The sequence below is a fragment of the Podarcis raffonei genome, chromosome 4, assembly GCF_027172205.1.
Source record: "Podarcis raffonei isolate rPodRaf1 chromosome 4, rPodRaf1.pri, whole genome shotgun sequence".
NCBI classification, from domain to species: Eukaryota; Metazoa; Chordata; class Lepidosauria; order Squamata; family Lacertidae; genus Podarcis; species Podarcis raffonei.
The window spans coordinates 38,200-160,591 of record NC_070605.1 but is presented as its reverse complement, the minus strand read 5'-3'; the positions used below and the strand labels follow the sequence as shown (position 1 = coordinate 160,591).

The window sequence follows — 122,392 nt, the reverse complement described above, 5'->3', positions numbered from 1 at the left end:
TCCTGGAGTCCTTTTTCAAGGGGAAAGTAGCTTTGGAATGGAGGAAACCGGCAAAGGAGTTGATTTTATATTATTTTTAAAGCTAGGTAACTTCCCTGAGCTGTCAAGTTGAAAGGATACATTCAGGCATAATATTTGTAACATTTAACTTTAAGGATGTGCCCCCCCCTCCTTAATTTCCGTAACAGCATTTATGCATTTTCCATTTTACATTTCATTCAGAATATCACAATTTTAAAATAAATATAAAAGGGTAGTGACAATTATCAATACAAGTCTTCTTACAACCCTGCTAGTGTCGTTAATTGCTTACAATGGTCCTTCAAGTATGTTATAAATTTACTCCAGTCTTTTTGGAAAGCTTGATCACATTGGTTTCGGATTTTTCCGGTCAGCTTTGCCAATTCTGCAAAGTCCATCATCTTCATCTGCCACTCTTCTTTCGTTGGTATTTCTTCTTGCTTCCATTTTGGAGTTAAAAGGATTCTTGCTGCAGTTGTTGCATGCATAAACAGTTTTTGATCACCCTATGGCATCTCTTCACTCACTAGACACAATAAAAATGCTTCTGGCTTTTTAACAAAGGTGTACTTACACATTTTCTTTAACTCATTATATATCATTTCCCAATACGCTTTTACCTTGTTACAATTCCACCACATATGATGTAAGTTCCCTTCTTTTTCTTTACATTTCCAGCACTCTTGTCCTATACATTTTAGCAAGTTTAGTTGGTGTTAGATACCATCTATACATCATTTTCATAACATTTTCCTTTAATGTACTACATGTGGTGAATTTGATTCCTTCATTCCATAACCTTTCCCATGAGTCTAACTGAATATTATATCCAAAATCTTTAGCCCATTGTATCATTACCATTTTCACCTCTCCATCTTTGGTATGCCACTCCAATAATAATTTGTACATTTTTGATAATATTTTTCTCTTATCATCTAAAATCTCTATCTCCAGCCTGGATCTTGTTGTATCAAAACCATTCTTCTTTTTATCCTCATTGAACACATCATTTAACTGATGATATTGCAACCAATCCGTCATTAACTCTTATTTCTTCAAATGTTTTTAATTTTAACTTATTTTTTGCCTCGAGCAATAAATCTCTATACGTGGCCCACTGTCCTTTCATGTTTAGTCTTTCCCCCGCTTTTGCTTCAGTTGGCTTCTAGCTAGGGAAGTTCTGTGGTCCAAGGCAAAACTCCTGCCTTCCCACGAGACAGCCTGGCCATGCCAGGGCGGCTGGGCCCGCGAGCAGGACCCTGGGCGGGGAGAGATCCCGGGAGAAGCGCCGGGAGAGGACGGGCGGGATCCTGCTCTGGAGCTGAGCAAGGAGCTCGGCAAGGGGGTTTCCAGACCAGACCCTGCGCCCAGCTGCCCAGTCCGGCGCCGCCTCGCCCTCCGCTTGACGCCGGTCCCCCGAAGGGGCGGCAGCCTCGGCGGCCAGGACGGGGCTTTCCGAAGGGACCCGGAGGCGGGGCGAGTCTGGGCATCCCGGGGGCCACGGAGCGCCGGCCGTTGGGCGCCCCTAGCAACGCGTCCCGCGCGCCCTCGCCGCCCCGAGTCCCCGACGACGCCATGGAGCCCTGCGCCCCCGACGCCCTGCCGAGTAAGGGGCGCCCCCCCCCGGGCAGGGGCAGAGGGTCCTTCCTCCGGGCTCCTCGGGGGGCGTCTCTCTCCCTCTTGCTTCCTTGGGGCGCCTTGGAGCCCCTCCACGCCCTCCTCGGGGCAAGTGCCCCAAATGAGAAACTCTCCCGGGAAGTGCAGGGGTTGGACTAGTCCGGCAAGTGGCCTTGGGAGATCAGGGCTGCAGCTGCACGGCGGCCAGTTCCTTTGTCGCGTGGGAAGGGACCCCGGGGGCCATCTAGTCCACCCCTGCAATGCAGAGATCTCAACATGCGGCTCCCCATCCAACCTTGAAACCAGACCAGACCCTGCCTTAGCTCCCAGCTAGCACGTTCATTGATGCACCGCTGTTGTTGTTGTTGTTGCTGTTGTTGTTTAGTCGTTTAGTCGTGTCCGCCTCTTCTTGACCCCCTGGACCAGAGCACGCCAGGCACCTCTGTCCTCCACTACCTCCCTCATGCTGGTAGCTTCAAGAACACCGTCCCACCATCTCGTCCTCTGTCGTCTCCTTCTCCTTCTGCCCTCCATCTTTCCCAACATCAGGGTCTTTTCCAGGGAGTCTTCTCTTCTCATGAGGTGTCCAAAGTACTGGAGCCTCAGCTTCAGGATCTGTCCTTCCAGTGAGCACTCAGGGCTGATTTCCTTCAGAATGGAGAGGTTTGATCTTCTTGCAGTCCATGGGACTCTCAAGAGTCTCCTCCAGCACCAGAATTCAAAAGCATCCATTCTTCAGCCATCAGCCTTCTTTGTGGTCCAGCTCTCACTTCCATACATCACTACTGGGAAAACCAGAGCTTTAACTATACGGACCTTTGTCGGCAAGGTGATGTCTCTGCTTTTCAAGATGCTGTCTAAGTTTGTCATTGCTTTTCTCCCAAGAAGCAGGCGTCTTTTAATTTCGTGACTGCTGTCACCATCTGCAGTGATCATGGAGCCCAAGAAAGTAAAATCTCTCACTGCCTCCATTTCTTCCCCTTCTATTTGCCAGGAGGTGATGGGCCCAGTGGCCATGATCTTCGTTTTTTTGATGCTGAGCTTCAGACCATATTTTGTGCTCTCGTCTTTCACCCTTATTAAAAGGTTCTTTAATTCCTCCTCACTTTCTGCCATCAAGGTTGTGTCATCTGCATATCTGAGGTGGTTAATACTTCTTCCGGCAATCTTAATTCCGGCTAGGGATTCATCCAGCCCAGCCTTTCGCATGATGAATTCTGCATATAAGTTAAATAAGCAGGGGGACAATATGCAGCCTTGTCGTACTCCTTTCGCAATTTTGAACCAATCAGTTGTTCCATATCCAGTTCTAACTGTAGCTTCTTGTCCCACATAGAGATTTTTCAGGAGACAGATGAGGTGATCAGGCACTCCCATTTCTTTAAGAACTTGCCATAGTTTGCTGTGGTCGACACAGTCAAATGCTTTTGCATAGTCAATGAAGCAGAAGTAGATGTCTTTCTGGAACTCTCTAGCTTTCTCCATAATCCAGCGCATGTTTGCAATTTGGTCTCTGGTTCCTCTGCCCCTTTGAAATCCAGCTTGCACTTCTGGGAGTTCTCGGTCCACATACTGCTTAAGCCTGCCTTGAAGAATTTTAAGCATAACCTTGCTAGCGTGTGAAATGAGCGCAATTGTGCGGTAGTTGGAGCATTCTTTGGCACTTCCCTTCTTTGGGATTGGGATGTAGACTGATCTTCTCCAATCCTCTGGCCACTGCTGAGTTTTCCAAACTTGCTGGCATATTGAGTGTAGCACCTTCACAGCATCATCCTTTAAAATTTTAAATAGTTCAGCTGGTATATCATCACTTCCACTGGCCTTGTTATTAGCAGTGCTTTCTAAGGCCCATTTGACTTCACTCTCCAGGATGTCTGGCTCAAGGTCAGCAACCACACTACCTGGGGTGTACGAGACATCCATTTCTTTCTGGTATAGTTCCTCTGTGTATTCTTGCCACCTCTTCTTGATGTCTTCTGCTTCTGTTAGGTCCTTTCCACTTTTGTCTTTTATTATGGTACACCACTAGAGGGCCTTGTTTGTTTGTTTGTTTTCCTAAAAGTCATAAAAACCTCAAAGTGGTTCTAACCCTAGCCCAAGTGCCCCCTGCTCACCTGGCTATTACACCTGCAAGTTGGGTGTGAGCTGGGCTGGAAGCAAGCTGCAGGCAGAAGCTGAGCGCCAGAGCCAAGGTTGTGACTATGGAAGGACGAGCCCCTCCGTCTTGGGGACAGGTGGCAATAAGCCCTATATATCATAAAGGCACCAGAGTTCACTCCCAGGAAACCCAGCCATGGGCAAGCACTGCAACCCCTTGAATCCCACAGCTTGCAGGTTGGGTGGCGAAGACTGAAAAGCCGTGCCAAGGGGGAGAAATGTCCTCGCCTGGTCTGAAGGCCCCTATTGCTCATCCCCAGAGGCCTCTTTTCCTGGCTGTGCTCTCCCGGGCCTGAAGACGGCTGTTCTGAGGTGGTCCTCACCCATCCCCTTTGTGTTTCTTGGCAGGCAGGCAGATGCCCAGCAGCCCAGCCCAGCAGGAGGACCATTCCTGGGCCCGCGCCCTCCGCCGCCGCCTGGCTACCCAGATCCAGGAGGCTGGGCATGCGGAGCCCAAGGATGTGGACGCGCTTGTGGCGGAGCTGACCGCCGTCTTCCGCACGGTCCTGGAGAGAAGCAGTCGCCGGGCCTGGCTGCGCATGATGGAGGCGCTGCGGCTGATCGCCCCCTTCCAGCAGCTGCTGTCAAGGCGGGCAGAGCTGGCCCCCTACTTGGAGGGCCTCTATTTCCAGTTCCGCAGCAGCCAGGCCGTGGTTTCTGACCTAGATATTCTGGGGTCCATCTGGCGGGCCTTCCCCACGGACTGTGCTGTGTTGTGGGCTGACCCACGAGAATTTTGCCCCCGAGAGCCTAAGGAAATAGCCAAGCAGCTGCCCTCCAGCAGAGAGCCAGTCTTTCTGGGCCAATCCTGCCCTTTTGCGATGGAATGGGTAGCGGCTGGGGCCTCTGGCATGCTGCAGCCAGATCCCGTGTCCCTCCAGGAGCTGCAGAGATGCGTGGGGCAAGTCGGCAGGGAGGTGGCTCAAGAGGAGACCCCCCGACCCGGCAGCCTTGGCCTCATGCCTCTAACTCTAGCTGCAGATGTGCCAACAGAATTCCCCTGTGCTATTCCAAGCCGGGCTGCAGGGTAAGGCCTCCCCAAGCCAGCTTGGCTCACCCCGGGGCGTTTCTGCCGACAAATGTCCTACAGATGTTTCTTTCCAATTTTGATGCAGGCCCTCCCTAGAGCCACGCAAAGAAAGCCCAGGACCGCCTGCAGTGCCCAAGAAGAGAGCTGGGGCAGCAGGAGACAGAGGAGGAGAAATGGTGACGAGTCTTGAGGCAGCTGCGCTCTTTGCAAGGAAGCGCCATTTGGGGAAAATAAGTTTCATTTACTTCAACGTTGCCCAGAACCGGCACTTCAGGTACCCCTGTTTTCTTGCCCTGGCTGGCAGTCCCATCGTGCAAGTGGGTCCCCCTCCCTCCCTCCTTTGCTTTAGGGGGGGGGCAAAGGAGGTGAATTCTGCTCTGTCTGCCCAGCCCTGTCTTGCCTCCTCTCCCCAGGGTCTTCTCAGAGGCCTCTCCCAGCTTTGGTTCCCCTAGAGTCTGTAGACTTGAGTCCAGAACCTGAATCATAGATCATAGAATTGTAGAGCTGGAAGAGACTCTTGAGGACCATCTAGTCCTGCAATGCAGGAAGATGCAGCTGTCCCATGCAGGGATTGAACCTGCAACCTTGGCATTCCACGCTCTAACCAACGGACCGAAACATGCCTGTTTTTCTTCTGGCTGGGATTCAACACTCGCCTGGGCAGTCTCACTGATGGGCACAGCACTTTGTAGAGCTGCATAAGGCTGGGGGAAAGGTGGTAGCTTCATGGGGGGGACATATACGTTGCATGCAGATGGTCCCAGGAAAGCCCCTTGTCAGCGTTGACAGCGCTGAACTCAATAGACCCCTGGTCTGGCTTGGCAAATAAGGCAGCTTCCTGAGCTTCTGTCTCTTCCTTGAGCTTCCAGAAAAGCCTGACAGCAGGGAGGGCAGGAGGGAGCGAAGGGGGGAGGACGCCCTGCTTTGCTTCTCTGGGGGTTGGTGAAGGGCCTCCCTTGGAGGACTGGCTCCTGCAACTCTCTTCCCCTTTCCGCAGGCCTTATGACCTGGTGGCTGTTCCCAAGCGTCTGGTCAACCCTCAGCACTACATTTTCTCCCCTTTTGGGGTGCTGCATGTGCACCCTGAAGAAGGGTCGGAGGCCTTTTCCCTGGGCGAATTGCACCGCCAGGCCGTGCTGTGGCAGCTGTTGCAGTACATCCCCTTCTTCCGGCTTTTCTTGGTCCGCAAAGCCTTTGTCCGGTAAGGGGGGGCGAGGAAGTGCCAGGCCAAAGTGATGCCCTCCTGCGTCGTGTGGTGGGTCTGGGTTGCTGCCGCCGCAAGAGAGCAAAGGCAGAGAGCGGCTTCCCCAGTCTCAGCGACACGTTTCTGTCTCTCCCATCTTATCGTGCTTTTAATATTCTGTTGGGAGCCGCCCAGAGTGGCTGGGGAAACCCAGCCAGATGGGCAGGGTATAAATTATTATTATTATTATTATTATTATTATTATTATTATTATTATTATTATCTCCCCCCCCCTGCCAGTTGGTTCGTCAATGTCAAGCACTTGCATTACCTGAAGTGCCGGGAGAAGCTGAGCTTGCAGCTCCTCCACTCGGTGCCCCACTTTGGACTTGCTCTTCTTCACATCTCCAGGTGCGGCATGGGGTGGGGAGCCCTGGAGGGGGGACCCGCTCCCCCTTTGGGGGCCTCTGCTGCTCCTTGGCCGCGGCAGCTGTTTCGTGTCCTTCCTTTGCAGGCTGCTGCTGCAACTGCACTCCATCCACTGGCTGCCCAGAAGCAGAGTCAAGTGCTACACCTTCTCCGATCTCAAGCGCGCCCTGGCCCAGGAGAACAGAAATGCCCAAGGATTGCTCAGCAAATTCCTCCAGCTCTGCTCCTCTGTCTTGCAGTGGGTGAGGGGCCTCAAGCAGTATCCCTCGGCTGTGCGGGAGCCGGGAGCCCACGCTCCCTCTGGCAAAGGCTGGGGCAAAATCCCCAGGGCTGCTGGGAGACGCTTCCCATCCCAGGCTGCTAATTTCCCTGCTAATTTTCAGACTTCTCCTGAAGATCTTTTTATGCCAACAGGTCTATTCAGTCACTTAAGCTTTTACAAGTTGAGCCAGTTGTTTTTTATATTTTCCCCTGTTGCTTTAATGGATTTTTGTTTCATTGTCATTTTATATTTTGTTATACACCACCATGATGTCCTGTTTATTCATTTCTTATCTATTTATATTCATTAAATTTGTATGTTGCCCTTCATCCGAAGATTGCTTTGCAACATAACAATACAAAATGAGAACACAATGTACATAGTAAAACAAAAACATCTTCTGATGTTCTTGTTTCTGGGCACATTTGCTGTTTTTACCCAGCAAAGCCCATGAGGGTTTGGGCCCCCAGAATCCCTTCCATGACGTTCTTGAGAGTGACACTGCTAGTGACACCCGGGTTCAAGACTGCCAGTTCCCCAGTGCCAGTGACTTGGGCCACCCTGCTTCATACAGGGAGTGGCTGGGCTCCTGCAAGGGGCCCTTTGAAAATGTGCAGTCAGGTTGCCCTTGTGTGAAGTTAGGCAGACTCCTGTTTGCAGGCAGCCATGTGGATCTGTATGCATGTGTCTGCTGCAGATAAGTCTGCCTGTCTGGGCCCAGGTGAGGTGCCTGCCTGGCCGCTACACCCCAGCCAGCGGTGGCGTCATTGTTACTTGTCTTGCTCTGGCAGGTCCGGGACGACACATACAGGATGGTCCGTGGGCTACAGCAGCAGGTGCAGAGCTACAAGCTGTACATCACCAAGGCTTCCCTGTACAAGCAGCGCATCGACTTTGAGAAGCTGCAGCACCGCCTGCAGATCGCCGAACACTGGCTGCAGAGGCTGGGCTTCCTGGCCCTGCTGGTGAACCTCCTCCTCTGCCAGAACCTGGTCTCTGCGATGCAAGAGGAAGTCAGAGCATTTATCTATGACACCATGAAGGTCCCGTACCCCAGGGATACCTGCTCGGGAGGGTGGTGGGGTGGGGGGTGGGCAGAGCCTGTCGTGGTTTCCAGCTTCTGCTCCAGCAGGGGATTCAGGGTCGGCCTCCAGAGTCTGGCTCAGCTCTTTGCTTGTGGAGCAGACAGGATGCTCTGCCTTACTGAGGTTATTAATACTGTGCATTTGGAAATACTAATAACAAGAACAACAACAACACTAAATTTTTTTCTTTCCAGTAGCACCTTAAAGACCAACTAAGTTAGTTCTTGGTATGAGCTTTCGTGTGCATGCACACTTCTTCAGATACACTGAAAAAAATTTTTTGTTTTAACAACAACACTTTATGAGTTACACCCCCCCCCATCTGCCCAGGCCTCCCCAGCCACTCTGGGCGGCTTCCAACACAATATTAAAACACAATAAAACATCAAACATTAAAAGCTTCCCTAAACAGGGCTGCCTTCAGATGTCAGAGAGCTGTTTATTTCCTTGACATCTGATGGGAGGGCGTTCCACAGGGCGGGCACCACTACCAAGAAGGCCCTCTGCCTGGTTCCCTGTAACCTCACTTCTCACAGTGAGGGAACCACCAGAAGGCCCTTGGAGCTGGACCTCAGTGTCTTGGCAGAATGATGGGGTGGAGACGCTCCTTCAGGTCTACTGGACCGAGGCTGTTTAGGGCTTTAAAAATCAGCAGCAACACTTTGAATTGTGCTTGGAAACGTCCTGGGAGCCAATGAAAGTCTTTCAGGACCAGTGTTATGTGGTCTTGGCAGCCACTCCTAGTCCCCAGTCTAGCTGCCATATTCTGGATTAATTGTAGTTTCCAGGTCACCTTCAAAGGTAGCCCCATGTAGAGCGCATGGCAGTAGTCCAAGCGGGAGATAACCAGAGCATGCACCACTCTGGCGAGACAGTCCGCGGGCAGGTAGAGTCTCAGCCTGCGTACCAGGTGGAGCTGGTAGACAGCTGCCCTGGGCACAGAATTTACCTGCGCCTTCATGGACAGCTGTGAGTCCAAAATGACTCCCGGGCCAGACCTGGTCCTTCAGGGGCACGATTAGAATTATGGATATCTTCACCCAGAGCTGAAATCAAAGCTTTGCATCTCCCAAACAGGCTCTTTTTAGCCAGAGGCTATCTCCTGGAGAAAGACTTAGCACACCATTCTCTTCAGTGATTTCGGAACAAAAAGCTAACATACACAAAACGGATCCCTACAGATTAACAAACACATAGGGCTGTAATACAATCCTTTCTCACCTTGTGACAGAGCTAGCAGAGATGCATTCTCACTCATCATAAACTTGTTAGGCTCTCTGCAACTTGTTTAGCTGAGTGGAAGTTTCCATACCATGCTACACAATATACATACAGACACATACATACTGTACAGAGTTCTTTCCCATTTCAGGGTACAATTAAATAGTTACACTTAACTTGTTTAGGGCGCCAGAAGCCTTTTCACCTGCCGCTTGGTGTCTCCCCGCAGGCCGATGGCATCAAGCGGAAAGCGGTCCTCCAGGTGCACCTGGTGTTTGGCGCCGAGAGGCAGCTCGTCCTCTTCCCCTCCCACAAGGAGCTGGAGGACTGCCTGCTGGGGGCTGTCAATACGGTCCTGGAGTCCGTCCTGCAGGTGGGTCAGCTTCCTGGTCAAACACCACACAAGGAGGGTCCCTCCTCCCTCTCTCCCTCCACCCCACAACTTCCTGGCCGCTTGTGCCTTGAGCTTACCACATTTCCATGCAGTAGGCGGCAGGGGCTGCCCAGAAGTGTTTGGGAAGGGGCTTTGCCCCACCAGCTGAGTAGACTTTCTGTTCCCTTCAGACGACCCGGGTCAAAAGTGAGGGGTCAGCGCCTCCGGAGAACCCTCAGAGCACCACAGCTGAAGCTGAGCACCATGCAGCCAAGCCGAGTGGTAAGCCAGGGAGAGGAAGAGCCCCATCCCAGTGGGCCCTTGTCTGGTCTCCTTGGGCTCTCATGGGGGCTGCTCAAGGGGTAGGGGTGGGGTGTTGGACTGGGCCTCTCCAGAAGTGACACCAAATCTATGCCAGTTCCTTCTTGCTCCATCCACATCCACACCATACCTTGAAAGCCCCCTTACACCACTTTCCCCCACCCTATGAATCCTGGGAACTGTAGTTTATGAAGGGTCTTGGGAACCAGCTCTGTGAGAGGTCCCAGCATGCTTAGTGAAGTACAGTTCCCAGTATTCCTGGAAGAAAAGCCACGACTGCTAAAGTGATCTAAGATGTGAACCATGAGCTTGCCGAGTCTGCTCCCCTTGTTTGGTGTATGTGCTCTGCTTTTGTGGTGCATTTGCCATCTTGCAGGCCCACAGATTTGAGGGGTGGGTCGTCGTCTTTTCCACCTTGGCCGGGTGACAGTGCTTGCTCTCCTCCCCTGCAGCTGCAGATGTGAGCAGTGGGAGCGCCATTCCTCAGCAGGGCTCCCTGGAGCCCCTCATTCAGCCCAAGCGGCTGTCGACAGCAGAGCTCTGCGGTGAGAAGCCCCAGCTGGTATATCAGATGGACGTGAAGGTATATGGTGGCCTGGAGGTCATTGGCCACCGGTTGAAGGGCATGTACCCCTTGCTGTCACGGGAGCAACTGGAGAAGGACCTGAGGTCAGACCGCATCATCCAGGAGGCTACGGAGCAGCTGCGTGCCCTGCTCACGGTGAGTGCCCGCCGGAAGTGTGGGCCGAGCTGGGGCTGGGGCTGGGGCTGCTTCCAGGCTTGACAGCCACCCGCCCTGGTTCTGCCTGGCATAGGGAGCTGTAGCAGCCAGGGTTTGGGGCAGGGGCTTGGATTGCTTTGTCTAGGGGCTTACCCAGCGCCAGTGAATTTGGACCAGCCTGGGGCCTATTCTTTGGTGAGCTGAGGAGGACCTCCTCGGCAACAGTATAGCAAAGGGACAAGGGCAGGCCCTGTTGCTCCAGAGCTGTCTCTTTCCGCGTTGCACTCTGTTCCTTTTGCCTCAGGTGCCATGCAGATTCCATCCTGGTAGAGAAGGATCTGGGACATACAGAGGACCATTGTCCAGCCAATGCATGATCGCAACTCAGAGAGTGCAAAAACTACTTGGGGGAAGAGAGAAACACTGCAAATGCAATGTAGAATTGTAGAGAGGGATTCTAGATGAGGGTCATCTAGTCCAACCCCCTGCCATGCAGGAATCTCAATGACAGACAGCCATCCAACCTCTGCTAAAAAAACCCTCCAAAGAAGGAGAGTCCGCAACCTCCTGAGAGAGCCCGTTTCTCTGCCAAAGAGCTTGGAAGTTCTTTCTGATGTTTAGTCAGAATCCTCTTTCTTGTACTTCAATCCATTGGTTTGGGTCCTAGAGTCCAGAGCAGGAGAAAGCATGGCGTGCTGGGTCTTAGGAGAGAGAACCGGGGGGGCAGACTTGTCTCTGCATGCACACTCTGTAGGAAGGACAAGGAAAGGTTCCCCCGAGAGGTGACCCTCTCAAACAGGACATGGAGTCCAACAAGTTCAAAATCCCCAAAGGGGCAGAGTGCTCCACAGAGTGCTTCCATAGGCAAGCAGACAATAAGGAGTGCTAAAAAAAATAACCTTGAGACACATTATTGCTAAAATCATAAAGACCCAAAACATTTATATTTTTTTTTGCACTCCCTGACCAGAACTCCTGGGAGATGGCAGCAGGTTGGCTTCCTCCTGAACATGGGGTGTGGGAAAAGCCAGGCCCCGACATCTGCAGGGGAAGTGGGGAGAGCTGCAGAGCATGTGCAGGGTTCCTTTCTGGCAGCCCTGACTCTGGGTCAGAGGGCTGGGCCAGGTCCTGCATGGCAAAGGCCTCAGCTGAGTGCTGCCCCTTTCCCCACCCACAGATGGCCCTGACCGAGACGGAACTGCTGTGCCGACAGTACACCTGGCTGTGCGAGATCTACAACTTTGTGCACAGCTGGAGCCCTAGCCAGCTGGAAAGCATGAAGAGCTGGCCGGCCGAGGAGTATGTGAACCGCATCCTCAAGCTGCGCACGTGGGTGGCTGAGGTCCAGAAGGTGCCCCGTGTGGTCATCACACACAACCTCCTTCTCTTAGTGGACTGCAGCGGCATTCATCAGGACCTCCGTATGTGCTGGGGAGGGGTGGGAGCAAGGGGCCGTGCTGGGGGGCCATTTTCCAGCCTGCTCTGTCCTTGCAGTGCCTCTGCTGGCCTCCATCAATGAGGACATCCTGTCCTTGCTGCTGAGCGAGACTGCGCAGCGGAGCGAGAAGCTAATTGCTGAGCTGTCTGGCGTCCTGCAACTCTACATGAATGTTGGCACCGACATCTTCACCATTGCCAAGTGCTCCCAGAAGGTAGGATTCCTCCCCCTCCCCACCTGGCAGGCAGGGAGGCAGAAAGGCCCTTGCCTTAGCTAGTATTCATGGTCATCTGGGAATCTTCAGCTCCCGCCTTCAGTTAATGGGCAGATTCACTCTTCCCATCTTATACCTTTTCTGCACATCTCCAGGTTGTGTGTAAAAAGAAAAGATTCCTCTTGCTTGTCTAGCCTAGTTGGGGCCCAGACCACCCTTGCCAATAGAGAAGCCCTGCACTGCAATCCTAGTAGTAGTAGCAGCAGCAGGAGCAGCAGCAGGAGCAGCAGTATACCCCCCTTCATCTGAAGATTTCAGGATGGTTCACAGCATAAAAATACAGAATAAAAACACAAAGTGAATAGTAGTAGCAGCAGTAATAATAACAACAACAATAACAACAATAACAACAATAATAAAAACCAATGGTCCTAAAGGATCTTTTCTGGCTCCCAGCATGTTTCTGAGCACAATTCACAATTCAAGAGCCCCAAATGTTGTAAGAGAGAATTCTCTGCTCCGAACCTCTGAAGCCTTGACTGCTCCTGTGAGCCGGGGGGACGACTAACAGGGAAATAGCTCTTGTATCTTTCCAGGAAGCTTTGCTACATGGAGACACCTGCAAGGAGGAGGCTGCTTGTGGGGTCTGGCTGGAGAAAGGAGGGGGCTCGGGCCCCTTGCTGTGACACATTCTTCCATGGGTGGCTTCAAGGTTGGGTCCCCCTTAGTAGTCTGAGTTGCCAGGGAGCCCTGTCCAATATATGAGGAGGGATCCAGGGGTGATGGCCAGGAAGCAGAGTTCTGTGTCTTGTTTCCGCCTCTCTGTTTCCACCCTCCCATTTTTCTGCTGCCAGCTTTGGATTCCAGGTTCTGCGTGCTCCTGCCTGGAAAACCAATGTTGTGAAAGGAGCCTGGGCATTCTAATCACATCTGCAGAGGACAGGGCTGAGGGCTGGGATGGATTCCCAACCTGGGGCAGACCCCAGGTGCTGCGTGGTACAGCCAAGGCTTGTGGGGCTCTCTGGGGCAGCAGCAACATCCCTGCTTGACCTGCTTCTTCCCGTGCAGCTGGAGCAGTACCAGGGGCAGATGGCAGAGCTGCAGGAATATGTGGACTACGTGCGAGCCCTCAATGAGGTCATCCAGCAATGCTTCCGCCCTCTTACGCCCAGCGAAGAGAGCCTGGAGAACTCGGTGAGAGACCCAGTTGCAGGGTGGACAGGGAAGGATTTTGGTGGTGAGTGGAAAAGAAAACATTGCCAGGGCAAAGTGATGTGCCAAGCTGGAGGCTGACACTGCTTCAGGAGTAGCATCACCTGATATGGGCATCCTTCATGTTTCAATGATATTCTTGCAATGAACCTGGTAAAATGTGGGTTGAATGAGGTAACTGTTAGGGGGATTTGTAGCTGGTTGACTGACCAAACCCAAAGAATACTCCTTAATGGTGCCTCGTCATCCTGGAAAAAAGTGACCAGTGGGGGCTGCAGGGTTCTGTCCTGGGCCCATTGTTGTCCAATGTCTTTATATGTGACTTGGATGAAGGAATTGAGGCGATGCTCATCAAATTTGTAGATGACACCAAACTCAAAGGGGTAGCTAATGTCGGAGAAGACAGAATCGGGATTCAAGACAACCTTAACAGATTGGAGAACTGGGCCCAAACTAACAAAATGAGTTTCAATAGGGACAATTACAAGTTACAGAAAGGTAGCCGTGTTGGTCTGCCATAGTCAAAACAAAAAATTTTTTTCCTTCCAGTAGCACCTTAAAGACCAACTAAGTTAGTTCTTGGTATGAGCTTTCGTGTGCATGCACACTGTGTAACACAGGTTACACATATGGAGATATGCGCAGATAAGCACATCCTGAGTACCGGTGATGAGAAGACAATGGTCCATGTATGCATAGTCTGCCACCTGGCATTGCCGGGAGGAAAGGCTTGGCAGAGTGATTTGACAGGATTAGGGTCTTCCTGAGAGTACGTGACACCTTGCTTGAGGGATTATGGAGGACAGGGGAGGTGTCATGGGGTCCTAGAGAAATTGAGCAATTTGGCACGTTGATTTTCTATGAATTTTATAGATTTTAGTCCCTTTTGACACTGACAATTGGACTCGGAGATAAATGGATATATTGTAGCGAAGAAGAAGGTAAAGAAGACATGCCCCCCCCCCGTATCATAGGTTTTTAAGCAAATCTTGGATGGCCCTCTGTCATCAAATCCAGAATTGGATTCCACAGTCACCTACGGACACACCACTAAGAGCGTGTTCATGGAAGACAATCTTACTCGGCTATGAGTGATCGCCAAAGAAGAAGACAAAAGCAAAACATTGCTTGAGAGCCTGCTGGATCTGGCCGGTGGCGCATCTAGTCCAGCATCCTGTTCTCAAACTGGCCAACCAGACCTACTTCCTGCAAAAGTGAGTCCAGGCACTGGGCTCTGCTCTATGCCTTCCACTGTGAAGACAGATGCCAAGAATTCATTCAGCTTCTCTGCAATCTCCTTGTCCTCCTTTAGCACACCTTGGACTCCCTTCCCATTCAAGGGTCCCTAGATGGTCTCCTGCTACTAATGCATTTAAATAACTTTTTGTTGTTGGTCTTTATGATTTTAGCAATGTGCACCAGCATTTTTAGCATCCCTTTTTGTCTGCTTGCCTTGCTTTTGCCAAGGTTTGTGTTCCTTTTCCTTTGGACAAGACTTCCGTTTCCCAAAGAAAGCTTTCTTGCCTCCAGTAGCTTCTTTGCTTATTAACCACACTGGTGTCCACTTGGCCCTCATGGTATGTTTCCTGATCTGATGTACGTATACACTCTTGTTGAACTTTTAGTATTGTGGTTTTAAACAACTCCCAAATGTTTTGAAGAGATTTGACTCTCTTGGTTTTGCCTTTCAACTTCCTCTTTACCAATCCTCTCAATTTTGGGGAAGTTTATCTTATGAAGCCAAACACTGGATTTTCTTGGGAACTTGCCATTTACAATTATTATTATTATTATTATTATTATTATTATTATTATTAAATTATTAAACGAGCAATGCAAAGAAATAGAGGAAAACAATAGAATGGGAAAAACCAGAGATCTGTTCAATAAAATTGGAGATATGAAAGGAACATTTCGTACAAAGATTACCATAATAAAGGACAAAAGTGGTAAGGACTTGACAGAAACAGAAGACATCAAGAAGAGGTGGCAAGAATACACAGAGGAATTAGACCAGAAAGATATGGATGTCTTGTACACCCCAGGTAGTGTAGTTACTGACCTTGAGCCAGACATCCTGGAGAGTGAAGTCAAATGGGCCTTAGAAAGCACTGCTAATAACAAGGCCAGTGGAAGTGATGATATTCCTGCTGAACTATTTAAAAATTTTAAAAGATGATGCTGTTAAGGTGCTACACTCAATGTGCCAGCAAGTTTGGAAAACTCAGTGGAACAAGAGGGAGACAGACTAAAACTGCAGAGTTTTGAAAATTTAAAAAATAGAGTGCGAGACTGGCTCCATTATTACCAAATAATGGAGGCATATAATTTGGACAAAAAACTTGGCTTCCAGGTGGAAAAATCAAAATTGGAAACAGAATTGTTAGATCCCAAAGTTAAGAATTTGTCAAGAATGTATAACTTGCTGTTGAAATGGAACACCCAGGATGAAACGGTGAAATCTGCTATGATTAAATGGGCACAAGATATTGGATACAACATTATGATGGCTGACTGGGAACAGTTATGGACCACAGGTATGAAGTTTACGGCATGTAATGCCTTAAAAGAGAATCTAATGAAAATGATCTACAGGTGGTACATAACACCAGTCAAGCTTGCAAAAATCTACCATTTGCCCAATAATAAATGCTGGAAATGTAATGAGACTGAAGGTACATTCTTTCACCTTTGGTGGACATGCCCAAGGATTAAGACTTTCCGGGAGATGATCTATAATGAAATGAAAAAGGTATTTAAATATACCTTCCTGAAGAAACCAGAGGCCTTTCTCCTGGGCATGGTCGGCCAATTGGTGCCAAAGAAGGATAGAATTTTCTTTATGTATGCTACAACAGCAGCAAGAATACTTATCGCAAAGCACTGGAAGACACAAGATCTACCCACCTGGGAAGAATGGCACATGAAGTTGATGGATTACATGGAACTGGCAGAAATGACTGGCAGAATCCGAGACCAGGGAGAAGAGTCGGTGGAAGAAGATTGGAAAAAATTTAAAGTTTATTTACAGAAATACTGCAAAATTAATGAATGTTAGAAGGATGCTGGAATGAAGTTATATGGCTTTAGCAGAAATGTTATAAAGAATTAAGTAAAAATAGATTGTTAATGGGCTGAAGTGGAAAAATTAAGGTTAGATTGTGTTAAGATAAATTATAGAACAAAAATTGAGAAAGATGGAAAGGATTTGCTGAAATAGCTAATTGAATTAGAATACAAAAAAGGGAGGTGTGAGGAGGTCGATGAAACAAGTAAATGAAAGACAAAGATATGGAAATATTGGATGTGCTTTTAATCGTTTTTGTTTTTCTTTTTGTTTTGCTGTATTGTTTTTTTGGGTTTTTTTCTATGTATTGTAAGGTATTGATTTGTTTTGTTTAACTTTTCATTTTTTCTTTCTTCTTTTCTCTGTAATCTTTAAACTTTTAATAAATATCATTTAAATAATAATAATAATAATAATAATAATAAAGTTTGGAAAACTCAGCAGTGGCCAGAGGATTGGAGAAGATCAGTCTACATCCCAATCCCAAAGAAGGGCAGTGCCAAAGAATGCTCCAACTGCCGCATAATTGCACTCATTTCACACGCTAGCAAGGTTATGCTTAAAATTCTACAAGGTAGGTTTAAGCAGTATGTGGACCGAGAACTCCCAGAAGTGCAAGCTGGATTTCAAAGTGGCAGAAGAACCAGAGACCAAATTGCAAACATGCGCTGGATTATGGAGAAAGCTAGAGAGTTCTAGAAAGACATCTACTTTTGCTTCATTGACTATGCAAAAGCCTTTGACTGTGTCGACCACAGCAAACTATGGCAAGTTCTTAAAGAAATGGGAGTGCCTGATCACCTCATCTGTCTCCTGAGAAATCTCTATGTGGGACAAGAAGCTACAGTTAGAACTGGATATAGAACAATGGATTGGTTCAAAATGGGGAAAGGAATACGACAAGGCTGCATATTGTCTCCCTGCTTATTTAACTTACATGCAGAATTCATCATGCGAAAGGCTGGACTGGATGAATCCCTGGCCGGAATTAAGATTGCTGGAATATCAACAACCTCAGATATGCAGATGACACAACCTTGATGGCAGAAAGTGAGGAGGAATTAAAGAACCTCTTAATGAGGGTGAAATAGGAGAGCGCAAAATATGGTCTGAAGCTCAACATCAAAAAAACGAAGATCACGGCCACTGGTCCCATCACCTCCTGGCAAATAGAAGGGGAAGAAATGGAGGCAGTGAGAAATTTTACTTTCTTGGGCTCCATGATCACTGCAGATGGTGACAGCAGTCACAAAACGAAAAGACGCCTGCTCCTTGGGAGAAAAACAATGACAAACATAGACAGCATCTTGAAAAGCAGAGACATCACCTTGCCGACAAAGGTCCATATAGTTAAAGCTCTGGTTTTCCCAGTAATGATGTATGGAAGTGAGAGCTGGACCATAAAGAAGGCTGAGCGCCGAAGAATTGATGCTTTTGAATATGGTGCTGGAGGAGACTCTGGAGAGTCCCATGGACTGCAAGGAGATCAAACGTATCCATTCTGAAGGAAATCAGCCCTGAGTGCTCACTGGAAGGACAGATCCTGAAGCTGAGGCTCCAATACTTTGGCCACCTCGTGAGAAGAGAAGACTCCCTGGAAAAGACCCTGGTGTTGGGAAAGATGGATGGCAGAAGGAGAAGGGGACGACAGAGTGTAGCCTTATGAGGCTTTGCCCTCGGGTGGGAAAAATATTGCGCCCGGGAAAGGGAAGTGGGAGTCAAACAGACACTCAAGGAATAGTTTCGGAGAAAAGGCTTTTATTTCTACCATCCATGAACTGGTAGAAGGAGCAAATGTGATAGTTCACAAAAAGCATGCACGAAGTTCACAGTCCTGTGCAAAAGCATATATACCCCTTTCCAGTTCCCTCCCCCTTTCTCCTCCTTTTCCCAGAGTCCTGCCCCATGGGTTCCTCTGAGCATGAACAGAGAGCATGAACAGAGAGCTGTCTTGGGACTCTTGGGACTCTTGGCACCCTTCCCAGGCAAGGGGGAATGAGAAGCCGAGGGGGTGGGTCGAGGAGCCCTGGCGGTTCAGCATGTCCAAGATGTTGCAACCGAATGAGATAAGATGCATTTCTCAGGCCTGCTATGAACAGAGCCTATTCATTAGCCTTTGAAAGTAACATTTTGCCTTTTGCCACAGCATCTTGTGAGAAAAGCAGAGACAAGCAGAGAAAAGCTGTTTTGGATTTTTAGAAGACAAAAGGAGTTTTGGACAGTTTTGAGGCCTGGGGTGATTTCACAGACAGGATTTGGGTATTCTGTCCCTTCAAGAGGACGAGATGGTGGGACGGTGGGTCCTCGAAGCTCCCAGCATGAGTTTGACCAAACTGCGGGAGGCAGCGGAAGACAGGAGTGCCAATGGCTTGAGATACTTATTAGGTCCATAGATTACCATCTCACATATATTCAACACATAAAACAGCGGCAATCTGTAGTTGACAAAGGAGAGCTGGAGACAGAAAGGGCCCCATTCCCTTCCGGAGCTGAGGGCCGCATCCAAGCTCCCTCCGGCCCTGGGGGCCCTCTTCCTCTGGGCCCCCAGCAGCCTTGGCCTCAGGCTCCCCTGCAGGAGGCCATTGAGGGAGAGACGCAGCAGGCGAGGCTCCGCTTGGGCCTCCAAGGCCTTTGCCCTTCCCTGGCTTCTCCTCCGGAAGCTTCCCTCACCCGAGTCCCCGGCTGCAGGGCCTGGTTTTCCTTCCTTCTCCTCAGAACAGACCGGGATGGAGCCGGCCGGGCCCAGACATGGCAGCCGCCCTCCGGCTGAGGCCTTTTCCCGCCCTTTCCCTCCCCAGCTCAAAATGGCTCCCTCAGAGCGCTGCCTCCCGGCCGCTCTCCCCAAGGCCTTTGCCAGGCAGCAGGCAGCCTCTCAGGGCCTCGGCCCCAGCAAGGTCTGGCTTTCTGGATTCCTTCATTACATTTCTAGCCCGTCTTTCCCTTCCAAGGAGCTCCCGGTGGCGGACATGGTTCTCCTCCCCTTGCCCTGGAGGTTTTGCAGGAGGATTCGAAGGGATTTCTCCCTCTCCACTTGATCAGAATAAAACACCCCCAAGCTGCTTACTCAAAGAAGACTTGGCCCTTCTGTGTGGAGGTGTTTGCAAGGGCAGCTCTAAACAGCTCCAGCTTGAAATCATCCCTTTTTACCTCAGGAGTCCCTGAGGAGTTTTAGGAACTCCCCTAGAAAATGGGTCGGAAGTGCAGGAAACGCCAGGAGTGTCTTTTCCTACTTTCTTGAGGCTTCTCCTTAGCTATTGAAAAGGTAGATTTCCCTCTCTTAAAATAAGACATTTTTCATAACTTTTTCACTTTCTATGTTGCTTCTTTTCCTCTTTTCTTCTCTCTTCTCTTCCTTCCCTATCTTCTGTCTGCTTCTTTTTCTTTCTTTTCTTTTTCCTTTTGTAACGTTTCCATCTATTTTTTATGTACATTCATTTTCTATATCTTAAAGGGATCCCTGACCGTTAAGTCCAGTTGTGGTCGACTCGGGGGTTGTGGCGCTCATCTCACTTTACTGGCCGAGGGATCCAGCGTACAGCTTCCATGTCACGTGGAACTCTTTTCCTCGTAGCCAATCCTTCACCTTGTAGGTCTTCTTCAGAGTTGGGGGCTTCGTCCTCTGATGCTCAACTCAGCTCTTTCTGAGGGGATCCTGATTGCTTTTATCCCCAGACCACTTTCCATTCAGTTTTCCATAGAGCCCAAAACCTGGGAGGGCTTCCCTCTTTCTGCCCTAGCTGGCCGTCCCCAGATGTCCGGTGTGTCCAACATTTTTCTCTCAGACAGAATGCGAGCCTTCCCTGTTTGGCTTTCTTTCTCAGGTCCATCTAAGGCACGGGTGTCAAACACAAGGCCCGCGGGCCGAATCCGGCCCGCCAGACCTCGTCATGTGGCCCATGTAGCCGCCGGCGGCCACCAGCCTTCACCTTTTATTCTCGCTTTTTTTTTTTTGACACAAGAAAGCCGCCTCTTCAGCGCATGCGCGTCAGCCTACAAGCCAGAGAATGTCTGCCCTCTAGCGGCGCCGGCCGTTCTACACAGAAAACCTCCACTTTACATGCATTTCTACAGATACAACCGGCCCTTTGAGGGTGACCAAACTGCTGATGCAGCCCCCGATGAATTTGAGTTTGACACCCCTGATCTAAGGAGATGAAGGTGTCCTCATCCTTTATTTACTAAATGTCTTAATTTGTGTATTACCCAGGCATATGGGGAAGTCCTTGGGGACTCTCCACTCATTCTTTAAGGAAATGGCACCTTGGCTTGTTTTAAAGGACAATTTCCCGGTTCTTGACATCTGCAGGGCATCCCCTAGAACCTCACATACTTTGGTGAAGCCCTATAAAGTAGATGGTTTCCCCCCAGTTGACACTGAGGAGAGGTGCTCAGAGGGTTGTTCATATTTGGTTTGGACGCAGAGGAATCCCAGCCCATCCTTTGGGGATCCTGCTCTGCTACATCCTGTTCCCTGAATACCCTCCAGTCCATTCTGGCCAAAAATGGAAATTGGTACCTACTGTGAATTTCTGTTTGAGGAGTGGACTGGAGGACATTCAGCCACCTCTGTTTTTCCCTCAGCATTCTCTTAGTCTGATTCTTATGTTTTTGTTTTCATGCATTCAGTGGAGGTGTAGCTGTGTTACTGACATGCTTATGTTCCAACTGAGCTTCTAGTATTGTGGTTCTTCAACAACCCCCAAGTATTTTGAAGAGTTTTCACTCACTTGGTTTTGCTTTTCGACTTTCCTTTTACCAGTGCTCTCATTCTTGGTCAGTTTTCTCATTTGAAGCCAAAAGTGACCATGTTGGATTGCCTTTGTGACTGGCAATTTAAATATATCTTGAATTTGATATCACTACAACATGTCTCACTCATTAAGTATCCATCTCAGGACCACTTGGCACATTTGGGTTGGGAGGATGATACACAGCTGTCAACATTTCCCTTTTTTTAAGGGAAATTCCCTTATTCCGAATAGGATTCCTCGCAAGAAAAGGGAAAAGTTGACAGCTATGGGATGATAGCATGCCCCCCGCACTGAATAACTATGGGCACCCAGTATCCCCACCCACAATGACTCTGTGGGAAAGTGGGCCCCCCTGGGAATTTCTAGCATGTGGCACTTGTGTGATGTTGCGCAGGCCACCTCCAGCACACCTTTTCCTTCCTATGGCGTTTGTGACCAGAGAGAAGCATGGGGCAGACTTGGGATGTGCTTGGGATGGAGAGCAGCCCTTTGGGCTGTGCAGGTTCCTCTCGGGTGAGGTGCCCGGAGAGCCTGGCATGAGCCTGACCCTCAGCCTTGGCTCTTGCAGCTCCTAGACACCTGGGATGCCTTTGCGTACCAGCAGCGGGAGGTCTCGGACTTCATTTTCTCACGGCGCCTTAGCATCATCGCTGAGCTCAGTAGCTCCCTCCGGAAAGCGACCCTGGAGCTGCAGGAGCTGCTGACTGTCGTGACAATGGGGCGTTTCCAGGACCCCTCCCAGAACCCCCGGGCCATGGAAGAGGAGCTGCGCACTCTCTGCCAGTCCTTCCAGGCCACGGTGTTGCGCATCACTGATCTCTGCCGTTCCCAGCGGATCCTGACAGGTGAGCTGCAGGGTGTCCTTTCCTTGCAAGGAGGGAGCTCCCTTCTTCTGGGCTGGATGTGAACCCTGCTGCGGCCTTTTGCTGCTTCCTCAGGGGATTGCATGGACGTCACATTCATCACTGGGAAGCAGGGGGTCATCGAGATCCACACTCGCATCTGGCAGCTTTTCCGCATCATCACTGAGCAGATCACTGAGTGGAAGTGTCTGGCATTTGTCAAGGTAAAGAGATGGAGGGGGCTGGGTTGGCCTCTCCCTGCCCAAGGAGAACCACTTTTGGGATCCCAAACCTCAGTCCCTCCCTCTCCCCCAGCATGCAACCTATGTGAGGCTGCCCAAGCATACCTCCTCTCCTCTCTCCCCCCCCCCCAGTTCAACACCGGTTTGGCCATGGAGAAGACCGAAGAGTGGCAAAAGGAGGTGATCAGCCTGGAGCACTGCCTGCCCAGCCCAAACCAGGTGCTGCAAGCCTGCCTGCGTGCCATTGCCAACTTGCAGAAGTACCTCCCTATCCTCCTGAAACTGGGCAGCCACTTTCTCAAGCTCAGCTGCTGGAAGGAGATATTTGCTGGTGAGACCCTGGTGCTCAGACATGAGGCAGGAAGCACCTTGGCCCCTGCTGGACCCTGCCCTGGAGGTCAAGGTGCTTCCTCTCCTCCTCTCTTTCCATGGTGGGAGCAGTGGGGGTCAAGAAGCCAGCAGGCGGGGGGAGGGGGAGAAGCCTCCCCTGAGGACTCTGCAGAGCCCATCTCCTCAGCTGCCCTCTCTCTCTCTCTCAGGGATGGGCGTCAAGTGCCCCCTCAACATGCAGTTCACACTGGGGCAGCTCCTTTCCTACCCGCTCCTGGAGCACAGTGACTCCATCTTCAGGGTGAGTAGCTTGGCATGGCAGGTTAGCAGAAACTGGGCCCCTGGAGAAAAGGAGGCTCCTTGTGCCCGTGTGGCCCAGCCTGGCACCACCCCACCACTTTCTCCTGGGGGGCTGTGACCTTCCTTGACCCCCAGGTCTATGCTTTGGAGAAGAGCCGCCATTACGCCAGGGACACCCTTTTCCGCCTGGAGAGGTCCTGGGCCGAGAAGCAGTTCCGCCTCGTCAATTTCATCCTCAACGTTCCCCACAAGGAGCCGCAGCCTGAGCGCTTTCGCCGGCCGGCTGCTGCACGGCACCGCCAACCCAAGCTGGAATACATCTCTAAGGACAGTGGCACTTACGTTTTGTCAGGTAAATCACCAGAGTGCCAGCCTTGGCTGCAATGGCAAGGGCTCCTCACTTGGGGAGGGGGGACTGAGCTGTGACCCGAGCAGAGAGAGTCCTCTGAAGGTGGCTCCTGCTGCGGCAGCCCTCACGCCTGTGTGGCATGGGCAAAGGTGGCCTCTGCCTCCTCTCCCTGCCCAGCCCTCATCCTCTGGTCTCGGCCTCAGATACTGCAGAGCTGAAGGCAACGGTGGAGCACAGCCTCTTGACTCTCCAGAACATCATCCTCTCCCCGTTCTCCTCCGACATCCTGCTGGAGGCTGAGAGCTGGGCGTCCATCCTGCGTTCCTTTGGTGAGGAGCTGGGGCAGGAGGCCCTGGGGGAAGGGCAGTTTTTTGGGGTGGGGGGCAGCCATAGCTCTGGGCCAGCTTGGCCGTGAGGGAGGAGGTGCTTTGCAGCAAAGAGAGAGTCTTCCCTATCCTCATCTCCACTCTGTACCTCAGAATCCCTGCTCGAGGCCTGGGTCAATTTCCAGCAGAAATGGGTCTTCTTGAACATTGTTCTCTACGAAATGGACATCAGTCTCCCCAGCTCTGAGCTGGTGAGTTGCAGACGGGCCTCTTTTCGCCCCCGAGCCTCTTGGTTGCCTCTTCCCTTTGGGTGCCCCTGCACTGGTTTTCTGCCCGAAGCCCCTTGCTGCAGCCCAGTCTTCCCCCTTCCCCTTCCATGCAGGAGTCGCGGTTCCAGCGGGTGGACAGCCACTTCCGAGAGTTCATACAGGTGACCTGCAATGACCCGCTGGTGCTGTCCAGTGTGAGGCCCCCCTGTGGCTCCTGCCGCGAGAGCCGCTTTGTCGGGGGTGCCTTGCAAGAAGCCTTTGTGGACGGCTCCAGAGACCTGCAGGTCATCATCCGGGCCCTGGACTACGTGCTGGAGGGCACGCGCATGGGCTTTCCCCGCCTCTTCTTCCTCAGCAATGAGGAGCTGATCAGCCTGCTGGCCACAGCCTCTGAGCCAGCAGAGGCCTCAGTCTGGGCCCAGCGTTGTTTCCCCGGAGTGCGCCAGCTGGCGCTCATCGTGCCCTCCGCTACCCACAAGCGTGGCGCCTTGTCAGCCGAGCTGCCGGTGGTGCAGGTGACGGGCCTGGTTGGGGACCAGGAGGAGGAGCTGGAGCTGTGCAGCATAGTTTGCCTCAGCCGGAAGGCCACCCAGTGGCTCTGCGCCCTGGAGCAGCGCATGAAAGAGACCGTCTTTCAGCAGATGCAGCAGTGTGTGGCCCAGCGCCTGGCACTGCGGCCCCAGCTGGATGTGGCCTTCCAGCATCGCCCTGGCCCCACCGAGCTGCCCCTCCACATGGTGGTGGAGGGCTGGGCCACGCTGTGTCGCACCTTCCCCAACCAATGTGTGGTGCTAGCCGAGGAGGCCGTGTGGCGCGCCACCCTGGAGGAGGCCCTCTCAAATCACTGCTGCCAGCCAGAGCTGGAGCTCAAGCTAAACCTGAAGCTGGAAGCCCTGGCCCACTACGTCCGCAACTTCCGCAACCTGCGCCCCTGCCGGCCCGGCAGTGAGCAGCTGGGTCTGCTGCTGGAAGTGCTGATCACCCTGACGGTGCAGCAGCGCGACACCCTTGCGCGGCTGCTCAAGTGCCAGGTGAGCTCCCCGCAAGCCTTTGAGTGGGCCCGGCTCCTCAAGTACCACGTGGCCCTGAGTCCCGAGTGCGCCCAGAGGGCGGGGCTCCCTGCTGGCAGCCCCTGGGTGGGCAGCCCCCCTGGCTGCTGGGCAGAGGCCCTTGACCGCCGCTTCCGCTATGACTATGAGTACCTGGGGCCCTGCCTGCACCTCCTGGGGAGCCCCTCGCTGGACAAGACCTTCCTGGGGCTGCTCTTGGCGCTGGACGACTTCCGCTGTGGAGGCCTGCTGGGCCACCCGGACGTGGGCAAGTCCCACACGGTGCGGGGCCTGGCCGAGGCTCTGGGTCGCCAGCTGGTCACCCTGCACTGCACCCTGCAGATGTCGGTGGGCTGCCTCTCACGCTACCTTTGCGGGGCGGTGCATGCTGGCGCACTGCTGCTGCTGGAAGCGGCGGAGCGGTTGGAGGCAGCGGTGCTCTCGGCCTTCAGCCAGCGTTTGGTTGACCTGCAGCGGATGTGCCAGAGCCTGCAAGGGGGCCGTGGAGCCACAGCAGGGGTGTCCTCGGGTGGGGGCTCCCCCCATTCCAGCCAGAGCTCCCAGAGCTCCGAGAGCTCTGAGGGTGAGTTGCAGCCTGCCATCCCAGTGCTGGAGCTGGGCACCGATGAGGCCGAGCCCTACCAGCCCCGTGTCCTGGGCAACATCCTCTTTGGGGGGCGGCTGCTGCGGGTGCGGGAGACCTATGGCTGCGTCATCACCCTGGAGCGCCTCCCAGAGGCCCTGTGCCTGGCCATGCGCCCCCTGGCCATGCTGCCCCCTGACCTCACCCAGCTGGCAGAGGTCACCCTGCTGGCCGCTGGCTTCCGGGAGGCTACCCGTCTCGCAGAGAAGCTGAACCACTTTCTGCGCCTGGAGGGGGAGCTGAACCCGAAACCCCACCTGGGCTCTTGCAGCCTCGTCCGGGAGGTGGTCAGGGTGGCGGTCAGCATCCTGTTCAGCCGTCCAGCCGGGCAGGGCTCCCTGACGCTCAAGTCCCGGCCCTCAGGCAGGGCCGCATTCTTCCAGGGCCTGGAGGAGCAGCCGGCCATGGTCAAAGCGCTGTGCCTCTCCTCGCTGCTCAGCGGCCCGGAGTGCCCACGACTCCAGAACACGCAGGACTTGCTGCGCGAGGTCTTTCCGGGAGCCCCCCTGCAGGCTTTTGAGTCGCGGGTGCCCTACCGCCTCCAGAGTGCCTTGGTGGCCCAGCTGCACGAAGACAAGCTGCAGCCCGAGCAGGAGCTCCTGAGCATAGCCGGTCAGCTCTTCCAGGCCCTGCTGGGGGCCCCAGGCGTCCTTCTGCTGGGGCCTGCGGGGGGCGGCAAGACCACCATGTGGCGCACCCTGGCCAAGGCACTGAGCCGCCTGGCAGCCAGCGATGCTGCACCAGGGGCCCACATGGCTGAGGTCAGCCCCAGCAGCCTCTTCCAGCCGACCAGCACCGTCTGCCTGTGGCCGAACTGCCTGAGTGTAGCTGAGTTTGTGGGGAGCCTGGAGGGCAGCATATGGCAGGATGGGGTCCTCTCCCGGGTTCTGCAGAGAGCGGCCACCTCCACCCTGGCACACAGGACTGGTGAGGGGAGCTCCCAGGAGTGGCTGGTGCTGGATGGGGCAGCCTGTGCAGAGTGGCTGGAGCCCATCTCCTCCCTCTTCAGTGCCAGACCTTCCCTCAGTCTGCCAAATGGGCAGAAGCTGCAGATCCCCAAGAATGTCAAGTTCCTCTTTGAAATGCCCAGCACCTCCAACGTGCCCCCCTCCGTCTGCACCCACTACTCCCTGCTGTACTGCGGGGGGGCCAGCCTGTGGCGGGGGCTGCTGGCCTCGGGCCTGGCCCCTGTGTACCGCATGTACAGCCTGACCCAGGAGAGCCTGGCCATGCTGCGCAGCCTGGCCGAGGAGCTCTTCCCCGCGACGCTGGCCTTCCTGCGGGAGCACTGCTGCTCGGTGCTGCTCCCCCACACCCACCCCCAGGACCCCGTGGCCCAGGGCGTCCAGGAGACAACCACCTTCCTGAGGCTCCTCCTTGCCCTGCTGGAGCAACACCTGCGCCGGGACCGGGTCAAGCACCTGCCTCCTCCTCCTCCTCCTGCTGCCACTCAGGAGTCGACAGGTAAGTGACCCCCCCCCCCGGGGCACCTGGGGGCATGTTGAGACCCCAGGGTGTGGGGGAAGGAGCCTCTTCCTGCCAGGGCTGCATCCCATGCTGTGGGGCTATTCCCGTAGATCCCTATGCCCTTTGTGTGTTTAGTGGTGGAGAGGCTCCTTGCCCTGGCTCTGTTGAGCATGGAGCGTGGGGGGGAGCCCAGCTCACCCCAGCCCTTTCCCCACAGATGCCAAGGGCATCGTCTTGGACAGCCGCACTGCCTCCTTGTCCCGTAGTCTGGACGACACCGTCCCTGCCCACCACCACTTGCTGGCCCAGAGCATCTTTGTTTTTGCCTACATCTGGGGCTTCGGAGGCCACCTACACCCCAGGTACTCTGGACTCTTTGCACTCTTTGCCTCACAAGGTGGGGGGAAGACCTAAGGATGGCCCGTGGGGGCAGGGGAGAGCCAGGAAAGAAGGAGCCTTTGGAAATGCCAGTAAGTGTATGGAAGGAGATTGTCCTCTTGGTGCTGTAACCTTCCAATAGTTTGACATCACCCCCAAAGGCACACTCCTCCATAGTCTCCCGAGACGGACGGGCGCCAGCTGCCAACTAGCTGATGTTGTGTACTGAGGGGGCAGCACAGAGGCTGGAGAAATGCAAGTGAAGAAGAGACCTTGGGGGAGGGCAGGGGAGAGAACTGGAGGAGCAAAGACATCTCCGAAGCCAGCAAGGGGCATCCCAGCGTCATAGGGCAGGGCAAGTGAAGAGGTGAGTGGCACTGGAGGTCCCGCATGGAGGCAAGAGGGCTCTGTCTCTGCCCCAAAGCCCTCTCTCCTCATGCAGACCATCCCAAACTCTTCTTCAGCCCCTCCCCCCTTGTCTGGTGGTGTAGCGTGGGTTGCCAGTGCCCAGGGCCACTCGGAGGGGTGGGAGGGAAATGGATGGAGAACACGCACATTCAGCTGCCTCATGGGGCCACGTCACCCAGGAAATTACAGCTGCAAAGAAAAGAAGAGTTCTTCTGTTGTCTGGAGAGGTCGCTTCCTGGTTGAAATGTTTTGCCCCTAACATTTTTTTTCTGGGGCAACCACCCCTGGGGCCCCCCATGCTATGCCCCTGGCCCCAGGCAAGGCCCTGCGACGACAAGGAGGGCTCGGAGAGACCCACTTCAGACTTGGAACAAGACAACCCACGGAAAGCCAGCAGCCAAGATCCTCTCCTCTGCCCTCTGGACCTTGGGCTTTTCTCCCTTGTGGGCATCACAGTGGTGCAGCAGAGCTGCTTTCGGAAAGGCTGACTCTCCACAGGGGTCAGAACATCTTACTGTACATGCAGTACTGTACATGGGTCCCCTCCAACGCTACGATTTGATATGATTCTGTTATATTGGTGGTGCTGGACAGGCAGGGTGTGAGCCATGCCGGTGGGTGGAGCAGCATTTTGGTATTGCGGTCTTGGGGGCTTCAAAGAGTTCTTCCCCTGCCCTTTGTCTTCCTCCAGGCACTGGCCTCTCTTTGAGCACTTTGCCCGCCAGGCCCTGCACAGGAGCCAGTTCTCCATCAAGCTCCCCACTGGGCCTTCCGCCTTCGACCTCTGCCCCCTGGCAGCGGATGGCACCCTGGAATCCTTTAACGGGTCCTATCTATCCAACCGTGTCAAGGTCCTCCCAGTCACCTTCTCTGTCCTGCAGCCCCAGGTAGGGCCAGCCCCTTGGGAGGGGGGATCTCTGGCTGGGGAGCCCATGTGTGTTCTGCCATTCCTTCCTCCCTCCTCAGCATGAGCGGGCGCTCTTTGTGGTGGACCTGCTCCTGAGCAGCGAGCGTCCAGTCCTGCTGGTTGGGGAGCCGGGCTGCGGGAAGTCCTCCTTTGCAGAGATGCTGGTGCAACCGAACCACAGCTACCACCGGGTCTGCCTCACCCCTGCACTTAGACCAGCCCACCTGCGCCACCTGCTGCACAAGCGCTTCCTCAGCCTGGCGCGAGACAAGGGCAAGCCCGGGCGCGGGGCAGCTGCCAAGGGACGCTGCCTCTTCCTGGTGGAGGACCTGCACTTGGCCTTTGTGGGTGAGCCAAGGGGGCTGGGGAGGAGAACATCCTCTCCCTGCACTGTGGGGAGGCCGTGAGGGATTTTGCCACAGCTCTTATGGTCCTCCTCCTCCTCCTGTCCAGATTCAGCCCGGGGCTCGAGCCCTGTGGTGGAGTCCCTGCGCCAGGCTCTGAGCTACCAGCAGTTCTACCACGGAGAGACCCTGGAGGTGCAGCACTGCCCGGCCACCGGCTTCAACTGCTTTGGCACACTCTCCGTGCCCATGACAGGTGCCCTGCCCCTCTGCCCTCGCTTTGGCAGGCTCTTCAGCACTGTGGTGTTGCCGCTCATGACCAGATCCTCCCTGCTGGGCCTGTATGTGGAGCCTGTTCTGTGCTGGCTGGAGAAGTTCCCCCTGCTGACCCGGCAAAATGACTTGGCCTTGGCACTGGTCAGGGCCACCATCAATGCCTATGAGACGGCCAAGAGCTTGTTCCCGCCCTCTCCCGCCTGCTGCCTCTTCCACTTCTCGCTGCACGACATCCAGAAGGTGTTCAAGGGGCTGTTCCTGCTGCGGCCTCGCCCAGGCATCCACCTCAGCAGTCCCCTGGAGGAACAGAACTTCAAGCAGGCGTCCAGCCGGCGCACCTCTGGGGTGACCAAGATGACCATGGGGGCGGGCTATACTGCCCTCCTCAGCACCCGACTGGTCGTCCGCCTCTGGATACACGAGTGTCTGTGCGTCTTCTGTGACCCACTGCAGAGGGAGCAGCAGCGGGAGCTCTGCGAGCAGATGCTGATGGACGTCGCCATAACCGTCTTCTGTGCCAAGCACAATGTCATTCGGGTGGCGCAGAGGACCTGGTCCTCCAGCCCCCCCAGGGACCAGGACCACCACCCGCCCAGCAGAGCTGGCATTGCCTTCAACTTGCCCAGCAGGAGCTTCAGCAACAGCCTTGATGCAGAATGGGCAGCGGAGGAGGAGCCAGAAGAAGAGAAGCCCCTCTTCCCTTGGAGTGGTGAGGTGGGCTGCCCTGACCCCTGGGACCCAGTGGAGCAGGCAGCAGCGCTGGCCTTGGACCGCCCAGACCCTGGAGAAGGCCTGGCTGTTTTGGAGCTAGAGAGCGAGACCACAGAGGCGGAAACCGCAGAGGAAGCTGCAAGGAAGCAGACCCCTACCTCCCAGGGCCGGTCCCCACGTGACCGGCGCCGGGCATCCCCCAGCCGGCTTCACCTCCACAAGGCCAGGCGCCATGGCTCTCCCAAGAAGGAGAGCACCGGCCCCCTGCTGCCCTCCCACCTCCTGCTGCAGCCAGGTGAGGAGCTCCGGGACGTCGTCTTCAGCAAGGACCTGGGCCCCGACTCCTACAGCCCCAACACCCACAACCCTTACCAAGAGAAGCTCTGGAAGACCCTGGAGAAGCAGCTGAAGCCCTTGCTGCCCCCAAACTTCCTGCTGTGCTTGGAGGCGCTGAAGCACATAGTGCGCCTGAGCCGGCTCTTCTGCGGCCCTGACCGGCATGGGGCCATTGTCTCCTTTGCCCGCTGCACAGGGCGGAGGACCCTCGTGGCTCTGGCGGCTCGTGCCACCGCCTCGCTGCTCATGGAGATACCTGCCAAAGAGGATGAGGCAGGGGCCCTGGCCTTGCTGCGATTGGCCAGTTGGCAAGCAGGCATCATGGGCAAGCGAGTGCTGCTGCTGGTGCACGCCGGCATAAGCCTGGCCAACTTGCACCTGCTACTGGCCCTGATGGCCGAGGGCACGTGCCCTGGCCTCTACAGCCCAGAAGACACCATGGCTGTCATCCAGGCCCTGCTGCAGGAGAACCAGAACATCAAGCGGAGCATGCGAGAGGAGCTCATTCTGCAAAGGTGTGGGGCTGGGGCAGCCCTTGGCCCAGGGGGTTGGCAAGGGAGGACTTGGTTCAGGGCTCAGGTCCTGCCTTCTGGCTTTCCTTGCAGATTCTTCCAGTTTGTGCGTGCCAACCTGCATGTGGTGCTGCTGCTGGGGGGTGCTGGCTCCTTGGCACTGCCGCCCATCACAGCCACAGCCCTGGCCCAAGTGCTCAGCAGCCTGGAGGTCTATCAGCCATGGAGCCATGAGTCCTTGGTGGCAGTGGCCTCCAAGCACCTCATGTACCACCAGAAGACTTCAACCAAGCTCACTCGAGGTGGGTGCCACTGAAGCAGCAGCTGGGAGTGGGAGGAAGGGCACTCCCTCCTGTCCCTCCAGCAACAGCAAACAGCCCTGTGCCCACCATGCCGCCACCCCCACTCCCTGCTTGCTTGCCCACTTGTTCTCCACTCTCCTTGGTCTTGGTGATGGCAGCGTCCCAATCTCTCCCTCCATGATGGACACCCACCCCAAGCTCTGACCTGGGCAGATATGTCCGTTCTCTGTTGTTAGGGCTGACGTCGGTACATGAGCTCAAGGACTTGATGCATAGCACGGCCAAGGCTGCCTCCCAGATCCATTGCTGTACCATGGCATACATGACTTCCCTGGCTGCCCACCTCCCCCTCATCAGCCCCAAGACTTTCCTGGACTTCCTTGACACCTTCCTACTGCTGTTGAGCAGTCTGCAGGAGAAGAATACCAAGCAGCTGGATCGGTAAGTGTGGCTCTTCCACTCAGCTCGGAAGGTGGGCGCAGCAGTGACACCAGCAAGGCCTCTGGGTCCAGCCACGTTGCTGCCTTGGGGTGGGGCCAGGAGCTTGGCTGTGGCATTCTGGAGCAGCTCAAGCAGGTGGCATTTGGAGGTCCTGTTATGGGGGCTCCAGCCCTGCTCAGTCACTACTGGAAAGCAATGTGTTTCTTGGCTTACACTGGGAGTTTGTTTCTTGCTTCTGGGGCTGTGGAGTCCCACAAGGGTCCGTTCTGTCTGCTGTACCTTTTAACGTCTACATCAAACCACTGAGAGCCATCATCAAGGGATTTGGACGCCATAAGTTTTCTGGTGACAGGAATCTGCCTTTCCACTGACCCCAAGAGTGATTCGGTCCTGGGGACCTGCTGTTGTCCCTCTAGTCCAAATGCTCAGTGTGATATTGAGATGAAGAAATGCTACTCTGGCTGCATGAACAGAGGTTTAGTGTTCAGATCAAGGCAAGTCATAGTGCTATTCTATTCTGCCTTGGTCAGACCACACCTGGAATACTGGGTCCAATTCTGGGTGCCACAATTTAAGGATATTTATTGACAAGCTGGAACGTGTGCAGAGGAGCACAACCAAGATGATCAAGGGTCTATAAATCAGGCTTTATGAGGAACGGTTAATAATAATAAAAAAATTTATTTATACCCCGCCCTCCCCGGCCAGAACCAGGCTCAGGGCGGCTAACACCAATAAAATTACAATAAAACATAATAGGAAAGGGGGAAAAACTGCTAATTAAAATACAGGTTAAAATACAATTTAAAATGCAGTCTCATTTTAGTAGTAGCCCATAAATCAAAACCATACGGGGAGGGAAACATAAGGGTCAGACTGAGTCCAAACCAAAAGCCAGGCGGAACAGCTCTGTCTTGCAGGCCCTGTGGAAAGATATCAAGTCCCACAGGGCCCTGGTCTCTTGGGACAGAGCGTTCCACCAAGTCAGGGGCAGTACTGAAAAGGCCCTGGCCCTAGTTGAGACCAATCTAATCACCTTGCGACCTAGGACCTCCAAAGTGTTGTTATTTGTGGACCTTAAGGTCCTCCGTGGGGCATACCAGGAGAGGCGGTCCCATAGGTATGTGGGTCCTAGGTCGCATAGGGCTTGAAAGATCAAAATCAGCACCTTAAACCTGACCCTGTACTCCACTGGGAGCCAGTGCAGCTGGTAAAGCACTGGATGAATGTGATCCTGTGGCAAGGCCCTGTAAAGAGCCTCGCCGTGGCATTCTGTAGTTGAGAGATTTTGGTATGTTTAGTCTGAAAAAAGAGGAGACTGGGAGAGATATGATAGCCATCTTCAAATATCTCAAGGGCTATCACATGGAAGAGGGAACAAGCTTGTTTTCTCCTGCTCTGGAGGGCAGGACTGGAACCAATGGCCTCAAGTGATGAGAAAGGAGATTCCGACTAAACATCAGAAATAACTTCCTGACAGAACTGTGTGGAATGGACTCCCTTGGGAGGTGGTAGACTCTCTCTTACTTCCTCCATTTCTTCCCCTTCTATTTGCCAGGAGGTGATGGGACCAGCGGCCATGATCTTAGTTTTTTTTGATGTTGAGCCTCAGACCATATTTTGCGCTCTCCTCTTTCACCCTCGGGACGCAGGTGGCGCTGTGGGTAAAACCTCAGCACCTAGGACTTGCCGATCCTATGGTCGGCGGTTCGAATCCCCGCGGTGGGGTGAGCTCCCGTCGTTTGGTCCCAGCTCCTGCCCACCTAGCAGTTCGAAAGCACCCTTAAGTGCAAGTAGATAAATAGGTACCGCTTTATAGCGGGAAGGTAAACGGCGTTTCCGTGTGCTGCACTGGTGCTGGCTCGCCAGAGCAGCTTCGTCACGTTAGCCACGTGACCCGGAAGTGTCTGCGGACAACGCTGGCTCCCGGCCTCTAGAGTGAGATGAGCGCACAACCCTAGAGTCTGTCAAGACTGGCCCGTATGGGCAGGGGTACCTTTACCTTTACCTTTTACCTTTCACCCTCATTAAGAGGTTCTTTAATTCCTCCTCACTTTCTGCCATCCAAGTTGTGTCATCTGCATATCTGAAGTTGTTGATATTTCTTCCGGCAATCTTAATTCTGGCTTGGGATTCATCCAGTCCAGCCTTTCGCATGATGAATTCTGCATATAAGTTAAATAAGCAGGGAGACAATATGCAGCCTTGCCGTACTCCTTTCCCCATTTTGAACCAATCAGTTGTTCCATATCCAGTTCTAACTGTAGCTTCTTGTCCCACATAGAGATTTCTCAGGAGACAGATGAGGTGATCAGGCGCTCCCATTTCTTTAAGAACTTGCCATAGTTTGCTGTGGTCGACACAGTCAAAGGCTTTTGCATAGTCAATGAAGCAGAAGTAGATGTCTTTCTGGAACTCTCTAGCTTTCTCCATAATCCAGCGCATGTTTGCAATTTGGTCTCTGGTTCCTCTGCCTCTTCTAAATCCAGCTTGCACTTCTGGGAGTTCTCGGTCCACATACTGCTTGAGCCTTCCTTGTAGAATTTTAAGCATAACCTTGCTAGCGTGTGAAATGAGTGCAATTGTGCGGTAGTTGGAGCATTCTTTGGCACTGCCCTTCTTTGGGATTGGGATGTAGACTGATCTTCTCCAATCCTCTGGCCACTGCTGAGTTTTCCAAACTTGCTGGCATATTGAGTGTAGCAGCATATTGAGTGCACAATACACTCAATATGCTGCAAGAATATTGTACGCTAAGATGTGGAAAGAGAAAGCTGTCCCGACAAAGAACTAATGGCTACTTAAACTAATAGAACATATCCAACTAGCAAGCATGAGGGCCAAGAGAAGAAATATAGAAGGAAAGATAGTAACAAGCGTGGGAACAATTTGAGGGATATTTAAAACAATGTGATTTCAAGATAAATTTACCAGCAGTGATTAATATGTGAGCAGCAGCAAACAAAAGTAAGGGTTATGAATAGAAGGAGAAAAGAGTAGATCAGGGGTTTTCAGCCCATGTGCCATGGCACCCTGGGTGCCCTGAATGATGGTTGGGGTGCTGTGGGCAACCCTGGCCTCTGCCCCTCTTTCCTTCCCTTCCTCTTCTGATGCAGCCTCACATCTCTGCCTCCCAAAGGCTTGCATGGCTACAGGTGAATGGTGTCCCTGGGGTTGGTCAGGGGATGCTGGTTGCCAGGAACTGAAGTGGGTGAAGGAGCCCAGCCCGCCAGCCCATGTTGTTGAGAATGGACAGACAAGGGGGAGGCCAGCCAGGCAGGCTGTTATATACTGAGTTGAATAGGATTCAGAATGCAGCAGTCTGATTGGTCCTAGGAACAATGCAGCAGTATGATTGGTCTGCAGGGGCCACCCAATCCAGCTCCAGGTGGAAGTGAATCCACAACCTGATTGGCCTACAGGAGAATCCCGGAATTAGCCAATCACATGCAGCCCATTGAGTAAATAATGTATATAAAGCAGATATTTTAGGGGAACTTGCATTCCTCCTCACCACTATGAACTGAATAAAGAGCATGAAATCCACTCTCGACTCCCAGTATATTTCACATGCGCTGCGCTGGCCTTTCTTGTGTTTTCCGCTGCCACTGCTGCCTCCCAAGGTACGGTGCTGGCCTCCCGTTCAGCTTTGGCCACTAGGGCCCTTGTGGGGCAGTGTGAGGAAGCACCTCTCTTTGGGTTGTGGGGGGTGGCTCAGAGACCAGGGGCTGAGGGAACACTCCACAAGGGAGGGGGTTCCAAAAGGGTGAGAGGCTGCCAGCTCTGCAGGCAAGGGGGGGGCCACAACTGGGCTCCTGAGCCCCACCGGGGGGCCTCAGAAAGAAGGGAGTTGGTCAAGGGAGCTGTGGACCCAAGAAGGGTGAAAACCTTTGGAGTAGATAATAAATGGAGGTATAACAAACATAAGAATGTGTAAGAGGGCATCAAGGAAAGATAGGTTGGAAAGTCCATACAGGATTTGATAGGATGTAAATATGAATGTGCAGTGGTACCTTGGGTTACATACGCTTCAGGTTACATACGCTTCAGGTTACAGACTCTGCTAACCCAGAAATAGTGCTTCAGGTTAAGAACTTTGCTTCAGGATGAGAACAGAAATCGTGCTCCAGCGGCGCAGCAGCAGCAGGAGGCCCCATTAGCTAAAGTGGTGCTTCAGGTTAAGAACAGAGGGGTGGTGGATGGTGATGGGAAAAGGAATTATCTGTGGGATTGAGTGTAGGTATGTTGTAGGTATGTAGGAATGTTGTATGAAATGTATGTTTGTATGCTTGTATATTTGTAATATATGTGTATTAATGTTGAATTATTTTAACAATAAGAACTTTAAAACATTTTAAAAAAGAACAGTTTCAGGTTAAGTGCGGACCTCCGGAATGAATTAAGTACTTAACCCGAGGTACCACTGTATGGTGTATATTGAAAAATACATTAATAAATAAAAAGGGCCAGGAAGGGTGATGGAGAAGGTCCATCCGTTAGTATTTTGCAGGACTTTGATTCACAGGATAGGTGAGTTTACCTGAAAGACCTTTGTTCATGGATGCAGGAGGGATGTAGAGGAGCCCTTGAAGGGAAGCAAGAGTTGCCTTCTGACAATCAGCCAAGAACTAAGGATTGCATCCTCACCCCATTGAGAGGAACTTAAGTAGCCCCCCAAGTTGCATTCTCTGTAGGCATCCCTGGTTCAGAGGGCGTCACGTATCTGTCTTAGGCATCCTATGAAGGGACTTCAGGCAACCAGATTAACTGACAGACCTGGGTGGGTGTTGGACCCCCGAGTCCTGTGCCCCAGACCCCCTCTGTGTGCCTCCTCACCTGCAGGATGAAGATGGCCCTGCACAAGATGGGAGAAGTGAGCAAGAAGCAGCAGGAGCACACACGGGACGTGCGCTTCCTGCAGCAGAAGCTGGTGAAGATCAAGGAGGTGAGTGAGGCCGGCCAGTCCTGTTCCACTCAGTTGCTGCCAGCTGGCTTGAAACTCTCAGCTCCCAGCTGGCTTGACATTTATAAAGCACCTGGAACTCACTGGGCGCCATATTCAAGTGAAGGACCTGGTTCAAAAGGCTTAAGAGCTGCTCCTCCAAAGCAGCTGAAGCCCATTTTGCCCCAGCAGCAGAGCAAGACAAGGCGTCTGCTGAGGGCTGCCTTTCCCCACCAGCTGTTTCCTGCTTGTCAGGGGGTTGGACTCGATGGCCCTTGTGGTCTCTTCCAACTCTATGATTCTATGATTCTATGGACAAACCATAGAGGCAAACCTGGCTCACAGCATGTTGGGTGTTTTGAATCTTGGGGAGACAGAGGCTGTCTGGGAAGGTGGTTTCCATGCCCAGGAGACAGATCAGTTGCCTGTTCTGGGCAGGGCTGCCCTCTCTCTGAAAGAGCAGACACATAGCTTGGGGTACTCCTGGGTACATTTTTCAGTAGAGGCTCCAGCAACTGGCTAGGAATGCCTCTGACCAGCTAGCTGCAGCCAAATCTGGATGATCCAACCACCGCAGCCCACACGCTGGACTACTGCAATGAGGTGTTGCCTGTGAGCTTGGTCCAGAAGCTCCAGCTAGCACTGAAGGTCACATCCTGGCTGCTGACAGGGGCATCTGCACGTGGGTCAGTTTGAAGGGTCCTGTGTTAATATATGAAGCCCTTGACAACTCGAGGAGCCCTTGGGTCCCAGCTCCATGGCAGGTCACCTGGAGGAGTGCTGCTGGTTGTCTGCTTCTTGCAGGGGCCAAACTGGCCTCCCTGAGGAGTCGGGCATTCAGCTGAGGAGCCCTCTTCCAGCAGAGACGCGGGAGGCACCCTGGCTTTGGATTTCCAAGTGTCCCTTGAAGACTTCTTTTATGCAGACTATCCTATGCAACTGCTTGAATTTGATTGGCTAGTGACTTTGATGTTAATTTATATTTTATGGTATGAATTGGTGGTATATAAGTATCTAAATATATAAAAGCAAGGTGGGTCCCACAAAGCAAATCCTTTAGCTGACAAAGGCCAGAGTCGAGAGGTGTGTCTTCCCGCGAGGATGGCCGTGGTCTCTCTGGTGTCAGAGGGCCCAGAATCCAAGTTGTGGTGGATCATTTCTTAGGTATTTATCCCTCCCCGCTTCCTTTCAAAGGAGCCCAGGACAGCAAACAATAGCAAAACAATCAAAAGCAATACACAGATTTTTAAAACAGTGAATTTTCCTCAGTGCTAGGCTGAACAGGGATATTTTAAACTCCCACTTCTATGTTAGTTCTAACTGAGGCAGATGCACCTCATCAGAGAAGGCTGCCCCCTGCTATGTGTGAGAGAGGCTCTTGGGCACCCATCGTGCCAGTGCGCTTCCCACAAGGAGCACCAGAGCCGGCCACTGTGAGAACTGGTCACTGGGCTGGATGTGGCCTGAGCCAGCGGCAGCCAGGTGTCCTGGAGATACTGCTGCGGTTTAGGGGGTTGGTGGCTTTAGGGTGGTCACCTTTCACCCCACCCATCCTCCTTGCCTTGCAGCAAGTGATCTGCAGTCAGCGGGAGGTGGAGCGGGAGCAGGAGGTGCTGAAGCAGCAGGAGAAGGAGTGTGAGCTGTATGAAGCGCGTATCGATGCTCTTACCAAGGAGCGGGATGCTCTGGAGAAGGGGAGGGAGCTGGCCATGAGGAAGGTATGGGGGCAGGTGGGGGGGAGGAAGGTCTTGCTCAGTCACCAGGCCCTCCTGCAGCTGCCATCTGGAGGGCAGGTGTGGCAGAGGGGGCAGGTGAGGAGAGCCCGGCCTGAAGGCCCTTGCCCGCCTCATCCCAGAGTGACCCTTCTCTTCTCAGGTGAACAAGGACTACAAGGAGGCCCTGGCCATGCTGCGGGTGCAGGACATTGAGGAGCTGCGCAGCTATCGCCAGCCGCCAGAGACTGTGGTCATGGTGACGGACATCCTCTGCCTGATATTTGAGCAGGAGCCGGGCTGGGAGAATGCAAAGCTGCTCCTCAACAGGGACAACTTCTATGAGGTGAGGCCCAGAGCCCTTCCTGTGGCTCCTGTGCTCTTGGGGCTGGCCCAGCAGCCAGAGCCTCAAGGCCCCGCTTCCCCTCTGGACCGGCCCGCCTGGGGAGAGAGAGACCCTAGCCTAGACCAAGAGGCTGTTCCAGCTGCGCCAAGTCCTTGACAAAGGGAGGGGCAAAAGCAGCCTGTTTGCTCCTGGGAGGGGGTGGGGAGGCATGGCTAGCGAAACAGCAAATGTGGATTTGATTAGCATGGAACTACCAGACTTCCGGGTTAGCGCCATCGGTAATGGCGGAATTCCTCTGACTAAGAGGAATTTACTCCGTGAAAACCGGGTCTAGCCATCACGGCGAAGGCGGAGACCCTTCAGAAATCACAGGCGGGTGAAGCCTGTGAACGTGGGATTCGACAGGCACCTTTTGCGCCTCCCCTACTCGCGGGGAAACCCGTTTTCGGGGCTCCGGAGCGAAGTGGGGTGAGCAGCGCGGTGCTGTGAACCGACTGCTTTTTCCACGGAGTGAAGCCGCACAGCCGTTGCCGGAGAGCACTAACTTTTTCCTGTCGACAATTGGACTCTAAAAGATACTGCCTATGAGTAGAACAAATTGGAAACTTTTAAAAGAAGAAAGATTCAATTCAGAATTGTAGCGGGGAGGCATAAACAGGAAGTCCGCCTTCCGCTTTTGTAAATAGAACAAAGCAAAGAGGCTGCAAGCTAGAGTCTTGGAAAGCCGATTGGAAAGGATTAATTTCAACCTCAAAAAATAGTAAATCCCCCCTCTGGGAAGCAGGAGGGGGGGGGAGTTTTGGACTATATATACCTGCGAGAGAGAGGGAAGGAAGCTAAAATTCCACTGCTCAGAACCTGGGAACGGGCTGCAAATAGGACAATAAGGCTGCCGTATCTGAAATGCGCTCTGACTGCTAGCTGTCAAAGAGAGATACATTGTTTTTAACTGTTTCTAACTGTCCCCCTCTGACTTTAAAAGGGAGAAAAAAGTACCTGAAAATCGAAACTAAATTTCCTGCTTGAGTTATGTTTTAAAAGGAGTTATTTTGGATCAATACAAGTACGGATTGTAACTGTTTCCCCCTAGAGGAAGTTTCTGAAACTGTTATAAGAGCTGGATCAGGGGAATTTTCCACTAGAAAGATAAAACTGCCTGACTGTGGGATTGACCTTGGACTTTCTGAGTGTTATGGCAGATGGGAAAGAAAAAGTAGATTCGTCACTCCCAGAAAAAACAACAAGATCTGGGAAGTCTTGGCAGCGAAGAGCGTCAGCATCTGGTCCTTCTGCCTCACCTGCAGCTGTACCAACACAACCCAAACCAAGAGGAATGTCATCAGAAGAAGCTTTAGCGATTGCATTAGGTAAGATAAATGAATCTTTTGGAAAAACTTAGCAGGAAGGTAGATGCGACAAATGTAAAAGTGGATGTGTCAAATGCGAAGGTGGACGCTGCAAATACCAAAATTGATATAAATACAGAAAGTATAAATAGTTTGGGACAAAAGGTGAATACCAACATAGAAGCCATACAGAAATTGATACAGGAATGTGCTTCGACCCGTCAGATTGCAGAGGAAGCTAAGGAAAAGGTTGCTGCTGTGGAAGTCAAGGTAACTCACTTGGAAACAAAGAGAGTCCCAGATATATGGGTTGGCACTTTCAGAAGACCTTGGGAATATTGCAGTCAAGAGTGGAAATATTCAAAGATATCCCGAAATACCTTTTGGACCTTAGGTCCAGTTATGGAGATTTGGTTGCTCTGCTGAGAAGGAATAGAATTGGTGTTAAAGAAGGATAGAACTTTCTTTATGTATGCTACAACAGCAGCAAGAATACTTATTGCAAAGTACTGGAAGACACAAGATCTACCCACCTGGGAAGAATGGCAGATGAAGGTATGGACTACATGGAACTGGTGGAAATGACTGGCAGAATCTGAGACCAGGGAGAAGAGTCGGTGGAGGAAGATTGGAAGAAATTTAAAGACTTATCTACAGAAACATTGTAAAATTAATGAATGTTAGAAGGATGTTGGAATGATGTTATGTGGCTTTAGCAGAAATGATACAAAGGATTTGGGAAAAACTGACTGTTAATTGGTGAAAGGAGGGAAAGTAAAGTTACATTATACTAAGATAAATTACAGGACTAAAATTTGAAAAGATGGAAAGGATTTGCTGAAATAGATAATCGAACTAGAATACAAAAAAGGGAGGTGTGAGGAGGTCAAGGAAATAAGCTAATGAAAGATAAGTAATGGGAAGATTTGTTGTATTTTTCTTTGGTTTTTTTTTTTTGTTTAATGGATTTTCTTTTTCTTTTTTTTCTTTTTTTGTATCTCATCCCTTTTTCTTTATTTATTGCGATGTGTTGTATTGTTTTTTGTTTAAAATTATGTTTTTTAACTTTTTGTAACCCTTAAAACTTTAATAAATATTATTTTAAAAAAAACCTGAAACCATCAGCTGCAGTAAGAGAGCAGGAAAGTGAGCACAACAGAGATACTGCAAACACATCATTGCAGTCCTCTCGAAGCATGGGAAATATCCTTAAGGAATAAAACATTATACTGTATATATAAAATTATCCCTCAAGGGTTGTAGAAAAAGTGGAGCTTGCCTTTTGCTCCTCCAAGGGACTCTGGAGTCCCCTCAAGCCATGATCAACTAGAGGAGAGTGGATGGAGGCAGGATCCAGTGAAAGCAAGGCAGATCTTTCTTCCCCCTCCTCTGCAAGAAAATGAGAGAGACCAAGAACAATTCTGACTGTATTTTGGATATATCTGTTAGGTTCAGTCACTTCTGTTGAACCATTTTTGTCTTTAATTTCTTTTCTTTCTGTTGCTTTCTGATACATACTGGTTGTTAACAGTAAATGCTTACACATCTCTGGTTAGTAATTCCTTCTTTGCATGGTATTTGCTATATTTCTTTTGATGAGTTTAATATCTATGGTTTGGTTTTCAAGGAGGGCTGCACCCAAGAACAGAGAAGGCCACGGGAGCTGAGAGTCTAGCTGAGAGTATATAGATTGGGCTCATCCGGTCAACATTATGCACTTAAAGCTCCAAAAAGCTTTTGATATAGTCCCTCATCATAGACTCCAGAGTCAACTTAGCAGTCAAGGAGTAAGAGGAGAAGTCCTCTTGTGACTATGGAATTGGTTAAATCACAGGAAGCAAAGAGTAAGAATAGATGGTCTGTTCTCTGAACAAACACATGTGTAATGTGGAGTGCCCCAAGGATCAGGATCGGGACACGAGCTTTTTAACTTGCACACAAACGACTCAGAGTTAGAGCTCAGCAGTGCGGTGGCCAAGTCTGCGGACAATACTAAACTGTTCAGAGTTGTTAAAACAAGTAGAGACTGTGAAGAGCTCCAGACTGGGTGAATGGGAGGGGAAATGGCAAAAAAACTCATTTCTGCACAGGCCTGGGCACCTCTGGAGTGGCTCCCATGCTCTATGACCAAAGGGGCAGGGAAGCCAGGCAGAGGAGAGGCCATGTGCAGGAGCTGGCGAGGTGGACAGGCTGGAAGACCCCCTCAGTCCCCTGGGTGCTTCTGGAACTGCTGGAGAAGGTGCTCCCCTTTGGCCCATCTTCATGGTAAGCAACCGGTTGTTTTAGCTTGGGGCATTTTAATACAAGCAGCATAGTGTTTCTTGCACCTCATTCCTTGGTGAAAAAGCCAGGCCAGGGTCCCATTCCCTCCCTCTGCTTCCCCCTCCAGGATCTTGTCTTCTACCCCAAGGACAGCCTCACCACAGAGCTCTTTGAGGCCCTGGGCCGGGCTGTGACTCACGAGCGCATCTCTGAGAACAGCATATCCAGCGCCAGCCAGGCTGCTGCCGCCCTCTTCCAGTGGATCTCGGCCACCTACTGGTACCACTGGGCCCTGCTCGACTGGCAGCCGACCATCGCACGGCTAAAGTACTGCGACGCCCAGATCAACGCAGAGAAGGTGGAGCTGGGTGACCGGCGCGTGCACTCGGAATACCTGAGAGATGCCACCCAGCTGCGCATCAAGGAGCTGAAGCAGAAGCAGGAGCGCCAGGAGAAGCTGATGCACCAGCTCACCCACTCCCTGCAGGCCAAAGAGGAGGCCACCACCGTCGAGAGCTCCGTGGCCGAGCACATGGCCAGCTGGACAACTGTCACAAGGGTAAGAGGGGCGGGCGGCTGTCCACCCATGTCCCTGTCCCCCCCTGGTGCCCTGCGAGGCGAGGGTGCCGTTCTCCCAGACTCAGCCCTCTGGCGCCTCTGCTTTCCTTCCTAGAACCTGGAATCCCAGCGCACTACTGTCTATGGCGATGCCCTCCTCTCCGCAGCCAGCCTCTCCTACCTGGGCCCATTCCCTCCGCAGCGGCGGGAGGAGCTGCTGGAGAAGTGGCAGGCGGTGTGTGCCGGGGCCTGGGGCCCCCTCGGGCCGGACGACGTGAGGCGGCTCCTGCAGAAGGAGCTGCCCTGCCCTGGCCCAGCCTCCCACAGCGATCTGCTGCTGGCTGTGCAACAGCCCCTGCATCTGGCGTCCCTGCTCAGCTCTCCTCCAGAGCAGCGGCTCTGGGATCGAGTCCACAAGCCCAAGGTCCCCAGCAGCCGCCTGGTCGGCATGATCCTGCTCTCCAGCACCCACACGCAGGCTCACCGCTGGCCTCTGCTGGTGGACCCCGACAAGCAGGCCTCTCTCTGGCTGCTGACATCCAGAGCTATGGAAGAGGGTGAGTGGGGTGTGCGGGGGGGGGGGGTGTCAGGCACATGGCCTTGCCTGCGGGCAGCTTCTCATCCAACCCCTCTTTACAGCGGATTCTCAGGTCTATGCCATCTCTGACCTGGTGCCAGACATGGTGGAGCAGGGCAGCTCCATAGAGATCGCGGAAGACAACCTGGAGGTCCTGTCGCTCACAGACCCAGACCTGGAGCAGAACCTCTGCAAAGCAGCCAGCCTTGGTGAGCAGAGGAAGGTGGTGCCCCCTGGGAGGGCGCAGTTCTCTTTCTCCAGCGCCTCCGGGAGCTCAGGCAAATGTGCTGCTTGGCTCCCACCTCCTCACAGGCACCCCTGTGCTGCTGACGGACTTTGAAAAGAACGTCCCCTGGTGCCCAGTCCTTGAGGAGCTGATGCAGAAGGAATCGTTTGGCGGTGCCCTCCACTCAAAGTCAATGGAGGACCTGGCGCAGGTGCCCCCCTGCTTCTGCCTCTACCTGTGCACTGAGCTGCCTCTGGAGGCTTTGGCTGCAGGTAAGGGAGGTGCCCAAGTGCCCTCCTGGCTCTCATCTGTGGAATCCCTCCCCAGGGAGCTGAGGTGGGTGGAGGCGGCTCAGCCACTCGCTGCTCACCCTGAGAGCCATCTTCAGCTCCCCTCTCAGAGAGGGTGAGAGGCTTTGGAAACTTCCAGTTGCTGCGGGTGGAAGCAAAGCTAGAGTCAGCAGATCTCTCGCCCAGCATTGGAAGCTGCACTGTCAAAGCACGGCAGCAACCTCCTTGGGTTCCCCAAAGTGTGGGGGACAAGAGCCAAAGGTGCCTCCACCCCGCAGCCAGCCATCGGCGGAGAGTGGCAGGCAGGCGGGTGACTGGGACGGCTGGGCCCTGCCTCCCGCCTGGCTCCTCTTTGCAGAGGTGGACCACGAGCTGCTCAAGAGCCTGAACGTGATTGACCTCAGCCTCAGCCAGGAGGCGCTGGAGGAGCTGCTGCTGGTGGAGGTCCTGCGGACCGAGCGGAAGGAGATCCTGAAGAACCAGCAGGCCTTGCAGTTTGGGATCCTGCAGCTGGAGGGGAAGCTGGAGGCCACGGAGGTGAGGCAGGGGCTCCTGTGGCTTGGCGTGGGGCGGTGGGGTGGCTGTGGAGAGGCCGCTCAGCCCAGCCCCGTGGCCGTTCCCCACAGGAGGAGCTGGAGGCAGGGGCTCCTGTGGCTTGGCGTGGGGAGGTGGGGCGGCCGTGGAGAGGCCGCTCAGCCCAGCCCCGTGGCCGTTCCCCACAGGAGGAGCTGGAGGCAGGGGCTCCTGTGGCTTGGCGTGGGGCGGTGGGGTGGCTGTGGAGAGGCTGCTCAGCCCAGCCCCGTGGCTGTTCCCCACAGGAGGAGCTGGAGGCAGGGGCTCCTGTGGCTTGGCGTGGGGAGGTGGGGTGGCTGTGGAGAGGCCGCTCAGCCCAGCCCCGTGGCCGTTCCCCACAGGAGGAGCTGGAGGCAGGGGCTCCTGTGGCTTGGCGTGGGGAGGTGGGGCGGCCGTGGAGAGGCCGCTCAGCCCAGCCCCGTGGCCGTTCCCCACAGGAGGAGCTGGAGGCAGGGGCTCCTGTGGCTTGGCGTGGGGCGGTGGGGTGGCTGTGGAGAGGCTGCTCAGCCCAGCCCCGTGGCCGTTCCCCACAGGAGGAGCTGGAGGCAGGGGCTCCTGTGGCTTGGCGTGGGGAGGTGGGGCGGCCGTGGAGAGGCCGCTCAGCCCAGCCCCGTGGCCGTTCCCCACAGGAGGAGCTGGAGGCAGGGGCTCCTGTGGCTTGGCGTGGGGAGGTGGGGCGGCCGTGGAGAGGCTGCTCAGCCCAGCCCCGTGGCCGTTCCCCACAGGAGGAGCTGGAGGCAGGGGCTCCTGTGGCTTGGCGTGGGGAGGTGGGGCGGCCGTGGAGAGGCCGCTCAGCCCAGCCCCGTGGCCGTTCCCCACAGGAGGAGCTGGAGGCAGGGGCTCCTGTGGCTTGGCGTGGGGAGGTGGGGCGGCCGTGGAGAGGCCGCTCAGCCCAGCCCCGTGGCCCTTCCCCGCAGGAGGAGCTGGTGGCCCTGATTGCCCAGCCGCAGCGCTCTCTGCTGGAGGAGGAGAACTTCATGCCGATGGTGCGGCTGCTGCAGACGCAGATCCAGGCCCTGCACGCCACCCACCAGCACATGGTCTCCCAGCACCAGGACCAGGCGGCCCTGTGCAACAAGTACCGGATGGTGCCCCGCCTGGGCGTGGCCCTGCACCTGGCCCTGCAGCAGGTCTGCCGCCTCCACCCCTCCTACAGCTTCCCCAGCAGCGCCTGCATGGCCCGCGTGCGCCAGGCGCTGCTCTCCACCAAGCGCCAGGAGACCACCAAGCAGGAGTCGCTGGAGTCGCGCCTCCTGGAGCTCAGCAAGGCCATGCTCCGCCACTGCCTCACCGAGGCGGTGCCCTGCCTGCGGGAGATGGACCGCCTCCTCTACCTCTTCCTGGGGGCCGTGGCCACGCTGAAGGTCTCTGGGGAGATCACCCCGCTGGAGTGGCTGGCCTTCTGCCAGGGCCTGCAGGAGCCGGCGGCCAAGGAGCTCCTGCAGCCGCCGGCCGGGGGGCCTTGCCCCAGCTGGGTGAGCGCGGAGGCCTGGGAGGAGTGCGGCTTGCTGGAGAACGTTCCTGGGTTCCAGGGGCTGCAGGCCTCCCTGGCTGGGCAGGCCGCCCAGTGGCAGGAGTACTTCCGCCTGCGCTCCACCATGGTGGGGCTGGCCCTGTGTCCCAGCCACGCCCACCTCAGGCCTTTCCAGCGCGCCATCCTGTGGCGCATCTTGTGTCCCTCTGCCATGAGCAGCGTGGTCTCGGCCCTCACCACCTGCTCGCTGGGCTGGTCTCTCACCGAGGAAATGGCCATCACCTACCCGTACTCCTACAGCCGGGCCAACAAGCCCATCATCTTCCACACGCCCTCGGCCAGCTCTCCAGGCTGCTTCATGCACCCGCTCCTCTGGATCCAGCAGATGGCCACCCAGCGGGGACGAGGGGTGAGCCGGGCACAAGGAGGGGAAGGGGCAGTGGGTGCAGGTCTCAGGTGGGTCCCTCTGGGAGGACAGAGCAAGTAACCAGGCCCCACCCCGCAGGGAAGTGTGGCAGTCATCTCCTTTGGCACCCCAGATGCCTGCAAGCGGGTTTGGCGGACGCTGCCCATCTGCAGCAAGAGAGGCAAGTGGCTGGTCCTGACCAACTGCCACCTCCAGGAGCACTGGGACCCCGACTTGCTGCAGCTGCTGGACCAGTTGGTGAAATCCTCAGGTGAGGCGGATGGAAGCAGCGGGAGGTGTCTCCCTCCCCCCGGCCAAAGCCCCTCTCACCTTGCCCTCTTCTTGCACAGGCAAGGTCCCAGGGGGAGGCCTTGAGATCCACACCAAGTTCCGCCTGTGGCTCATCACTGCAGCCGACGCCCCTCGTTCCATGCCAGGTACCAGGCCAGGGAGGAGGGAGGGAGGCTGATGCCGCAGGGGGGCCCGGCCAGAGGGGCTTCTCCACACCCTGCCTACCCCTTGGGGAAAGAGGCGCACTGCCCCCTTTGCATCTCTCTCTCTCCCAGGGACCCGCTCCCTCTTGCTCATTGTCACCTGGGCTCTCCCAGTGCCGCTGGCTCTGCCACAGGGCCTTCCGCCTGCCTCTGCCGGAGAAACAGAAGCTGAGCAACTTCTGATGGCCTCGGCTGCCCTTGCTGTCCCTCCCGGCCTCTGCTGTGGTGGTTGATTCTCTTCTGTGCCAACAGAACTCCTGAAGCGCAGTTCCACCTCCCTCTTCTGCGATATGCCACTGGAGCTGAAGGGCATCCTGGCACGCAGCCACTACTGGCTGCAGGGGCGAACCCAGAACCTCGACACAGAGCAGCGGCTGCCCCTCCTCGCCCTCTACGGGGTCCTGCTCTACAGGCAGACCTATGCCCAGTGGACCCAGGCAGAGACATACCTGTGGTGAGTGAAGGAGGCGCTTGCCCTGTCCAGCAGCGAGGCAAAGGGCCTGCCAGTACATCTCATGGGAGCTTGGAAACTCCTCCTCTGCTTTATGCTACTTGGAAAGCACCCTGAAGCGCCACCTGTGGGCTCCCCATTCTTCCCCTCTCTTGGAGCTGCCTGTGTGGGCTAACAAGCCAGTCCTTGCCCACAGGGTGGTTGCCACAGAGGGGGCTGCTGGCTGCAACGGGGGGGGGGGGAGCAGAGTGGGAAGCAGCAGCAGCAGTGGCGGATGAGGGCTTGGATCTCCCAGCTGACAGGCAGCCAGGGAAAGGCGGAGGGCTTTCTCCCTGCAGCCCTTTCTGGCAGCAGCTGGAGGAAGACCCCTTACCTGTGCCTCACAGAATTCAACAGGGCTCCCCTGAGCAGGTGAACTGGAGGGTACCCGGGACGCACCCATGGCAGCTGCCAAGTAGGTTGAACCTAAGGAGTCCTGCAGCAGCCGGATCAGGCCAGAGGGGCTCCATCTAGTCAGCCTTCTGTTCTCACAGTGACCAACCAAGAAGGTCCTGAGCAGGAAGGGACCCCATGAGCTCATTCCTGCATTGGCCACAGCAGTCCAGACCCCACTAGTTAGGGGTTTCTTTTGCCCCAAAGTACATCACTTTTCCTTGAGCTGTATTGCATTTGCAATAAAAAGCAAGATGAGTGCCACAACCCCAGAGTTGTCCGCAACTGGACCTAATGGTAAGGGGTCCCTTTACCTTTACCTTACATCACTTTTCCTTGCCTTGAATTGCATTTGCCATTTTGATAGCCCCTTTGACCAGATCCCTTTGGAGTTCCTCATAATCCCGCTGGAGTTTAATCACCCTGAACAATTTCGTATCAACAGCAAATCTGGGAACCTTACTGCTCACATAACCCTCACAAAAAAAGTTTAAAAGCACAGGTCCCAGCATCAGCCCTGCACAGCACAGAGGGTGTAAGAGCCGCCGCCTGGATCAGGCCATCTAGCCCAGCCTCCGGTTCCCACGTGGCCAACCAGAGGCAGAACAGGAGCCCCAGAGCCCTCTCCCCTCGCGCGGTTTCCAGCAGCTGCCCCAGTGGTGGAGGAAGAGGATTGCCATTGTGGCTCCTCTTTAGAGATGGTGGCCGCCATTGCCTCCTGCGAGAGCAAGGGCCATCGTCTGGCTCTGTGCTGCAGGAAGAACTTTCTTCCATCTGCCCTGAATCTTCTGACATTCAGCTTCATTGGACATCTACGCGTTTGAGGGTTATGGGGGAGGGAGAAGGTTTTCCCCTTTCCACTTACCGTGTGCCATGTGGCCCCTCACTTGTTGAACTAAAAAGTCCCAAATGCTGCCCCCTTTCCCCCTCAGGGGGCCCCTCCTGAATCTTTTCCAACTCTGCAATAACCTTTTTGAGGGGAGAGGAGGTGCCCAGAACTGTATATCGTCCTTCAAATGTGGGCACACACCAGATTCCTGAAACGGCATGATGATACTGGCAGTTTTATTCTCAATTCCTTTCCTACTGATCCCTCGCATGCAAATTTCCTTTTTCATGGCTACCACACTGGAATACTTTGTACATCCCACAATTGGGAGAACCACCAATTTATTCTTACTTCCTGTTTCTTAACCTGTTTCCCACTGATCCCAAAATGAAGTTTACCCAAGAATCTTTCACAGAACCAGAATTGTAGGGGCGCCCCAAGGGTCCCTTAGTCCAAGCTCCTGCAATGCGGGAATCACAGCTAAAGACTCCTGCTTAAAATCCTTCAGTGAAGGAGAGGCCCGTCCCCTGCCCAGGTCTTCTGTTCCACTGTCCAAGGGCTCTTCCTCTCAGCTGCTGGGACCCTAAGAAAGTTGGGAGCAGCCCCCCCCCCCGGGCCAAGACGGTCCTCACTCTGGCAAGCCAGGAGTGTGGCTTTTGCTCTGACTCTGCCCTGCGCCTGAGATTGTGCTGCCCTTGCAGGAGCCACGGGGAAGTGTTGGCCGGGCTCAGAACACAGGAGAGGCTGAGCTGCCTAACAGACGGAGCCCAGGAAGCCCTGCAGGAGCTGGCCGGTATGGAAACAGGGCTGAGTGAGGGATTCAAGGGGACAGCCTGCAAGAGCCAAGGCCTTGAAGGCCCCCTCCGAAACACGGCTGGCTCTTCTGCCTCTGCAGGGACCATGCTCTATGGGGGCCACATCCTGGACAGCGGTGATGCCCAAGTGGTGCAGAGCCTGTGCCAGGCCTGCTTGGCTCCTGCCTCCCCCCTGCAGCCAGCCTCCAGACTCCAGCAGCTCGTGGCCACAGTCGTCGGCTGCCCCAACCCAGGTGAGAGAAGATCAGAAGAGCCGGCTGGGTCCGGCCCAGCATCCTGTTCTCACTGCGGGAAACCCGCAAGCGGGACTCAAGCCCCAGAGCAACACCCTCCCCGCCTGCGGTTTCCGGCAAGGGGGTATTTGGAAGCCTTGCTTCCTCCAGCTGTGGCGGCAGTGGGTGGCCATTGTGGGGCCCTTCATGAATTGGCTAATGCCTTTGAAGAGGGCAGGGAAGAGCCTGCCGGCGGGGGCGCTGGGTGCTCTGCTGACCCCCCTCCCTTTCCTTGCACCCTGTAGGGAACACGGATGAGGAGGCGGCCGCCGCCACCCAGGCCGGCATCGAGCAGCTGCCCAGCCCCATGGAGCCTGCCGGGATCGGCCTGTGCAGCGCGCTGCAGCAGCGGATGCTGGCGGAGCGGAGCCAGGCCTTGCTGGTGGCCTTGCAGGCCTCCCAGGGCCTGTGGCAGCCCCGCCGGGCCCCCTGCCGCCCGCACACAGGTGCCCTGGAGCAGCTGCTGCGGGACGGGATCCGGCTGGTGCAGGAGCTGCAGGAGCAGCTGAGCGAGTGCGGCTGGGAGGTGGGCTGGAAGGGGTGCCCCCCGCAAGGGCAGGCCCGCCCCCGGCCGCGCCCCCTGCAGCGCTTCCTGCTGGAGGAGGCGGGCATCCTCCTGGCCCTGCTGAAGCAGGTGGGCCGCGACCTCTGCTGCGCCCAGGAGCGCCTGCAGGGGGAGCCCTGCTCCTCCCGCCGCTGCAGCACCATCCTCTACCACCTGAAGCAGGGCCGCCTGCCCAGCCCCTGGCTGCCCTACGCCCTCACTGGCCCCCAGGCCCCCCCGGCCTGGCTGCAGGCGCTCAAGCAGCGGACCCAGCTCCTGTGCAGCTACCTGGGCTCCATCAGCGGGCCCCTCGTGGCCCACTACCAGCTGGCCGCCTTCCACCAGCCCCGCCGCCTCCTCCTGGCCGTGCTGCAAGAGAGGGCTCGCGTCGAGAGGCAGGAGCTCCACCGCTACCAGCTGCACCAGCAGGTAGGGAGGGGCGGGCGGGCATGGGGGCGGGCACAGGGGCAGGCCCAGCAGCCCCAGTCCCTGAGCGCCCCCTTTCCCTTTTGCCTTCCTTTGCCAGGTCCTTCCCAGTGGGCCACCCCCCACCAGCGCCCCCGAGAAAGGCATCTATCTGAGCGGGCTGGAGCTGCGCCATGCCTTCTGGAAGGCCCACACTGGGCTGCTGCAGGAGAGCCGCACGGCTGAGCCCTGCCCGCTGCCCACCATCTGGATCCAGGCCGCCCGCCTGACCTGGGACATGGCCTCCGCTGGCACCACCCCCAAGCTCCCAGCCAACAAGTTCCTGTGCCCCGTCTACCTGGGGGTCCCCGAGGTCCCTGTGGCGCTGGGCAGCCAGCACGTCATCCTGCACCTGAGCCTGCCTTCCAAGATGGCCCCTGAGCTGTGCCTCCAGCAGCGTGTCCACGCCGTCAGCCTCCTGCGCTGGGAGGGGGACAGCAGCACGGGGCAAAGGCAGCGCCCTGCCCCCTCACCCAGAGCCCCCTCCCCAGCACAGCCCCCGCCCCCCTCCCAGGCTTAACCCACATGACACAGAGAAAGCCATGTACAGAAATAAAGTGATATATTATTAGTGTGTACAAAAAGCAGACTTGGGTGCTCTGCCGCTCTGCCAGCCGCCCAGCGCCCTGCAGCCAAGCTATAAATAAGGTGCGCGGCCAGGCACCACTCACTCGCGCCGGGGGGGATGCCCGTCCCGCAGGCCCCCCCTGCCAGTCCAGCCCTCCTCCTCATTTCAGGTCCACGTCAAAATCCAAAACAAGCAGCTTGGTCTCCTCGGTCCCGTTGCGGCTCCCCACGGCACACACCAGCTTTGTGTTGGAGGCCCGGATGCGCCAGACCACCCCCCCGCTGCCGCCACTCTCCAGCGCCACCAGGTTGCGCACAAACTCGCCCGTCTTGAGGTCCCACAGCTTGACGGTGCCGTCGTCTGAGCTGGTCACCACAAACTTGGAGCTGAACTGGAGGCAGGTGACGGCACTCTGGTGCTTGCTGGGCCCTGCAGAAGGGGGGCAAAGAAAGTGAGGGGCAGCCATCAGCTGCCATGCCCAGCCACAAGTGCCCAGCCGCCTCTTCCTGGAGGACGCCCCTGGTGGCAGGCCTCTGCCCAGAGGGAGAAAAGCCTCCCCCCGGCCCCAGGACTTTGTGAGGGCCGATGGGGAGTTTCAGGTCCCTGCAGCCCAGCCAGCTGCCCGCAGCACCCACCTTGCAAGGTCTGCAGACACTGGCCCGTCTTGATGTCCCAGATCTTGACCGTGGAGTCGGCGTTGCCAGAGACCAGGATGTTGTCGCGCAGCTCCATGCCGCTGGTCAGGGACTGGTGCCCCATCAACGTGTGCAGGCAGTTGCCGCTCTCGGCGTCCCACACGCGGATCGAGGTGTCCAGGGAGCCGCTCACAATGTGGGTCCCATCAAACTGCGCAAGAGAGGGGTGGGAGGAGTGAGGGGCTGTGCGACTTGGGGGGCGGGGAGGGAAGGGGTCGGGGTCCCTCACCTGCAGGGAGTAGACGCGATTGGTGTGGCCTTGCAAGGTATGGATGCAGCTCTCCGTCTCGGGGTCCCAGACCTTGACCGTGTAGTCGTAGGCGCCACTCACCACCTTGTGCCCGTCGTACTGGACGCAGCGGACGGCGGCCACGTGGCCCATCAGCACGTGCAGGCACTGCCCTGTCTCAATGTCCCAGAGGCGGAGGGTGGCGTCCCGGGACCCACTCACCACCCTGCCAGGGAGGAGAGACAAGCAGCTTGAGTCCCAGGCAGGAGGGACAGGAGGGGTCCCTGGAGCGACTCCCCCCCCAACCTACCTGCTGCCGTGGAGGTGCATGCAGCGCACGGTGGAGGTGTGCCCGTAGAGGGTGTGCACACACTCGCCCGTGTCCGCGTTCCACACCTTGAGGGTGCGGTCTGTTGAGCCGCTGATGACGATGTTGTCCCTCATCTGGGAAGACCAGACGCCCCCCGTGTGCCCCACCAGGGTCTGAACGCACTGCGGAAGGAGGAGGAAGATGCTCAGAGCCAGGAAGGCGGAGCCACAGCCACCCCCGCCCACAGCACCATTTCCCAGGCTCACCTCCCCGGTGACAGCCGACCACACCTTGAGCGTGTTGTCATCTGAGCCGCTCACAATGCGGTTGCCGCAAAACTGGAGGCAGGTGATGACATGGTCATCGTGGCCCTTCAGAACCTGGTCCAGGGAGAGAATTAGCAGGCCAGCCGGCATCACCCTGCACCCCCTTTCTGCGGTTGAGGGAAGGGGCAGCTTCCTCCCCCAGCCCAGTGGCCTTGAGTTCTCCAAGGCTTGAGACCAGGCCCAGCGGTCAGGAGCTGGCATCAAGCAGGCGGACTTCAAATTCAGCAAGGGCTGGAGGTTCAGCCACAGTGACAGCCCCAATTCAAGGAGCAGCCAAGTCTCTCCCCCCCCATCCCGCATTTGTGAATAGCCAGAATAATTCTACCTTCTGGATCTTCTTTGTCAGAAGTCAAAGGTGCTTGCCTGGTCCACCTAGCTCAGCAGCAACAGCGGCTCTCAAGAGTTTGGGGCACATGTCTGTCCCAGCCCACCACTGAGCCCTGGCCCCTGCCTGGTAGAGGACAGGGACTGGGACCCAGCTGGGCACCCAGGCATTGAGTTGCTCTTCCTCCAGAGCCTGCTCTTTGGTCCCCATCGTGCAGCCACCCCGGAGATCCCAGAGTAGTGTCTTAGCCCATGACCAGGTTCGTAAACCCCGCACCACGTCACCCCAATGGTGGGGGTCAAGAGTGGTACCTTGGGGGGGCGGGCATCCCCGCCACGCCAGTTCATGTCGATTCGGTGCTGCCGCAGGAAGGCCAGTTTCCAGGGGCTGTACATGAAGCCTGGGCTGAGCAGCCGGCGCTTGCGCAGACTCAGGGGCTCCTCGATACCTGCAGGAGGCAGAAGCGGCTGTGACAGGGAGGAGGCCCAAGGGCAGCCGGGAAGCAACACCGGGCAGGAGCTGAGCCTCACCTGCATCGCGGCACTTCTCCCGCCACAACAGGTTGTCCTCAGCCAAAATCCGCCAGTAGCGACAGGTCTGCGCCGCCCGGAGCAGGTCCCGCGGCTCCAGGAACGAGAGCACATAGAGCGCCAACTGCAAAAGGGACAAGATTTCCTCCCGTGAAAGGCCTCCCTGGGTGCAAATGGCAAGCCAGGCGCGGGGAGCATGGGGCTGGGCTGGGCAGCTTCTCACGTCCACCACAGCAATGTGGAGACTTTGCCATCTAGATGACCTGACACCAACAGGTCCTACACAGCTGGGAAAGTGGCTGCTGCCATCCTTTCACCCTCACCAGCCGAACATCTGAAGCAGCTGTCCAATGCTCCTCCAAGAAGAGAGCAGGATCAGAGCCTGTGGTCCACACCCTCCTCCCCCACAGCAGCTGCCAGGGCCACTGTGGCCACGCAATCCCAAACTGCTTCACAGCCCACAAGGCCTCTCCTGCCTTTCCAATCCAGCACAGAGTCTGCGGCTGAGCTCCCTGTCCGGACCATCTGGCCATCTCTTGCCCATCTCTTGTCCTCCAAGCACCCTCCTGCCATTTCTTATTGTCCTCCTCGCCACTCCTGTCTTATCTGGCTTTCTTTGGACGTGTTACAGAGGGCTCCCTAGGACACAACTTTTGCTCTAAAAATGTAGCCTGCACCTGACAAGGGAAGTTCTGCTTTGGCCTGGAGAGGCAGGGAGAGAGCGCCCGTTACATTAGCTCATGTATGCGGACGTTCAAGCGAGCTAAATCCATTGACCGCTGTCTCTTCTCTCCCTTGACATCTTTGACAGCCTCCCCTTAATGTTTGTATATTTAAAAATTAAGAAAAAGGAGCTTTTGACTGAAAGTGTTCAGTCCATCTGCCACTTATGACAACACCATTTAAAACCATTTAACAATCACTTTCAAAAAACCAAGATTTTGTACTCTGCATCTCTTTACATTTTAAAGCCTAATTTGAGCATAAAGCCCAACTTTTGCCTTAGCACCCAGAAATCTTTTGGATCCCAGAGGCCCGATTTCCCTGCCCAATTACCACCCACCCACTTCCTCCTCTTCTCCATCACTTTCTGCTGCACATTGAGCAGCTGCCTTGGAGAGACAAGGCCTGGGACCCCCGCCGCTTGCTCTTGGCCAGGCTCTCCTCCCCTCCCCTCTCTGGGGCTGATTCCTTCTTCCTCCCTCTTGCAACGCCCTCTGCTGCTGCTGCTGCTGCTCCTTCCCTTGCCTGTCTCATTCCTTTTTCTCCTCTTTGGCAGGAACTGAACTCTGGCTCTTAGCTGCTCACCAGGCCTTCAGGTTCTCCGATAACTTTGATTCTTGCCGTTAAAAGTTTTCCAAGGCCTTGAAATCAAATCAAATCAAATAGCTCCTTCTCTGATGGGTCTCATCTCCTGCTAAAGCAACTTCCTCTTGGTGCCACATTTGCACTTCAGATAAAGTTCTCTTCTTCCAGTTTCTCTCTGTTACTTCATTCTAGTGTTTCTGTGAGTTTTCATGCACACTTTAAAAATTTGTAGCTTGTATGAATAGTTCTCTTATTTGTTAGACACAGGTAGGTAGCCGTGTTGGTCTGATGCAGTCGAAATTAAAAAATAAATAAATGTCCAATACCGCCTTATAGACCAACTAAGTTTGTTCTGGTATAAGCTTCTTCACTTCTTCACTTCTTTTACAACTGCCTATCGTGTCCACCTTGTCCCCCCTCTTGACTGTGGCTCAGATTCTGACCTCCTGACCTGTTGCTCAAGGCTTTCTAACAGCACCTTCGGCGCACAACTCCCCACTGTCCTCTCTCAGCTGCCCTGCATTCTTCCCCCAAGCTCCCCCACCCACAAGATACTCACCTCTTTGGGCAGCAGTGATATGAAATCACGCTGGAATTGGGGCTCGATCACTTGCATCATGTGCTTGATCTGAGGAGGCTCACAGCGGTCAATGAGCTCGTCCAGAGCCAGCAGCTTCTCTGGGCCGCTCCAGCGCTGGAGGGAGAAAGGAGTAAGGGGAGATCAAGCGCAAAACCCAGGATTGCAGCCCGTCTCTGCGCCAGAACCAAGGCCACAAAGCAGCCCATAAAAGCAATCAAAGCAAAAGCTTTGTAGCTTTCTAAATGTTGAAACACCACCAATGCATCAGCTCACTTTTAAGATCAAACCCCTAAAACAAAATAGGAAATGAGAAACACACCACAGCACAACATCTGCCAAATGCCCGGCTCGTGGAAAAAGGCCTTTGCCGAATGTCAGAAGGTCAGCTGCAAGCCAGCCAGAAAGCGCAGCCCTGCTCTGCCTCCAGCCGAGGGCCTCATGCATCACACCCAGACACAGGCGCCTCTGCCTGCTGCTCACCTGGAAAGTGCGCAGCCAGTCCTGCAGCTCAGGGGGTGGTGTCATTGGGGGGACATGCCGGCAGCGCGCCTGGCCTGCCTTGGCGTTCCGCAAATCCCCAAAGGTGGCCGTGGGGCTAGCGACACAGGGGCCCAGCACTCTGGAGAGGAAGCAAGTGTGTCAGGAGAATGCCATGGCCAGGGGCCCAAGTCAAGAGTCTTGTCTCCCCCGGCACCTCGCAGGAGCTCCCAAGCGCCACCGGCCACCTCCTCACCTGCCCCTCTCGGAGCCCTTGCACAGCTTCTTGCCAGGCGACTGGGCTCTGCCATCAGGGCCGCTCTCTGACTTGCGCTTCATCTGCAATGCAAAGAGATGGGGCGGAATGGAGTCACACGGATCCAAGAAACCCTTCAGCTCCGCAAAGGCTATGCAATGCAAAGGCTATGCAATGCACGCAGCGCGCCCCCTGATGCACAGCGCCGCATCAGGTCAAGTGGGGACCCTTCTTGCTGCCTCCACCGCACAGCAGCCATGCCTCCTGCCTCCCCAAAAGCCTGGAAGGTTCAACACTTTCTCTCAGAACACAGATCTACAAACTGTGCTTTGGGACAACAACCTCGTAAGGGCAGGAGGTGGGGAATAAAGATGCAGCATGCAGCAGCCCTCTCCCCACCTGACGGCTTTTGCCTTTCTTCCTTGGAGCCTTGATGGCCAGAACACACAAGAGCCTGCTGGATGAGGCCAACGGCCCATCAAGTAAAGGTAAAGGACCCCAGTTTAAGTCCAGTCAAAGGTGACGATGGGGTGCTGTGCTCATCTCACTTCACCCTGAGGGAGCCGGTGTTTGTCCGCAGACAGTTTTTCCAGGTCATGTGGCCAGCAGGACTAAACCGCTTCTGGCGCAACTGAACACAGTGACGGAAATCAGAGCGCACGGAAATGCCATTTACCTTCCTGTCACAGAAGTACCAATTTATGTACTTGCACTGGCATGCTCTCAAACTGCTAGGTTGGCAGAATCTGGGACAAAGCAACAGGAGCTCACCCCATTGTGCAGATTCAAAAAGGGATGTGAATGGGAGTGTGGTCTAAACCACACTGACCTTCTTGGGCTTGCTGATCAGAAGGCCCGACCAGTCCAGCCCTCTGTCCCCACAGTGGCCAACCAGATGCCCATTATGGAAATCCACAGGCACAATCTGTGCCCAAGAACAACACTCCCCCCACCCCTGGTCACCTGTGGCTTCCAGCATCTGGTTTTCAGAGGCATCGCTGCCTCCTACTGTGCAGGGCAGAGCCCCCAACAGCCCCTCCTCCATGAACTGCAGGCTTAAAATCTGCACAGGAAAAATGTGCTCCGACTTCAAAAATTCCTCCAGTGAGGAGGGAAAAAAAGATACAATGAACACGGCATTAAATGTAAGTGCTCCCACCCACTTGTTTTGGTCAACACAGTCCCTTGGCTGCACCCCTGAGAAACGCTCAGCACAAGCATTGATGCCACAGGCATTTCCAGGAGGAACCTGAAGGTCCTGGCCAGCATCACCCTCCCCTCCTGCCTGCCTCCCTGGGCCAAAGAGAAGACAAACCGAAAACTTGCACAGCCCCCCTCTGATGCCTGGCATGAAGAGGAGGTTAAGGGGTGATATGATAGCCATGTTCAAAGATATAAAAGGATGTCACATAGAGGAGGGAGAAAGGTTGTTTTCTGCTGCTCCAGAGAAGCGGACACAGAGCAATGGATCCAAACTACAAGAAAGAAGATTCCACCTAAACATTAGGAAGAACTTCCTGACAGTAAGAGCTGTTCGACAGTGGAATTTGCTGCCAAGGAGTGTGGTGGAGTCTCCTTCTTTGGAGGTCTTTAAGCAGAGGCTTGACAACCATATGTCAGGAGTGCTCTGATGGTGTTTCCTGCTTGGCAGGGGGTTGGACTCGATGGCCCTTGTGGTCTCTTCCAAGTCTATGATTCTATGGACACTCTCAGCTGCTGCGCCCCAGAGCCCCGTCCCTTTCTCTGGGCTCCTTTCCCCAGGCAGCTTCCGAAGGATCTGGCCCATCCCGGCAGCCTCCTGCTCTGCCGGGGGTCTCCCTCTTCCCGTTCTCTCCCCCCGCAGCCCCTTCTTCACCTTGGGCCGCGTGTGCCGGATGAGGCCGCCGCCCTCCGTCCGCTCCAGGTAGTCGATCCAGCGCTCGTCCACCGTGTAGTAGAAGTAGACGTCGCCGCCGCTCTCCTCGCCATCGCTGCTGCCGCCGCCGCCGCTCGTCTCGTCCTCGGAGTCGGGAGCCCCCGGCGGGCAGGAGCTGCCCGCTTCCTCCTCCTCCGGCTCCGCCTCGGCCGCCAAGCAGGCCGGCGCCCAGCTCTCCCGCTGCCCGGGACGCGGCGGCGGCGACTGACCCGCCTCCTCGTCCGGAGCCTGCGGGGGGAAGCGGGCCGCGGGGTTCAGCGAGGCTCGGCCCGGCCCCCCGCCCCCCGCCCGGCTTTCTTCCGCCCGCCTCCCGCCCGCCCCGGAGACCCGGGCCAAGGTCGCCGCCGAGCCCACCTCGGGCGCGGGATCGGAGGAGGACGGCGCCGGGCAGGCGGCGGCTCTGGCGGGCTCCGGCTGCGGCGAGCAGGTCATCCGCTGGCTGTTCAGCTCCAGGATCCGCGCCGTGATCCCCTTGACGCGCAGCAGGTCGTCCAGGGAGGCGAAGCCCTTCAGCTCCTGGGGGGAGAGGGGCGCCCCCGTCACGCACCGAGGGGAGGAGAGGAGCCCCCCGGAAAGCCCCCCCGCGGGGCCCAGGGTCGGGGAGGGAAGCAGACCCCCCCCGGGGGGGGGAAGGGAGCGGGCCCCTCGGACGCCTGGGTCCCTCACCTCCCGCTTGCGCACGATGCCCCTGGCCCGGCGGCGCCCGATGCCGACCAGCGCCCGCTCCAGCTCCGCCACGCAGGCCCGGTTGATGTCCAGCTTGCCCCCGCCGCCGCCGCCGGGGCCCGGCCCGCCCGCCGATCCCGACATCGCTGCTGCTGCCGCCGCCCGGACTCGGCCGGACTGCGCTTGCGCCGGCCACGCACCGCCGCCCCTCCCTCAACTACAGCCCCCAGCAGCCATTGCGAGACGAACGAGACACTTCCGCTGCGAGAGAAAAGCGCTTTATTCAGAGCGAGGCGGCGGCCCGGACGAAGCCCCGCCCCCGTGGCGTCACCGCCGCTTGTAGAGGCAGGGGCGGAGCGCCAGGCCCGGAAGAGCCCCTTCGCCCCGCCCCTTCCGCTTCGCCGCTTCCGCCTTGCGCAGCTCGAAGGTGAAGAAGTGGCTGCCCGTCACGTCCTGCAAGGAGAGGAGAGGGAAGGCGATGCGGAGGCGCGCGCGGGCCGGAGGGGGACCTCGCGCGGCCCCCGGGAGGAAGGAGGGGGGGAGGGAGGGATGGAACCCCCCCCCAGCAGAGGGGGAGGAGACCTACCTTGCGGAGGAGGCGGAAGCCGAGCCGGGCCAGCGCCGCCACGAAGGCCCGCACGTCCGGGAAGCGGCTGGCCACCTCGGCCACCAGGAGGGTCCCCCTGCGAGGAGAGACGGAGGGAGGGAGATCAGCCACCAGCCAGCGGGGGGGGGGCAGAAAAGAGGCAGAAAGGACTAAGAGGGGTGCTGAGTGAATCCTCCAGCAGGCGGAAACATCCCCTGAGCAGGACACACACCCCCCCCCGTGTGTGTCAGGAGGGCGCCTGCAGAACCCGGGAGGGGCTGGGAGAAGGCTTGGCCTGGGCCCCAAAGAGAGGGGCCCCAAATACTATAGGTCATTGTTTTTGCTGGTGCTTTGAATGGTTACCAATCATGTAATCCTTTCCCCCTCAGCAGTCCAGGGAATGCCTGCTTATTTTATTATTGCATTTCACGTCAGGAAACCTCAGAGGATGCCTCAGAAGCAGCCCCTTCCCACCTTCGGAAATTTAAAATGTCTGTTTTACAATATTTCATGTCCTGCAACCCACCCAGAGGAAACCCAGCCAGATGGGCGGGATACAAGCAATAAAGTTATTATTATTACTATTATTATTCACAATGATCCAGAGCTGCTGCCTCTGATCCTGTGGCCGACATGTAGCCACTGACAGCCTTCCTTCTCTCTCCAGCAATTCAGACCCAGGGGTCCTTCTCTGAGCTCTGCCTGGAGCTGCCATGGGTGGGTGTGAGTGGGTGAACCCAAGACTTCTGCCTGGGAAGTCTCCCCTCCCACCAAAGCTCTTCCTGACCAGAGAGTCACATCCTTCTCCTCGTGACTTGTTTTCAAAGGCAATTGATGCCGAGGACTGATTTTAAAGGATGCAAGCAAACTTTAGATCAGGGGGACTTCATGCATATTTTCAGGACTATTTTGATACTGAAATAGAAAATACATGAATAGTGGTATTTTCAATATTCAAGTTAGTTATGCTGAAATTTTGCTACTAAACGGATTTAGCTGATTCACTGCCTCAAGGCTCTTTGCAACCATCATTAATTCATTGTCTAAATATTAATAAATGTATATTAACATAATCCTTTATTTTAGTAATATCTTTTGTTTAAGCTGTTGTTATTTCAGTTTTCTGTACAACACTTAAAAATATTCTAACTATATATATATTAATATAATATTAATATTTTAATATTTAATATTTCTGACTATTTTTATTATTAAGCAGTATAGGTATTAAATATCATCATCCCCATATGACAGCCATAGGTTTTGACTGAGCTGGCAGTGCCCTGATCAGCCACTTCACGTGTCCCCCTCACTGCCACAGGACCCCACAATTACCCAACTCGTAGCACACGGTTGGCCTCTTCCAAGATCTCCTGCAGGTTAGTACCCATCAGTGCCAGGCAGAACACAGCCACGTCAACAGATTCATCATCCAGGGGGACCTGCACAGAAGGAGCAAAAAGGGAGGCACAATCGGAAAACCATGTGTGTGAGGTAGTCATAGAATCATGGAGCTGGGAGGGACACCCAAGGGCCATCTAGTCTAACCCCCTGCACTGTAGGAATCACACTCAATGCAGCCCTGACACGTGGCTGTCCAAGCTCTGCTTAAAAGCCTCCAGTGAAGCAAAGCCCACCTGCATGGGCTCATCACACAGCTGTTCCCAAGCCTGGAGAAGGAAGGCCCTCCCCCCAACGTACCTGGGCCATGTCGCAGACAATGACTCGGGGGTCCAGAGCCACCAGGTCAAAACAGTGCACTTTGTTCCGCACGCTGCGTGCCAGCATGCAGTCCCCGCAACCAAAATCTGCCACCACGAGTGATGCTGGTCTGTGAGGGGAGGGGCAAAGTTAGACTGTGCACCCATCCTGTCAAACACTTCTATACATTAGCTATGACATTGCAACATGCGCAAATGTTTGCTTAACCAGCACATGTTGAAGGGGGGGAGCTGGCCAACCCCCCCCATCCTTACCTCTGGCGCAGGTAGCGCACAAAGCGCTGCACAGGGTTTTCAGGCCACTGGGCCACCTGCCGGGCGAAGCCCCGGTGATACACCGCCAAGGCCTCGGGGTCATCCTGGAAGAGCTGGACTGCCTGCTGGCTGGAGGATGTGTAGAGCTGCTGGTTGATGAAGCGGAAGCGCGCTGACTCCAGCCGCTCCTCCATGCGCAGCCGCAGGGATGCTGCCCTTTCGCTGAGAAGTTCCTGGCCTGCTGGATCTTCCTGGCTGCTGGGGGGCTCCTCTGCTGCTGCGGGGACTGCAGGGGGCTCCTCTGCTGCTGCAGAGGCCACAGGGGGCTCCTCGCGGCCCAGCCCTGCCTTGAACCTGTTCTGGCGACGCTTGTTCTTCTGGCGGTTCTTCCACTGTCTCCTGGTCAGCCTTGGCTCCTCCTCTTGGTCCTTTGCCCCAGCTGCCTTTGCCCCAGCGCTCCTCTGCTTGCTGCTGGGCTCAGGGTCTCCGCCTCCAGCCGCTTTGTCTGGACAGGGCAAGGACAGAGGCGTTTAGCCCTGGGCTCCATCGGGCCCCCCCCCCCGGGCCAGATTATCTCTCTAGTCCAGGGCTCTGTGCACTGCCAGCCCTCTGGGGTTCCAGGCAGAGGGACCAGCCCCGCCCCACCTGGAGAGGCCCCCAGGGACTGAGATGCAGGGAAGGTTTCATACGATTATAAGAACCTAGTCCAACATCATAGCCTTACAGTGGACAACCCTGATGGGAAATCCACAAGCAGAACCTCAGCCGCCCAGAGTCCCGCGAGAAGGCAGCTTGCGCTTGCCGCCACCCGAACTACAACCCAGGCTAACCCCCCTGACCCGCCTCTGCACACCGGGCAATTCTCTCGGCCTTCGTCCTCGGCCACAGCCCAGCGGCATCACCTGCTCGGGGCGCCGGCTCCTCCTTCCGGGCCGGGAGGCGCTGCTGCTGCTGCGACTGCGGAGCTCCGGGGGGCGACCCCGCCTGCGGCCCCTTCCTGGGGCGCTTCCTCTCCGGCGGCTGCTCGGCCTCCGAGTCCGACGCGCTGCTGCCTCGGCCGGAGGAGGACGGGGAAGGCGGGCGCGGCGGCGCCGAGCTCTGCAGGCGGCGCAGGGTGGCCAGGAGGCGCCGGCGCGCGGCGGGGCTGGGCGGGGGGCGGCCCCCAGAGGGACCCCGCGCGGCCCCCGCCCGCCCCGCCAGGGGACTCGCCTCGGCCCGCGGGCCCGGCAGCCCCAGCTCCGCCGCCTCGCCCCACGGGGCCTCCTCGAACATCGTCCCGGGGAAAGAAGCGGCAGCAGCAGCAGCAGCCCAGCAGCGCTCACGCCGGCGGAAGTTCCGGCTCTCCGGGTTGCCCTCTAGAGAGCACCGCCAGAGCGGCCCGCGGGCTCCCCCTGCCGCCCGGAGGCCGCCCCAGCAAGGGGCGCCGGAGGAAGGGGCGCCCTGGGAGGGCGAGGGCGGAGAGAGACCCCCGGGCCTGGGGCGCGCCGGGCGGGCGGGCGGGGGGAGCGGAGTCCGGCCTGGGCCGCCGCCCGGCCAGGGGGCCTGCCTGGGACGGAGGCGGGGCGCCCGGGCCTGCAGCGCCGCCTGGTGGCGCCCGTGGCCGCTGCTGCGGAGCCTCTGCTGCCGGGCGGGGCGGGAGCGGCGGGGCCGTCGGAGGGGAGCGGAGGCCGGGAGGGGGCGGTCTCCGGCGGGAGCCGCCCGAGGGAGCGGCGGGGAGGAGCCGAGCCGACGGGACGCGCCACACACGGAGCCGCCGCCGCGATCGGGCACGGTAAAGGGGACGGCGAGACGGGGATCCCCGGGGTCGGGGTGGGGCAGCCCGGCCGCTCGCCTCGCAGCAGCCCCGGCCACGCCCGTCCGTCGCTGCCCTTGCCCGACGGGGCCCGGGAGGGCGGCTTCCTCCTCGGGGCGGCCGCTCCCGCTCTCTTGCCCTGGGGGGCTCAGCTGTCGGGCAGCGCCGCATCGCGCCCTGCCCAGGTCCGAGGAAGCGGCTCTCTGCTGCGGAAGGGCGGCGTCGGGGGGCTCCTGCCCAGACCTAGAGCCCAGATTCTCGGCCCCAGAGCAGGACGCTCTTCCCGCCAGGAACCCGCCCTGAATCGGGACTGCTCGGGACCGTTACTCGGGGCGGGTGGGGTGCAGCTGCCCGGGACGGCCGAGCAGCGGGGGCCAGCCGGGTTGCGGGGCGAGGGGGCTCATCGCGGCTCCGACCGCGGGCTGACCCTCCCCGCCCTCCTTTGGCAGGAGGGACCATGGACGACATCTTCACCCAGTGCCGGGAGGGCAACGCCGTGGCCGTGCGCCTCTGGCTGGACAACACGGAGAACGACCTCAACCAGGGGTGAGTGGGGAGCGGGAGGGAGGGAGGGAGAAGCCCCAGACCCCCTGTCCGCCCCCCGCGCCCCCAAGCCGCCTTCATCCTGCATTTCGTCCCCTTGGCTGGAAAGGACAGGAAATGACCGCAGCTCCGAAACACGCCGGCAGGAATTCTGATGGCGGAGCTGGGGGGGGGGGGGAGCCTGGATGGCAGAGCAGGTGGCGGGAGTCCAGAAGCACCAGCCCAGCGAGGGAGGCTGCCCAGAGTCTCCCCTCATTTCAGCCTTGCTGTGGAGGAGCCCTGGGGTGGGGTGAAGTGCGAGGGCTGGCTGCCCATCAAAGGAAGAAGCCCCTTGCCCAAGGAGCCAGCCTCCTTCCCTGGGGGCAGGCAGCTGGAATATGGAGGCTGTGCAAGGACCCCCAAATCCCTCTAGGGAGTCCAGGGTCAGGCAAATGGGGGGCTTCATTTCCCTCTGGTCCTGAACCTGTTCCTAGTCCTCTGAAGCAGCCACTGCCACCCCCACCCACCCAGTCTGGTCCCCAAGGCTTGAAGGGATATGGGGGGGCAGGAAGGATGGGTGGGGTCTGTGATGCCGGCCAGGATCCCCTTCTGATCTGTTCTACGCTTCTTCCTTGGAGCTTTTTAAGTTGAGGTTGGGCGGCCATCTGTCAAGGATGCTTTAGCTGAGATTCCTGCCTTGCAGGGGCCGGACTAGGCGACCCTTCGATTTCCGGGCCAGTGGTTGCTTTTCTCCCCTGGGATGCTCCCATCTGCTTGGCCCCCTCGCTGCTGTCCCGGCTGGGGCCTCGGGCTGCCCCGGCTTCCTGGCTCAGATCTCCTTTTAAGGCCTGGTCTTCCTCTTCTCCTGGCTTGGCTCAAGAAGAGTGAGCTCAGGGGAGGAGGAGGGATTCCTGCGCTCCCAGCCTCTCACAGGCTGCTCCTGCCTCTGGCGCTCCCAGCCCTGACCAGGGGCCCCGGGGCCCCTGGAGCTCTGCCCCCTGGCCAGGCTGGCCCCTCTCCTGCCCTGGGCACTGAGCGGGCCCCTCTCCTCCCTGCAGCGATGACCACGGCTTCAGCCCCCTGCACTGGGCCTGCCGCGAAGGCCGCTCCAGCGTGGTGGACATGCTGGTCATGCGAGGGGCGCGCATCAACGTCATGAACCGGGGGGACGACACCCCGCTGCACCTGGCTGCCAGCCACGGCCACCGGGACATTGTCCAGAAGGTAGGGGGACCCCACAGGGAGGGGGCTGCCCAAGGCTCCCGGTTGGCCCCACCCCCTGCTTCCCCACTTCCTCCTCTGGGTCTTAGGGCGCCCCCTGCAGGGAGAGGGAAGAGGGTGGCCGTCTGGCGCATCTCCCTCCGGGGGGGGGGTGAATTTCACTTTGTGGGGGTCTTTTGGAGTGGGATTTCCTTCCTCAGCCCACCCTCTGTCTTCTTGTCCTGCTCAGCTGATCCAGTTCAAGGCCGACATCAACGCGGTGAACGAACACGGGAACACCCCCCTCCACTACGCCTGCTTTTGGGCCCAGGAGCAGGTGGCTGAGGTGAGGGCTGCTTTGGCAGAGGCACCTGGGGCTGCCGGGTCTCTTCCTGCCGCGGTGGCAACATTCACGCTCTGTTCAAGCAAATTCATTTACCCCAATTCACACAATTTAAACCTAAATGAAAGCCCCCTAATAGGAGGGCAGGGGTGACCTGTGGGGAGTGGGTCTGGTGGAAGACCTGGTGCCCCATGGGGAGGGGGCTGGGCAAGAAGGGCTTCCGTGGGAAGACGGTCATTTGCCTCACTTCCCACCCTCCCCGTCCTTCAGGACCTGGTGGCCAGCGGGGCTCTCGTCAGCATCTGCAACAAATATGGGGAGACACCCCTGGACAAGGCCAAGGCGCCCCTGCGGGACTCCCTGAAAGGTGAGCGCGGCTCCTGCCCACCCTGCCTGCTTAACCCCCTCCCTGCTCAGCGGCTGCCTTCAGCTACTTCCCCCTTTGTTTGGGGTCAGACTACATTTGTTAATTTGTTTAGAGTGTTTGTACACACTTGTTCAGCCAAGCTATCTCCCCGAGTGCATGATGTGCTTCTTCTCCAGCCTGCCTGATCTCTGCCTCTTGGCCGCCCTCCTTCTGCCTCTGATTCTGGATCCCAGCTGACTAAGCCCTGTTACCTCTTCCCAGTCTCCTGCCTCTGACCACTCCCCACGGTCTCACCCCCAACCCCCGGAGGGCTCTGAGCCTTCTTCCCTTGGGGTTCCCCTCCTGCTTCCTGGCCCTGCCTGTTCAGTGAGTCTCCAGGCGCTATGGGGGGGCCCTTCCCACCCCTTTCCACCTGCGCAACATCCCTGTTTTCTCTCCCCACCCCCTCCAGAGCGAGCAGAGAAGTTGGGCCAGAGCCTCACGCGCATCCCCTTCAAGGACACCTTCTGGAAGGGCACAACACGGACGAGACCCCGTAAGAGCCCTGCAGGAAGGGGGAGACCTGGGAGCCGGGGGGGGCAGAGGGGAGAAGGGGACTCTCCTTGCCCAGTGGGTTGGGCGGTGGGGGGCTCCTTCTGCAGGCTGTGCCTGGCTGATGGTCTCCTCTTTTAGGCAACGGGACTTTGAACAAGCTGGCTGGCATCGACTTCCGGCAGCTGACCCTGGGACACAAGCTCAACGAGAACCAGTCTGGAGAGGTGGGGGCCGCTCCTTTCCCCTTCTCCCCCCCCCGTCTCCTTCGCCCCCCTCCCCTCTGACCTTCCGCCTTCTCCACAGCTCTGGGAAGGGCGCTGGCAGGGAAATGGCATCGTCATCAAAGTGCTCAAGCCCCGAGACTGGACGACCCGCAAGAGCCGCGACTTCAATGAGGAGTACCCCAAGCTCAGGTGGGTGGGTGGGGGGTCCCGTGGGGCTGCCCCTGCCTGCCCACGTGAGCGCAGGCGGTGGGTGGCTGGGCTGCTTCCTCCACTCGCCTCCTTTCCCCTCGCAGGATCTTCTCCCACCCCAACGTGCTGCCGGTCCTGGGCGCCTGCCAGTCTCCTCCTGCTCCGCACCCCATCACCCTCACCCACTGGATGCCCTACGGCTCCCTCTACAACGTGCTCCACGAAGGCACCAGTGAGTCTCGCTTCCCATAGCTCGCCCTGCTTCCAAGGGGCACCCCAGGGGCCTTGCTGGGGATGGGGGAAGGGATCCCGGGAATCTAGCCCACCCCCAGGCAACGCAGGAATCGTTTGCTTTCTCTGTAGCTCTCGGGAGGGAACAGAGCGCTTTCTGGCTGCCTTTACCTCTTTCCAGGCCTAAAGTGCGTAGATGGCCAGAGCCAGAAAGGGTTGGGGGGCCTGAGTGGCCCCTGTCCAAGAGCCTCATGCCATTCTTGCACTGTGGCCCCTGGCTTGAGCAGCCTGAATGACAGGCAGCCCTTGGAAGCCCCCCCCACCCTTCCGGACAGCGCTCAGGAGCAAGTGCTGACCCCAGCAGAGGCAGGCTCCCCCCCATATTTGCCCCCCCCCCCGCTCTCTCTCCCCCTGCAGACTTTGTGGTGGACCAGACGCAGGCCGTGAAGTTTGCTCTGGACGTGGCCCGGGGAATGGCCTTCCTGCACACCCTGGAGCCCCTCATCCCGCGCCACTATCTCAACAGCCGCAGCATCATGGTGCGTGGGGGGCCCTTTCTGGGGTTCAGTGGGCTGGTGGGGTCTCTAGGAGGCTGAGCTCCCCGTTGTGTCCTCCCTCCCACCACAGATCGATGAGGACATGACGGCCCGGATCAGCATGGCAGATGTCAAGTTCTCCTTCCAGTGCCCTGGCAGGATGTATGCGCCAGCCTGGGTGGCGCCGGAAGGTGAGTGGCGCCCTGCCCTCCGCTGAGATCCAAAGACGAGCCTGCTGGATCGGGCCAAGGGTGCTTGGATCCTGCTGCCGACCAGATGCCCCTAAGGGGAGCCCACCAGCAGGATCCAAGCACCAGAGCCAGTCTCCCCTCCTGCGACTGCAGGGAGCAGAGCAGTCACTGCACTAAGAGCTGTTCCACAGATCTCCCCCCCCCCCGAACTTGTTATCTTTTCTGGCTCTTATCCTTAGTTTCATTATATTTTATTGCTCAATGCAGAAGAACACCTCAAACTGAAAAGCACTCCGGGGGGGGGGCGTTCCTGCGAGTGCCTCTGACCACTTTGCCACACTGCCCTCCTCTGGCCAGCAGCAGTCGGGGCTGACTCCTAAGCCCCCCTGGGCTTGCCTGGGGGGCCGAGTGGAGGCAGAGCAGCTGCCCTGCTGGGGAGGGGTCCCCCTTCCGCTCCCCCTTCCAGCCACTGCGTTTCTGCAGCCCCTCTTTGCTCCCGCAGCTCTGCAGAAGAAGGCAGAGGAGATCAACCGTCGCTCGGCCGACATGTGGAGCTTCGCTGTGCTGCTGTGGGAGCTGGTGACGCGGGAAGTGCCCTTTGCTGACCTCTCCAACATGGAGATTGGCATGAAGGTGAGGAAGGGGCAGGAGGGCAGGACCCCCCCCCACCTTGGCCGTGTTGGACTAGGCGACCCTGGGGGCCCCATCTGAGGTTCTTCTTCTTCCTCCTCCTCCTCCTCCCAGGTCGCCCTGGAGGGGCTCCGGCCCACCATCCCCCCAGGCATCTCCCCCCACATCTGCAAGCTGATGAAGATCTGCATGAACGAGGACCCAGCCAAGCGCCCCAAATTTGACATGATCGTCCCCATCCTTGAGAAGATGCAGGAGAAGTGAGGGGAGGGGGACGTGCTCTGCAGCCCCCCCCCAGCCTGCCCACAAGTGCCTTGGAGAGGCGCTGACGACAGAAAGTGCCACTTCCTTGCTCTTGAAACAAAACGGTACAGAAGGAGCCACCGCCTTGCCCCCCTCCCCTTTCGGGGCAGCTCTATTTGGGGGTGTCCCTGCTGTAAGCTGCCCTGGCCTTTTAAGCTCCCCCAGCAATGCTGCGCTGCCTTCCACAGTGCCTAGCACCCCGCCCCCTCAGCGCGCATCAGCAAGGTTGCCTCGCACTCAGAGCCCACCGCCTGCCTCTGCGCTGCACGGTTTTTATCTTTTCTATGCAGGCCCCGGCCCAAGCCAGAGGGCTCAAAATAAAGTTATTAAAGGAGACAGTGGTCATTGCAGCCTTTGTGGGGTGAGGGGGACACAGCCGGCTGCCCCAGCTTCCCTGGTGGGCCTCGGCTGAAGAGGACGGTTGCCCCAGTCCCTCCTGCCATTGCTGCCCTCTCACCTGGGAGCCTGGTCCATTTCCAACATACAACAATCTACTGTGGGGAGGTGGCTGTATTTGGGTTCAGCTCCCCATCAGGTGCCACACTCTGGCTGGTCTTCGGTTGCCCTCAACTGAAACCGGCCTTTTCCTTTTCAGTCTCCTAATGCCATGGCAAATTTGGGCCACAACCCTCTTTCAGATGCAGCCCAGAAAGGAAAGTGCAGAGCTGGGAAAAGGACAGGTGGTGGCAGCTGAAAGGCTCAGCGGGCAGCAGCCTTTCTCCCGGTCTCATGCCCAGTACATGTGGGTGCTTTGAGCAGGATCAGGCCGCTGCTCCTAGCAGCTCTGCAGCTGCTCCAGCACCAGAGGCAACGTGCCTCTGGGCTCATGTGCCTCTGGGCTCCCCAGCTGTGGTGGGTGAGATAGGCCTCTCGCCGGAGCCAGCAGCACACTTGTGGTTTTCCTTGCAGAGTAAGTTTCCCTGCTCCACGAGTAATCTCCTCCACACACCTTCTCGGTGGAGAGACGGAAGGAGAAAACCAAACGACCCATTGGAATGGGAGAAAGAAAGCAGAACAGATGCAATGGGTGCGGCCAGGGAGTGTTCTCATTGGCATCAACTGAGGCCACCCTCTGCGAGCTGCAACGCCCATCGCCATGTTGCAGCGCTCGAGTTAATGCGTGGTTGGTGGCCGTGGTCACAGGACAGGGGAGGCTCTGAGGCAGCTGCTGAGTCACGCAGAGGCACTTGGCTGCATGCAGGGGGTGGGGGCTGTTTCGCACAGCTCCATGTCCTCCTGAAGTGTTTTTGCCTAGTGGAAAAAACTGTCAACTGTGACCGTGCTTGACTGGACAGAGAGGGACTTTGTGTGTGAGTTTTGGAGGGCCTGGACTGTCGCCTACCATAGAAGGGTAGGAGTCACACCTGCTGCCCAACGTACCACTGCCATCCCCCTGCCCCAAAGTCCCCCTTCTCCAATAGAATGGTTCAAAACCTGTGGGGCACTGGAAGATCACTACAGCAAATCCAGATGAGGGGAGAGGTTGACCTTCAAGAAGCCACTTCCCTCTGGTTTCCCCAGCCCAGCATAAGTAACCAAAGAGAAAAGCTGCTGCAGCTGGAGCAACTGAACCCCTGACCCTGGAGCAGTCAAGCTTTCCACCCATCTCCTCCCTGCAATTCCTAGCTGTTTTGCTCCTGGATCAGGGCCAAGCGGGCCCACCAAGTCCAGCAACTTATTCTCTTGGTGGCCAGCCAGATTTCCCCACAGGGAACAAGCAAGCAGCGCCCAGGCACCAGAGCCCATCTCCCCTGGTGTGGCTTCCTGCAAGTGGCCTTCAGCAGCCTCGCTGACCTTGGCTTCCCCACACATCACAGGCAATGCTGGATGAGCTTTGCTGTCCAGGAACATCACTGCCCTAGTGCCAACAAGACGGAGGAGGGAGGCCCTGCCCAGGCCATTCCCATTCTCCGGAGCATGTGCAGAGGGCAACTAAGATGACCTGTTAGGTATGCTGAGCCTGGAGAAGTGAAGACTCTCAGGAATCCTAGACTCTTACGAGATGGAAGGGACCCCAAGGGCCATCTCAAAGAGAACAACAACTACCAGACTTTTAGAAGACAGCCCTGTGTAGGGAAGCGCTTAATGTATTTTATTGGAAGCCACCCAGAGTGGCTGGGGAAGCCCAGCCAGATGGGCAGAGTATAAATAATAATGTCAGAAAGTTTTTTCGAATGTTTAGTCGGAATCTCCTTTCTTGAGACTCCTGCACTGCAGCTGGGTTGGACTAGATGACCCTCGGGGCCTCTTCCAACTCTAAGATTCTATTAAATATCACTGTCTTTACCTTTACCTTACACATGCACCACAGGAAATGCTGGACGAACTTCCTTGGGTGTCCCAGGAATGTCATGCCCAGGCCAGCCAAAGACATCTTCATTATCCCCCCCCCCAGGTGTCCAGGGACATCTTTGCTTCAAATACACCCCCCCCAATCTTTTATCAGAGCTGCTCCCCTCCTCCTCCGATGCAGAAGGAGCGACAGGCGGGGCAGGGAGCTCCAGAAAGGGAGAACTTTAATGGTACAGCAGCCAAGAGGAAAGAGAAGCAGTCCAAGAGCGAATCCAGGGGGCTGGGCAGCTAAGTGAAGTAGTGGGGCTTCTTGACGTTGATGCCGTACTCGGAGAGCGCGGGCGCAAGGTCCTCCATGGTGAGGGTGTACTTCTTGTCCTGCAGCGGGGGAGGGGAGAGGGAGGGGCGTCAACTGGCATCCCGCCTGGGCACCTCAAGGGAGAGTTGCGGAAGGGGCCCCTGCGAGGGGGGCATTTGGGGGACCTCACCTTGTTCTTGTTTCGGGAGCTGCCAGAGGCTGTCCCCTTCATCTTGCAGTGCTGCAGAGCGTCGTTGGCAATGTCGGAGATGAACTTCTGGGCGGCCAAGGAGATCAGGCGGATGCTGGAAGGGGAGATGAGAGGAGGGATGAGGGGAGGTGTGGCTGAGCCCCAGGATGGGTCCCGAAGAGCCACACGGGGCCCCTAGAGGAAGGGGCAGTCTATCTGCCCTGGGGACGTGGTCTCTCCCCCCACGGCTCCACTTACATGCGCGGATCGGAAGCTTCGAAGCCTGCGCGGTTCAGGTAGTAGCCCGTGACGGCATCTGGGATCTGGAAGGGAAGCACAAGGAGGACGGTTCAAGAGGGAGGTGATGCCAGCAGGGGCCGGCGAGGCTGCCGGGGGCCGGGCGGGGAAGGGGGCCTCACCGTGGGCGTGTAATCCTCCAGCTGCAGCAGGAAGTCGACCAGCGGGGCGCTGGAGGCAGGAGAGGAGGCCGGGGCGGCGGAGGCCGAGGAGGAGGAGGCGGCGGCGAGGGCAGCAGGCTTCGAGTCCCCGTTGGCGGCCGCTCCGGGCGGAGCAAAGATCCCGTTGGGCACCGAGGGCGCCGCCTCCGCGGGATGCGCCAGCAGTGAGGACGAGGAGGAAGAGGAGGAGGAAGAGGAGGAGGAGGAAGAAGAGGAGGAGGAGGCACCTGCGGGGAGAGAGGGGGATTTAGAGAGGGACCCTTGGCGAAGGGAGGGAGGCGCCCCTCCCCCCACTGTCCTCCTCCCCCCACTGTCCCCCTTCCCCTCCCCCTCTATTGCCCCTCCCCAACCTCCCCTCCCCCTCCATTGCCCCTCCCCCGCCTCCCCTCCCCCCATCTCTCTCACCGGCCCCTCCGGCTCCGGCCACGGCCGCCACGAGCCCCGGGCTGCCCTTGGCGCTGTCTCCCCCGACGGCGGGGAGGGGGACGGGGACGGCCGGGCTGAGGTCGGGCTCCAAGCCGCCGCCTCCTCCTCCTCCGCCGCCGCCGACTCCGCTTCCCCCGATGGCGCTCATGGAGTCCCGGGCAATCAGCGTCGCTCCAAGAAGCTTCTGCGCAGGCGCCGCGAGCCCAGCCGAGAGGGAGGGGAAGAAGGTCCCGGAAGTTGAGGGGCGGGGCCTGAGCAGCGGCCGCCGCTTCCTTTTCCGGGCCGATCTTTCTACGGCCTCCGCGCAGACGCCACTTCCGCTCTCCTCTGCGGGGCGGGGCCTCCGCGGCAGCCCGGGCGGCCGAGTTGGGCTGCGGAACTCCCGGCCACAAGAGGGGCGGCGCCCGGCAGCCGTCCCGGGCGGAGTGGGCCAATCCCCGCAGGAAGAGGAGCGGGCTCTCGGTCGGGGCCGCTGGCCGGGATGGCCGCCCGGGCGGGGGCGGACGGGGCCCTTTGGGCTGAGGCGGGGGCGCGCCTGCGCTGCTGCTGCTGCTGCTTCGCACGGGGCGGGACTCGAGCAACATGGGGAAGGACGGAAGGGGTCCCGACCCGCCTGGCAGCACCTGCAGGTGGGCCTGGGAGAGACCCCGGAGCCAGTCAGGGAAGGCGCGGCTGAGTTTGAGAGACGCATCCAACCGAAGCCGGAAATCAAGGCACCACAGGACAGCCCAGTCTCCAAAGTCTTTCTTTATTGCTCTGCTTTTGCATTCACACCCATGAACCCCAGACACCACCAATCTGTTGTTTTTAAAAGAAATCACAACCATAAGTAATTGTATTTAGAATTATCAAAGCTGAATATATAAATCCATTATTGGAGGAAGAATATCCGTATTTCCACATTAAATGCTCTAGTGCAAATTAGGGGTAGGAATGGGGGAAGAAGTGCTGCCTCCATTGACCTTGGAGCAGGAGGGAAAGACTGGGGGGGGGGCTGCCTGGCAAAGATTTCCCAGGCAATGGAGGCATTGAACTGGGCTCCTTCCACCCAAACATCCCCCAACCTGCAAATGGTGCCCAAGTAGTGCTGGCAAAGTGGTTCCTGCAGGTGGGACAGGATCGGGGCCAGGACCCAAGCAAGGCCTTCTGCTTAGGGAGCGGTTGTGGCATAGAGGAGAGGGATTCAGCTGGCATTGCTATCTTGTGGCCCCCCCAGGAGTGGGTCCGGGAGACACAGCGCCAACAGAGGGAGGGCAACCCCCATCCTCACTCCAATGAGGTAGTTTCCAGTTGGAGCTTGTGGAGAACTGATCAAGAGCATTTGGCTATGGAGTTAAGTTTCCTAGAGGCAGGACTTCATCCTGAGAGTATGGGGAGGGGGTACATCAACCCTTTAAGTGCAGAAAGGCACACCCTGTGACCCCTCCCCCTACCTGATTTGCCAGTAATGGGACTGCTCTTGTGATGCTGTAGATGCACAGTTCTCACATTTGCTAAGAGAAACACCACAACCCTTTCCACGTCAAGGTATTTCACACGCAAAACACAATTTAGACTGTTAGCTTTTAGTTGCACCTTCTCCTCCCGACGTACCACTATAGATTTACAGAGATGAATGTTTGCATATTTCTGCTTCCACTGTCTTTTCTGTTAGGCTAATGCACACTTTTTGGTCCTGCAATGGAGGCGGGGGGAGGCCCTCTGAAATGCCCCCTGCCTCCATCTTGCAGCCTGAGATTCCCAACCCACACACTCCTTCCCCTGAGCAGATGCGGCTTTGGCCGCTGGACACCAAGCAAGCCCTCTCAACTCCCCCGGCTGTTGGGTGGCCAAGTGCCATGGATGTCTGCAAGTGTGATGTGGCCGCCTAGCCCAGCAGGGCAGACAGGAGCTCTGGGTAGTTTGGCGTCCCCCAGCCGGTGACGGGATCCCAGGAAGGAGCCGCGCAGAATCCTTGGCCCTGCACAGTTTCATCTAGACACGAGTAGTGGCAGCCCGTGGTCACCTGGGAGGGGGAGAGCGGAAGAGCGTGTCGTCAGGCAGAGCAGCCCCAGAAAAAGACCCCCTGCCTTTGCCCCATGCGGCAAGCAAAATGCTGCTGTGTTGCGTGCACACACCCCGCTGGCAAAGCCAAGGACCAAGCTGCTTCAGCAGGATGCGGCCCCAGCCCCTTCCCACACTCACGTCATAGAGGGCAGTGCTGTTCCCCTTCTCCTGGAGCCGGTAGAGGGCGGGGTTGAGGAAGCCCAGGGGGGGCTGCCCTCGCTGGAGGCGCCGGTCGTTGATCAGAGCTAGGATGCCCCCCACCACAGGAGTCGAGGCCTGTCGGGGGAGAAGAGGCAGAGTGAGGCCCAGCACCCCAGGCGGCCCTGCCCAGGAGCGGGCACCAGGCGGGCAACGCTCAAGAGCCTTAGGCAGCGGCCTCACCGAGGTGCCGGAGACCCAGGGCATGGGGATGCGGTTGGAGACCACCCAGTAGTTGTCGGAGAGAGCGGCCAGGTCTGGGTAGGCTCTGCCCGTCTTGTTGTAGTAGCTGGAGGGTGGCAGCTTGGAGGTCGTGCTCAGGAACCGCTTCACAGCTGTTGTCTGTTGAGGGAGAGACGAGAAGAGGAAGGAGGCAGGGCTGAGACGGGTCCTGGTGAGGGATCCCAAGTCCCACCTGCCTGGGAGGATCTTTCATTTCTGGACTCTCGGGGGAGGGGCTGGCAGCCCTTCAGGGTGATCTCCTGCGCTTCAAAATTCACCACTTCACCACAGTAAAAGCCATTTATTCAAATGTTCACAATTGGAGTTCCACAGTGGATCATGGAAAACCCCAAAGGGCCCAGGAGCAGCAGGCTGAAATCTGCTCTGATGGGTCAACAGATACATGACAGTGCCGGAGCCAGCAGGGAGCCACGATGGCACCTTGCGAGTGGCATGGGACTCACCTGGTACTTTGGCATCGGGAAGACATTGCTGAAGCCTCCCCCGCTGATGGAGTCCGTGACCTCAGCACTGACCAGGAAGGGGTGCTGGAACGACGTCCCCCCCACTGTGGTCACGTATGGGCTGTGGGCACAGCAAGGCAAGGCGTCACAAAGGCACTGACAGACCAGGGGGTCCCAGTCCCCCAGGATGACTGGCAAGACACAGGCAGCCCTCCAGCAGCTCCCAGCGTGGCTGAGGGTGGCAGAACGCAGCCCCCTCCCCAAGAGGATTCTGCTTCCGTCAAAGGGCAGGTAGCAGAAGGGGGGCTTCCCTGCCAAGCCACAGGCCTAACCCAGTAAGGCTGCAGATTTGAGATCTAGTATCTGCTACAGAATCCCTGCATTTTGGAAAATACGCAAGTGGCTCACTGCCCTGGTTTCAGAGAAGGCAAGAGCAGGCCCCTGGGAGTGGATCTGGGTCAAGGACCCCTTCGCCAGCCCCACCTCGACATGGGAAGGGCAGGGGATTCTGCAAGCCCCTCGCGGCGCCTTCCTCTCCTCTCACCTGGAGGCTGGGAAGCTGGGCCGGAAGGTGTGCTTCCCTCCGTGGGCTGACCGACAACCTGCTCCAGAGTCGCCTGCAGGGAAAGGGCAGCCAAAGACCTGGCCAGTTGGTGTTGGCACTTGCAAGCCCCTTTCACTCCCTCCCCAAACATGCCGACCTCCCCCCAGCCCTGCCCCTTTCAGGCACACCACGGAAACTGCTTTAGCGGCCTGGGCTTCTAATCAACAGCAACCTGAATTTTATTGCCTTTGTGAAATGTTGCTGCTACACTACATTTTATAGTAAATGTACCAAAGCAGCCTACAACACAACATTAAGGGATGTTTAAGCAATACTATGTATTAAAATAAGAAACTCTGAAAGCTGTTTAACACACGATATAAATCACAGCCTAACACCACAAGTTTGCCAAGGAGGACAATAAAATGTCCCAAGTCAACATAAATCTTGCCCCTGCCTTCAAGGCAGGCAGACACACCACTGAGAAGATCTTCTGACAGGAGGAGATGTTCACCCAGCCAACAAAGAGATAGCCAGATGCATCTCCCTCCTTGGAGCGAATTTCAAAGGCAGGTGCCACCACCAAGAAGGCCCTGCCCCTCACAGGCTTCCCTTGACTGGGCACAGTGGCGGAGCAGGAGGAACATGGAGGCCAAAGTGCCATCAGAGACAGTTTTGGGTTCCGAGGGAGGGGAACCAAAGGCTGCCTGCCTCCACCTACCTGAAGCAAAGAGAATGCTCATGCCTCGCGCGGCTGCCTTCATGAACTCCACATTGACCCGCTCCATGTACGCCCGGGACAGGCTGTCCTCGTCGTCGCCGTAGCTGACCGTGTGCACCCAGGGCAGGGCAGACATGTTGCTGAGCACAAGCAGCCACTGCAGGAAGGGCTCCTGGCTCTCATGCCTCCCTGGGGGAGGCAAGGGGAGAAGGAATATCAGCAGGGCCCACAGGGAGCCGACCTTGCACAGGAAAGAGGGAGAGGTGGGGTGGGGGGCAAGCCAGCCCCAGAGACCCCCTCCTGCCTCATCCTGGAATGGGTGACAGGGAGAGGGTGCAGAGCCCGCCAGCCTCCCAGCATCTTCCAATATAGCACTCAGCCCTGACTGGTCCCAGGATGAGGGTGGCGCAGAGAAAGCAGCCAGGCAGCCACATCACAGGGGGTCCCTGCCCCACCCCACTTCCCAGGTCCCCTGGGAGAGGCAAGAGAGAGATTGGAGCCCTTCCCTTGGGGGGCTAAGGAAGTCGGGGAGCCAGGCGTGCTGGTCAGTACCACCGTTGCTGAAGACCCAGGTGGAGATGTTGGCCCCGGAGCTCATGATGTACTCCACGTCCAGGCTGGCTTCCAGGCCGGCCTTGCCCCAGCCCTGGTGCCCGACCACCTGGTCCACGCGCAGATGGTGAGGGAAGCTCTTCCCAAAGAGACCCATGAACTCCGCCAGATCCGCTTGGTGGAAGTACTGCTCCAGGAACTGGAGGGGAAGGAGAAGAGGCAGGCGTGGGCCACCCAGAGCCAGCACACCTCATTGCCAGGGGCACCCCTGAGGACGGCTGGGCGGCTGGGCTGAGAGCAGCTGGCCCCAGGACCCTGAGGGAATGGAGAGGCTGCGGGGGGGGGGCGCCCCCCAGTTACCTGGGCACAGGCCTGGCTGTTGTTGCGGGAGCTGCCCACGTCCTTGTCAGTCAGGTTGTACCGCTGGCGGATCACAGCCGGCGTCACCCCCAGGTGAAAGGTGGAGAGCAGTGCTTTCCCAGCAGTCCAGGCCCTACTCACTGCCTTCCTCTCAGCAGGGAAGCGGTGAAGACCCCCCACTGAGAATTGGGAGGAGGAGAATAAGCAGAGGCTGCAGTTATCCTGGGGGCAGAAGGAAGGGGGCACCTAAAGCAGACTTTGCTCAGCCCAAGGCTCAAGGCTGACCGGGGGCGGGGGGGGGGAGATATCTGCTCAGTCAGGCCCGCCCCCCCTTCACCACCGCCCACTTCTTGGCAGGGTGAAGAGAAGATCAGCTCCCCCACTCCTATGGTGGGAAGATATTTGCCTATTTCCAGGGCTAGACACCCCCCCCCGGACGTTCCCTGGCAGTCTGGGCTCATGCACAGGGGAGAGAGTGCCCCCTGCTGCCGCTCCCCGTTTCCCCAAGGCTTCCGTACCAAAATCCAGGTGCTCCGCCAGCTCCTCTGCTAAGGTGTAGGCAAAGGGGGACCTCACGACGCTTCGCTCCCCGTTGACGTAGCGCTGGAACTGTGCCCCCGGGAGGAGCTGCTCTGCCGTGCTGCATGGAGAAGCCTCGGGTCAGGGTCAGCTGTGGGGGGAGCTCGGGGTGCCTTCTGTGCCCTCCCCTTGCCCCAAGAGCCCCCACGTCCCAACTCACCCGGCTGGCACCTGGCACTGCAAGAAGTCCTTGGTGCCCACGTCTGTGCAGTCCCAGATCCCATGAGCCTCCAGCCACTTGCGAACGGCATTCAGCGTCTGCGGGGAGGGGGCAACCAGGGCCTGCACCTCTGCCAGAGACAGGAACCGGCCTGCGAGACAAAGGGGAGCGTGGAGGGAAGGAGACTTCTGGTGGCCCACCTCCCTCAGAGGGTCCCCGGGGTCTCCCTCCACCCCCCGACTGTCAGGGGAGCTGGGCAGCCAAGCAAGGGCACAGTCTTCCATCGCTGGTTGCCAGTGGCTGCTCAGTCTGCCCGCTTCTGGTCCCCCTTGACTGACAGGCTTCCCCTGAGAGCCCTGGGAGCAGCAGCAGCCTAGGAATGGGGCTGAGAGCTCTGCTAGGGACTCCTAGGCTAGCAACTCCCCCCTCTCAGGAAAAAGAGTTCCCTCAGGACACAGGAAAACCACCAAGATGGTCCTGTGGTGTAAAGACGTCCTTGGAGTTGGGAAGAGGAAATCTGCCTGCCTGCCTGCCTTCCTCCCACAAACCCTACGAGCTGCTCCTCCCAGGGAACACCAGAGCGCCAAAGATTGTGCAAGAGAAGCTGAGCAGGAAGTCCCCAGGGCCGCAAACTCCTTGCGGCTGCAATCCTTGCACACAGGACCATGTCCCGCTGCGCTCAGTAGGACTCACTGCCTGGGAGACATTCCGAGGGCTGCCAGTCTCGGCCTCCAAAGTGCTGCAAGGGAGCCCAGGAACCGTACGTCCCTACCTTAGAAGACTGTTGTAAGGAGATGGACTGTTTCAAGAAGTGGCAGAAAGATATATCTAAATTTGTCTGGCAGGGCAAGAAGCCCAGAATAAAATTTAAGATATTAACGGACTTAAAGGAAAGAGGGGGGTTTGCCCTGCCAGACTTTAAATTGTACTATGAAGCGGCAGCTTTCTGCTGGCTAAAAGAATGGCTGCTTCTTGAAAACACAGACATTTTGGATCTGGAAGGATTTAACAATATTTTTGGGTGGCATGCATATTTGTGGTATGACAAGGTTAAAGCGCATAAAAGTTTTAAAAATCATATTGTCAGAAAAGCACTATTGAATGTCTGGGTTAGATACAAGGACTTGCTGGAAAATAAGACTCCAAGATGGTTATCACCAATGGAAGCTAAGGCAGTTAAAAAGCTAAATATGGAGTCGAAATGGCCAAGATATTGGGAAATCTTGGAAAAGGAAGGGGACAAACTGAGATTGCAGAGTTTCGAAAAATTAAAAGGGAAGGTGAGAGATTGGTTACATTATCACCAAATAAATGAAATGTTTAAACTAGACAGAAAAACAGGCTTCCAGGTGGAAAAATCAAAATTAGAGACTGAACTGTTAGAATCCAGTACTAAGAATTTGTCAAAAATGTATAATCTGCTGCTGAAATGGAACACACAAGATGAAATGGTTAAATCAACTATGATTAAATGGGCTCAGGACATTGGTCATAACATTATGTTTGCTGACTGGGAAAAGTTGTGGACCACCGGGCTGAAGTTTACGGCGTGTAACGCCTTAAGGGAAAATATAATGAAAATGATTTATAGGTGGTACATAACCCCAGTCAAGCTTGCAAAAATTTACCATTTGCCTGATAATAAATGTTGGAAATGTAAAGAAAAGGAAGGTACTTTTTTTCACCTCTGGTGGACGTGCCCGAAGATTAAGGCATTCTGGGAAATGATTTACAATGAACTGAAAAAGGTATTTAAATATACTTTCACCAAGAAACCAGAGGCCTTTCTCTTGGGTATTGTCGGCCAGGGGGTGTTAAAGACAGATACAACCTTTTTTATGTATGCTACAACAGCAGCTAGAATACTCATTGCAAAGTACTGGAAGACACAGGATCTACCCACACTGGAAGAATGGCAGATGAAGGTGATGGACTATATGAATTTGGCGGAGATGACGAGCAGAATCCGAGACCAGGGAAGAGAAGCGGCGGAAGAAGAATGGAAAAAGTTTAAGGAGTATTTAAAGAAACATTATAAAATTGGTGACAGTTAGAATGATGTTGGATTAAAATAAATGGTTACTATCAGTAAGGGTTATGATAAAGAGAATAAGGGTGAATATTATAAATTTATAATAAAATAAGGTAAGATTTCGCTGAATAACTGTAAGAATTTGGAATACAGAAACGGGAAGTAAGGGGAGGTCGAGGAAGTAAGGTTTACAAATTGGGTTATGAAATGGTACTTGTTTTTATGTTTTATTATTGTCTGATGTTTGTTTATGTATGTTTTGTTTTTGTTATATTAAAAATTGTTCAATAAAAATATTATTAAAAAAAAAATAGAAGACTGTTGTAAGGAGAACCCTGTGCAGTCCTCCAAGGGCACGTGAAGGAGGCCGGCTCTCCGGGCTGTACTGAGAGATCAGGGAGGCCCCAGCAGGAGGGGCAGAAGCAGGGGGCAGAGAGAGAAGGGGGGCATTACCATACTCTGAAGAGTCTGGAGAGGAGACTCGCTGCACCAGCTCCTCCAGGCGCCCCACATTCTGCTGCCGGAGGGCGAAGGTCAGGCTCAGCGCCTCCGAGGCAGCCACTCGACCCAGACAGCTCCATCCCTCCGGGATCCTGCGAAAGAGACACGGCTGTCACAGGTGGCACCAAGCTGGCAGAGAGCGGTGTGTGGGCAGCGGAGGCACGAGCAGTGCCCAAGTCTGGCAGCGCCAGCCAAATCTAGTTTTTCCCCCAGAAGAACCGGGAATTAACACCCTGCACCCATTTCACAGAAAAGGAGACGGATGGGGATCCGGCAAGCTCAGCTGGCAAGGCCAAAGGGGCTTCCGTCCCCCAACCAGACCCACCCCCAGCCGGACCCCAACCTCCGACGGGCCGACGGGCGCTTGGGGTCGGCGGCTGCCCATCTCCGCGGTCGGCCTCCCTCGGTCGAGCCCCGGCTGGGAGACGCCTCCTTCGCGGGAGCCGGGCGGCGAGCAAGCCCCGAGGGGCCCAAGCGCCCGTCGCTCGCCGCGCTCGTCCTGCTGCCCCGACGGCGCCCTCCGCCCCAGGCCCGGCCGGGGCCGCGCTAGCAAAGCAGCCCACCGCGGCGAGAGGCGGCCCGGCCCCGCTGCGGCCGCTTACTGGAAAAGCTGGTCCGGCTCCGGAGCCCACCCGAAGGCGGCGGCGGCGGCGTCCAAGCGGAGCAAGGCGGGCAGCTGGAGCAGCGCCAGCAGGAGGCACCTGCGCGGGAGAAAGGGGAGGGGTGTCAGGCAGCGGAGCGGGAAGCCTCTGCCGGGGGGGCCTCCCCCTTCCCCCACCCCCGCGCCCCCCGCGCCCCGGTACCGGCAGTCCAGCAGCCCCATCGCAGCGCAGCCTCTCGCTGGAGGCAGGAGCCCAGAACTGAGTCACGTGAGAAGCTGCCCGTCACATGATTGCGGGGAAGACATCCAGATCACGTGGCTCGCCCGCGGGGCTGCTTTGAGCTGGCTACACTCTGTGCGTGCTCAGAGGCCACACTCTGGCCGCCGGAACCGACGCCGGGGCGGGCGAGAGGGGGCGCCTGTGGACCCCCCAAGCCTCGCCCGGTGGGACGCGAGGACAGGGCTCATTAAAAAGAAAGGAAAGCGCGAAATGTTAGGAGGGGCTTTCCAGGAAATCTGCCGGTCGGGTCCAGCAGCCCTTTTGTTTTTTGTTTTTTTTAAAGATATTTATTGAGTTTTCCCACCTTTATACATTAAAAAGTCAAAAACAAAAAACAAAAAAGTTAAAAACACATAAAGTTTACAATCCTTATTTTCAATAACATATTTCCCTGACTTCCCCACACCTCCCCTTCTTATATTCCAATTCAAATTGTTAATTCAACAAGTTCTTGTCCCCAATTTTTGACCTTTTTATATTTAATTCATTTAAAAAAAACCAATTTTAACTTATAAACATTAGTATTTAAACATCAGTGCTCATTCTTAAAACTTTTTTCTAAAGTCGACCCAAATTCCCTTCCACGAATTCCCCAATTTTCATACTAATAACCAAACAAAATTTTTAAAAAGATTATTATTCTGCACCCTTTGGATTCCCCACCCCCACCCCTTTCCCGGTTTCAATCCCCAACAAATGTCCATCAGTCTTAGTCTACTATCAGCCTGGAGACCTCACGTCCGAGGCTCTTAATTCTCTCTCAATTCCTCTCTGCCGGTTTTTTTGGTAGTCCTTAATATTAAACACCAGATCTCGGAGAAGCTCTCTCCCGATAGGGTCCATATTTCTTCCAGCCAGACCTCCATACTTAAAAGTGGAGCCTGAATCTTGTTTCTTACTCCTTTTAAGTCCAAATGTCCCAAAAGCTCCAACTTTCACCTTAATCAAATTTGTAATCCATAGGTCTTCAGATCTCCACATAAGGAGATCTCTCCATTCTTCAGTCTTCAATTCAAAACAGATTTTCATCATCCAGTACTTATTTTCCTTTGTAGCCATCATGTCAGGCCTCTGGCTCTCCTTCGTCATCTGCAACATTACATCTCCTCCTTCCTTTTCCTCAGAAACAACATATATCTCTTTCTCCACACTCTCAAATCTTTCAAGTTTCTCTTCTTGTCCAGCTGCATGGACTTCATGAGTCAAGTCCTTATCAAATTCAATGGATTTGTTTACTGTTAAGTCCAGAGTTGCAACATTTGTAGCCAAAACATCAATTTGGCCTTGTAACTTTCCCAAGAGAAGAAACACTCTGTCCAATTTAGCTTGAATTTTTCCTCCTTCAGCCATTCTTGTAATGTCCCAAAATCCCCTCTAGAGGGATTTTGGTTACTTTATCTTCCTTCCAGTTCAAATCCAAAAATCAAGTTAGTTTGTATCAGTTCTTCCTTGTTTTCAACAAAATATAACCAAATTGTAACAAATATATCCAGCAGAGATAGCATAAACAAAGTTCTCTTTTTCCTTCTTGACAGCTAATTTGACAGCTGTCAAACTCTTCTATATCTCCTCAACAGGCTCTCTCGCGGATCACTCCCGGGTCCGTAGGGGTGGCACTTCAGCTCTCAAAATTAGCTCTTATCCTCCAGTGAAATTACTTATACTGCCAAATCGTGAAATTAATGTATTTTACCCAATAAAGAAGAAGAAATTCTCTCGACCTTAGTTAGCTAGTCCTTGCTTTAGATTATTTATAAGATGGGGAGACGGACTTCCTGTTTGCACCTTCCCCGATCGTGCCTAATTCAAAAAAATTTTTTCCTTTACAAATCCAATTTCCGTATTACTCACGGGTTGTTGCTTTTAGATTGTTCACAAGAAGAAGTCAGCGCTCTCCGACCATGGCATGCGGCTTCACTCCGCAGGAGAAGCAGTCGACTCTCAGCACCGCACCGCACCGCTCACCCCGTCCCCCGTTCCGAAGCCTTTAAAAAGGCTCCTTCACGGGTCGGGGGGCGCAAATGGTGCCCGCTGAGTCACCAAGTTCACAGGCTTCAGCGTGTTACGAAAAAGGAGCAATGCAGAAGCAAGCACCAGGTGGCTGGAATGGTAAACAGGATGCGGGTGTTATTGGATTGTCCCGTGGGAAACTGGGACTGTCTGTAAAGTGCTCTGAGAGCCGGATGTTACCTCAGAGCAGCACATGACCCTGTACTGGAAGTACATGGGTGGAGTTTTTTCTCTCTCTGCGTTGGGAATCAGAGTGTGCAGACATGTTTCTCTGTACTGGTGAAAGACAGGAATAAAGACATGTAGATATATTTCTGTCTGTCTCATTCCCCCTCCCTGGGGGAGGAGTGGTGTGTTCTCCTTCACGTTGAGGAGGATCGCCGAAGAGACCTCCTTTGATCTTGCCGGCAGACGCTGGCAGGAGGTCTTAAGGATTCAAGCCGGGCACCTGGAGGGTGGCCAAATTCCTCTGGACTAAGAGCAGAGCTGGAGGCTCTGGCTTTTGCTTGGATCCCGACAACTGGTAGCAGACCGATGGATATCTGATCTATGAGAATCTGCATGAGAGGTGAGAGGTCGATGAATCGTTGCCATCCTCTGCACCTAAGGAGATAAAGAAAAGCGTCTGCCTGCAGCCAGAAGCTGAAACAGACAGCTGGACACCGAGAGGAGTGTGTTTCAAGGCAACAGAGCCCCCAAAAAAGGTATGCTGCATTTTGGGGGAGAGAGAATGAACGCAGAAAGATTAATTTCTGGTTCACAAAAGCTGCGTAAGAAAAACAGCTCTGAAAGAGCAAGCTTGCATACCAGGAATTCCTGTGGTTTAGATAAGGAGTTCCGTCCTGAGCAGGTTGCTAGGCAACGTCTGCCAGTTACTGAGTGGCCTAAAAAGAGCCTGGGAAATCGAAAGTGTATCTGCGCAGCTGTGCAAGGGTTTTGGAAAAACAACCCAAAAGTTTGCCTGCCTGTAAAAAAGCAGTAAACAGAAGAGAACTTTTGGAGGTTTACTGGCTTGGAAAGTGAAAGCTGGCTTGAGATTGAGTGTAAAGCTGCCCCTTGAGTTCAGCATGGATGCCAAGAAGGGGGGGGGTGCCCCTGAGTGCCGTGGTTCTAGAAGAACACAGCCGGCATGCTGCACTGGAAGTAAAGCACAGGGGGAGGGAGGAACGGAGTTCTAATTCCCCCACCGATGAAGCTACTGGAGAGAAAGCTGTAGCTTTGAATGTTGTCCAGTGTTACAGTTGTGGACAGGCTGGGCATCTTCAGCGGAGCTGTAAGAAGCCACGTCAGCCAAAAGGAGCGAAGGGCCGCTCAGCAAAGCCTGAGGCGTCAGGCAAAGGTCGTACCAAGCCTATGGTGGAACCTGCAAAGGCTTTGATGGCGAAAGGAACCACGCCAGATGTTGGGAACGCGTTTATTATCGACACTGCAGCTACAGTCCATATGTCCCCACACAAAGAACTCTTTTCATCGTTTAAGAAGCAAAGCTTCACTGTGACACAGGCCAATGGTCAGGAGCTAGAAGCGGCCGGCGTGGGGACTGTCTATCTTAAGAGTCTGGACTTGACAATAAACAATGTTTACTTGGTTCCTGAATTGAAGTTCAATCTGCTGAGTGTTTCGCAGATTGCAAAGAAAGGACTGAGACTGTGCTACGATGCTGAGAGCTGCGAGATCTACAAAGATGGAGAGTTATATCTTTCTGCCAAACAGAAGGATGGACTATATATGTTGACTTTTGCACAAAGTGATTACATGGAATGTAATTCGTCTGTGTCTAACCTAGTTTCTCTTGCAGGTGTGAGCAAGAAGAAGACCGGAGTCAACAGAGCATTTCAGCGGGTGTATGCTGATGTGATTGGTCCTCTAGAACCATCTAGAGGCAATGCAAGATATTATCTTGTGTGTGTGGATCATTTCTCTAACTATGTCTGGGTTTATGTGTTGAGAAAGCCACAGGAAGCCTTAGAGAGGTTTCAGGAGTTTTGTGACAAAGTTAAGAGTATGCATGATGCTGACATTGATTGTCTATTCACAGATGAGAAGCAGATTTTTCTTTTACAGGATTTCCAGAGGTTCCTGCAGAAGAAGGGAATAAGACACAAGGTTTCTGTTTCAGCGGAAGCGTGGAACAGGGGTGTCTGTGTACGGGTGAACAGAGAATTGCAAAAGGGGATGGAAGCGCAATTGCTAAGTTCACATCTGCCACATGAGTACTGGGCCGAGTCTCTGATGTCGTACTGTTATACGAAAATGAGAAAGGTTTCGAAAGAGTTGGGAAGTTCTCCTTTTGAGAAACTGTTCCACAGAAAACCTTCTGTTGCCCATTTCAAGGTTTTTGGGTCTCATGTGAGAACAGAAGCTCCAGGTGGAGTAAAGAATGCCAGAGGCATTTTTGTGGGGTATGAAAAGGGTCTCTACAGAGTAATTTTGTCTGAATCTGGTCAGGTGATTCTCACAAAATTTCTAGAGAGTGTTCCTGAACAGGAGAGAGTGATAGTACACACATTTCCCACTGAGGACGATTCAGATGATGATGATTTTACTGATTACAGCGATTACAGCTGTACTGAAAGTGATGACACTGATAGCTCGGAGAGCTCAGTTGTCACAGTCATTGAGAGGAAGTCTCACACAATAGATAGGCCTTCACAACTGAAGGATGAACCACTGTTTACCATTGGAACTAGTTCTCCAAAGAGTCCTGAGACTGGACCAGTGAGCAGAGAGGATCAGCACCTCATACATAGGTCTGAGAGAGTTACAAAGGGTCAACCACCCAAGAGGTACTCAAAAGAGTTTGCTAACTTAGCTGTTGCATGTGTTGCTGTTGTAAACAACCGAGGACAGGTTGGAGCTGTGTCTAAGTCAGAGACAAAGACACAACAGAGAGTTGCTAGCCAAGGTAATGCAGATGCACTCATTCCTTGGAAACCAGACAACCAGAGAGGTACACTGGGGAAACCAGTGGCGGGGAGTTCCAAGGGTGGAACTGAAACAACAGGGGAGTGTTATGTGTATAACAACTGTTTGTTTTCTTCTCTGGATCATGCTTTGCTTGCTGCAACACGCATTGATTCTTTTGGGGGAGGATGTTACGAAAAAGGAGCAATGCAGAAGCAAGCACCAGGTGGCTGGAATGGTAAACAGGATGCGGGTGTTATTGGATTGTCCCGTGGGAAACTGGGACTGTCTGTAAAGTGCTCTGAGAGCCGGATGTTACCTCAGAGCAGCACATGACCCTGTACTGGAAGTACATGGGTGGAGTTTTTTCTCTCTCTGCGTTGGGAATCAGAGTGTGCAGACATGTTTCTCTGTACTGGTGAAAGACAGGAATAAAGACATGTAGATATATTTCTGTCTGTCTCATTCCCCCTCCCTGGGGGAGGAGTGGTGTGTTCTTTTCACGTTTGAAAAGGATCGCCGAAGAGACCTCCTTTGATCTTGCCGGCAGACGCTGGCAGGAGGTCTTAAGGATTCAAGCCGGGCACCTGGAGGGTGGCCAAATTCCTCTGGACTAAGAGCAGAGCTGGAGGCTCTGGCTTTTGCTTGGATCCCGACACAGCGCCTGTGATTTCTAAGGGTCCCTGCGTCGCCGCAGCAGCAAGACCCAGATCCTGCGGAGCCGATTCCCTCCGGAGCTCGGAGGGAATCCGCCATTAGCCGATGGCGCTAACCCGGAAGTCCTTTTTGATGGCCCTCTCTAAAGCATTCGCCGGGTCAGAGCTCGGGCGCCTTTTCTGTCCGGGGGCTGCCTGCGCTGGAAGCGGCAACGTTCGCCCTCGGGATCCTGATGGGGAGAAAGGCTACGAGACACCACCTTCCCCGCCACAGTTGCACCACACGTGGGCAGGGGCTCATTTGGGCACCCGCTAGGGCCACACCGAAGGCCCGCGAGATGGCCAGCTGCGGTTTGAGGGCTATTGCGTGACTAACTTTGCTTTTTAGCACGCATTAGAAGTGTGTGGGGATCAGAAGGGGGTGAGATGAAATGGTGCCCCTGCAGGAGCTGCCACAGTGCTGGCAGGGGCACCTGCCCATCGTTCGCATCCCCACCACATCTCTTGGGAAAGGCAGAGGAGCCCTCGCCTCGTCTGCAGGCCCGGCAGAGAGTGGTCTGCTGCTCTTCCTTCCAAAGCTATCTAGTAAGAAGCATCGCCTCCTGCGGAGTAAACACAGGTCCGTGGGGGAAATCGAGTGCTTTGTGGAAGGGGGACTGGCATTGGTTGGCACTGGCATCCGTTTCAAGGCTGGAGCCCAGATGCAGGTTAGAACCACAGCCTCAAAGGATGAACACTCCCCCCAGGAGCCCTCCTGCTTCACACCAGTCTCTCAAGTTGCGTTGGTGGGAGGGACCTGCACAGGAAGAGCCCGGCAGCTGAGCAAGACCAAAGGCCCGTCTGGTGCAGCTCCCTGTTCTCTGCATGGCCAGCCAGACGTCTCTGGGGAACCTGCAAGGGGGACCTGTGCTGTTCCCAGCAACTGGTGTTCAGGGGCATCCCAACACTGGACTTAGAAGTCGTGTTAGAATGTAGCGTTGTGGGACACAGGTGGCCCTGTGGTCTAAACTACTGAGCCTCTTGGGTTTGCTGATCAGAAGGTCGGCGGTTCAAATCCGCGCAACAGAGTGTGTTCCTGTTGCTCTGTCCCAGCTTCTGCCAACCTAGCAGTTTGAAAGCATACCAGTGAGAGGAGATAAATAGGAACTGCTGCGCCGGGAAGGTCAATGGTGCTCTGGCACTCGTCATGGTCCTCCATGCTCCAGTAGTGGTTTAGTCATGCTGCCCACACGACCCAGAAAGCGCCACACCCCTTAGCTGAATTTGACTGGACTTAACCACCATCCAGGGCTCCTTTACCTTTACCTATCATTCATGGGCTCCTTGCATTCAAGATGGAGGCCAAGGAAAGGGACTGATCGCTGCTCAAGATGCCAGAGATCTGCCAGTCAGACAGTCCTGGGCTGCAAGGGCCAGCAATCTGATCCGGCCAAAAGCAGGGCTCACCCGCACCTCACACCTCAGAACACCCTGCTTGGTCACAGGCTACTGCTAGACACATTGCAGCTCTCTGAGCCCTGAGAAACGGGCTGCCCCCCCCCCAGGTGCACCTGTGTGGTTTGGAGTTTCCGTCACACGCGAAAGAGGCACACCTTCCGCCGGCCTCTGACGCCCGAGGTGCATGTCACCAGGACCCACCTTCTTCCTGTGACTAATTTGTTTTGAAGTGCTTTTAAGGTTGCTTATTAAATTGTCGCAAGCTGTGACCTGATGGTGAAATAAGAACAACTCCTCCACGGACACATCATGCATCCCGGCTGCTTCCTTCCGAAGGAAGTCCTTGGAGGCTTTTGACGTTGATGAAACACAAAAGGATCCTGGCTGCAGGATCAGAGGAACAGCCTGTCCCGTCAAGCATCCTCTTCTCACACCAGGGGAAGCCTGGAGGCAGGACGTGAGCACAGAAGCGAGGCTCTTCCTTCTCCATTTGGAGACGGGGAGGCTGTGGCCCCCCAGAGGCTGAGCATGCTGCTTCCCTGAGCCCTGGAGGAGTCTTGCAGAGAGAAGTGCAGCCTTCCATGTGTCCCATTCTCAACTCACTCTAAATGCTGCAGCTTCTTTGAAAGCAGCTTGATGACATCATTTCCCAGTGGACACGGAGGAAGGAAAGACAAAAGACGTGGTCCCTTTTCCCTACCCCTAGCTGGTTGCTTCCGAGGCAACACATTGTCCCAACTTACACAACAAAGAAGAACCGTAGCAAACTAGGCCAGTTGACTTGAAACCAGTCGCTCGCCTGACCCAGGAGGCTCTCCTCCTCCTGTTCTTGTTCGACTGGTCTTTTGCCTACACAAGTGAGAGCAGGGACGACAGGAGGGGCGAGGAGGCCTCCCGACAGCGCAGGGATCAGAAAGGCGTTTGCCCAAATGTCTTCAGCCCGTGGGCAGACTTGGGTTTTAGCGAATGTACGGCAGAAGAGAGATGCAGGTAAAGGTGACACACACCTGATAGCTAACTCTTTCTTGGCAAGAGAGATCAACAGCAGCTTCCGCGGTGCTCTGGATAAACGTGCTCACACACTTCCAGGCTTCAGGCCGTGGCCCACAGGTCTGGCCCCATGGAGCACTTGCAGCAACAGTGGGGCTGGACCTCAGACGGCCATCCAGCCTCTCTTTAAGAACTTCAACCTTCCTCTCGCGGGAATCGCTTCCACTGCTGAACAGCTCTGACTGTCGGAAAGTTTTTCTGAGTGTTTAGCGGAGCAGCCCGGTTCCTCCGCTCCCTCGGGTGCCCTCCAGCCGCTCGCCCCCGAACTACCGACAAAGGCTCGTGCCCGGGGCAAGCGCTGAGGGGAGCCACCGCCCCAAGCCCCTTCCCAGCCGGCGCGCCTGCCCCGCGGGGCTCCCCTCGCCTCCTGGAGGGCTGCGAGAGGCGGCGCGCTCGGCTGGGTGCGGGGGCTCCAGAGGGGCGCGGAGCTGTCGAGTGGGAAGGGATTCCCCAGGTCATCTAGTCCACCCCCGTCAGGCAAGACTCGCCAATCAAGCGTCCAGGTTCACCCGGAGTTCACGTCTGCGGGCCGCTCTGGCTAATCCTGCCAATTGGCCGCCGCGGGGAGCTGCCTGATTAGGCGCATCTGCTTCGGGGCTTAGGCTAAGCGGATGAAGCCCCCAAAGCTGAGCGCGCGACGGGGCGGGAGCCGGGACCAGGCGCGACCGAGGGTGGCGCGGGTCGGGAAAGCCCCCGCCCGCCCTCCTGTCGGGGCCTCCGGAAGCAGCCCCGACGCCGACCCCCTTCGCCCGCTGCGCCGGCCGGGGCTTTCCTCGCCGCCGCCGCCCCCGACGCCGCCCTGGGCGTCGAGTGGGGCAGCCCGAGCAAACTGCACTTGGGGGGAGAGAGGGGTGCTGGAGGGAACAGCCGTCCCGGAGGAAGAGCGGCTGCTCTCGCCCCTTCGTCGCCTGGGCAGCCACGGAAGCCCCGTCGGGGGCGGTCGGGGGCTACGAGCTGCCACGACTGTGCCTCGACTCTGCAGCTAGAGGCAGCCCCGCTTCTGCCGGCCCGTGGCTGGAAGCACAGGAGGGGCGAAGGCTCTTGGCTCGGATCCTGCTTGCCGGCTTCTCTTGGGGGCGTCTGGTCGGCCGCTGTGAGGACAGGCTGCCCGACGAGATGAGCCCTTGGCCTGATCCTGGACCCGAGAGCTCTTCCGAGGGTTTTCTGGCCCATGAAGCTGCCACCCACAAAAGGGTCCTCCCGCCCCCCCTAAGCGGTTGTCTTGCGGGTGCGGGGCCCCGCCTCACCCCCTCAGCCCCCCCCCCGTCTCACCCCCTCAGCCCCCCCCGTCTCACCCCCTCAGCCCGCCCCCGTCTCACCCCCTCAGCCCGCCCCCGCCTCACCCCCTCAGCCCCCCCCCGCCTCAGCCCCCCGCCCCACCCCCTCAGCCCCCCCGTCTCACCCCCTCAGCCCGCCCCCCGTCTCACCCCCCCGCCCCCCCCCCGCCAAGAAGACGAGTCCTTACAAACACGGTGTGGTTTATTAAGGCATTACTTCAAAAAGTTGGCACTTGGATCTGGTCCCTGCTCAAAAGGAGGGCCGGGGGGGCGGGCGGGGCACCCGGGACTTATCATGCTGCGGGTGCTCAGCAATACAAAAAGATACAAAATTGTGGAAATAGGAAACAGATTACAATAAATAAAGAGAGTCTGCCAGGCTGGGCTGCGGTCAGGGCAGAGAGGATGCCAGAGAGGGAGGCTTCAGGACGGGCCTCATGGGGTTAAATGGGCATGGGAGGGGGAAGGAGGGCCACCATCCCCCCCCGCCCGCTCAGCTGGGGTCCCCTGTGCTTGTCCCTCAGAAAGGCCTGGCCCCAGGGTCTTGTGCATGCAGGCAGCAATTCTGCTGGTAGAGCTTTTCCCGGCCTGGAGAGGAAGTGCCCTTGGCCACCCAGCCCCACCCCCCCGCGCAGGAGCCTTCTGGGAAGCCTGTGGGCAAGGAGCAAACTGGCCCTGCCCCGATCTGGGGTGTCTCTGCCATGCTTCCCAGGCTTCTTCAGCATCCTGCCGAAAGCACCAGTCAACCCTTCCCATCTGCAGCTTCCAAGCCCCTGTGGCCCCTCAAGCTCCTTGTCATGCTGGAGCCAGTTGACCAGCCTGGCAGCTGAACTCTTCCCCTCCTGACATGCTAGCTTTCTATCTGCAGGGCATCTGGCCAGACGCGATCCCTCTTGCCAGCACTGGCATGGAAGGGGGGAGCAGCTGCTTGGCATGCAGAAGATCCTGGGTACAAAACTTGGCCGCCTCTCCAGAGAGGCCTGGGAAGTTCCCCTGCCTAGGCAGCTGCTACCAGCCAGAGCTGGATGGGTTCAGGAGACGGCCCCTTCCTCTGCTTGCCCTTATTCTCAAGTATGTGCCTGTAGGCGGGATGGGGGTGGACAGACAGAGGTGTTTAATTATTGCTACTGTAGTACCATTCACTCCCCTCACTAAAAAAGGAAGCCAAGGGAGGAGCACTTGGTTATTGCAAGTCTGTGCTGAGGGTGGGGAAGTTGTGGGGAGTCTGGGGTCCCCTGCTTCAGTCTCAGACAAAGAGCAACGTGGACAAGAAGGGCATTGGTGCTGTATCACCCCATGGCCCCCACACCCAGTGCCAAGCTGTCAGAGTGCTGCCCTTCCTGGGCAGCACCCAGTGTGAGCGAGCAAAGTGAAGGTGCCCTCTTCCTAGGTTAAGATTTGCTTGTGTGTGTGTGTGTGTTTGGGGGGGGGGAAACCAGCCCCCAAGGCATGCATATGCCAGTGCAAAGCAAGCAGTGGGAGGAGGGCACAGGGTCCCCTGGCACGGAAGGGGAGCTGGTGGCATCATGTGGGACTGTGAAGGGCACAAGTTGCACCTGCCTTGGCCCAGAGAGAGAGAGAGAGAGAGAGAGAGAGAGAGAGAGAGAGAGAGAGAGAGACACGCTTTGGTCAGGCAAAGAGGCCCCTCCATGCTGGCTGCCGCCTTTGCTGCTGTGGGGTGCCTTTGAGTCCCATTGCAATTGGAGCAGCAGCATCTCATGGGTCTGGAGGGGGCAGTGACAGCCCTGAGGCCATGGGGGCTTCAGCCAGACACCCCTTCAGCAGACCCAGCCCAGCCAGCTCCGTGTGCAGGGGGGAGCAGTGCCCCGTGGGGTGGGGTGGGGGTGGAACAATACTGAGAAGGTGGTGTGTGTCTTCCTGTGAGCAGCGCCTGTACATGGGGTGGGGGCAGTGGAAGGACAGCAATGAGATCTGCCACAGGGCAGTGGTCCTTGTGCCACGCATGGAATGCCCCCTGGGAGCGCAGCCCATCTCCTGCCACCGCTTTGGCCAGCCAGTTGCCTGGAGAGGGACGCATTCTGCCCTCACAGCATCCCTTTGCACCGAGGAAGAGGTGAGGACGGTGACGCCGGGGCAGCTTCTGCAACCCACGACTCTCCTGCAGGCAGGTGCAGGAGCCAGCCTGGCAAAGTCCCACAGTCTCGGCTCCAGGAGCGGGAAGGGGGGGCTTGTGCTCAGTCAACACCCTTTGCAGAGTCCCAAGCTAGATGCGGAGCTCGGCCTCCTCAGAGGCCTCCAGGGAATGCTCGGTGCTGATGGCGGACGCCGAGGGCCCCTGGGAGACCCCGAAGGGAGAGACCATGGGGGAGCGCGCAGCCAGTGGGGAGAGCGAGGGGGAGAAGCTGGGGGACATGGCGGCCGAGGAGAGGGAGCCCTCGTGGCTGATGGGGGAGCGTCGCAGAGAGGAGGAGGAGGCGGTGGCCAGGTGGGGGAAGGCCCGCCCCACGGCCGGCTTGGGGGGCACGGACTTGGCGCCCGGGTGCGCCACGGAGGTGATGAGTGGAGGCGGGTCGATGCGGGGCTTGGGCTTGGTGGGGAAGGGCTTGCGCAGGGAACTCTCGTCCTTCAGGCGGGCAATTTCTGTGAAGACGCTGGCCAGGGGCTGGAACTGGGGGCACCAGTTGAGGAGGTAGTCCCAGTTGTAGCTGCCACGAAGCTCCTCATCGCTGGCCACAATGGCCGTCAGGGAGCCGTCCACGCACGGCTTCCCGTCCTCCGGAAAAGAGTAGTCTTTGGGGGCGGAGGAGACGCTGAGCCCACAGCCTGCCCCCAGGTAGGGGCCGCTGCTGCCCCCGTCATCCCGGTAGAGCTGGGGGGGCTGGCCGGGAAGCAGCAGGCCACCAGGCCCCTTCCGGTTCTTGAACCAGTGAGCCGCATCCAGGGTGGCGGGCTCGCAGGAGACGTCCGAGAGGCGGTCCGCGTCCGTCTGGATGCCAGAGTCGGGTCCGCGAGCCACCAGGTGCTCCTGCAGGGAGGAGGTGACGCTGGACATGCGGGGACACTCGTTGATCATGCGGATTTCGTCGTCCTCGGCCGCCTCGGCGGAACCTCGCCCGCTGGAGTGGGAAGGGTCCAGAGACCCACCCCGGGTGTAGGGGCCGGCCGGTTCCGTGCCATAGCCGGGCAGCGCCTCGTGGTAGAGGCAGTCTCCGCCGGGCAGAGTCGGCTCGCTGTGGCCCAGCTTCTGCAAGGAGCCACTCTGCACATGGGCCAGATCCACCTCCTTGGGGCCCCGGCTCTGCCGCGAGCGGACCAGGGCCAGCACAATGGCCACGGTGGCCAGCACCACCACCACGCCCAGAGAGGCGGCTACAGCAACCACCAGCAGCAGGTTGAGGTCAGGCACCAGGCCGAAGGAGGTGTGTGTCACGTCCACGGTGACCTGGGCGGAGGCCGAGCGCGAGGCAGGCAAGGGGCTGTGGGCCTGCACCTCCAGCACCATTTCCCGGGGCTCTTGCTTGGGAGGCCCCCCCGAGGGCGCCTGGCTGTCCACGCGCAGGTAGATGGCGCCACTGGTTTGGTTGATTCCGAAGAAGGGAGACGGCTTGAGCAGCGTGTAGAGCACCACACCGTCAGGGCCCTCGTCCTCGTCCGTGGCCACCACGGACCCAATGCTCTGCCCCCGCTGGGCACCCTCGGGGACCTCGAAGCTGAAGGCTGGGCTGAGGAACACGGGGTCATACTCGTCCTCCCCGGTCACCAGAACACGTACGGTGGCTGTGGCCGATGTGTTGCCAACATCCGTGGCCTGCACCCGCAGCTGGACGGCCTTTGTGCGCTCAAAGTCAAAGGGCTGCAGCGCGTGCAGCTCCCCGGAGCTGCTGTTGATGGCGAAGGCCTCCCCGCCCTCGGATGGCAGGAGGGCATAGTGCAGCTGCCCGAAGGCTCCCACGTCCAGGTCCACGGCCCGCACCGTGGTGACCAGGCTCCCTGGCGGCAGGTTCTCCCGCAGGCTGCAGCTCAGCACCTCCAGGGGGAAGTAGGGGAGGTTGTCATTGACGTCCTTCACCTCCACGGTGATGGACGCTAGGGCAAAGTGGCCGCCTGCTCCGTCCGAGGCCCGCACCACCAGGGTGTGCAGGGCCTGGGCCTCGCAGTCCAGCGCCTTTGCCAGGCGCAGTGCCCCTGTGGACGGGTGCAGCTGGAAGAGGCCGCCGGGGTCCCCAGAGCTGATGCTGTAGCGGACCTGGCCGTGGGCCCCCGAGTCAGGGTCCTGGGCTGCCATGCGCAGCAGCTCTACCCCGGGCACGGTGCCCTCGCTCACGGCCACGTGGTAGGCAGAGCGTCCAAACTCCGGGGGGTTGTCGTTGACGTCCAGCACAGTGAGCAGCACGGGCACCACGGCGCTGTGCTGAGGCACTCCCCGGTCCGACACGGCCACCGTCAGGTTGTAGATGGCCACGGCCTCAAAGTCAAGGGGCTCCACCAGCACCAGGGCACTGGCGCCCCCGGAACGGCCCTCCAGCTGGAAGGCGTGGCCGCTGTTCCCGCTGACAATGGTGTAGTCGAGGGCCGCGTTCTCCCGCGTCACGTCGGCATCTGTGGCTTCCAGGGTCAGCAGGGTGGTGCCCGGGTGCAGGTCCTCCGACACGCAGGCGTTGTAGTGCGGCTTCAGGAACTGAGGCCCGTGGTCGTTCACGTCCAGCACTTGGATCTGCACCGTGGTCCAGGCCGAAAGGCTGGGCGTGCCCCGGTCGCGGGCCTCCACTAGGATGTCCAGTGTGGAGCGCCCCGGATCCAGCACCAGGAGCTGCGTGGTGAACAAGGTCCCTGGCAGGGCAGAGAAAGGGCAGTGAGGAGGAATAGGAGGAGAAAGAGAAGAGGAGGAAGGAGAGAAAGAGGAGGGAGAACATCACAGAGGACAAAGAAGAGGAGAAGGAAGAGCTCAGCCAAAGTCCCGTCCCCCCCAGAACTGCCCCTGCCCCTCCAACGCATCTCACAGGGGCCTCATCCCACGGCTGCCTTCATACCGTTGGTCCGGTGGATGGAGACTAAGTGGCTTGGCCTGGCCAGCTGGTAGGTGACCTCCCCGTTGGCGCCCGAGTCCAGGTCTGTGGCGCTGAGGGTCAGGATGGGGCTGCCGGCTCGGGTGTGTTCTGGCACTACAACCTGGGAGGAGACAGAGGGTTACCTGTCATTCCTGGGCATTTATTTGCCCTCCAAGGTTGTGGGGGAAACCTGTTGGCACGAGCTGCCCCCTGCCCATGGTGCCCCTGTGAGGAGCCAAAGGGGGAGAAGAGCAGAATGAGGGCAATGAGGAGGGGGTCCGGGGGGAGGCGTGGTCTCTCCGGCACATGACTGAGCCATGTTGAGCTGAAGGGGGCAACTCACACCTGGACACTTTTTCATATTTGGCACAAGTGATGCTTAAACTAAAGCAGCAACATAGCAATTTGCATCAAGGTTTGTGATCGAAGGTGCTGTCGCTGCCCTGCCCTCTGAATCCTAGCTCTGGCCCACTTTCCTGCACTTTCCCAGGGCTGCAGAGCTCCCCTGCGCAGATCGTTTTGTGGGTTCTGCCCTGCCTGGCGAAGGACGTGCGGCCCCTGAGGGGAGAAGCCTGAGGGCAAAGGCTGCGCACCTGATACAGGGCCTGGGAGAAGACGGGAGGGTTGTCGTTGACGTCTTCCACCAGCACCGTGACGTTGGCCTCCGTCTCGTGCTGAGAGTCCGAGGCGCGCACCGTCAGTGCATAGCGGCTGCGCTGCTCATAGTCCAGCGGCCCCAGCAGAGTGATGCGGCCCCCGTAGCGCAGGATGCTAAAGGTGCCAGCAGTGCCACTGTCCAACACCAGCATGTAGGAGAGCTGCGGCCCGCAGTCCACGTCGTTGCCCGTCACCATGGTGATCTCGGTGCCCAGGAGGGCGTCTGTGGAGTGGGGGGGAGGGGGTCAGAGCTGGGCCTGCCAGGGGCAAAGGCCATGCAGAGCTGTTTGGGGTTGCCCAGGGGAGCATGGCTTCTCCTCCCCATCTCGATGGAGGGCTCTGTGCCAGCACTAAGAGAAAGAAGCTCTGCATTTGCTCAGAGGTGCTCATGTCTTGCAAGTGTTTCCCAGGTGACACCCTCCGTGCCTGCTTTTGAGGAGAGCCGTGCCGAGAGAGCACCGCTTTCCCACAGCGCCCCTCCCCCCAGCCAACCAAGGGGGGCTTCGTGAGCCCTGTTCCATCTACTCACTCTCAGGCACCCGCACCTCCCAGGGGGCAGGGATGGTGGGGCTGTTGTCGTTCACATCCATCACCAGCACTGTGAGGGTGGCAGAGCCCACCAGAGGAGGGTTCCCTCGGTCTGTTGCGGTCAGCACCAGGCTGTGGGTGGAGGGAAGCAGGAGCGTCTCAGGGACAAGGGGGCGCAGCTGGTGTCTGCCTGGGGAATGGGGGTCAGGGCCAAGGAGAAGCCCGCCTGGTGCCACAGGGTGCCCCTTCCCTTTGGCATCCTGTGGACTGGCAGCCTCCAGGAGGCCCCCCCCAGGCCCCCCTGCTATTCCAGGGAGCGCATGGCGGGGGCAGAAGAGGGAACTGGCCTGGCCCAGTCATAGACCTACCTTTTTGGGGCCTGGAGCTTGAAATGTCACGGGGCCCCTTGGCCACTAGCAACGAGGTCTGGGCGAGCCCCGTTCTCTTCTTCAGTGACGGAACTGACACCTTTACAACATCTGTGCTACTGACTCTCGGACTTTGGTGTTGTTGAAATATATACAACTTAGACTCAAATCAATGCAGCTCAGATTGGGTCTACTAGACGCACAATTTTTAAGCAACTTGGACTAAAGTTGCTTCTGGGTCTCTCTGGGATTCAGGGCCTGAAGCCGAAGCTTCCTTAGTCTCACAGTAGATCTGTCCCTGCCCATCCCCCATCCCCCAATCCCTGCCCTTTCTGTGGGAAACCCAGCCAGGTGGGCAGGCTACAAATATATTATTATTATTATTATTATTATTATTATTATTATTATTATTATTATTATTATTCTGGACTGGCTGCCTCTCCATGATTCAGTTCAGTTCAGTTCTGAGTTGCTTCCTGCGAGGAATCCCAAAGAGATTCACCACACAGTAGAAACACATCTCTCAAAACAATTAAAAGCAATTACACAATTTAAACACCACCTCTCTCCCTCTTCCCAAAATCAGCACAGAGCCTCAGAGAGGATAAATGTCTCCCACGGGCTCCTGGCGAGGCTTGTGGCCAGAGTCGCTCCACGGCTGGAAGCGGGGAGGCCAAAGGGCGGACTCACCGGGTCTGGGCCCAAATCTCCCTGTCCAGAATGGCCGCTGTCGTGATGGTGCCTGTCTGGCTGTTGATGCGATAGAGCCCGTTCATGGGCAGTGTCTGGTTGATGGTGTACGTCACCTGCCCGTTGGGACCCTGGTCCAAGTCATCTGCCACAACCTGCCGTGAGAAGACGGGGAGAGTCCTGCCCCCGCTTGGACCTGGCCCACATGCCCCCCAGCCCCCCAGGACTCCCCCCCCCCCGGTGCTGCTCCTGAGGTTCGCCTGGAGCCCCGCCGAGGAGCCCGCCATCCCAGAGGACCCCTCCCCACCTGGATGACAGGGGAGTCGTAGCCCTGGGCCTCCCAGATGAAGGCCACGTAGTTGGGCAGCCGGAAGCGCGGCCGGTTGTCGTTGACGTCCTGCAGGTTGACGTTCACAGCCATGAAGCCGAAGGAGGAGGCTGACTCTGCCTGCAGCACCAGGCGCAAGCGGGGGCTCAGCTCAAAGTCCAGGCTGCGGGGATTCTGCACCGACACCAGGCCTGCAGGGGAGAAGGGGGGAGATCGGCCGCCTGCGCCACACCCTCTCCATGCAGGGAGGGTCCCCGGGGAAGCCGTGCGGTGGGGGCCACCCTCTCCCTTGAAGGCAACTTGGGGCTGCTTTGGTTGGCATGTGGGGCCCTCCTTTGCCCTGGAGGCCTGTACTCTGAGTCCGGCAAGGGCCGTGAGAAAAGCCGGACCCAGATGGCCAGATCCAGGGGGAGAGAGGCCATCACTCATGGAAGTGGCACCCTGGAGCAGGACCACATCCAAGCCCCTGGTGGAGGAGAAGGGGAGCAGGAGGGAGGGAGGGAGGCGGCCCCCACAAAGCCTGCGGCTCTCGCCTCCTCCAGGACAAAGCAGGCTTCCAAGGGGGCCTTTTGACCCAGAGATGAAGCCGCCCAAGGCCTCTCCTCGCGCCCCAGGGGCCTGTCTGGCCTTGCCCTCGAGGGCCCCTCCGTACCTGAGCTGGGCTGGATGCGGAAAGCACCCTTCTCATTGCCACTGACGATGCTGTAGGTGATGCGGCCTGAGGAGCCGGCTGTGTGGGCGGCTGGGGTGCTCAGCACGGTGGTGCCTGGAGGGGGAGGCAGCCGGGGGGGGGCAGGCCTTTAGAAAAAGAACATCCACTTCCAGAAGGAAACCTGCTTTGCTGTTAGTGGAAGATTCAGGACAGATCCCAGCAAGCACTTCTTCATGCAGCACAGAGCTAAACCACGGAACTCCCTCCCACAAGAGGCAGGGGTGGCCACCAACTCGGACGGCCATGAAAGAGGTTTAGGCAAATCCATGGAGGGGGAGGGGGGCTCCCGAGGCCCACTAGCCAGGATGCCTGTGCCCAGCTCTTGTGCTCTGGTCCTGCTTGTGGGTTTCCTAAATAGTTATTAATATTAATATTCAACCCTTTATCAAAAGATCCCCGGGTGGTGTGCAACATTAAAGACACATTTTATGGGCAACAGGATGCCAGACTCTGAGGCTTCTTATGCTCCCTTCTTAAAATCCTCTGGGACACACACGCAGTGGCCTTGGTGCTCCCACTTACGGGCTGGGGACAGACAAGGCAGCCCCCTCCCCTTCTGCTCCAGACTAGCCAGCCAGAGCCACCCCCTGCCCATACCTGTCGCGGCGTTCTCTGGCAGCGTCACGTCGCTGGTGCTGCGGGGGAAGCGGACCCCCCGGAAGCCCTCGTCTTGCAGGTGGATGACCACCACTCCGATGGAGGAGAGCGGGGGCTCCCCCAGGTCGCTGGCCAGGACGAAGACGGTGCGCTGGCGCTGGGTGAGGGTGCCCAGGGGCTGCAGCAGCTGGATGGCGCCTGTGTAGGTGTTGATGGCAAAGGCGGGGCTGGGGGCGGCCAGGCGGTAGAGGAGGGAGGCGTTGGCGCCCGCGTCGTGGTCCTCAGCCCGCAGCGTGGCCACCACCCGCTTGGCGGGCGTGTTGCGGGGCAGCGTGACAGAAAGTGGGCTGAGTGGAAAGGCGGGGATGTGGTCGTTGACGTCCTGGACGCTGACCGTGACCTGCACGGAAGCACTGCGGGGGCTCAGTGGGGACGAGTCCACGGCCACGGCCACAAAGCGGTAGGAGTCTCGCTGCTCCCGGTCCAGCGGCTGCGTGGTGGTGAGGCGGCCTGTCTGAGGCTCCACCTGGAAGGTGCCCAGCGACTCGTTGGCCAGGAAGTAGGAGACGCGTCCATTGGGCCCCTCGTCCGGGTCCTGGGCCTCCAGCTGCAGCACCAGCGCCCCCACGGGCAAGTCCTCTGGCACCTCGGCCACGTAGCTTTCCTGGGCAAAGCGAGGGGCGTTGTCGTTCAGATCCAGCACTTGCACGTGGAGCGCCAGGCTGGCGCAGCGTGGGGGGGAGCCGTGGTCACAGGCCTGGACGGTCAGGGCGTAGCTGGCCACACGCTCCCGGTCCAGGCCTCGTGCTGTGGACAGCTGGCCGGAGACGGGGTTCAAGGCAAAGTCTTCCTCAGAGTCTCCAGCTGAAGGGAGGAGCAGGAGGAGGGTGAAGCTTTCCTGGACTGGCACATGACTGCCCAAACTACCCCTCATGCTGGTTTCTCAGCTGCCCAGAAGATTGCCTTACCCACTTCATGGAACTGACAGTACAGGCATCCCATAATCCCCTTTCTTAGTCTGGAACTCCTTGCCTACTGGTATCCAACAGGCAGCTTCCCTATATTCCTTCTGACATTTTATCTGCCTTAGTGTTTTAACTTTTTGTAGGCTTTAAAGCATCGCTGCAAATTTTTCTTGATTTTCTTCTTTCATCTTTTTGTAAACTACTTTGAGGTTGTTTTCCCACAATTGAACAATGTATAAATTTTAATGTAATGAATAAATAAATAAATAAAATCTCCAAGGCTTAATACGGCTCCAAAGTGGGAAATGGAGGCTGCATGGACCCACTCTGAAATGAAGGGGGACCAGGAGAAGGAGCCCCTGGTGGGGTGGGAGACCCTCCCTTCTGCCCTCCCCGGCCTCTGGCTCTGCATCACCCCAAGCAGGGAGTCTCCCTCCCTCCCTCCCTCCCTCACCTGCCAGGCGGTAGGTGAGGCGCCCGTTCTCCCCTGCATCGTGATCCGTGGCCCGCACGGTGGTCAGCTCCACCTGGCTCTGGTTCTCTGGGACCTCCAGGGAAGAGGCCTCCGCCTGGAAGGTGGGCGCGTGGTCGTTGTCATCTGCCACCAGGATGCGAACCGTGGCCTTGGCCTGGCGAGGGGGCTGCCCCTTGTCCCGCGCGTACACTGTGGGGAGGGGGAGCAGGCTGTGAGCCATAGAGACAGCAGGGGGACGTCTCCTGGGGGGGGGGGCCACAGAGGCAGCGAAAACAAGCAGAGCAGACGAAAGGACAAATTCCATACAGTGCCAATTGATGTCAGTTTGTAGTGGGATACAAATTTAATAAGCACTTTAAAAAACTGACTCAGATTTCAAAACACTTGAAAGGAACCTGAGCAGGTCCCACTACAGGAGTATCCAGAAATGCCCCTTTGCCCAAATGCTGCATGCGGGGCTGGCCTGTCCTTGTGCGCTCTCTGAGGCTGAAGGTGCCTGAGTCTGTCTTGGAAATAGAAGGAGCCGCTGGCCTGTGGGCCTCAGAAGAGCCCCCCCCCCCGAGGACCCCCTCCCCCACCTTACCTGTCAGCAAGTGCTCTGCATGCTCCTCATGGTCTAGGGAGCGCCGGGTGCTGATCAGACCCGTGTGGGGGTCGATGGAGAATTCGTCCCCAGAGATGCCGCCGTAGGACACCTGCCCATTGGATCCTGGCGAGATACGCAAGGGAGGCTGAGCATGGGCCCTACTCTTCCCCCACATCGTCGTCCTCACAAGCGCAGCCCCACAGGCGCAAAGGCCCCTCTTCCACACCCTCCCAACCACACTCGGCTGACCCCCCTCACAGCCCCACTGCTCCCCCCCCAGGCAAAGCCAGAGTGTTAGCAGGGCAGGGACTGGGGGGCCAGCTGTGGCAGCTGCCAGAAGTTGGCATGTTTAAACTGGGCTTCAGAAGCCTTTCAAGACCAGCCTGACATAGAACCACAGACGCCACTTTCGTACCAAGGAGCACACAATGTCTCTGCCGCATGGGAGCTGCTGCTGCTCTGAAGCTGGGGAGTGGGCAGGGCTGAAGCAAGAGGCAGCCAAAAGCAGGCGCCAGCTAGGCCAGGGGCACCTGCGCTTGCACAGAGTGGTGGCCAACCCAACACCAAATGCTGCTCTTGCCACCCGCTGGCCATTCTGGCCATTTGGTCGGGTTGATCTGCTGGGCTGAAGCCATCTTGGCTAGGCCTGCCTCCTCTGTGGTCTCTCTTGCACTTGCACCCTCCTTTTGCTCCAAGGATTATCACCATTTAATTCTAGCCACCCTCTTGTGAGGGAGGTTAGGCTGAGATGTCCTGACCAGCTGGCCAACAGTCTCCATGAGCCAAGTCCAACCTTTCCTCCCCTGGCCCACCCCGGTGCCCTCAGCCCAGGCTGGCAGAGGTTCTCCACCCACTGATGCCAGGAGTTCAGAGGTCTCCAGTTTCAAAGACCGCGGGTGGCCTTTGGCACAATATGCACAGTGCCGGGCCCAAGGAGGACACAGTGAGCCCCCCTGGAAAGGGGGCTTGTGCTCTCTGGGTGACCCCATTCTCTGGCCAGACACTCCTCCCCATCCCTTCCACTTCTGGGTGGATGACCCTGCAAATGACCACAGGCAGAGGGTCAGGCTCTTACCCAGGTCGGGGTCGGTGGCGTGCAGCTGCAGCACGGGGACACCAGGGGGCAGGTTTTCTGCCACACTGGCTTCGTAGCTGTTTCTCTCAAAGGCAGGCGCCTGGTCGTTCACATCCAGCACATGCACAAGCAGGAGCTGCGTGGCAGAGTGCCGTGGCAACCCGTGGTCCGTGGCTACCACTGTCAAGTTATGCTGGGACACTTCCTCCCGGTCCAGCGTCCTCACGATGGATAGCGCGCCTGGGAGGAGAGCAGGAGGCCAACATGTGAGATGGAGATGGGGCATGAAGGCATTTTGCATCAAGACGTGCAAAAGGGGGTTGCAGGGATCTCATGGTTCTGGGAATCAACTCAGAACTCATTGTCATGGGCTGGAGCAAGACTCTGCCCTCAGATTTCTGGCCAGTGTTACTCCAGTTGGAAATTTATTTCTCCACCTGCAAGGAGTGCAAGGAGGAGTTTCATCTTTTTATGTAAAAAAGTGTTCTTCTGCAAAAGTCCAATTCAGAGAAGGAAGAGAATAAAGCAGCTGTTATCCAGAAAGCCTTGTCAACAATCACTGAAAAGGTAAACCTCAAGAGGATGTCAGTAGCATTTTAGAACAACCAAAAGATGTAATTTCCCCCTCTGTTTTCTGCCAGAACCCTCATAAGGAGCTGTTGCCCCAAAGGGTTAGCCGCCCCCCCAGCCAAGCACAAGGTGCAGAGTCTCAGACTTCTGCTCCTGGGGAGGTATTACAACACAGGACTTCAGAAGGGCTCTCACCACCCACCCATCTCACACTAGAGCAGGGGACAGCAACCCTTTTCAGCCGTGGGCCGCTCCACCGTCCCTCAGACCATGTGGGGGGCCGGACTATATTTGGTGGGGGGGATGAACGAATTCCTATGCCCCAGATAACCCAGAGATGCATTTTAAATACAAAGCACACATTCTACTCATGTAAAAACAGGCGGATTCCCAGAAGGTCCGCAGAGTGGATTGAGAAGGTGACTGGGACGCATCTGGCCCCCAGGCCTTAGCTTGCCTACCCCTGCACTAGAGGGTCTTAGAGCTCAAGTTTGGGGTGATTTGTTTTATCTTTCTTTCCCAGACTTGTGCTTTTGCTCCTGGTGACATACCAGGTCCTTTGTACATGCCTGGGGCGGGGGCACTGTGCACAGGCCACATCTCGGAAAGACAGACAGACCATTTATTGGTGGCATATTGCAAGACGGCCCCACAGGACAGGGAGGAGGGACTGCTGCCGCCACCAGCCAATCAGCAGAGCGCACAGCCCAAATAGCAGGGTGTGCAAAAGGGGGAGAACAGAGGCTCGCCTCACCTGCAGAAAAATCTCGTGGGGGGAGGACTGCTCGTATAACTGAAGGACATCCCTTACATCCTGATGCAGTGCTCTTTCCCAGCTCCTGGGAATGCGTGGTGGGATCCTGCATACACAGACTACAAATCCCTGCATGGCGGCCTGGTACCTCCCTCTGCCTCACCTGTGTTGGGGTTGAGGTGGAATCGCCCGTCCAGGTTCCCTGCGCGCAGCGCATAGCTGACCCTCCCGTTCTCACCCAGGTCCCGATCCCTGGCCACCACCTGGAGCACCAGGAAGCCCGTGGGCTGGTCCTCAGGGATGTCAATTCTCGAGGGGGAGCAGAACGCGGGCCCGTTGTCGTTCTCGTCCGTGACAAAGATGTGGGCAGTGACGGCCGCCGAGTGGCGCTGGCTGGCGTTGAGCGCCTGGTCCGTGGCCTGGACCACCAGCAGGTAGGCCGACTGAGTCTCGCGGTCCAGCGCCCCCTGCAGGCTCAGCTCCCCGCTCCGCGCATCCAGCTGGAAGGGGGCCGAGGGGGCCTCCTGGCGCAAGAGGCTGTAGCGCAGTTGGCTGTTGGGCCCCGGGCCGTCCCCGTCCAGCGCCTGGAAGGTGAAGAGGGACGTGCCAGGGGTGGCCCCCTCAGACACCACCACAGTGAGGGGGTCCTGGGGCCACGTGGGAACGTGGTCATTGCTGTCCTGCACGTGGATCTCCACCAAGACCAGGCGCTGGCTGGGGTAGCCCTGAAGGACGTCTTCCATGCTGACTTGCAGGCTGTGCTTCATCCCGGCTTCGTAGTCCAGCTCCTGGGCCACGTAGATGTCCCCCGTGCCTGGGTCCACCACAAAGAGGCCGTCCCCGCTGCTGCCCCCCACCAGCATGTAGGTCACTTGCCCGGGTGCAGGCGGCTCTGGGGGGGCCACACAGCCAATGAGAGAGCCCGGCTGCAGGCCCTCCGTGGGGTGAAAGGTCAGCACCGTAGTGTCGGGACGGGGCAGCAGGCGGGCTGTGGACACCACCTGCAGAGGGAGGGGAGAGGTTAGGAAGGGGCCTGGGGGTATTTGGGGCAGGCCCAGCCCCACACCCGAGGCAAAAGAGGGCTCCTACTTGGATGCGCACGGCTGCTGTTGTGCTCTGGGGGGCAGCACCTCGGTCGCTTGCTGTCACCGTGAAAGCGTACTCGCCCCGGTCTGCTTGGCGCAGCCGCGTGGCTGTCCGCAGTTCCCCGGTGGCCACGTGCAGGGAGAAGCGCTCTGCCCAGGCGCCTGCAGGGAGACAGAGAGAGAAGCGCTGGGGGGGGGCAGCCAAGGGGAGGCCCAGGAAACCCTCCGGGAGAAGGAGTGGAGGCCTGAAACCTCTGGGCAGAGTGGGGCCTCCCAGGAGCCCAGCCCAGGGGGACCTGTTTACCTGACAGCGAGTAGAAGACAGTGCCGTTCTCTGCCTCGTCCGGGTCTTTGGCCCTCAGCGAAGCCACCAGCAGCCCAGCCGGCTTCTCCTCCAGAACCTGAGAGGGTACAGCAGAGGGGTGGGGGGAGATGGAGTTGGCAGACATTGCCTGGACACGCAGAGGGCGATGCCACCTCCCTGCTCCATGATCCTACCCCTCGGGCCCTGGCCTTCCTGCTGCCCTTTCTGAGGAACTGCCAGTGCCCCCAAGAGGTCCTTCCTTGCCCCCTGGATCCCTCGCCCACCTGGAGGAGGAGTTCACGGCCCTCGGCCACGTGCAGGAAGGTGGGCGCATTGTCGTTCTCATCCAGGACAGTGACGTAGACGGTGCCCGTGGTGCTGCGGGGTGGCGTCCCCCCGTCCTGAACCACGACCTGGAGCTGGTAGCTGGCCTGCTGCTCCCGGTCCAAGCTCCTCCGAAGGCTCAGCTCCCCTGGAGGATGAGGAGAAGAGGCGCTCAGTGCAGGTGAGACACCCAGCTGCTCCCTCCCCGGCTCCCCCGCGGGAGCCCCTGCTGAGAAGAGCCTCCCACTCCCGCTCTGCTCCCTCACCAGTCTGGGTGTGGACCAGGAAGTTCCCCTCGGGCGGCACCAGGCGGTAGGCCAGGCGGCTGTTCTGTCCCGCGTCCCGGTCGCTGGCCGTCACCCGGCCCACGCTGCTGCCGGCCGGCCTGTTCTCAGCCACAGTGAAGAAGTAGCGCTCCTCGCTCAGGCGGGGGCTGTTGTCATTCTCATCTGTGACAGTGATGCGCACGGTGCTGGTGCCCGTTTGGCGACCCTCGCCCTCCCCGGCCACCGCCAGCACCGTCAGCACGTACAGCTCCTGCACCTCCCGGTCGAGGGAGCTGCGCACGTACAGCCAGCCAGTGTCTGGAGCGATGCCAAAGCTGGACGCATCCCCCTCGGCCCGCAGGTGGTAGGCCAAGGGGGCGCTGGGCTCCTGGGCCAGGGCTCGAACCTGCAGGAAGCGGGTGCTCACAGGCACGCCCTCGCGCACCTCCACGCGGTAGGTGAGTGTGTCAAAGATGGGGCCGTGCTCATCGGCCGCCTGCAGGTGAACCAAGAGGGTGAAGGTGGCACTGAGCCGGGGGACCCCGCCGTCCTGCGCCAGGATGACCAGTCTGTAGGGGGCGCTGGTCTCCCGCTGCAGGGCCCCCGCGAGGCGCACCTTCCCGGAGAAGTGCTCCACGGTGAAGGCGCTGGCCCCTCCTGAGGCCAGTTCAAAGCGCACCTGCCCGTTCGCTCCGCTGTCACCGTCTTCCGCCTGCACTGTGTAGACCACCGTGCCCAGGGCAGCCCCCTCAGGTAGCAGCACTGAGTCAGAGGGGGCCGGGAAGGCGGGCGCATTGTCGTTCACGTCTGTGATGCTGATCTGCACCCGAGCGCTGCTGTAGGCGGGAGGGGAGCCGCTGCGGGCTTGGACCTCGAGGAGGAGGTGAGGCTGGGCCTCGTGGTCCAGGGGCAGGCTGGTGTGCAGCTCCCCTGATTCTGGGTCCACCGAGAAGTACCCGTGGGGGTCCCCCGAGGAGATGGAGTAGAACACACTGTCCAAGTGGCCTGGAGGCAAGAACAGAGGGGGGGAGTGGAGACCTGCTCGAGTGGGAAACAGCCCCCCTGGCCCCCCAAATAGAGACGTACTTGGGACACAAAAACTCTTCTATTGAGCTCCTGCCACTCTCTGCATTTATTGTAGGGGTGTGGGACCTGTTTGGATCGATGGTGCAGATCCTGATCAGCAATAGCCTTGCAAGCCAAATCTGACAGGTAGACAGCATGTGGTGTCACTTGACTGACAGTTGGGTAGCCCCTCCCACCTCTGAAAGCCTAATGCACAGGGTTGCTAAGCGCCTGACAGCCAGCTGCCTGACTGTTAAGAACTTGGGGACCTGCAACAGCTTTGGCCCAAATGGCTTAGGATAGCCCTGCTCTCCCCCATGAGCTTCATACTTGAATGGGGGGGTGGGGGGGAGATGCATCTGAAAGCCCTTTGCAAAAGCACTCATTGAAGCATCAGCACCCTCCTCTTAATATGGTTTAAGAGACATTTAAAGCCCTTTGCAAAATCACTCTTTGAAGCAGCCTCCCCCATAATTTAAACATCACTCAAGCACTGGACTCTCCTAAAGCACCTCACAAAAGTGTCCTTTCAGGAAGTGCTTTGTGGGAGGCTGCTTCAAAGAGCGTTTTTTGCCAGGCGCTTTAAGACAGACCCTGTGCACCCATCTGAGTGGCTAAAACGCAGCGCAGGGACCATCTTCAGGGGCTTTCCAAAAGGCTTCTTTGAAACAGCTCTGCACTTCTCTTTTAAGAGAGCAGGCAGCGAGAAGTCTCACCCATCCGCTGATGTTGCCTGTGCTGCCAGCTGGGCATGGTTATGGGGCCAAAATGGGACCCCGATGGGCAGAGACCGGCTCAAAGGCCAGAGGCTCCCTGTGCCTACCTGCGGGGTTGTGGGCATAGACGACCCCAACGCTGCTGCCCGGCCGGGTGTCTTCTGGGACCGTGAAGTAGTACTGGGTGCGCTCAAAGCTGGGCGGGGAGATGGTGCCGGCCACAATGCTGATGTTGACCTGAGCTCTGGGCTGGGCTGCCAGACCCCCTCCGTCCCGGGCCGCCACCTCCAGCTGCACCAGCGTGTTGGCTTTGCCCACCAGACTCCTCAGCAAGGAGATGGCACCTGCGAAGGAAGAGGGAGAGCTGGTTGTGGGGGAGGCCAGGGGTGGGGAGGGAGGAAGCAGCCCCCCTGGGGTGAAGCCCCTGGAGGCTGGCGCCGCCCTGCCGGCCCCGCCTCGCCTCCTCACCCGTGTCTGGGTTGATGGCAAAGAGGGAGGGCGTGTTGCCTGCGGCAATGTGGTAGGTCACCCGCCCATGGGGCCCCTCGTCCTTGTCGTGGGCCGTGACACGCAGCACTGCTGAGCCAGGGTGGCTTTGGGTGCTGATGCTGGTGGCATACTCCAGAGGGTAGAAGGTGGGGGCGTTGTCATTGACGTCCTCCAGGAAAACCTTGACGTAGGCCATGGAGCTCAGCCCACCCTGGGAAGGGAGGAAGGAGAGAGAGAGAGAGAGATGCTGCTGGGAATCCACAACCTGGAGCCTGGATCACACCTTTGTTTAATTTAGGGATGCTTCAGTTGTGATTCCTGTACGGCAAGAGGTTGGACGAGATGGTCCTTGGGGTCCCTTGCAACAAGACCGTTCTATAATTCTATGACTTCACTCTGCCGCACCTCAAATGGCCCCTGCCTGTGGGTGGGGCAGAAGCCACAAGCCCCCAATGAGGGTGGCACAGACTGGGGTAGCAGCCAGGGCTCCAGTTCCACACTGGTGTTTCGGAAGGGGAGATGTGGCTGGCCCCAGTGACCACAGCCTTCTTTAGGGTGAGGCCAAAGTGGCTGCTGCAAACCTTCCTGCCCACCCCCACCCCAACACCCACAGAGGCTGACACAGTCCAGCCAGAAGGGTCTCCAACCGCCCCCTACCCCACTTGTGGCCACCCTTTGCCACCATGGGCTGAAGCTGTTCTGCCACAACAGGGCGAGCCCCTGCGGCCTCCTCACCCCATCCACCGCCGTGACGGTGAAGTCATAGGCGGAGGTGCCCTCGTCGCGGTCCAGGTCTTGCGTGGTGCAGAGCTGGCCGGTCTCTTCCCCGAGGCGAAAGGCAGAGGGGGCTGAGCTGGTGAGGCCGGTGCCCAGGGAGTAGGAGAGGGAGCCCAGAGAGCCACTGTCGGCATCCGTGGCTGTGACCTGCAGGAGGCAAGGAAGAAGCATGGCATTTGCATGTGTCAGGCGGCAGGAGCAGGACCAAAGTGCAACATCCCTCCCCAATGACACATGTGCATGCACACATCTGGAAGGTGGGGAAGGCTGCTTTCATGTGTGCTGTGCCACCCCTACTGAGGTGGTGGGATGGATTCCCATATGTCTCCGCAACACAATTCCCTGAGGGCGATTTGACGGACTGAACCCACAAAGTGCTCTCCAGGGCAGGAGAAGTGAGATGCACAAATCTAGGATGGGGGATCCCTGGCTTAGCTGCAGTCTGGGGGGGGGGGTCTTAGTGAACCGCAAGCTGAATATGAGTCAGCAGTGTGATGCAGCAGCAAAAAGATTCCATCAATGGTGTTTCCGAAAAATTTGACACATCACTTTGGAAGATAGGCGAACTAATGCCAGTGTACTGGAAGAAGCAAAGATCACCAGTGTGGAAGCAATGATTCTTCAACATCAACTTTGTTGGACTGGCCATGTTGTGCGGATGCCTGATTACTGTCTTTCAAAGCAATTACTCTATTCTGAACTTCAAAATGGAAAGCGTAATGCTGGTGGTCAACAAAAGAGGTTTAAAGACTGTCTCAAGGCAAATCTAAAAAAATGTAGCATAAACACTGACAACTGGGAAACACTGGCCTGCGAGCGCTCCAGTTGGAGAACAGCCTTGACCAAAGGTGTCCTGGGCTTTGAACTCAGGCCGAAAAGGGAAAATGTGCTAAGAGGAAGGCACGCTTGGCAAACCCTCACTGTGATCAACTCCCGCCCAGAACTATGGAAGGACGTGTGGATCCAGAATTGGCCTCCACAGTCACTTACGGACTCACTGTTAAAACTGTGTTCATGGAAGACAATCTTACTCAGCTGCGAGGGATAGCCAAAGAAGAAGAAGGCGGAAGCAGCAGCAGCAGCAGCAAAAAAAGCTCATGCAATTGTAGGCTTCCTCATCAAACATCAAGTGTCGCCATCAAGGAATGTCAGGGCCAGTCCTCTCAGGAGGCAAAATGAGGTGACTGCCGCAGGATCTACAGGAGCAACAGATCCCATTGCAGATCTTTATTCCCTGCTTAGCTCTTCCCTGTAGCTCTTCACCTTTCTTCTCTGGTAGTGGGGGCATGTTGTAGTTTTCCTCAGGTGCCTAAATGTACAGTATTGTGTTGGCCCTGAGGGACGTCATAGTAACCCTGGAGTCCTGCGTCCAGTTCTGGGTACCCCAGTTTAAGAAGGATGTTGACAAGCTGGAAGTATGCTGAGGTTGGTGACCAAAGCTGATCATAGAATCATAATTGGAAGAGACCACAAGGGCCATCGAGTCCAACCCCCTGCCAAGCAGGAAACACCATCAGAGCACTCCTGACATATGGTTGTCAAGCCTCTGCTTAAAGACCTCCAAAGAAGGAGACTCCACCACACTCCTTGGCAGCAAATTCCACTGTCGAACAGCTCTTACTGTCAGGAAGTTCTTCCTAATGTTTAGGTGGAATCTTCTTTCTTGTAGTTTGGATCCATTGCTCCGTGTCCGCTTCTCTGGAGCAGCAGAAAACAACCTTTCTCCCTCCTCTATGTGACATCCTTTTATATATTTGAACATGGCTATCATATCACCCCTTAACCTCCTCTTCTCCAGGCTGATAAAGGGCCTGTAAACTAAGCCTTATGAGGAATGGTTGAGGGAGTTGGGGATGTTTTGCCTGGAAAAGAGGAGTCTGAGAGGGGATATGATAGCCAAAAATCTAAAGGGCTGTCACATGGAAGATGAGTAAGCATGTTTTCTCCTGCTCCAGAGGGAATAACCTGAACCAGTGGCTTCAAGTTACAAGAAAGGAGATTCTGACTAAACATCAGGAAGAACTTTCTGACAGAAAAAGCTGTTCAACAGTGGGATGGTCTCTCTTGGGAGGTTGTGGACTCACTCTCCTTCATTAAATGGTTTTAAGCGGAGGTTGGATAGCCATCTGTCATGAATACATTAGTTGAGATTCCTGCATCGCAAAGGGTTGGACTAGATGCCCCTCAGGGGTCCTATGATCCTATGACAATGGCTGTCGGCACATGGACTTCTTGGAAAAGACACAATGAGGAACCACAAACATTATTTACAATGCCAGATCATAGGATCAGAGCCCAACTCTAACCCGTAGTGAACATAATAATAATGATAATAGTGTTGGTTAATGTTGGCTTGCTCTAATTAGAAGGGAATCCCAGAGGCAGCATGTGGCCTCTCTTCCTCACTTGGTGCTTCTTGGTTGGGGTGCTCCCTCTATTGCTAAAACCAGCCCCCATTTCCTCCCCCCTCTTAAAAACACACACTAGACCTGCTTACAAGGCGGGGGGGGCGCTCCTTTCCCAGAGGACAGACTCTTCCACAAGCCCTGAGGGGGGTGAGGCTATGGGGAATGACAAAGATGTGCTTGGGGGGGGGGGAGACCCACCCAGACCAGCAAGCCTGAGATGCCGGCATTCTGCGGCTCCCTCCCCTCCCCTCCCCAGCCAGGACAGCAGCGCTTTCTGCTCCTCCCCAGTGTTCCTGAGGGAAAGAGCTCTGTGGGTGGTGGGGGCGGGAGGGAGCTTTGCCATGTGGCCCCCACAGACCAGCAAACAGCCCAGCCCCACAAACAGCCAGTTACACTCTGGGGGTTTGTATGCTGTAGATCATTTTAATGATGCAGCCGCAGTGGGGAATTTTTATCAGACAGGCAGGGCGCATTTATTAATAATAATCCCATCTGTCAGAGATGCCTTAGCGGGGATTCCTGCATTGCAGGGGGCTGGACTAGATGGCCCTTGGCTGGGTCCCTTCCAACTCTACTATTCTATGATTCTATGACTACCCCTTCCCACTCTCCCCCCCAAAAAACCCCAATAGAGAGGAGGCCCCAATACTCTCATGACAGCTTGGCCAGGGGGTGCAAGCAGCGCATGGAGCTGGTCAGGCGTGTGCAGCCCCCCCCCTCGGGTTCTGTGACCCATAAGGTGATGCCCACCACTGAGCACACTTCCCTGGGAGACGCTGAGTGTGCGCGAAGCATCCTTGCTCACAGCGGAAGAGGAGGCTTCCCCACACATGGCTCAGCTGACCTGCGATGGGATCTCCTGACACTTTAATAAAATGCAGCTGGAAACAAACAGCTTCCTGTGGTATTTTCAGGGGGGGGTTGGGATTTAGACTGAAAAACAGTGCAAAGAGTTAACCTGCCCCCTCCCAAAATGCAGGAAACCTCCACCGCTCAGCTGCATGTCATCAGAAAGCAGAGAAAAGCTCTCCTTTGGCTCTGAGATTCTCAGGAGCTCCTCTTCCATCTTGCCTCCTGCGAATCCTCAGCCCCAGGTGCTACAGGACGGGGGGGCAGGGGGTGTACAGCAGCCCCACATGGAGCATTTCCTGCCTGCCAGGCCCCCCTCCTCAGCCACAGCCATACAATCACACACCCAGAGCACCAGACGGGGACATTGAGGATCCTGCTGTTTGCACTGGAAGCCCCACTGCTGGGGGACAGCTGTGAGGGGCTGCGCTGGAGCATGGCGGGCTGGGGAGGGACTGCACTTCCTGGCACAGCCTGTCACTGCATAATGGAGGGGCCTCCCTGCAGCAGCCGCCCATCCGCAAGGGGCTCATGTTTCAGAGCAAAGTGCTGACGCCACATCCCGCCTTCCAAAGGCGGCCACAGCAGCACTCGGCATCCTGGGACTGTGAGGGCCACCCACAACCCTGGCAGAGACCAGAGGCGGCTATGTCGCACACACACACACTGCTCCCTCCATCCTGAGGATGGTCGCCTCAGCTCCTCCCGCCTTTTGCTCATCCCCACAGTCAGTCATTTAGGCCCAGAGAGTGATGGGCAAGGCACTGTGAGGGAGGCTATGATGCTGACAAGGCAGGGATTTGAACCCAGCACCTCCCTGCCACAAAACTTGGATGGCTCTTCAATGGGCATGGCAGGACTGCAGGGAGCAGCAGCCTCCTCAGAGCCCCTCTGGGTGACCAGGAGGGGGAGATCCCCTCCTCCTCCTCAGCTCATGCCTTCAGGGCACTTGCAATGGTGGAACAAGGGTGGAGGGCAGCCGTCTCTGAAGTTTGGTTCCAGGCAGGAAAGAGGGGTGCCTGTTCTCCCCACCCAATGAAGGCGCAGGGGGCACCCCTCTCAGGCAGGGACCCGGCCTTTCTGCAGGCTGCTCCCCTCACTGCCCGCCTGCCCATCCAAGCCCAGCCCAGCTCCCAGGCCCCGGATGGCAGGCTGCCCAGGAGGCCTCGCTCTGCAGATGTTTGCAAAGCCGCAGTTCCACATCTGGCTTTGGTTCAGGCCCAGGAACGAGGGGAGCCGTGGCGCCAGTGTGGTCAGTGATCCCACGCACACTCCCGGCTAGGCGCACTGCGCAGCTGCCCTCCCCACCCTGGCACAGTTGCTGAGCGGCTAAAAGTGGTGAAGGAGCAGCCAGCTGGGCTATTTCAGGAAATGAGGGCTCCCGGCTCCCGGCCGGCCTCCAGGGTCAGCTGGGGAGCGGCTGGCCTGCACGGGCTGGGTCAGAAGAGCGGGCCCCGTGGGTAGCTGTTGACAGCAGCAGCGGCCGCCAGCCATGCGTGGCCAACAGCAACACTTCCCAGAGGCTCCCTGCAGCCGCATCAACCCAGAGTCCTTCAGCTCTTGCGCTCGCAGCCAGGGCTAAGCAGGGGGAGACTGGAGGCCAGTGCCCAGAGCCCAGAGGCCCCACGGTCAGTTCCGCTGAGCCCCAAATCTGTCTGGGCAGTCACAGCTGTGCTGTAGACCAACAGGGCAGCCGAGACCACCTTCAGGCAGGCCCAGCTTGGCATCGGCAGGGAGGAGAGTGAGGGGGCTCACCAGCAGCCCAAGTGCCATGCCGGGGGGGGTGACTCCTCCCATGGCTCTGGGTACACAGAGAGAGCTCAGAAGGCACCCATGGCACAGGGGCCTGTTGCACCACACACCCAACCCTCTTCCAAGGACAGCCCCCTCCCTGGCATAGCCTACAGGCAAAAGCACGCCCTGGTCACGAGATCAGACTCACCTCAGTCCAGCCTGCTTCCCACAGTGGCCAACCAGTGTCCTGAAAGGACAAAGGCCAGAAACAAGCAGGACCGCCCCCCCCCCGCCGCAATTCCTGACAGCATGGCTAGTAGTCAGGATTAGCCTTGCCCTCCATGATACACAATGGGAGGCGCCATCACTTAAGCGCAGCAGGGAGCCCAGCCACTGGGGGCACAGCACCACTAGACACCAGCTGGATGGAGCCAGGCAAGCCCTGGTCACATGCCAAGCAGCCTGGCTCTCGCAGGAAGTTCCATGACTTGATGCACACAGTGAGGACGCCAGATCCTGGGCACGAGTCAGAAAGAGTAGAAACTGGTGCTGCAGGATCCACTGGGTGAGAAAGGGCAGGAGAGGCCCCAGGTGCAAATGCCCAGAATGACATGGAGTCCCTGCCACTCAGATGGTGCCACATGCAGGAATTCAGGTGTGGCCTGTCTGTGCAGAGCCAACGCACAGCCACGTTTTCTCTGCCCAAGCAGCTCAAGAGGTGACAAAGGAGGATGCGAGTTTGAATTACATTAAGGTGGGGGCTGCACATCTCCCTCCCACGGCACAAGCAGGATCCCTTGAGAAGCAGAATTCACGAGGACACGTGGCCACAGGGCGGAGGAATGGCTGTAGTCACCTTTGCATAACTGACCAGTTTCTATGCACATTACACACCCTTCTCCATCCTCCGTCCAGGGAATCAAAGAATCACAGAAGTGTAGAGCTGGAAGGACCCTGAGGGTCATTTAGTCCAGGCCCCTGTAATGCGGGGATCATTTGCACAATGCGGGGCTCAAACCCTGAGATTAAAAGTCTCATGGTCCACCAACTATCTGAGCTATCATCAAGAGATGTTGTCAGAGATCAAGGACATATCCCAGCCAGGCAAAAAACACCCAGGGTGCAAAGGAGGGCCAGGGAGGGGAGGTGGGGGGGGCTGGGGGGGTTCACAGGGCCACAGACTTTCTGACAGTAAGAGCAGCTCAGCCCTTGGGAGGTTGTGGACTCTCTTGCTTTGGGGGGTTTTAAGCAGAGCTTGGATGGCCCTCTGCCAGGGATGCTTTAGCTGATGCATTTCAGGGGGTTGGTCTGGATGACCATAGGGGGGCCGTTCCAACCCTTTTAATATTTGGTTGGGAGCTGCGCAGAGTGGCTGGGGAAACCCAGCCAGATGGGCGGGGTATAAATAATAAATAATCATTATTATTATTATTATCATCATACAATTCTATGATTCTATTAAAGCCCTTGTTTTCTCTTTGCAGCTGCATATTTCCTGTTTCTGTGAACAAGCAGCAGAAACTGGTTCTTCTGCACTTCTTCCCTTTTTCAAACTAGCCTTGGTGGGTGACAAGAGGATGTGCAAATGATAAATGGGGGAATGGAAGAAGAATGTGGGGGGCAGAGAGAGAGGAAGGGGGAGGGGTGCTAGTTGCAAACAATATTTTTTTTAAAAAAAGATATGCCCATAAGGAGCAGTTGTTGCCAACAGGCTAGGACAGAGGCCCCCACCCCACCCCAGTGCTCTGTTGAGCCCCCAATCCCCATACTACCCACCCAGAGACCCTCCCCCAGGGCTGACACTTCTGAAACAAAGCTGTGGCCCCCCTGAAGCACAAGTTGTGTGAAATCTGTGCCCCCTTCCCAAGCCAGAAGCAAACACCCTCCAGGCACCACCAAGGCCACCATGCGGGGGGGGGGCGAGCTGTGCTAAACCTGAACCTTCACTTTGCTTCCCCAGGAGGCCCACTGCCCCATCTGCTGCTGGGGAGCAGGCATGCTCATGTCATGGGGGGAGGTCCTAACAGGGCTTGTCTTCCATCTTACAGTGATGCCCACCATCAAATGTTTTGCTGTTTAAATTCTTTTCTAATAAATATTCCTGTTGTTGCAGGAATTTATGTATAGGTTGGGGGGGTGGTTGCCCCTCCAGCAGATATCATGCACATGCAGCCCACTACCAAAATCAGCACAATCACTTTTGTGACTTTTGTGATTTGTCCCCACAAAACACTTATTCACAGTTTCTTCCTATCTATTCAAAGGGCCTTTGCTGTATGATACCAAATGTAACAATTCACTGATCAATGTATCTATGTACTGGCTCAGGGGGGAAACTTGCAGAAATTCATCTAGACCTGTGAGCTCAGCTCCTCAGCAGCCCCTCTGCCTGAGTGATAATCCCTGGCCTCCTGATACCTGAGTGCCAGACAGGTAGCCATTCCAGAAACCCAGATGAAGACAAAAGGGTGGGATGAACTTGGCTGGGAAACAGGGAAATGTAAAGATCTCTTTTGTTCCACTTGATGGGTGTTTGGTGGAGGGCAAGGGGAACCATGGGGCAGGGTCCAGGGTGCTCAGATTCCGGCCACCAGACCTCCCCTTTCATGATGTAACGGTGATGTATTAGTGATGTAGTTTGGGGGGCTGTAACATGGGGATTAGCAGCTAATAAAAGTTTGGGGCTTCCATCTTGTTCCACCTTGTGGTAGGTGGGAGTTCTGTCGCGACAGTCTTCAGTCAAGACCAAGCCGACTGGCTGCTGTTTTGCTCTGCTGTTCCTGGCTGGTGTCCTTGTTTTTTGTCCAAGGGAGACTCGGATTTCTCCATTAACACTGTTGTGTTTTAAATACACATGTATTAAAAACATTTTAAATATGTTTTAATAAATTAAAAATATATATCTGAAGGAAGCATTTGCCCCCTTTCCTGCGCTATAGTGCAGCTTCCCAGTTCAAAGAATATGAAAGGGAAGGAACAATGTCTGCAGATCCAGCTCCTCCTCTTCCTCAGCAAACCTCCCCATAAGTGGCGATGATGGAGTCTGGGGCTGCCGCAGTTGCACAGCCGTGGGGGAAACTGGGGTTTGCTCAGCCAGAAAGTCCCTCGAATAACACAGATGTCAGCAGCATAAGGAAACTCTCAAGGAGAAAGCAGCAGCCAGCCAATGGGAACAGCCATTTCAGAGGACGACCTCAGAGGCCAGAGCTATGAGCTTCTCGAGGCAAAGAAAGGAAACGGGGAGCAAGGCAGGAGACAGATAAAGATGCGAGGTCCATTCTCAGCCTAGAGAGCTGAAGGGGAAAATGTGTAGGAAGCTAGAGGAAGGAAACCCCCCCGACAGGTTTTGCACTGGGCTCCTTCGGGAGGAAGTTGGGGATATAAACTGAATAAAATAAATCACAATATATAAAATAAATCTGGATAAAATATAAAACCCGGAAGAAGTCAGTCCATCCTGGGTTTTCCTTAGTGCATCAACAAATCAACCTTTTATACAAGCTGAGATGCCACTGACTGGGGCTCCAGTCTCCAGCTCTCCTCCTCCTTACCCACGGCCATCCTGGCTCTTGGGATGTACAGCCCCACAATATCTGGAGGCCCCCGAGAGGTCCACACCCCTTCTTCAAACCAAGCACATGGCAACACTGGCACTGGCAGAGCTTGGCTCTGATACTCCCCACCCCAGCCTGCCCTCCTTGGGCTGCAAGGGAGAGGACCTTTGCCTCCTCTTGGCCAGCTCACCAGCTGCCTGATGCCCCCCCCCACACTCCAGATACTCAGCTGCTGTCATGGGGCGTGGGGGGTGGGTGGAGGGATGCCTTGTTGCAGAGGAGCAGGATTCTGTTCCACGGAGCTAATCTGGCATCGCCTGAGGCACCTCAAGGCAGCTGAGCCCCAAAGGGATCCCAGAAGGACCCAAATGGCAATGGGGTTCTTCCAAGGCTAAAGAGACCCAACCTGGCGACAGCCAGAGGGTATGACTGATGGACCCTGGCCGATCTGCTCTGCAAATCTCCTGGCCTGGCCCATAAAATGGGGTTGGGTCTTTGGCTCATCTACTGCTGCACTGCCTCCTGCGAGGGAAACAAGCTGCTAGGGGGCTTGCAGTGGAACTCTCTCTCTCCTCCACGGCGGATTCTGTGGACTCAGCCTGGAGCTTCCTGCATGCCAAGTACTGTATCCATCTAGTGAGCCTATTCCTGTCCAAGGTTTCTGCAATGGACAGCCCTGTGGAATGGAGAAGGGCAGGAAGCAGGAGCTCATCAGCTGCAGGCTGCTTCTATTTCAAGGAGGAGAAGGGCTCCACTCAGCAGCCTGCTGGGGCTTATGCAAGTGTGAGGCTTCCTTGTTCCTTGGCCTCTGCCCCGGTCTGTGTCCCCCAACATGCCAAGGAAAGGATTCTTTTCCTCTTGATCCAGTCCCTTCTTCTTGAGCACACAGGGCGGGCAGAGAGAGGGGAATGGGAAGTTGGACTGACCCTTCCTGAGTGTGGCAGCCCTTCCAGACAGGGAGGCATGTGGGGCTAGAAGGGAGCTGCTGTTATAGGAACAGCCTAGCCTCCCACCTTCCAAGTCAGACCAGAGGTCCACCTGGCGTAGTTCTGTCTGCAGTGGCAGCAAAGGCTCTCCGGGATTTCAGACAGGACTCTCTCTTCCAGCCCTACCTGCAGCTGCCACTGGGATTAAACCTGGGACCTTCTGCATGCCAAGCAGGCGCTTGAACCCTGAGCCATGCCCTTCGCAAATGAGCTGCCATTACCAACAGAGGTGGTCCCCTTCCAACAATCCGCAGAGCTGCTGAGAAGACCTCTGGCTGGCTGACTGGACTTGAGGTGCTCATTCCCCACCCCAGTCAAGGACTCCAGCCCACCCCGCCTAGGCACCCCACCCCCTCCAGATCTGTCTTTCTCAGGAGCCACGGACAAGCACAGGGCACATCAACCTGGGCCAGGTACCGGGGGGAGAGGCTGCTTGTACTGCCGCCACTTTGGCTGCTCCTGCGCCAAGTGCGCTGGCCAGGTCCCTCCCCAACCCCTTGCTCACCTGGAGGAAGCAGGTGCCAGGAGGGACGTTCTCCTTCAGGGAGACATTGTAGAAGTTGCTTTCAAAGAGGGGCTCATTGTCGTTGACATCCTGCAAGGTCACGTGAACCACAGCGGTCGAAGAGAGGGGAGGCTTGCCCCTATCCGTGGCCACCACAGTCAGCTGGGGCTGAGCATCAACCTCATAATCCAGAGAAGAGGCCGTCGTGACGATGCCTGTGGCAGGATCGATGGCAAACCAGTGGGAATGGGTGTGGTGGGTGTGCAGGATGCTGTAGCGAACCTCCCCGTTGGGGCCCTGGTCTTTGTCGCGAGCCGTCACCTGCAGCACGAAGCTGCCTGGGTAAACCACCTCGGGGACGCTCTGCTCATACTCTTGGGTGTCAAATAGGGGCGGGTTGTCGTTGACGTCTGTCACCTGGAGCACAAATGCTGACTCAGCCCGCAGCGGGGGCGTTCCTGCATCCGTGGCTGTCACCCGCAACTCGTAGGAGTCTCGTTCCTCCCTGTCCAGCATTTGGTCCACGCAGATCAAGTAGATGATGTTGTCTTTGGTGGTGAGGGCAAACTTGCCCTCGCCACCCTCCAGGGAGACGTTGACATTGGCGTACTCTCCGTAGTCGGGGTCTGAGACGGAGATGCGGGCCACAAACTGCCCGGGCTGGGCACCTTCTGAGATGCGAGGAGAGCCATCCTCACTGAGGAAGATGATGGTCATCGTGGGCTGGTTGTCGTTGTAGTCTCGCACCTGGATGGTGACAAAGGCTGTGGAGACTTCGGGGTGCACCGCCCGGTCTCGCGCCTGCACCACCAGCTCATGCACCTTCCGCAACTCATAGTCCAAGCCCTTGTTGAGCTTGATGACTCCTGTGGTGGCATCGATTGTGAAGTACTGCTCTGGGTCGCTCTGCCGGCGGTTGATCTCGTACACCACGGCGCCATTGTCCCCTTCGTCAGCGTCCAGGGCAAAGACCCGCATGATGCTGCTGCCAGGCTGGAGGTTCTCTGGGATGAGGGTGTGGTAGCGACTCTGGTTGAAGGCTGGCGCGTTGTCATTGACATCCTGGACAGACACATCCAAGGTCATCTGGGAGCTCCGGGGGGGAGATCCGCCGTCATAGGCCTCCAGAAAGAGGGTGTAGCTGGACCGCGTCTCCCGGTCCAACATGCTGCTCACCACCAGCTCCGGCTGGAGGACCCCATTGGGCCCACGGCGCATCTCCAGGCGGAAAGCCTGCCCCACGTTTCCCCCTTTGATGGCATACCCCTGGGTGTTGAGCAAGCCACTGTCGGCGTCAAAGGCTGGCTCTAGGGGGAAGCGGCTGCCCAGGGGGGTGTGCTCTGGGATCTGGAGGGAGCTGCGCTGCTTGGGGAAGGTGGGCGCGTGGTCATTGATGTCGTTGACCTGGACGTTGACCTCCACCGTGGCACCTTCAGGGGTGACAGCAATGAAGCTGTAGTGGTCTCGGCTCTCGTGGTCCAGCACCCTGGCAGCCTTGACGATGCCAGTATTCTCATCAATTTCTAGGTCTGTAGCCACACCGCTGCCCTCCTGGGCAGAGATGAAGTACATGTAAGTCGTGGTGCCAGGGGGCAGGCCTGCACTGATGTCCCCAATGATGGTGCCAGCCGGCTGCTCCTCATCGATCTGCAGGTCTAGGGTGCCCAGGACAGCTGAGCCCTGCCCCAGGGCAGCCAGCGCCCCCAGCAGCAGCAGCAGCAGAATGACCCAAGCCATGTCTAGCTGCTCCCTGAAGCCTTTCCGAAGGACGCTGGTGCGGGTTGGGAGGCCCTGCACAGGCCGGCCTCTGTCTGCTGAGCAAGCGCCTTAATCCTGCAAGGAATGCACAAGAGAAAGCAGGTCTGAAGGGGAAGAACAGGCGAGGAGACAGAGAGGGAAAGATGCCAGTTACGGGCCCCCCACCTGTCTTTGTGGCCAAGGGGGGAAATCAGACCCCAGAGCAGGGGGACAATGGTGGGTGCTGCAGGAAAGGTGAAAGGGGATGTTCCTGACCCCCCTGACAGACCCAAAAGTCCTTTCCAGCACCCTCAGATGCCCAGGACCCCTTCCCCTCTGGCAAGACAGGCTGGTAGGGAGGGGTGGGTCTTGCTGGCTAGAGCAGGGGCTGAGGAGTGGGCAGACCAGAGGACAGGGGTTGGGGGACAGGTGTGGCTCCAGGTCAGGCCCTGCCTGGTCGGTGGCAGCAGACGCAGGGCTGAGGAGCTCCCCTTCCCTCCCTGCTCTTCCCGCGAGGGCTTCAGGGGAGCAGGAGCTCCTCAGTCGCTCTTTCCGTAGCAGAAGAAAGCGGGACGGCGGCGCTACTGGTGCCCCCAGCTCTTCCTGCCCCGGGCACAGCCGTCGCAGGAACGACGCCCCGGTCAGGAGGGCCACCCCACCTGCCGGCCATCGGAGACCGGGACGGACAAAGGCGGCGCGCGGGCGGGAGGAGGAGGAGAAGCGGGGAAGAAAGGGAGGAAGGGAAGAAAGAAGAAGAAAGCGCGAGCTGGCCACGGCCCGCCTTTGTCTCCGCCGCTGCCGTCGCGGCTGCTCCCCGCCCCGCTCGCTCGCTCGCTCGCTGCCTGGCTGGCTCCCCCCGCCTGCCTTTGTCTCTCCGGCTCCTTGGCTCCGGCTCCTCCGGCTCCTTGGCTGCAGCCCCACCGCTCGCTCCGCCTCGCTGTAGCGGCTCCTCACTGCAGGGTGGGGTGGGGGCTGGGGGGCCGGGCTGGCTCCAGTCCCGCGGGCGGCGCGGGTGCTCCGAGCGGGAGCGGGTCAGCCCTTCCTCGGGCGTGGGGGGAGTCCCGCAGGCACGGCCAGGATTCGGGCTCCGCCGGGAAGCAGTGATAGGCTGAGCTCATACTTGGCCGCGCTTGAAAGCGTCGCCGCCGCCGCTGCCGCTCGTCGGGGCCCCGCGATGGCACTCGGGGAGCCCCGGGATTGACGGCGGGGGCCCGCGCCCTGCTCCAGGGATAGCCGGCCAGCAAAGCCGTCTTCCACCTGGGCTGACGCCCCGTCCACCCCTGCCGGCCCGCGGTGGAGGAGCGACCCCGCCCCCTCGGAAAGGTCTCCCCAGCGGCTGCAGGGAAAGGCGGCGACTCGGCTCCCCCACGCCCAGAAGCCCTTGGCCAGCGCGCGCCCCAGACCCAGCGAGGGCGGGGGGGGGGGCCGGGCTGCGTGCCCGAGGCGAGGAGTAGCGGGAAGGCAAGCAGGGCGAGGCGGCGGGGGGGGTGGATGTCCCTGGACCTCTGCTCTCCTTTCCCCAAGACACACGTGACTCTCGCCCCGCGCGCACACCTGGAGGGGCCGCCCCATAGCCCTCGGGGGTCCCGTCGTGTCCATGGCTTTGGGGGCTCAGGCCAGCCCGCTCCGAGCACCAGGAGCGCGGAGTCGCCCCAGCGCCGCAG

The 122,392-nt window shown here is 57.0% G+C and overlaps 8 protein-coding genes across 11 annotated transcripts in view; 2 read left to right on the top strand and 6 right to left on the bottom strand.

Moving 5' to 3' along the window:
- The first annotated feature begins 1,592 nt into the window (after window positions 1–1,592).
- Window positions 1,593–51,084, top strand: DNHD1 (dynein heavy chain domain 1). 2 transcript variants are annotated; one of them, XM_053385301.1, is made up of 43 exons: window positions 1,593–1,627; window positions 4,144–4,822; window positions 4,911–5,099; window positions 5,823–6,026; window positions 6,309–6,419; window positions 6,523–6,679; window positions 7,491–7,742; window positions 9,235–9,378; window positions 9,570–9,660; window positions 10,152–10,420; window positions 11,598–11,841; window positions 11,915–12,072; window positions 13,141–13,266; window positions 21,671–21,947; window positions 22,041–22,168; window positions 22,319–22,517; window positions 22,726–22,817; window positions 22,952–23,168; window positions 23,369–23,494; window positions 23,645–23,742; window positions 23,874–26,916; window positions 27,137–27,281; window positions 28,397–28,592; window positions 28,672–28,960; window positions 29,066–30,794; window positions 30,885–31,093; window positions 31,330–31,534; window positions 36,377–36,479; window positions 38,045–38,194; window positions 38,352–38,534; window positions 42,270–42,701; window positions 42,816–43,257; window positions 43,340–43,486; window positions 43,590–43,775; window positions 44,152–44,330; window positions 45,284–46,249; window positions 46,346–46,517; window positions 46,597–46,683; window positions 46,993–47,194; window positions 49,154–49,245; window positions 49,348–49,500; window positions 49,785–50,512; window positions 50,610–51,084. In XM_053385301.1, exons 1-43 carry the CDS (start codon window positions 1,597–1,599, stop codon window positions 51,066–51,068), a joined length of 14,289 nt encoding a protein of 4,762 aa, XP_053241276.1. In that variant the 5' UTR covers window positions 1,593–1,596; the 3' UTR covers window positions 51,069–51,084. The 2 variants fall into 2 exon arrangements, with proteins under 2 accessions (XP_053241276.1, XP_053241275.1); XM_053385300.1 differs by having other exon boundaries at window positions 49,154–49,500.
- Window positions 51,085–51,093: 9 nt separating this feature from the next.
- On the bottom strand, window positions 51,094–58,334 carry LOC128412420 (F-box/WD repeat-containing protein 7-like). The gene is made up of 11 exons (XM_053385302.1): window positions 58,008–58,334; window positions 56,153–56,235; window positions 55,900–56,038; window positions 55,399–55,533; window positions 53,532–53,655; window positions 53,313–53,449; window positions 52,617–52,730; window positions 52,351–52,532; window positions 52,041–52,266; window positions 51,752–51,962; window positions 51,094–51,545 (listed from the first exon to the last, which is right to left on the bottom strand). The coding sequence occupies exons 2-11, from the start codon at window positions 56,233–56,235 to the stop codon at window positions 51,277–51,279; spliced, it is 1,620 nt and encodes a 539-aa protein (XP_053241277.1). The 5' UTR covers window positions 58,008–58,334; the 3' UTR covers window positions 51,094–51,276.
- Window positions 58,335–58,997: 663 nt separating this feature from the next.
- RRP8 (ribosomal RNA processing 8) lies at window positions 58,998–62,599 on the bottom strand. Its single transcript, XM_053385304.1, has 6 exons — window positions 62,198–62,599; window positions 61,296–61,800; window positions 61,021–61,150; window positions 60,655–60,761; window positions 59,320–59,416; window positions 58,998–59,186 (listed from the first exon to the last, which is right to left on the bottom strand). Exons 1-6 carry the CDS (start codon window positions 62,565–62,567, stop codon window positions 59,061–59,063), a joined length of 1,335 nt encoding a protein of 444 aa, XP_053241279.1. The 5' UTR covers window positions 62,568–62,599; the 3' UTR covers window positions 58,998–59,060.
- Window positions 62,600–62,613: 14 nt separating this feature from the next.
- LOC128412287 (basic salivary proline-rich protein 2-like) lies at window positions 62,614–63,258 on the bottom strand. Its single transcript, XM_053385193.1, has one exon. It carries the CDS (start codon window positions 63,256–63,258, stop codon window positions 62,614–62,616), a length of 645 nt encoding a protein of 214 aa, XP_053241168.1.
- ILK (integrin linked kinase) lies at window positions 62,948–68,691 on the top strand. The gene is made up of 13 exons (XM_053385299.1): window positions 62,948–63,066; window positions 63,537–63,633; window positions 64,668–64,833; window positions 65,060–65,155; window positions 65,423–65,519; window positions 65,971–66,054; window positions 66,192–66,277; window positions 66,357–66,466; window positions 66,571–66,698; window positions 67,115–67,236; window positions 67,325–67,424; window positions 67,927–68,057; window positions 68,169–68,691. The coding sequence occupies exons 2-13, from the start codon at window positions 63,545–63,547 to the stop codon at window positions 68,316–68,318; spliced, it is 1,359 nt and encodes a 452-aa protein (XP_053241274.1). The 5' UTR covers window positions 62,948–63,066; window positions 63,537–63,544; the 3' UTR covers window positions 68,319–68,691.
- Window positions 68,692–70,856: 2,165 nt separating this feature from the next.
- Window positions 70,857–72,230, bottom strand: TAF10 (TATA-box binding protein associated factor 10). Its single transcript, XM_053385298.1, has 5 exons — window positions 72,001–72,230; window positions 71,557–71,822; window positions 71,396–71,460; window positions 71,138–71,252; window positions 70,857–71,027 (listed from the first exon to the last, which is right to left on the bottom strand). The coding sequence occupies exons 1-5, from the start codon at window positions 72,167–72,169 to the stop codon at window positions 70,938–70,940; spliced, it is 705 nt and encodes a 234-aa protein (XP_053241273.1). The 5' UTR covers window positions 72,170–72,230; the 3' UTR covers window positions 70,857–70,937.
- A 1,340-nt stretch (window positions 72,231–73,570) lies between these two features.
- TPP1 (tripeptidyl peptidase 1) lies at window positions 73,571–81,288 on the bottom strand. Its single transcript, XM_053385297.1, has 14 exons — window positions 81,204–81,288; window positions 81,003–81,101; window positions 80,353–80,492; window positions 77,868–78,018; window positions 77,647–77,768; window positions 77,129–77,307; window positions 76,769–76,967; window positions 76,217–76,405; window positions 75,496–75,568; window positions 74,952–75,072; window positions 74,449–74,607; window positions 74,206–74,343; window positions 73,832–74,026; window positions 73,571–73,776 (listed from the first exon to the last, which is right to left on the bottom strand). The coding sequence occupies exons 1-13, from the start codon at window positions 81,221–81,223 to the stop codon at window positions 73,889–73,891; spliced, it is 1,728 nt and encodes a 575-aa protein (XP_053241272.1). The 5' UTR covers window positions 81,224–81,288; the 3' UTR covers window positions 73,571–73,776; window positions 73,832–73,888.
- Window positions 81,289–92,747: 11,459 nt separating this feature from the next.
- DCHS1 (dachsous cadherin-related 1) overlaps window positions 92,748–122,392 on the bottom strand; it is a 30,113-nt gene continuing 468 nt past the window's right edge. The window contains exons 1-21 of one of the 3 annotated variants that reach the window (XM_053385294.1): window positions 122,283–122,355; window positions 118,992–120,824; window positions 108,914–109,102; window positions 108,158–108,389; window positions 107,797–108,033; window positions 105,909–106,913; window positions 105,603–105,790; window positions 105,319–105,415; window positions 105,019–105,176; window positions 104,093–104,930; window positions 102,606–102,845; window positions 101,528–101,653; window positions 100,924–101,133; window positions 99,505–100,368; window positions 98,848–98,961; window positions 98,175–98,386; window positions 97,868–98,022; window positions 96,811–96,941; window positions 96,218–96,504; window positions 95,607–95,745; window positions 92,748–95,406 (exon numbers count right to left, since the gene is read on the bottom strand). In XM_053385294.1, the coding sequence (XP_053241269.1) occupies window positions 92,840–95,406; window positions 95,607–95,745; window positions 96,218–96,504; window positions 96,811–96,941; window positions 97,868–98,022; window positions 98,175–98,386; window positions 98,848–98,961; window positions 99,505–100,368; window positions 100,924–101,133; window positions 101,528–101,653; window positions 102,606–102,845; window positions 104,093–104,930; window positions 105,019–105,176; window positions 105,319–105,415; window positions 105,603–105,790; window positions 105,909–106,913; window positions 107,797–108,033; window positions 108,158–108,389; window positions 108,914–109,102; window positions 118,992–120,728 (9,726 nt within the window). In that variant the 5' untranslated portion in view covers window positions 120,729–120,824; window positions 122,283–122,355 and the 3' untranslated portion in view covers window positions 92,748–92,839. Of the gene's footprint in view, window positions 95,407–95,606; window positions 95,746–96,217; window positions 96,505–96,810; window positions 96,942–97,867; window positions 98,023–98,174; window positions 98,387–98,847; window positions 98,962–99,504; window positions 100,369–100,923; window positions 101,134–101,527; window positions 101,654–102,605; window positions 102,846–104,092; window positions 104,931–105,018; window positions 105,177–105,318; window positions 105,416–105,602; window positions 105,791–105,908; window positions 106,914–107,796; window positions 108,034–108,157; window positions 108,390–108,913; window positions 109,103–118,991; window positions 120,825–121,848; window positions 121,931–122,282; window positions 122,356–122,392 lie in introns of those variants that run through there. The other 2 variants (XM_053385296.1, XM_053385295.1) reach the window with 2 other exon arrangements.

Bases quoted from the DNA above. Each gene is read 5' to 3' on its own strand.
- ILK (XM_053385299.1), top strand. From the start codon at position 63,545: ATGGACGACATCTTCACCCAGTGCCGGGAGGGCAACGCCGTGGCCGTG. The intron at 65,156-65,422 runs GTGAGGGCTGCT...CCCGTCCTTCAG, and splicing joins CCCAGGAGCAGGTGGCTGAG to GACCTGGTGGCCAGCGGGGC. The intron at 65,520-65,970 runs GTGAGCGCGGCT...CACCCCCTCCAG, and splicing joins CCTGCGGGACTCCCTGAAAG to AGCGAGCAGAGAAGTTGGGC.
- TAF10 (XM_053385298.1), bottom strand. From the start codon at position 72,169: ATGAGCGCCATCGGGGGAAGCGGAGTCGGCGGCGGCGGAGGAGGAGGA. The intron at 71,253-71,395 runs GTAAGTGGAGCC...CTCCCCTTCCAG, and splicing joins GAAGCTTCCGATCCGCGCAT to CATCCGCCTGATCTCCTTGG. The intron at 71,028-71,137 runs GTGAGGTCCCCC...CCCCCGCTGCAG, and splicing joins GCTCCCGAAACAAGAACAAG to GACAAGAAGTACACCCTCAC.
- DNHD1 (XM_053385300.1), top strand. From the start codon at position 1,597: ATGGAGCCCTGCGCCCCCGACGCCCTGCCGA. The intron at 38,535-42,269 runs GTGAGGCCCAGA...TTCCCCCTCCAG, and splicing joins ACAGGGACAACTTCTATGAG to GATCTTGTCTTCTACCCCAA. The intron at 43,776-44,151 runs GTAAGGGAGGTG...TCCTCTTTGCAG, and splicing joins TCTGGAGGCTTTGGCTGCAG to AGGTGGACCACGAGCTGCTC.
- LOC128412420 (XM_053385302.1), bottom strand. From the start codon at position 56,235: ATGAAGCGCAAGTCAGAGAGCGGCCCTGATGGCAGAGCCCAGTCGCCT. The intron at 55,534-55,899 runs GTGAGCAGCAGG...TTCTCCCTCCAG, and splicing joins ACTGGCTGCGCACTTTCCAG to CGCTGGAGCGGCCCAGAGAA. The intron at 53,450-53,531 runs GTGAGGCTCAGC...TGCCTCCTGCAG, and splicing joins GGAGAAGTGCCGCGATGCAG to GTATCGAGGAGCCCCTGAGT.
- RRP8 (XM_053385304.1), bottom strand. From the start codon at position 62,567: ATGTTCGAGGAGGCCCCGTGGGGCGAGGCGGCGGAGCTGGGGCTGCCG. The intron at 61,151-61,295 runs GTAAGGATGGGG...CTCCCCTCACAG, and splicing joins GTGCGCTACCTGCGCCAGAG to ACCAGCATCACTCGTGGTGG. The intron at 60,762-61,020 runs GTACGTTGGGGG...CCTTCTGTGCAG, and splicing joins TTGTCTGCGACATGGCCCAG to GTCCCCCTGGATGATGAATC.
- LOC128412287 (XM_053385193.1), bottom strand. From the start codon at position 63,258: ATGCGGCGCTGCCCGACAGCTGAGCCCCCCAGGGCAAGAGAGCGGGAG.
- TPP1 (XM_053385297.1), bottom strand. From the start codon at position 81,223: ATGGGGCTGCTGGACTGCCG. The intron at 77,769-77,867 runs GTGAGTTGGGAC...TTCTCCATGCAG, and splicing joins CAGTGCCAGGTGCCAGCCGG to CACGGCAGAGCAGCTCCTCC. The intron at 74,344-74,448 runs GTGAGGCCGCTG...CTCCCCCGACAG, and splicing joins CCTGGGTCTCCGGCACCTCG to GCCTCGACTCCTGTGGTGGG.